Source organism: Oreochromis aureus, linkage group 11 (genome assembly GCF_013358895.1).
Source record: "Oreochromis aureus strain Israel breed Guangdong linkage group 11, ZZ_aureus, whole genome shotgun sequence".
NCBI classification, from domain to species: Eukaryota; Metazoa; Chordata; class Actinopteri; order Cichliformes; family Cichlidae; genus Oreochromis; species Oreochromis aureus.
Window position 1 is genome coordinate 29509745 of NC_052952.1, and position 144179 is coordinate 29653923.

Consider the following 144179-nt stretch of genomic DNA (forward strand, 5'->3'; position numbering starts at 1 on the left):
CGCTAACAGTAACATTAAAAACAAGGTATTGTGTATCAATATGTAGTCTGAATAATCCTTTATCAATAATCAGTTTGGACTATAAACCACCAGTATGCACTCTCAACCTCTGCAGCAGTCTGTCATCATGTTTTTACATCATTTCCTTTTAACAGGAAGCCCAGTAATTACACACACAGCAGATTACTGGTCATACTCCAAGCCCCCAGCAGCATACACCATACTCCAGCAGATTTGAAGTACATACTGTATACAAAAAGGCAAACCAGATGGAATTTATGAAAGTTTTGATTTCAGCTGTCTTTATTTTCATCCAATTTAATGTTACAGATCACCACCCCACACACCAACGACACCACAACCAAATATCAACCAAAAATCAGATCATAATGATGAATAAAAGCCACGTCCCTACAGCCCTCCCCCAATATTAAACCAAACCATATAACCTTGATGTGTTTATGAATTGGTCTGCAGGGCATTTTAAAATGTTTTGGATCCAACAGATATCACAGAAGGGGATGCACTGGATAGTGTGAGATGGAGGCAGATGATTCAACCCTAAAGGAGCACAGCCAAAATAAAAAGAAGAAAAAAAAGTCACTGATTAACTTCAGGAGAAGATGTGTATTTAATAAGGGTAAAAAGTGTGGTACATTTACTGTGTCTGACATCCACACTTGATGGCACTGAGCCTCTTCCATCTACGAGAAGTGTAAATGTTTGCAGTGAAAAAGCTCTACGGTCAAAAGAAAATGTCTGTTTAAAGTGATTTGTAGTTTGAAGCCAGTGTGAAGCCTTTAGTTTTTAGACAGTTTATTTGTAAAAACAGTTTTGTCACCTGACAATGAAGATCTTTCAAATTCTTCATGAATTTGTGAATTTCACAGAGAACCGATTTAACACCTGAGGTCCCGTGGTCCTCAAGGATCTGATTAACTGTTTGGGAAGTTGGTGAACCTCTTCATCATTTTCTCTTCATCAAAGGACCCCTTTGAGTAGGGCTTTGTTTGGGAACTCCTTGGGAGCAAACACTGCCTAAGAAAACGCTTAAAGATACTTCAAAGTACCCTGAGGGACCCTCTAAAATAAATAGAGTTCATTAAAGAACAAAGCGGATGGAGTCCATACACGTACTTAGTTTCTGGAACAATCTGTTGATTATCCTAAAAAAATAAAGATTATCCTTGACCATCTGTTACTATTTTAGGACATGTTTTTCTAAACAGGGTGCATTTAAAATCTGCAAATTTTTGGCACCAACCAACCACAAATCAGCTGTAAAACAAGCAGTCAGAAGTCAGGGAGGTAGACACAACAGCAGACATTTGTTGCATTGCAAAAATAATTAGAAAAGTTCAGAATGAATAAATACAACAAAGGGAAGGCTGAGATGGCTCGTGTCACCTTTTTGTCATACGTGATACTGAAGCATATAGAAGCCAAGGCTGGCTTGAGAAACAGTTAACAGCAGGTGTCAACTGCCCCCTATTGGACATATGGCGCTTGTTTCAGTTCAGTCCATTCTAAGACTAATGTCTCCCTCTAGTGGATGTATGGTTTTACTACAACAATCGTTATTTCATTAATGAACTGCTGAGAAAAAGTAATAAATGCACATGTAATTTCCTTAAGCTTTATATCTGTAGCGCAATCTCTACTAATGCTAATAATATTATCTATATACTACTCCGATTGCAACTACTAATACTGGCGTCACAAGAACTTCTGTAGTAGCTCCAGTATGAGTAGGGGATCTGCTTTCCTTTCAGCTTGTAGTCTGAAACCAGATGCTCATGCCACGATGAAACGATTCTGCACACTGACAAAATTAGATTCATAGTATTTTTATGTAATTTTATATAGTACATAGTTAGGTTGTCAATTTGTTGGATTAAGACACAATTTTTGTAGTTTTGCCTCTGTCTGGATTTTAAATCAATCAATCTGTGATTGAAGTGCAGACTTTCAGCTTTAATTAAATAGCTTTTAAAAATCTAAATATAATCTAATACGATCTCAGAAACTCGTGGTCAGGTCAGGTTTGTGCACCTTATTTAATGACAAAATTGAGCAGGTATCGTATAAGAAGTTGATTCAAAGTGTTGAATTTGTACTCTACAGCTTTGCATTGTAAATTTAAATATGACGAAAGCCTGATTAGACTTATTAGATTAGAATGATGGGAAGAAAAGTATGGAGAGGGGGAAAAAAACAGCTCATGATCTGAAGCATACCACATCATGAGTAAAACATGGTGGAGGCAATGTTATGACACTGGCATGAATGGACAGGATGGTGTGACTGCTGATAGAAGTACAGGACAAATTATGGCATATGCAGGGCTATACTCTCTGCTGAAATTCTGCCAAATGCTGCAAAGCAAAGAAAGGGGAAATTCTTCAATGGCCAACCAAGCATGCTTTTAAGTTTTTTAAATATTAAACTGCATGCAGAAAGACCCACAAATAGGTAGAAACTAAAGGTAGCTGCAGTGAAGGCCTGTCAGAGCATCTCAAGGGAGGAAATATGGTATTTGGTGATGGTTTCTAAACTTCAGTCATTCACTGACTGCCACTGATTATCATCCAAGCATAAAAACAACCACTGTATTTAAAATGATGGCAGTTTTCTTGATTAATTTTGACCCTTTGGAAATGGAAGGCTATAAAAATGACTGTTATTCTTAAACAGTTAACATTAAATTGTCTAAAAACTCGAGGTGAAGCCAAAAGTATGTCCTTCAAATGCATCTGTATTACTATATTTAACATCCATTGTAGGGTAAACAGAGATTAAACTACAATTTGTTCTTTGGGGGTCTTTTTTTCCAACACACCACAGACCTAAAAACAATTATCTAATTCATCAATCTTATAAGATGCCTCTTGGCATGAGGTGAGGTGTTTAACCCTTGTATGGTGTTCGTATTTTTGTTACTCAGCCAGTGTTCATGGGTCTGGTGGACCCACTAGAGTTTTGGCTTTCCAATTAACACTATCAAACAATTTTATGTTAAATTACTCAACAGATGTTTACTTTATCCCAATTACGAGCCATGTGAACAGCAAACATGGTTAATTTTTTCCTTTTACCTTTGTTCGATCACATTTATGAATTAATGTGCTTCTCGTTTTTTGTCAATAAAATGTTATAAAAAAAAAATCAGTTCTAATCAAGTGTACATATCCTTATACCATATTTTGCAGGTTTTGATGGTATATACTGCCTAAAGGGGCAACGGCCTCTAAATGGTATGGGTCTCACAGACCCGAACACCATACAAGGGTTAAAGGACACACTGGAGAGATTGTATTGCTCAGCTGGCTTGGGAACAGCTTTTTCTCTTGCATCAAGGGTCAAAACACCTCATTTAAAGTTTTTTCTGTATTTTCATGATTATTTACATTGTAGATTCTCACTGAAGGGATCATATGGAATTATGTAGTATTAAAAAAAAGTGTGAAATAACTAAAAACATGTTTTTTAGATTCTTCAAAATAGCCTCCCTTTGCTTTGATTACTGCTTTGCACACTCTTGGCATTCTCTTGATGAGTTGAAGGAGGTCGTCACCTGAATTGGTTTTCCAACAGTCTTGAAGGAGTTGCCTTCACTCTACGGTCCCTCTCACCCTGAACCATCTCAACTGGGTTTAGGTCAAGTGACTGTGGAGGCCAGGCCATCTGGAGCAGCACTCCATCACTCTCCTTCTTGGTCAAATAGCCCTTACACAGCCTGGAGGTGTGTTTGGAGTCATTGTCCTGTTAAAAAATAAATGATGGTCCAACTAAACCGGATGGGATGGCATGTCGCTGCAGGATGCTGTGGTAGCCATGCTGGTCCAGTGTGCCTTCAATTTTGAACAAATCCCCAAAAGTGTCACCAGCAAAGCACCCCCACCCCATCACACCTCCCCCTCCAAGCTTCACTGTGGGAACCGTGCATGTAGAGGCCATCCATTCACCTTTTCTGCGTTGGACATAGACACAGCGGGTAGAACCAAAGATCTCAGATTTGGAATCATCAGACCAAAGCACAGATTTTCACTGGTCCAATGTTCATTCCTTGTGTTTCTTGGCCCAAACAAATCTCTTCTGCTTGTTGCTTTTCCTTAGTAGTGGTTTCTTAGCAGCTATTTGACCATAAAGGCCTGATTTGTGCAGTCTCCTCTGAACAGTGGATGTAGAGATGTGTCTGCTACTGGAACGCTGTGTGGCATTTATCTGGGCTGTATTCTGAGGTTCTGTTAGCTTTTGGTTTCTGAGGCTGGTCCCTCGGATGAATATATCCTCAGCAGCAGAGGTGACTCTTGGTCTTCCTTTTCTTGAGCGGTCCTCATGTGAGCCAGTTTCGTCATAGCGCGTGGTGGTTTTTGTGACTGCACTTGGGGACACATTCAAAGTTTGAGCAATTTTCAGGACTGACTGACCTTCAGTTCTTAAAGTACAAATGAACCCTGACAAGGCACACCTGTGAAGTAAAACCCATTCCAGCTGATCATGAAGCTCACTGAGAGAAGGTCAAGGGTTTGCAGCGCAGTCAACAAAGCAAAGAGTGGCTACTATCAAGAATCTAAAATATAAAACATATTTAGAGTTATTTATCCATTTTTTCTTTGCTACATAATTCCATATATGGTGCTTCATGTATTTGATGTCTTCAGTATTCTACAATGTAGAAAGTAGTAAAAATAAAGAAAAAACATTAAATTAGAACATGTACAAACTTTTGACTTGTGTGTATATATATTATACCTGAGCCTATAGGAAACGACATAAGTCCGTTGGAAACTTTCCTCACCATAAGGACGAACGCTACACATGTCAGTCATTTATAATAAGGAGGGCGAAAAAAAAACAATGCACAGCTGCACAGCACCCATAAGTGTAGATTTCTGCTTGACCCCATCTCGATCTCTGAGTGGTCTCAGACCTAAATTAGTAGTTCCTTGCTGTTTGCACTGGCATTAACTGACTGCAGGCTGACTGCAGAAAACTGTAACATTCATCTCCAACCTGTGCACCCCAGTTCCTGATGTCCCTCCCTGTTAATCTGCTGTGTGACTCTTCACTCCTGATTGCCACACTTTAGCCCTAATTGAAGGGTGCAAGCTGAAGAGGTGTGGGGGCGTTTGTTGGCTCTGTTGCCATGGACACTGAGCGTTGCTAGGCAGCCAGAGGGATGCTGTGGAAGCGGAGTGCAGCAGAGCAGCGGGTCACTGTGGAGAGAGGGATGTGCACCCACACACACCCCTCACACACAGACCAACACACAACAGAAGGGGGAGACTAATAGGGAGAGAGGATGGAGAGGGAAATGAGAAGGGATGAGATAAATTGGATGAAGAGTACCTTATACTAATTGATTGGCTGCTGTGAGCACCAATGATTATTTAATACTGTAATTTAAAGCTGCACTCTGATTCAATTTTACCATATTTTGTAAAGTAGAGACAGAAAATAGGACTTCACTTTAAAAAGTGCCTCATCTTCACTGACAGAGATGCTGGAGACATCTTTTGCAAGGAATACACTATGCACATATGATGCTACATATAACCTGTCAGGTCAGATTAAAGTCTAGTATTTTCTGTATAGAGGAGCTAGGAAGTTTTACACAGTGTAACGAACAGATACAGTGAGATTCCTGTGCAGAAAAAGACAAAATTTTATTTGATTTCATTTTCATTATGATCCCCAAACTTTATGATCCTGTGCTTGATGTGCACCACACCCAGCACACACAGTTGAAGGGGGAGACTAATAGGGAGAGCAGATATAGAAGAAATATGAAGGGATGAAATAAATTAGATGACAAGTCCCTTATACTAACTGATTGGGTGCAAGGAGCACCAATGGTCATTTAATACTTCAACCTAAAGCTGCACCCTGCAAAATAGCCTAAACTTTGAATCGAAGCAGAGACAGAAAATAAGACTTCACTTTAAAAAAACAGTATCATCCTCTTAGTTATTGATAATAGTTAAGATAAATGAGTTAGTTAAGATAGAAGAGACAGGAAAAAGCTGTGCATTGTGTTTTAAGCATATATACATGTCCACCATATCAGACTGTGTAAATTCAAAACCAAAGCTGCATTAATAAATATAGTTCTTATTCACTTATTGGAGGACATAAATCGTATATTCTCTCTGATTTGATCTATGGTTCTGCTTCCACACACTCCTTGGAAAAAATATCTGCTCTTTTCATTTAATTTAGCTACTCTAGCGCTTTTCTTCAGCGGCTTGTCTGTGACTGTGTCTGTTTGCACTGTCGACAGGCGGTTTCTGAGCTTGGCTGCTGAAAGGAGATGTCTGAGTCACACGGAAAATGTGCTGTGAAAACAAAAGTATAGGCTATAATTTGTATGAGCTACACAAGTCCCCAAAACATTTCCTGATAATTAGGGGCTGACATTTAGGTGCTAGACCAAACATTAGGCGCAGAAGTTCAAATGATTTGCCCCACAGTCTTTCAGCAAATCAGAACATCTTGTAATTGATTTTTCCAGGCAGAAAGACAAACAAATTATTAACAGACAAAAATTCACATCTCGTGGTAAAAAGGTCAGTACCTGTTTCTTTCAAACTAGCTTGTTTCAAGTATGTGAAGCAAGATTGGAGAGACTAAAATCTTTGATGATGTCCATGCATGTAGAGGACAACAACAACATCGGAGCTTTGTGCTGAGAGTAAAAATGTTATTTCTGAAGATACAATATCAGCATATTTCTGTTTGAATAGTTGGAATTTCTTGTTTTCCCACTGCAGAACTGAGCAAACAATTCTGCAAAACTGCTAAATAAAACCCAACATGAGGAATTTCAACAACAAAGATGCAAAATACAGGGAAATAGCATTGTAACAAAACTGGGATGACTAAAAAAAACACACACACACAACGCCAAAGGCTTTGAAAATCACTCTGAGCAGGCTATGTGAATCTGAAGAACAAATCTACTGTGAAAAAGAGGAAATCTGGCTGGATTTTCACAGGCATAGCAAGCTTGGTGGTTCAAAAAAGACCCAACGAGAAAAGCAAAATCTCCAAAAATCATCATCTGGCAAGCAAGTAAAAAGGCACAGAGTAGAGAGACAAGTAAACAAGGAGGGGAGAAGATTAGGGCAGGAAGATAAGAGAGAGATCAGGAGAGGAAAGGAAAAAAACACGAGAAGTGAGACTGACAAAAGATAAAGAGCGATAAGGAGTGACAGAGAGAGCAAAGAAGATAAGAGTGAGAAAGAGAAAAGATGGATGTTGAAAGTAGGGAGTCAGACTGGAAACAGGTTAAAGAAATAAAACAAGCCTTAAATTTTGTTATTTTTAATCTCAGTTCAGATTTGCTAGGCTTTTTGGTTTGTAGTGACAGGAGCAAAATTGCAAATAATAAACAGAAACTCAACAATATCTAGATAGAGGGCACAAAGTTTCAAAGTTGACAAAATTCCTGATTAATCTTTTTAGTCACCTTTTCATCTCTGTGCTTGAATTTTCACTATCTTCTTTACTTGTCTTTCCTTAAGTTGCTCTCCCTTCCCAGTATTCGTCCATAACTCGGTCAAGAACTTGTCACAGCAATACTGTTGTGGTAGAGTCACTGCTGATGTTTCTGTGTAAATGTTGTCACTTTAATATACAGTTAGGTCCATAAATATTTGGACAGAGACAACTTTTTTCTAATTTTGTTCTGCACATTAACACAATGAATTTTGAATGAAACAACTCAGATGCAATTGAAGTGCAGACTTTCAGCTTTATTTCAGTGGTTTGAATAAAACGATTGCATAAAAATATGAGGATCTAAAGCATTTTTAACACAATTCCTTCAGTTCAGGGGTTCAAATGTAATTGGGCAAATGAAATAACTTCAAATAAAATGTTCATTTCTAATACTTCTTTAAAAATCCCTTTGCTGGTAATAACAGCCTGAAGTCTTGAACTCATGGACATGACCAGATGCTGTGTTTCCACCTTCCAGGCCTTTACTGCAGCAGCTTTCAGTTGCTGTTTGTTTGTTGGCCTTTCTCTCCGAAGTTTAGTCTTCAACAAGTGAAATGCATGGGTTAAGATCATCTGACTGACTTGGCCATTCAAGAACATTCCACTTTTTTGCTTTAATAAACTCTGGGTAACTTTGCCTGCATGTTTGGGGTCATTGTCCATCTGTATTAAGAAACTAAGCCCAATCAATTTCACTGCATTTAGCTGGATTTGAACACCTCAGAATTCATTCGGCTGCTTCTCTCCTGTGTCACATCATCAATAAACACTAGTTTCCCAGTCCCACTGGCAGCCATGCACACCCAAACCATCACACTGCCTCCACTGTGTTTTACCTATCATGTGGTATGCTTTGGATTATGAGCTGTTGCATGCTTTCTCCATACTTCTTTCTTGCCATCATTCTGGTAGAGGTTGATCTTGGTTTCATCTATCCAAAGAATGATTTTCATAAGCTGTGATGGCTTTTTTAGATAGATAGATTTTTTTTTCTTTTCTTTTTTTAGCAAAGTCCAATCTAGCCTTTCTATTCTTGAGGCCTATGAGTGGTTTACACCTCGCAGTGAACCCTCTGTAATCACTTTCACGCAGTCTTCTCTTTACGGTAGACTTGGATATCGATACACCTTCCTCCTGGCGAGTGTTGTTCACTTGGCTGGTTATTGTGAAGGGGTTTCTCTTTGCCATAGAAATGATTCTGCAATCATCCACCACTGTTGTCTTCTGCAGACATCCAGATGTTTTTGTGTTGCCGAGTTCACAAGTGCTTTCTTTCCTTCTCAGGATGTACCAAACTGTAGATTTTGCCACTACTAATATTTTAGCAATTGCTTGAATGGGATTTTTCTATTTTTGCAGCTTATGGACGGCTTGTTTCAGCTGCATGGAGAGCTCCTTTGACTGCATGTTGTCTGTTCACAGCAAAATCTTCCAAATGCAAGCACCACACCTCAAATCAACTCCAGGCTTAATTGATAATGGCACAACAAAGGAATTGTGCACACCTGCCCATTAAATTTGCCAGGTCTCTCTTGGAAATGAGATTTTAAATCTCAATGAGATTTTTACCTGAATAAATAAAGGACTAAAAATAACCTTGAGTCAATTCAATTACTTTTAAAAAGAAGGTGGCACATGTTAAGAAGCTGAAGCTCCTAAACCTTTCATTTGATTTGAATGTAGATACCATCAAATCAAAGCTGAGAGTCTACACATTATATCCATGTCTATTATATAACTATAATTCAGCTTTAGCTGCATCTGACCAGACAAGCATATGCCTCACGAGGAACAAAGGATCACAGAAGAGAACTGTGTCTTTCTATTTTTCATGGTACTAAATCAACACATAAATGCAACCTTATTCTACTCTGGCATTTCCCTCTGCATAGAAGTACCAGTAAATAATATATGTTAAGTCACTGAGGATGAATTATTGCAGTCATTCTACTAAAAGGTCATTCTATTGCAAGGACCTACAGTGCTTAGATACTTAGGTCAGTGCATAAGAGGAAAACATGTCTTCCTAACATGCAGATGAAAACTCTAATCTACCAGCTGGGTACTCTCAGGACCAAATGGTGAGGTCATAACCCATGAAGCGTTAACACAGAATCCAGGCTCGCAGCTTAAGTCTCGTGTTGGGTAAATACATGGACATAAAGGTCTGTGCATCTGTACTGCACGTAGCACGTTTTATGCTGATTTAGAGGAACTGGGATGCGATACTGTGAAATATATTTTCACCATCCCGCTCCCTCAAATGTTCAATAGACTACACAAGATTAATCTCCCACTGAATACTGAGACAACATTTCCTCCTGTTTGAGTAAAGTTTGGTGAAATAGTGCCCAGCTTTGCTAGGAAAGTCTTTAGAGGACTGGAACAATATCATTCCCATGTTTCTAAAGATTTACATCTTTAGCTGGAACAAATAGGTTCAGCAATGAGAAGCAGATTAACATAATGTTGATTTTAATACTTTCTTTGGATTTCTTTGGAAAGGTCATGCATCTTAAAAAATAGCATTAAAGAGATCTAGTTAAAGTTAAAGGGACATATATATTGTCAGTTATAAATCAAATTGTCCAGTATAAAGCTGATTTTATTTCCTGTACAAATATGGAATTTAATCATTTTTGTGGGAGATCTTAGTCGAAGCTTTTGAAATCATCATGACTCATTCACTATTGTTGTTGTTACTGTTGCCTTGTGTACTGGGGGGGGGGAAATCCACATTCATTAATTTCTACACTCATTCATTCAACCTTTTCCATTAATGTATCCATTTACATTGACACTGCTGAGTGTTTCCATAAATTATACCTGGGAGTGAGAGAAGCAGAAGGTTAGCAGAGCGGCTTAGATTTGACTTATACAGACGCAAACAAGTCGTCCATCTGTGCAGCGATGTTTCACAGCGTGAGAGGACTGTGAGAGGAAATGTGTGAAAATGAATGGAGCCTTAAAGATCAAGTTGTGCCAGGTTATGGTATCATATCAGTGTCCTCATATGGTGTCACCATCTGACTCTGACTCTGACCTCCAATTATCATTAATATTATTACAAGTATAAATAATCCGATTTTTAAGTTTGTAAAATATAACAAACACCACTCAAGTTCACTGATATTGCAAAAACTCAGATGAAACCTTAAATTTTCAATGTGCATTGCTCATTACTTACAAGTAATGACATTACTGCTTTTTATAAAATTACTAACCTGTACATATTCAACCATATGTTATATTTCTTTCTTTTTATTCCTTATTTATTTTTTGACGTTGATAACTGCACAATCAGACCTTGACATGTCTGGTATTGTTTATTTGATTTCCTCATAGGCAGACTGTGGGTTGTTATAGTAACCATGCATCAGTTCACAGGCTCTCAACTTTACAGTCCCCTAACTCATGGCTGTGTTACTGAATGCCAATATTTCCCTCTGTTGAAGAGATTATGATTTTGCATTCATGCCCTTCTGTCTCTAGTCACAATAGTTTTGAATGAATTCTGATAAAACTTTGCAGTGGTGTAGAGGGTGGTCAACCCATCAAATTCTACTTACACCACCAAGGTCTTCATGATTTACTGGTGAAAAATTGACAAATAGCCTTTTGACTATGCTTTTTACAAGTGTGGTGTGAAATGTTAACATAATGAATGTCATATCAAGATTTAAAATATGATGTCACGTTTGATCTCTCACTTCTCTTTCAAGGTCAATAGATTGATCTGAAGGTAATTATACTATATAGAGCTATTTAAAACTATGTTTCTTACTGCCATTGTTTGCATTGGCGACATATAGGCCTATAGGGAATGAAATATGGGAATTCTAAATATGGTTACTTTAGATCTCTGAGTGCATCTTTAAGGTCAATTAAGGTCAAATCATCAGAAAATGTCTTTTATCTTCAAAACTTTGCTTCAAATTTATTAACCCTTTAAGACCTACCATAGAACCAAGTCCGCCAGAGCTTATATTATATTTTTACATGCTGTAGTGCCAATTTTGGGAGCATTTCAAGTTGATATACATCAATACAACCATTATAGCCCAAATTTTAATAATATGTATGCATTAAGTGCATAGTAATTACATAAATTGCAAAAAAGTGCAATAAACTACAAAAAAATTGAAAATCGTTTTTGTTTTTTTAACATATATTTCTAGTTAGAAAAATTTAAGAGGCTTATCCCTCAAAACTGTAAATACAAAAAAGTTGCACGAACTAGTTTCCCACCACAGGAAATTTATTTGAAGTGTCTTCATAGTTTTACTTTTGAAATACACCAATTTTTATATACTGCAGGAAAAACGAAAATAAATATTATAGTGCAAATTTGCAAAAAAGCAGCATATGCATCAAAATAAACTATTTCCAGCAGTGCAATTCCAGTTCTAAGCATCCCAGAAACGACACAGAAAGTCATAAAGTCAAAGATAACTTTTAAAAACACCAGTATAGGCTCTGAGGCCCTGACAGTAAAAAAAAACTACATTTCCGCGAAAATGCCGTCACTTCCGGTTTCGGGCAGGTAATGGCGGACATGCGAAAGTTCGTGCTGACGTCTATTCCAACGTAGGAAGTGTTATGAACAGCTGATCGGATCGGCAAAACGTGTTTCTGGAATATTATGTTTTTGTTGCTGCAAGCGCTTTTTATGCAGTTTTTGCAAAGCTATATGTGGAAAAAAACCGTGACCTAGGACAAGCTGATGGCATAAGATGTAAGTACAACTTCTCCGGTTTCATATGTAAAAAAAATTATTGCTCTAGCTTAAGTGGTTGCAGAGCTACCGGGATTTAAAAATAGTTACGCAAAACGGAGCGTGCGACCGGTTTTAAAGGGTTAAATAAGTGCTAAAGAGATGCTGACATTTAGGAAGTTATACTGGAATACAGGGATTTTAAATATCACATTATAGTTTGCATCCAAATATAATGTTGCATGTCACCTCTGATTCCACTTTTATATATTTCACATTTCTTTCAAACATATCTTTAAAGAAATTCTTGTCAAGACAAAGAGAATGAGCTGCCTGCTTAGTTAGAAACATACTGTAGTATAATATTACATAATACCCTCATGTTATTCAGTCCAGTTGTTTACAAATGAATGGCTATTATCCATTACCTACTCCTACATGTTTGTGTAATCAAAGCAAACATCTGTTATGGAACTCTTATCTGATTTTTACTGCACAACAAACATCTTAAAGTACATTTAAAAAAGAAAGAAAACAAAATGAATATGTGGAAAATAAAATACTATTGCCTTAAAAGTAAATACTGCTTCTTGATACTTTTGCCTCTTGGTCTTGGTCAATTTTCAGAAATGGACTATATTGTTTTCCATTTTGAATTTGTCTTGTGCTTATTGGGCTCCAGGCTGCATGTTAACAAGCTCAATTTTATTTATATAGCATTAAATCACAGCAGCAGTTGCCTCAAATTGCTTTAAATTGTAAGTTAAAGACTCCACAATAATACAGAGAAAACAGAGATGATTAGAGTTTGATCTGATGATGGCACTATTTGAAGTGAAACTTCCATCCATCCATTCTCTAGCGCTTATCCTTTTCAGCGTCTCGGGGGCCAGGGTACACCCTGGACAGGTCGCCAGTCTGTCGCAGGGCTAACACATACACACAGACAACCATTTGTACTTGAAGTGAAACTTTTTACACATAATTTTAAAGAATGTACAAAAAATTCACATTTTAAGACAATCTGAGGAGAGGTTAAGGGATCAGCAAACTCAGTGAGAACTTTTCTCAGAAAGTCTTAAATCTTGATATAAAATTTTAAAAATAACATCCAGTAGCTAATTTGAATGCAGACTAAAGGGGCTGACTAGCAATGAGCCTCACCTCTACACACCAGTACAGAATGCTGGCCATGCCGTCTTTTGTGTATACTTTATACACAAAAGATATTCTAATTTTTTATTCAGCACTCTGATAATAAGATTAATATGCCAGCTCAGTAGCCTCAAAAATACTAAGCTAATTCATCATTCTGTCTTCAAAACATGCAGCGCTCTGAGAGGTTAACAATTTGGAGCTAGGGCACAAACATGGAGCAGTTGTCAGTATTCATCAGTTCATGAAAGAAGAGTCTTCTTTTGATTGCATAACACCGGTCATTTTTCTGCAGTGTTCTCCAGCCATAGTGACCTCATGCCCTCCCAAACACATTAGCAGTCTTCAGGAGCATTGTGGGTTGGGAATTCAAGCTGATGGACAGTAGAGGGGTTACTGAATTCCTGCTTATATCTCTGAACTTTCTACTAAATGAGACCAACTGAGCCCAACTGAGCCCTTTCCCCGCCACAACTGCAGTTTGCACAAACATGAGCTCAAGCAATTAAAATACCATGGCAACATGAAATATAATGTGGAGACACTGGCACAACTGGCTGCAATCTTCAGATTCACATTAAAATAAATACATTTCTACAACCAAACAGATTCTTATGTTTTCCTGTTTCTCTCTGTGGGATCTGGGACTCAGTGAAACATGATAGTGTTTTGCCTCACCAGTGCACCAACACCAATTTTCCACCTCTTCCATTTATAATAATGACAAAAAATACAATCAGTAACCTACCACCTTCCCATAAGTAACCTACTTTATCACTTTTAGTTTATAAAAGCTTGATCACTTGATCCTTTTCCATTTCCAATATTACTGATAAGGAAAGCTTTTATGTTGCACTACTTTTACATTACAAACATTACATAAAGTCAGCCTAACTCTGACTACTACAGTACAAGTACAGTACAAGAAAAGGACATGCCTGTATTAAAAAACACATTGAAGCAGCTGTGAACTGTTGCTTATAGGCTTTAGCAATTAATTTTTAGCCTGAGTTTTGTAGCTTTTCCCTCCTTTGAAGTTGTTTACACAAACTTTCTAACACATGTTAAACCTGGTGCAAGGATTTACTTCCATTCACACCCCAGAACATCAGTGAAACCCATTTCAGTTCCTCCAAAAGGTGAGGTTGAGATAACAGCTGTGTGCAGATCAGCCACGTTTTTTCCAACACCAGAGTGAGAGAACTGTTTTTCATGTACGATGGTGCATTGTTGTGTTGAAACAAGAAAGATGCTACCTCAAACTGCTGTCACAAAGTTAGATGAAGACTACTGTCTAAAATATCAGTGCGTGCCGCAACACCAAAATTTGTCTTCCCTGCAAAATATAATCTATCACAGTCCAAAAATAGTCAAAAAACTGCCACAGACAGGTACTGCATGAAGATAACATCACAGGTAACGCCGGACTAATGCTCAGTAGCCAGTTTGCTCAGATTTTCTCAGTGGTACAGCTGTCATGCAGAAGGTCTCTTTGTGCTTCATCTGTTTAGTGATCTAAATATGACTTGAAATGATAACATCTATCTAATGAATTACAGTTAACACAACCTCGTGTGGCATCTTTGCTTCAACAGGGGGCGCCAAGCTATAGTTACAAGTTGGGCTGAATGAAAAGCTACTTGCTTTTATTATTGTGAGAAGAAAAAGTCCCCACAAAAGCAGTTTACAGTGGAATCTGTGCAATCCAACAATGACAAAGTTAAACTTCTAAATAATGCAGTAACTTATATGTCAGCAGGATCAGTAGCTTTGATTATGCCACTTGTACTGCTTGACATGAGCTGCGTTTCCTGTTTTTATTCCAGACTCTAGTCTGGCTGCGATTGTTTGCTGTCATTTTTCCCGTGGCATTTCGCTGACCCCGGGGGCGAGCAGCTGACCACTGGACTACCCAGCTGTAAGAGAGGAGGACAGCGGGGCGTCCATCTGACTACTGCAATTCTCCTCCGAAAAACCCCACCGTATAAGCCTCTTATGTAAAGCAGAAAACACTGGGTAATCTCTCTCTGTCACTCCCTCTCTCAGTGTCTGAGCTGTTGTCACTATATACTGCTACTAGTGTTTGTTAATTCATCACTTTGGTTCTTCCTTATTCAACTTTATCAGCAACAAGGAAATCTTATCTTCATCTTAAGATTTGTGATGTTGCATAATAAGCTTTACCAGCTATCCGGCCTTACTCTCAGTATGCTTTTACATGAAATATTGTTGCTCAACATCAGTAAGTTTCACTGAGATAAAACACTGCAAACTAAAAGATCCCTGAACACAAATTCCTTCCCTTGTGGGAAGCATTTCCATCTTGCTGCTGTGTGAGAGAAGTCAGCTGTCCACTCCCTGCTGTGTGCTGCTGTTGTCATATGTGGCATTACCATGCAATGTGACAGTGTAGTCCAGATTGTGTGGCACATTCCCTCTGCATGACGCCCACACATCACATTCAGGTGTGGGCCCGTGTACAGGAATACACTCACACACTCTTGGCATGCAGATGGTATATGCTGGTATGCTACATCATATGTTTTGTTCATCTTCAGTTCTTTTTTGTTATTCTATTTTAAATTATTTTACCTGACATTCCACTAATTTATTAAATGCTGGAAAGCAACAAATTACACTCATCCCAACATTTACAGAAGTATTATTTCTTGCCAAGTACTTTATATTTCTCCCGGACTACATTTTAATGAACATATTAGCTGACAGCTATTTTGCAGGATTTGCAGATTTTTTATTAGTTTGTATGACACAGAAAATTCATTAAAGTAGGTCTTTAAAAAAATGTTTATTTTCTACTTCTCTAAGTTGGACTTTATTCCATTTTATAATTTCACGGGTATTAAAAAGTTACTGACAAACCGCTGAACTAACTTTACAGGACCGTGACGTCACCTTTTGTAGTCGTAACGCTATCTCATGCACGAGCCTTATTAGCCCACTTCTCGAAGCCAAGCCATTTGCGCCGTGCTGACGTAACGTGACGTGGTCTAACGCACACACGCCGTTGAAATTGGAAAGAGTAAAAGGTTTTAACAGAAAGAAAGAAGTCTAATCGGGAGGGTGCGAAAGTAACCTTCGTGCAGGTGTTTCTCCCGCTGCTCCGCCACAAGCGCCAACTGACTACATGTGTCAAGGTAACGTCCCTACGTCCCCACTGTAAACATCGTGTTCCTCCGCCAAGAACGGTTAAGTAGGGCGGCGGAAAGTTACTGAACCCCACTCGCTCGACACCCAGTACAAACACAACTTTTCCACCCGGAAATCAAATAGTTAATTTTTATTTATTTACTTGCAACATGTATAATAGGACTACCTATGCGAATAGAACAAATAAAGGACGTAGCCTAACATTTATCCAGGGACTGGATATTAAAAAGAGGCAGTATTTTCCAATTATATGCCTTTCTAGGTAAATGTACAACCTAAACATCTACTGTGGGAGAGAAAAAGATGGCACTCGATAATTTAAAACGTTTGTTTTTATTTATTTCCCCACGAAAATTATACGAAAATCTCCTAGATGGTGGGAGATCTGGGAAAGGGGGAATTCAAAGCAACAAAAGCAAGAATATAAAAACAATCAAAATATGCTTAAGTCGCATAAGCTCCAATTTTCCGGTTAATGTAGCCCACAATAACAAGCAGTGAGAGTGTCTTTGCTCTCAAAACAAGACAAGCGGAGGGATATAAACTCTTAACACATGATGTCGCCATCAGCCCTTCCTACTTCTCAGCTCACCTTCCAGTAACTCCGCACCGACAATTTCATTGGTCGAGGCATCGCGGACAGCTGGCCCCCATTGGTCGCGCACCTGTCAATCTTAAAGCAATGCCACTCAGGATAGATTAGGCACCATTTGCCATAACTAAATAGTTACATTGTACATCAAGTAGGAAGAATTGTTTTAATTGGTAGTCCACCGCGCTCGGCGGAGAGTTCATCTTCGTCCAAACCGCCTGAACGCCTTGAATGCAACGAAGTGTAACGCTTGAATCTCCCGTCTCATCCAACAGATGTGGACACTGCCCGGGTAAGTCACTCTTTACCAGCTTGTGTCCGCATTTCACGTTTGCCTCATTTTTTTCCTGTCTCTTCCTGTGTTTGGGCAGTTCTGACAACTGCGTGTCCAGTCGCCGTGTTGTTTGTTGTTGTGGTGTTTGCACGTTTGTGTCGGAGTTGAAAAACTGCCACAGAGCCGTGGTTGTGGTAACTCTGAGGAGGATGTGCACGGTGCTCGCTGTAAAACCTCCCAAGTGTCTGTCAGTGTTTGTATCAAGTAAACAGTTCTTCGTGTAGTTTGCTAAGTTAACGCCAGTGCCACAGTCAGAGCTCACTTCTCACTGCGTGCTCGCACGTTTCAGTCCCACAGACCTTCAGTAAACAGCATCTTTCAGCTGGTGGATTTGAGCGTTGTGCGCAACAGTAATAACACTCCATTAAGAGCTGTCAGAAACGATTTACGACAAGTGTCAGCCGGGTTTTGACGTGATTTCTCTTCATTTCTTCAAACCCGTTTCATTCCAAGAAAAGAACGCATGTTTAGTTTATTGGCAACTTTTATTGCGCCATCAATTTCGTTTACGTGTGAAATGACAGGTTTACATTGCGGAGATAGTGGGCAGATGAAGAGAGAAGAGCGCAGTTTTTGCTCTAGGAAAACTGTAGTGATTGGTGAAATTGTGTTTCTTTATCAAAAACCACATCGGACGCTTTCCCTCATATCCTTTAAGCTATCGCGGCTGTTGAATTATTTTATGTCTCTTTCATGAGCCCATTTCCGACAATTGTGCTCTCATTGCCGTGCGTAATTGCTTCTCTCCCGGGAGAGAGTGCCATCAAACTTCTAATTTCCCCCTCAAACCCGGAAACCATTTTACTCGTGGAAGCAGCCCGTAATGATGGCATCAATAAACCCAAATAAAACTGCTGTCAAGTCAGCTCTGAGTTTTGCTTGAAATCAGAACGGGCCCGTCTGCCTTCTTTTCCCACGCACAGCATCTCAGAGAGGCAGGTGATTGGGATTAGAGGGCAGCAAGACAATGAGAATATGTCCCTAGAGAGGAGTCTGGCATGTCAGGAGGCAGGAGGAACAGTTATCTATTACATCATTATCTAGTGCAGCAGAGGAATGCACCGCAACACTGGCAGATGAGCGGTTCAACAATGCCTGCAGGTAAAGTCCAGATTGCCAAAAAGGTGTCAGTGGCTCTCCAGGGAGCCAGTCCAGGTAAGGGTGCTAGTGAGCGTCGCAGCAGCCAGAGGAGAACAGATTAGGTGTTCTCTGTGAGTCTTTGTCAGTAGGGCATGTTCGCCTTAGAAGCTTACACCACAGATGAGTGTTTGTCCTGATAAGACAGGTAATATGGAGATGGAGGGCAGAACTGACTGTGGGCATTAAACCACTGATGAATATACAAAAGTATCAAGAATTGCAACTAAATTGCTCATTTCAAGTAGCATCAAATCAAAAAGGCTAGAAATATTTTTTTAAAAACCGTTAATATTCACAGAAGAATTTGCTTACTTGCTACTAAAGACTGAAAATAGATTTTATTTTGCTTTTTTAATCTTAATATGAACATGTCGTGCCCGGTGAATTAAGAAATGAAAGTTATGTTCTAAGAAGTAACAAATTACAACTCTCAAGCGAAATCAAAGTCAGAACTTCATCCAGAAAACTGGATCGGCCAACATCAGATCTTCTTCTCCTGGTCTCCCTCAGCTTTCCTTTGGTCTAACATCTTAAATGTGATAGCTGTTTGAAAGTTTGCCGCTGTTTTGAAGCTGCCAGTATCCCAGTTTAATTCTCTAGTATAATTTAAGTCTAAGACGTAAAGGTGGTCACAGGTTTGGGTGTAACTGCAGCATCCCTAGCTTAACACCTATATTGTATGCTGTTCTCCCCCCAATCTCCAGCTTAGGTTTTGCACTAAAAACACTAACGTTCACATCAGCCATATCTTTTTTTAAAGATATGTGAGCAAAATCTGAAGTTGGACTGATTGAAATAAATGCTTTTTGTGTTTCTGACATTATCAAGATGTCCAGGCAGCGATTATCCCCTTACTAATGCATCACCTTATCTCTCTTATCCTTTTGTTCCATTCGAGATTGTGAGGTGTGACCCTGCTGGCTGTAATCCTGATTCTGACATTATCAGAGGTCCTATATAAAACATCGCCATCTCCTTCAGAAGTTTATTCCACTGCTGCACTCTGGTGCACCTTTTAAAGGAAGGCAAAATAGTTGCTCTTAGGTGTGCAATAGAGTCTCAGGGTCTCTAAATTTCTGAAGTACTCTCCCCACTGCTTGTGTGGCCATATAGGAATACAACCCATGAATTGAGCAAAATTTATTTTGTAACCGGACTTGTTCAGTGAAAAGAGGCTTATGCTTCAGATAACTTGCAGTATAGGCTCAATTGTCATAATGGGCTTTTGTGTCCCTGAGAACTGTGACTGCTGGCAAATCTGTAGCTCTCATTCCCAGTCAAAACACCTTAGAACTTACAGAGATGACTTTTATCGTTGAAATGAATTATCATGGAATTAATTGTGCTGAATCCAAATTAAGAGTTGAGATTGAGAACATGGGGAAAAACAAAACAAACAAAACCAGGTTTGGTTTAGGTTTTCCATGCCAGAGCTCTACCATGTGCTCCCATCGTGTGCTCTGTTGGCCACAGTCAAAACACAGTGGGGGAAGCGTGCCCCCCTCCTTCTCTTTGCTTCTGCAAATTTGAGGAAGTACAATCATTCTCTCCTGGTGCAGCTTCCTGCTGAACTGCAAACACAGGCAGTCAGCTGGCGCATTTTCCAGACATTACAGAGATTGTCGGTGTCCATCAGAAGCGCAGTGACACAGCTGAACGTGTTTAAATACACAGCCCTGTAGTTTCTTGTGCATACAGCATTTAAACATTCAGTTTGATGGCTTCGTAGGACGTGTCCTTAAATGTATCAACGCATGCAAGTGCATCAGTGCTGAGGCTGCCGATTGTTTTTTCGTACTTAATTAAACTTTTTTTTTTTTTAGTTAAATGTTTGAAAATTGTGAATTGGCCCAATAATAAATTAATTTAATTTGTTAATTTAATTTTCAATATGAGAAGCTGCAAATCCTCCCTTTGGAGAAGCTGTGAGAAGAAAATGTTTTGATGATAAATGACTGAACCGACTGAGTTATTCATTAATTTCATTTGAATTTAGTCAGCTAATTAGTTCATATTAGGGCTGGGGTTGGACGATGTGCTAAAACTCTCCAACCTGCCGCTGTCAATCCAACAACTGGTGATAGCTGGCATGTTTGCGGACTTCCACACAGCGCTTTGTTCTGCAGTGCTCAACATTGACCATACAGCTCCAGCTCTCAACAGCTTTACATTGGTGAATCTTACACGAGGCTCAAAAGCAGCACTTCACATTTTCTAGAAGGGACCATCTTCAGCTACTGGTCTTTTAATTATTGAATATTTACTCATTTTAATTATCAAGGAGGTAGAACACTCAAAAAGTAAAATAAAGTGGCAAAAATCTTAAAAAACAAACACTGGATGTTATTTTAATATATAAATATGTTTTGCATTGAACCACTGTGGTACCGATGTTACGTGTTATATTCTTTCTTGTCTCTTGGACATAGAAAAGGCCTCTAAAGTTTAATTCTAACAAATGCATACATGAAGCAAGCCGCCTGCTAAAGACACTAGCTTACAGGGTAATGATTATGTGTTGAAATAGCCAGCAGTAACCTTTTTAATAAGTGACTCACGCTAGGCGGATTACTTTTTCAAAATGATAAGCAACGTTAAAGGTTGTTGACAGACCTGCCTGTCATATGTAATTCCTGTGTAATTACCACCAGGACCAGCCTGTTAAAACAATAAGAATGCCTAACCGATTGAACCTCACCTCTTTCTGCTGAGTTAATTGTTTTTTTTCCCCTGATCAACTGGCCAGTCAACTCAATCTAGAAGTTATTTAACATTCAGTTAGTTAACATCAAAGGGGTGTGACTAGTGGAATAATTCACAGTAGAGCTGGGCGATAGAACGATAACGATATGTATTGTGAAATAACTTTTTCTCGATAGAAAAATGAAACTATTGCGATAGACCTCATCTCTCTCTCTTCCTGTCTTAAACAAAAGAACAGCCAATCCAAATTAAGTAGCGCATAGCCGAACCAATCACAGCCGCAGCGTCACGTCACGTGACTTGTTACGTACAGCACAAGTGCCCAGCCGCACATGTGTATTTGTTTGGGAAGCAGCCAGCCGCCGTGCCGGCCAGTTAATGGAGAAAATGAGTTTGCCCGCTAGAGAAAAATCAACCGAGAGCTTGGGTGACCAGGTTACCGAAGAGAACACAGATGATGGTTCCAATGCCGGAGAGATTGTTGAAAGGAAGGGCCAGAGAAGTTCCGTAGACTAAAAGCGCTAATTCGTCATCGAAAACAACCAGGAGAATCCCTGCGAAGCAACAACAGTCAATTGAGTCGGCTTTCTCCAGCGTCTTACCATATGACAAAAAAGAAGAGACATAGCGACATATCGAATGCCATAGCCTACCGTCTTGCTAAAGACATGCTACCAATAAACAGGGTCGAAAATGAAGGATTCAAGCAGCTAATTGAGGTAATAGCTAAGCTATACAACAAGGAGAGATTGAGAATTTCCTTTTAGTTCTCAGTTTATTTGATATTGACAAAAGTTAGTCAATTTTGTCTGTTCTTCTGTAAAACAAACTAAGATTTAGAGAATTAATTTTTAGAATATTTTTAGAATTAATATTTTGTTTCTAAGTGGAATCGACAATTTAGTACTCTGTTTTGTTTGTTCTATTTTGAAACTTAAATGCTTTAGCGGCTACCTTTTTGTGTAGTTTGCAATATTTGCCTTTATTTATCTGAAACTGAAGTCTCATGTTCTTTAAGTACATCTACCCTGTTGAACTTATTATGGGAAATAAATATTTAAATCAAAACAAGCTGCTGATTATTTCACATTTTACTTGTGAGCAACGGCACATTTAAATCTTACAAATATAGTTATTTGGCTTATATCGTGATATATATCGTTATCGCCTGAAATGAAAAAAACATATCGTGATATGAAAAAATCTTATATCGCCCAGCTCTACTTCACAGTATAATGAAATCAAGAGATGTTACCTAACGATGCCGTCACAGTTTTATGAAGAAAGAATAAAATGCCTCTTAAAAGGAATGAGTTCTGTATTTAATCATTCATCAGCACTCTGATTTACTTTTCACCACTTTCTGCCATTTATCCAGAAGGACTCAGAAGGTTGACTAATTTGAAATCAGTACTAACCAGCAAGATGTATAATGTTTGTTTACCTTGCCCTAATTTACCATGCCATGTGGAGATGTGAAGTAATAACTTTTTGTAATCTTTCCAAGCACTTTAAGGAGGCATGTTGGTCTTAAATTGTAGAAGGAGGCATGAAACATCATTTAAGTGCTTAGAAAAAAAATCTTCTATTTACTAAGAATTGTTATGTGATATGACTAAAAAATGCACGAGGTACTAATGTTGCAAGTGTGTTTTCTTAAATTTATGTGGCTATTTAGATAATGGGGCACTGGCAGTATGCCTGCTAGTTAATGTCCTAGTTAAACCTGATCATTAATTGAAGCAGCAGCTTTGATAAAATACGACCAAATTCTAACACTTCTTACCTACATTGGGATAATGAAAGCTTAGACTCTGTACCAGAGATTTGAATTAAACTAAGGAACAAGTGAGCAGCAGTGCATTTGTTCCCTGACAGATTTTCCAGAGCCCTCCATTAGTCAAGACCTTCCTGACTTTCATAGTGGAAAAGTCTGAGGTCTAATTTTCATTAATCAATTTGTTTGTTGGCTGGGCTGGGTATTGATGGGCTTTAATCACTGCTGAAGCCAAGGCCACATTAGCTAGTGAGAGCAGAAAATTACATCAGCATGCTGTGGAACTTAAAAACCCTGTTTTATATTTCAGCACCAAGGAAACTGAAGAGAAAAGAAATAAGAAAGTTGTTGAATAGAGGCGAGCTGTGCTACTGTAGCTACCATGTTGTGCAGGGCGAGTCACCTGCCACCTCACTGATTTGCCTGTTTACCTTTTCAACTCAGACTTAGCCTTGTATAATAGTAGTAAAGCATCTGTGTTGGGTATGTGTTTTCCCTGTGTTCGCCCTCAGCTGACCCACGCTCTCATCCCACGATGGCGCAAAAACCTTCCTTGCAGGTTGGGTTAGATAAGCGTCACCCCTTCACCGTTGTCAAACTGAAAGCCTTGCACCACAAGCCATGCTCCTTTTCAAACTGATGGAGCATTTCAGCAGAAAGGAGCAATTACTACCTGCTCTGGTCCTGTTGCTTTCATGGCCTCTTTTGTGTGCTGATTCCAGGGCAGATTTTATCCACGGCTGTTCCCACGCTGAGCAAGGAGAACAGGAAGAACTCAGCTGCACAGCAGGCCTCTGCCTTCTGCTATTATGGCCATGATTCAATCATTGCAGGGCAATGCTTTAGCCTGGCACATTGAAAGAGGAAAAAAAATGTCCTCACTCCCTCTCTGTTAATGGAACTTAAAGCCAAAGGTGTTTTTGTACCAAGAGGAGACCATCAGCCTTTTAATGTGGGAAGTAGCAGCAGCAGCAAGCTTCACCTCACAATCCACTCTCCCCCTGCTGTGGTTTTAAAATGGCCTCCCTTCTGTGCTTGCAGCCAGAGAAGCCCCACGTGTAGTGGAGGAACCAGACCAGGCGAGATTTGCCGTTCCTCGCGCGGCTCATCGTGCCTACTGTTTGTTGTCTTTCCCCTGACTCCGAGTGGAAGAGTTCAGTGTGTTAGATTTTTAGATTTGATTTGTTTTTAGTTATACATACTCGGATTACAAGCAAAACAAATAAATAGGACTTATCGAATAATGTTACATGACACGGATACAGTTTGCTATTACTTGCGCTAAGCATTGCAAAAATCCATTTAACCAATCCAGCCAACATTTTTATTGGCAATCTGGAGGCATCGATACTTGAAATACAATTTAGTGGTAGTAAATCAAAATTAAATCTCAATCTACTGCAAAATTTCAAATCTGTGTGTATATCTGTCTGTAGTAATGCTGTGAAATATTTAACATTGATTTTAACTTGACGAATGGAATACCAAAATAGCTTTTATTAAAGCGGAACATTTCCTGTCTACTAATGAAGACCACGGGATGTAGCTGAAAGCACTGGAAAAAAAAACATGCGGACCTTGAGATAAGGCTTTTTGTGTTGTTGTCAAATTGCTATTGTTGTGGTTTGGAAAATAGCCTTTATGTGCAACTGACATAGAATCTGAATGACAGAAAACTGTCAATTGAACATTGCTGTATTTCTTAAAATGATAAAAAAGCAGATATCAGAACAAACGGTAAGTATCTACGATCATGGGTTCAGTTATGCCAAAATTTGAATTTAAACAAACTTTCCAAGAAGTATTAGGTCTCCTGACAAGAACTACTGGCGATAAAGATATCAGGGAGATCTGAAATGCTTTTTTGGCAAAGCATGACCGTGCTCGGCTCTGAGCTATGCTGTAATTTACCAGCTTTTGTTTTCATACCAGCTGGGAACACTTGGATGAAAAAAAGAAGGGAAGAAATCTGATTATTCGTCCAGCATATGATTATCTTTTGGTGCTTTTAAAAAAAAACAAAAAAAACCGCATCCACCTTAGTATTTCTTAAACTGTTTGAAACATTTACTTGGAATTTAGGATATTTCCTCATGGTTTACACGTGGCATGGAATGTCAGTGTTCCAGGATCTCAGTGAAGTGAGAACACCATCTGTCTCACCTTGTTAAAAGTACTATACCACCCCATAAAAGCATGCATTTATTATTTGGTTTCAAAATCGTCACAGATTGTTTTGATTTTTGTAATTTATGTTTTATGCGATGTTAAAGCAATGAAAAATAAACATATGAATACATCAGGGAAAAGAGATATTTCTAAAGTTGAGGTATTTTATTGGGCAGGAACTAAAACTGTTTAAGACCTGAAATGTCTTGTAGACAAATTGATTAGTCATATCAAAATTTTACAATCTTTAATGTACCATTTAGCATTTTACATAATTTTTTGTGGTGTAAAATGTCTGCAAAGTCACAAAAGCTATTGTGTGTCTAGTTAACATTTGCCTTGCTCGTATGTCCATAAAGCTATGTTTAAAAAACAAACAAACAAAAAAAACTGCAAAACAGGCAGACTTGTCAGAAACTTTACACCTCATATGGAAATCAGTGTCTGGGTTACTGTATTTTCATGTCTCTGACCTGACCTCAGATGGCTTGTTTGTGAGTAATCCATGACAATATGGCACAAATAATCCAGGAAATATTAACACTATCCTGTAATGTTGTGACTTGTTTATGGCTATGGCTCTGGCTTGAATGTGTGCACATGAATTATGAGGTTTAGTTACCAGTTTTGTGTGGATTGTTGTTATCCTCATAAGAATATGCAAACAATTTTTTTATGTCGTTCAGAACAGACTGGGCTTTTATGCACGAGCGATTTAAAGAAGCCAAAATGTTTCAGACAGAAGGTGAAAAAAGCTGCTGCAGCAATGGCGCGTTTTAGTTGACCACCAAATTAAAATCATCAACCTGTAAATTAATATGATATAGGCTTCTTAAATTGAAAAAGATATGGTCTGTGGAGTCTGTGTTGGACGTTTTTCAGTTAATAATATTAATAAATTTTGTAGTCCAAACAAGGTTTGTTTGTTTGTTTTTTATAAATTGGAGCAACAGAGAAAAGTGTTTTCACTGATAATGAAACTAGTCACTTTGTGCAGCACTGGACTCCATCCGGTATATGATGCATATGGTTTGAACACATGAGTGTTTTTGTTTGTTTGTTTATTTTTTAAATTCATCTTGGATGGTACTGAAGCTCTCAAACAGACAGTTGTGGGTCCCCTTGGCCACCCAACTCCTGGAGCCATTCACTCATGTTGACAAAATTTCTGTACAGACATACAAACATACAAACACCTGCAAAAGTACTCAAAGCAGGACCAGGTCCCCTTCAGGGCCACATTTGGCACTGAAGACAAATGTACACAGACTCACTAGCTGAAAATGTTACCAGTTTTGCTGTCATGACTGGTGAAAATTCCTCAATGTACATACTGTAATTGTTTCCTCATGTAGCCTGTAAGTACTTGCCAACATGGCCTCTCTCATTTGACCCTTAAGGCCAAAGTGAAAAATCAGGGTACACAAAAGCTGTAACTGCAGGCCAACAAACTCCCTTACTTACACAGGACTAATCCCTGTCCTCCAGCAAGCTCTTAATTGGGCCATCATCAGCTGCTGATCTATGGGTTAAACATCAATTAAGGTAATGAGCACATAGAGAAGAGGGAAGAAGATCGGGTTGGGGAGATGCGGGGGGGAGTCAGTCCGGAGGGCAGGGAGGTGATCAGGACCCACCCTGAGGAAGACTGAGTGTGTGTGTGTGTGTTTCAGTGAAGAGGTAGCTTAACGAGTGGAGTGATTTTTGAGTCGTGGAGTGGAGTGTTGATTATGGCTGTGCGGGATGGAGGCTGCTTCAAACAGCTCGATGGAGACTTCTTGTTAGTTTAGCTGTATTTGTGTTGGACAGGCTGTGGTCTGGGTGAGATCCTCAGCATGTTTCAGGACAGTAATGTCTAATCTGCTCTTCAGAATGCAAATACTAAAATAACAATTAAGATTTTCACATCATTAAGTTAAGAGCTAAGGTACAAAATATGGCAAATAATATTAATTGGCTAACTGTTTTTTTTTTTTTTTTTATCATTTTGAGTATTATAAATTATTTAAATATTACTCCTTACTCAGAAATTTCTTGTAATTTTGTCATCAAATATTTTCTTCTATGTAGTTTTAAACATTTACTTATTCTGTCTTTTTCCTCTGAGAAACATTCCAGTAAGAACAATTGATTTGATTGATGATTTTATGATACTCTATGAAAGTCGATTGAGGAGGAGACATCATTCCCATTCCCATCCATACTGCTTGACTGACAGATAATCTCTAAAAGGCACAGGACAAGATGGATATAAAATCAAAATGTAAGTTACTTCTTGGAAGACAATTTTTCATCATAGAGTACCAAAATAGTATAACATTGTCTAGTACTTCTGAGAAAATTAGTAGCTACATTGCAAAAAAAAATCACATTTGTTTGTAACTAGGGATGTTTAACTTAGGAGTGTTGTCCATCTCCTCCTCAGAGTGTTAATACTATAGGTTGTTTATTTGAGTAGTAGTCCATGAATGTTAGAAAGAAACCCACACAGCCTTTGGTATATTTTTGATTTGATGAAGCTAGCATTTGCATAAAGTTAGCATTAAACCTGTTTAAAACCTAAATACTTGAGATGGTCATTAGAGAAACATTCTAAGCTTTCAATGCTGTAATATACTGCAACTTGTCTTTCTACTTGTCTTCATTTGACTGAATAGTGAGAAGCTGTTGTATCACTATGTGAGAGGTCAATAAAATGTCAAACATGTCTGCAAGAATTCATTTGAAACACTTTTGCCCCGTTAAATTCAACATTCCATATTTAACAAACAGATGATTCAATCTTCAAAACACATAACTATTTTATAAGCAGACCTCTTAAGATGACTTGTAGATTTAAAAGAATCCTAAAATGTGCTTTTCTTTCATGTCAGCAGTCATGTTTTATTGCTTCACATCAGCTTGTTCAAACAGCAACCACATTTCTCTCTAGAATTAAAGTTTTAAGTTATAGTTTTGAATGCAAAACTGCAGTCAGTCAATCAGATATAAATGAAGTTTCTTCCAGATGGAAACTCGATGTATCTTTTTTACTTTCCAAAAATGAACAAATTTTCAGTTATGAAAACCAGACATCTCAGTATATCCAAGAGCTGGTCGACCTAAGTTTAAATGCATTAGTAACCCTCTATCTATTGTGCTGTGGGCAGAAAGGTCATATTTTATGTTCTGATTCTGATTGCCCAACTGGATCAAGAATCAAACTTTAAGCTTTTAAAAAATTCTTCACAGGAAATAGAAAAGTGCAAGTGACCATCAGAAAATTGTATATCAATGACTGGAACTATTAGAATGGACTTTCTGGGCTTTTGGAGCTCTCACTGTCGGTAACATATGAAACAGAAGCTCCAAACTGCAATGACATGTCTACAGACTCACCTACATGCAGGCGGATAGGAAAAAAAAAAATCAATGCTACTGCTGTTACAGATACCGAAACTAACCTTTTATCTAGGATGCATAAAGGCAACATACTTTTTTTTTTTTTTAACTTAATGCCTGTTTCTCTACAAAAACAATTTTCTAATTGCTTTTGAAGTAAAAGTAACTTTGCCTTCATCAAATAGATTAAAACTGGCAAAACTCTAATTTAGGATCCATTCTAAAATCACACCATCAGGTATGCAATGGTAGCTTTGGATACAAGACTATTTTGATACTTCTTTGCAGTTGATACCAAAACTTTCATGCACTGAATTGGGATTAATGGCAAGTGGAAGGTAATATTCATGTTGACACTGACCTCTTTCATACAGTGTGTTCAGTGCGGGACTGTTGTGCTTATATTCTGTATGTGTTTTTTTTATGTGAAAGGTAAAGAGACGGAATAAGCGGATATTGTTATTGCACCTTTAAGCTGGCACCAGAGTCAAGTCCCAGAGACTGAATCAATGTCTGTGTGAAAGGGAGATCCAGGATTGTGGAGCACTCTACACTAGACACCACAGCTCTGTTCTGTTTCACGTCACACCTCTGATTCGGGTACATCAGCATGTTATCTGAAAACACACACTGGAGCCTCAGTGTCATTTGTTCCATTCGCTGTGAACAAGCAAAGGTGGCATAATGAGAAGTTAGTGTCATTATAGTATGAAAGGGAGTTCATTTAATCCATTATTGATCCAATTTGCCAACCAATCAGTGTTTTCAGTTGAGCTAATGCTCTCATGTTGGTTCCTGAATTGGTTTGTGAATAAGGTTCTGGGGATATTTAGTTCCCGGGGCCATTTAATCAATATGGCCATTACACTTTGCCCACTGAAGAGGAACCTGTGAGATACACCTCTGCTCTATACTGATCAGGAAAATATGATGCAGAATATTTGGAAGTTTTGTTGCTGTGAAAACAACTCGATATGTTGTGCCTTTCTATATGGAAGGTGACTGCTGGTCTCACCTTTAAGTGCCACTCAGGGACTCTGATCTTATAGAGAAAGTTGGATCCCAAATTCCCGTTTGACAAAATTTGCTCTCTCTGTTGACTGTCATCCTGACCTAAATTATAATCAGCCCTCTGTGGTTTACCACAGACTTTCCATTCATCTCCCTGATCAACAGCAGCAGAGAATTTCTCTTCCTTGTCCTCAGATGACAGATTCTGGGGAAGTAGAGCAGGAGGGTGGCCTGGACTTTAAAGAGACCTTCTGGTAATCTGAAAGGTCACAGGAGTCTGAGTGTTCTGCCAGTGCCCTTGAGCTAGATGCTGAATGCTGAACTACTTAATAGCACTGAAAAAAAATATAATAGTTTGGTTTCAGCGATGATGAAAATGTGCAATAATTTCCACCATCCATGTACACCGTGTTTGCTCGTTCTGTGAGATGCAATTATTATGTGAGGGTCTGGTACGTAAAAGTTGCACAGAAATGGGGAAAAAAAAAAAAAAAAAGAATGGTAAATCCCTCAGTTGTTGGCTTTTTCTTTTTTTCTTTTTGGCTAAAAATATCTTGTTCAGGGTGCTAAATATATTTGGTCTGCCTCTGAAGAAATTGCTGGAAAACCAGCTTTGGAGCCAAAATGGAAATCTGGGCTGACCTCGTTTTGACTACGAGGTAGAAGCAGATGAGAAAATAAAAACACTGAATGCACGTAACATTTATTTTGATCAGGGATTTTGGAGTCTGCAGCTCTCTGCCCCTCTCATTACATTCTATCTCCTGGAGTCTGTGGTGTTTTGTGATCTCGCTCTGTTGCCTTGTGCAGTGTGCTTCACTATAGCACTTTATCCAGATTAAGTTGTGTTTTCCTTCTTTTAATACACTTGTTACCAAAGAGATAATCTAATGCAAAACTAGCCAAATGGATATCGTACAGCATGTGCAGTGGGATCAAAGGCCACTGGCCCTGGATCAAGACACAGCCCGTTGCTTCTCTGTAGGTTTAATGCAACTTAAACCCAACACAATTTGCAGGATTAACCTTTAGTAACAGGGGCTTGATGGGCCCTCGCAGCACTCTCAGGGTTGCACTGCAGAAAACCAATCTTGGTTTGACCTTGACAAGGCCGTACTATCAAAATCCACTTACATTCAGTTTGAATCCATTTAGTTCAGCTTCTGACAACCTTAAGCATTACAGCCTTTTTATTTAAAAATTCTCCTATGCACTTAGTAAGCTTGGAGTTCTTAAACGGAGAAAAAAAGAAAGTGAAAAGAAGAGAAATGATAAACTAAACGAACAGCACTCAGTAAAAGCAGAAATAATCAAATAAGCTGCCTGCACTGTTGCTTATTTAATCTAAATAACATTTTTGTGTTTATAAGATCAAAAAATTTGATTACTTGGACTCAACATATTTAAACCTGTAATATCAATGAACATTTGATTTAAATCCGTAAACTGGAATACTTCTAATGAGTGAAACTTTATTGAATAAGGTCAACTTGATCTGTATTGTCTTGCTTCTGACTTTAATTCAGAACTCACTCCAGTGTCCTACTGATGTTTAAAGGAAATAAAAAAAACAAGTGTCCTAGTTTGGATTTCTGTCTCATAGTGATGGACCTTGCTTTCCTAGCATCACAAAATCAGCATTTTATAACACAGCTGGAATTGAAGGTTCCTGACTTTGCCGGAAATCCAGTAAGAGCAGCAGATACCAGGAGGATTACTGAGAATCAGAATCAACAATGGCCAGCAATCCACAGCATTATATTTAGCTTAGATTAAGGCTTCTCTGTTGAATGACTCAAGCTGCAGTCTCCTTTGTGCACACTGATGGTTCACTGGAGGTCTATCTGGTATTGTTGCCAGAGAACTCTGAGAACAATCCCTCGCAAAAAGATTAAAAAGGAAGAAGCAAGCAGAAAAAAAAGATGAAGTTGGGACATGGATCAAGGAGCACACCTACAAGACCGGAGGAAGCTACAAGAGGAAAAAAAAAGATGTATAAGAGAAGAGATTTTTGTTTCAAATGTCATGCATCTGTTTTAGGAAAGTGTACTACCTCAGATGCATCATTCAGTATTCAGAAACACGGATCATTCTGCCTCCAGAAACAGAAATGTTTCATAATCAGAAATCTTTTGCTGACTCAAAACTTGAACGTTAACTCATACCTTAAGTTGCTTTTGCCAGGAACTGTTTTGTTAAAGTGAATGCCAGATTTTTCAAACTCTTTGCCTTACAGAACGAAGCAGTTGAAATGGGTAAAAAAAGAGAGAAAGAAATAAAGTAACTTGTGGCTTTCATGGTGCTGTCTGAATAGTTGAATTTACTATACATTTTTAACCCTTAACTATTTTGCATTTGGTGGTGGTGGTGGGTGGGTGGGGGCGATCATGCGTGAGTTCACTGTATGAACGATAAACTTGAAGTGACATAACCACCTTGATGATACCCAGTGATTTCCATACTCTAAATTTTAAACCCACTATCTTGGCTTCAACCTTGTAAGCTTGATTTTCATAAACTTTATAGGTGCAACAGACTAATAACATACAACACTGGAGCACAAATCTCTTGGACAGGATGTTCCAGACAACAGACTACATTATTTATAAGATAATTCCATTAAAATGCTCCAAAAGGCAGCAATATCACAAAGACTGTTTAGAGGTTGAGTTCAATAACCCAAATTAGAGGATGAGAAGCCTAGCAGAAAGCTCTGGGCTATAGCTGCCTGTGCTGGTATGTCCTAAGTTTAAGCACCCCATAAGGCTGTTCCGAAGAGAGAAAAAAGACCAGACAACTTTATTGTACCAGGCTGTGAAGAGGACATTGGGTAATATTTTGTTTGGGCTTCCCCACATTCCTTTAGTTTCTACCTTTAGGCAACTCCATGATTACAAACTGATTAAGTTTTTGGTTTTCATTCCTGCTTTGTTTTGTCTTTACTGTCGGTGGCTCAGTTTAGCTGTCATGGTACCAAAAGGTCTTGGTATCATCACTGATAAATGACGTGAGATTAACTTGGTCTCTATGGTCCTTTTTGAGGATTGTAATCGGAGTCGGTGAAGGCTACAACACATGGGGATCTGAGTTGGTGGCACAGATCTGTGTGGTCTCAATTGGAATTGGAAGGAAACTGTGACTTCAGTCAGCATTTTTTTTTTTTTTTTGCAAGTCACACCAAGGAGGGAAAAATGTGATCTTTGTAAGAGGGGGGAAGTAGAAATTGGGAGACTCTCAGTTGTCAGTTGTGAATGCAACCGAGTTGCTGTGCCACCATACTGACGGGGTTACGATGGCGTGAGAGCAGGGGCTGCTGGCCAGCACTCCAGCACAGCTGAAATAGCAAGCAGCAAGAGCCAGGAGCTGAAACGCTACACCCAGGCTTCTCACACTCTCCTCGCCTCTCACTAAACCTCTCTCCTTCTTTCTTTTTCCCATTCTCTTTCGTGCTCTCTCGGTCTTTCCCTATCGTCTTTCTTCTTTACTCTGTCTGTCTTTCATCTGAAATCTTGCCATTTTCTTGCTTTTCATCATTATCATCTTGCCTCTATTTCATCGCCCCATTCTCCCCACTCTTAATCAGACACCTCCCACACCTCTCATCCACTTCCAGTAAAGCACAACGAGAGGTTACGGCCTCATTTGAATATATGAATGCATAACAGCCTCCTCCTTGCTGGGGCGTGGCATCGTTTTACAGTCACACAGCTGTGGCAGTGTTATGGGACCATCTGCACAAGACTCATTAAGATAGCCATAAGCTAATGTGGAGAAAGAATATGTATGGAGGGAGGGAGGGGGTTGTTTATTCATCCTTGTTCCTCTTCTTTTTCTGTAGAACAGCCTTACCCCAGTTGGGAATATTTCCAGAGAGAGAAGAAGTAGAAGTAGAGGAAGGAGGAGCTTGAAAAATCCCCTTTCCACTCTTCCAAAGTTGCACACTTCCTTCTGCTTGTGTATTTGCATGTGATGTCGCTATGGCTTCAGGCGTGTGTGTGTGTGTATGGGTCTGTGTGTGTTTATGCACAAACACTGGTATCTGTCAGTGATTGAGAGCATGAGGTTCAAAATATATCGTCTTATTGAAACTGTGCTGCTTCATCTTTTATGACGTTTAAGATTTTATACTGTTTTACTAAGGGGAAGTGTAATGGAGCAGAATTTACCTTGTGAGGCAGCGGAGGTCTCATGAGATCATGATCATGAGAAAATCCATTAGCTACACACTTGAAGACAAACCAAGTCACTTCTGATCAATCATATATGGGGAACTACTAGCCAGTAATGTTGTAGCTACAGACATAGGGTTGATAATTGGATAATTCAGTTACCTGCCATACATTTTCTGAAAGTATTTGGGTAACTTTATCAGTGGGTCTCTATAGATGTGAAATTCATATCCTTGGACTTGCTAGTGTTTTTTAACCTTATTAAAACATAAAATACAAATCAAATTGGCTAAAACAAAGCTAGCTTTTGTTAAAATGTCAAATTAAACAAAATAAGTCAGACTTATTCATATAAATCTGGTTTTAATTTGGTATTAATGTTAAACTTTTAGAAAACATTTCCAATGTCAAGTCTGAAATTAGCAAAATTACAGTTTAAAGGACTTTTGGGGGGGGGGATTTCCAGTTAAAGGACACAATGATTAGTACTTTCATCCCACCTCTGAAGTTCACTGTAGGAGACTGGCTAAAACTGCAGGAAGTGAATAAGATTTTTCCATGTGATGATGAAGATGGTGAGATTTGGTGAAGAGATAATGGGTAATTAAGCTATTTATGCTTTAGTTGCACACTTTTTGTAATCATTGGGCTTAAATACACTGTGGGGAATTGATGTATAATATACTGTTTATGATAATTAATTTTAAATAAAGTTCAAGAGGTGCTGATGCCAGCCATTCTGTAATAACACTTTTGCACAAAGGAACAGTTTTGATGCTGCTCTTTTGCTTGGATCTTTTTGTAAGAAAATAGTATTTTTCTTGTTTTTGGAGATATTAGAAAGGTCTTAAAAGTCACTAAATTTGTTCTTACAAAGGCTTCAGATACCCCGATGGCTTTTCTAAGTGCAGCTGAAATCCATTTCTCTTGTCTGATGTACAAACCCAGCTCACGGCGTCAGCGAGGAGTGTTTTCGCGGGCAAAAGCACAGCCGTGTTTTCAGTCGATAGAGAGTGTACTTGTTTTCTGGCGGGCCGTGTCAGTGCAGGCATTAGATAACGTTTTATTTGATGGTGTTCAATGGCTGACTCGTCCTCACCTCTCGCCCAGGCCTCTCCTGCTCTCCAGCCCACACGCGCTCCCATGTAAAGCCAAACACACAGACATCCACCCACTGACTCACACGCACACTCACAAACACACACTCCCGCTCTCTCTGCATCCTTCCTCTGGAGGATTCTGGCAGTTGTTTATGTTATTGAACTGGTTATCACATTACAGCTGGAACACCACCAGGCTCAGAGAGAAAGAGTCCTCCTGCTCTCTTAAGAAATAAAAGAAAGGCGGCGAGAGTGCAAGCGAAAAACAAGAGCAGAGGGAAGACTAGATAAGAATATGTTCAAATGCTTTTGCAGTGCACTCATCAGCATCACCATGTTTCTTTACTTGTTTTGTGGAAACAGAAACCATGTCTGTCTGTGATCTTTCCAGAATACTTTAACTACATTTATTAGTGATTTCACAACTGCCTTTAACCTCCTCTAAACTGGATAACCAGATGTGTGACTAACTGAATAACCACTGCAATAGTTAAGGTTCTAATTAGTTTATCCACTGGTTAGTTGTTATGGCCAGACTGTAGTTAATGACAGAAGATGCAAAACTGGAATTCTAGTGTCTGATGTCAAAGTAACAGATTTTGATCATCCATCCATCCATCCATCCATCCATCCATCCATCCATCCATCATATCCAGCTACTTTTCTCTGCGCTTGCAACTGTCATAATTCACATACAACAGATACAGCTCAAAAATATTATTGTATTGTACTGTAGTTCATATGTGTACTGAGTATGTTTGTCAGAAAAGTTGATACTCTAAGTTATATTAAAATTTGTCAGATTAGATTCTCAGTTGCCACAGTTTAAATACCAGGAGTGACACCTTTGCCTCCTCCTGCTGACACAGAACTTCATAAAACACTGCTGCAAAAAGGCCCATAACCCTTGCTCTCACTAGCAGCTGAACACATGAACAGTAGGGCAGTAATCTTGGCAAAGCACCTTAAAGACTGAGGGCCTTTCACATAGGATGCACGTGCTGTGTTGTACTCTGCAACCAATTCTTTTCTATGCACTGTGTAATAGCGGCATCCTGCTGTGTTCAGCAAAGCACAGCAGAAGTGGGCTGCCTGGGGAACACTTGTGCATCACACCATTTGCTATATATTCAATAGAAATGCAGAGTGACATGGAGCAGACATGATTGGTACACATAAAAATCATGAGTGGCTACAAAAAAAGACATAGTACTCCCCCCACCCCTCAGTCATTGCAAGTCGCTTCCTTTATGAAAGCGACTTGGTAGGTCAGTAAAGCTCTCATTTCAATAACATAGATTAAACAGTCATCATAAATGTTAACCTGGCCAGCATATACGCTAACGTTAGCCACTGGCAGTAACCCACGTTAGCCGGCTAGGGGGTATAGCTGATAATATAATGATATTATTAATGTCTGAATTGAGCAGCTCTTTATCAGTTCGATCACTTGTTAATTTTCTCTTAAAGTTCCTTATTGAAGCCTGAGAAAAGTCTACCAGCTACCTCGTAATCCATCTTATGTGTTCTTCTCCTATTAAGTTATACAATCAAATATGACTGAATGTTGGTAAATAACTCCCTGTTGTAGTGGGACCTTGTGGATGAAAAGAGAAGAAAAACTCTGCACTAGAAGTTATAGAAACTTCTTTTCTGCTCTGTTTTGCACACCCAGCAAGAATACATAATCCAGATATGTGTTTTTTTTTTCTTTTTCTCTTTCACCCCATGGTTTCTCATCCAATCCAAAGAAGTGCTGCGCTTTCAAATCCCCTCTCTTCTTTCCAGCTTTGCTCCTTTTTACAAACAGATACTCGTCCTAAATATCTCAGCTGCGCTTCACCACAATTCACTTTGGAGAGAACTATGTCTGACAAAAGCGTTTGGAGAATGTTCAAGAGGGGTGGTATCTCCAAATTCCTGAATAAGGCTTGTGTGACGGAGCTTTTCTGTCTCCATCAAAGGAAGAATTGCATTGTGTGGCTACAGAATCTAAATGCCCGAAAAGTTTCTCTCTCAACAATCTAAAGAATATTAATACTCTGTGATAATAAACAGAGTTGAAGTTGACGCTCAGTTTGTTCCTCGACTTTAATGTGACCTTAGGATTATAAGATCCACATACAGTCAAACTGTTTTTACACAGTAGTGATTGAAGTGAAAACCAGGGTTATTGTGGGTTAAAATGATTATGGATTAACATGACAGCATGGTTTTCTCCTCGCTGTAATGCCAGCACCAGCTTCACTGAAGCAAGGCAAAAGAGCTTAGTGCTTTTAGCCCGTAGTTCTCTTCTCTGGTAGCATCTGTTGTTACAGTCGGACAGAGCAAACACACACTCGAACCACTCAAACACATGCTGAAGGGTCATAAAGCCCTGTTTTTAATGTACTGAGGGGGAGACAGAGTGTGTGTCTGTGAGACTAGGTGGGTGATACAGTATGAAGTAAGGGTTTTCACAGAGGACAATTCCTCTGGAGTCACAACAGGTGTGTGTGTCTCTGTGTGTGTGGATTGCAAAGGGGGAATTATGAGCCGGGTACTAAAAGGAGGAGGGGTGGGTTAGAGGACTTATGAAGGGTCCCCTCTGCCCCACCTGTAGCCTGTCAGCTGTTGTAAGCCTGTTAAAACGTCAGCTGTTTCTGAGGAGAAGTGTGTGTATGTGTCTGTGCGCTTGTGTGCATGTCTGTTAGTCAATGTCAGGGAGCTTGTGGAGGTTGGGGGGAGGGCTGGCTCTGTGTGGCACTCACCGCCCCATTGCACATCAAACGCCTTGTCCCCTCTGGGGATTTGTTAGTGCACAACACAGCGCCTCGTGCTTACATTGTGTGCCATGATGGTCTCGTCTTACTTTGCCTCTTTTCTGTTCATTGCACTCTGACTCAATTGCTCAGTTTAAAAAAAAAAAAAAATCAGAATCAGAAAGCATCTTTGAAACAATGTCTCTATTTTGTCTTTTTATGAGCAGTAAGTTTGATTCCTTACATGACAGATGTCTTTTTTTTTTTGCAACTGAACTAAACCCCCAAACTTTAAATATCACTAAGATCTTACTGTACAAAAAATCCAAAAGAATCAGTCATGATCAAAAAACTTCAAGCTTAAATGTTAGGAAAGTAATTTTCAATATTTAGGTCTATCTAAACTTTTAGTTGTTAGACAGCAAGAAGAATGTGGTTGCAACTTTCAGAGGTGTGACTCATGACCTGACAGCGTGGTCCTAGAGCTAAGCAGACTGTGTTTCAGTTTGACATTGTGGAAACTTTGATAGTGCTGTGGTTTCAGCTGTTGGTTCTGACACTGATCTTTCATGTCGAGAAGTAATTTTGACTATGTCAGCTAACTTCCACTCTTTCATCTTTGTGCTTGATAGAATAGCTGCATGTATCATTTAAAAAAAATATGGGAAATTAAATCACATTTAATGTTCATCTTGAACTGCTTTCTGTTTTCCTTTATTCTTTCTGTTTGGCAGTAGTTGCGTGTTGATAGATTCTTTGTGCATGGGGGCTTATTTTGTTTCGTTTTCCCCTAACCAATCAGTAGCAAATGAACCGTCAAACCACAGCTGAAGAAACTGTTTTAGTAGTTTCTAGGAGCAGTTAACCTTTGAGATCTAAGCTGATTTTAATGCTCCTGAAACACTTATCACCATTTTATTTTCGCATTACTATATCTCTGCTTGTCCTGATGTAAGAAGACATTGTTTACTCAGATTGGTTCATTTTTCAATATTCCTCCTGCTATTGGTATGGAGGGCCAGGCCACTATATCAGCCAATTTTAGCTTATTGTCAGTCCAGGTGGCATGAAATAATCCTCTCTGTGTTTGGCAAAAGGCTTTGTAACACTTCAAACATTTCAGTAGTACAATTACAGGTAATTATATGACAACATCTAGTGTTTACCACAGGCATGCTTTACTTGTTTCTCCAAAGAGGATCTTGTTTGTGGTTACACCAACTCCTAAGTCCAAAGCATGGACTGCAGCTCTGCTCTGGAGATCTGGAGGGCTCCTCTAACCAGAACCTGCAGCAGGTGGGGGCTGGTTTATGTGCTCACTGAAGCTGAGCTCAAAGCAGAACAAAGACTGCCATTAGCAGCTGCAGTGCAAAGCGGTGTATGAAGTTGTGAGATTATCCACAGGCTGAGAGAGTCACAGAAGAACCAGCCCACCCCACACCCCACGCCTCCATGTGCTCTGATTTTTTTCTTCTTCTATTCACTCAGCTGATGGTCTTCCAAATAACAATTTACAGTAAGTACAGACATATAATAAGCTCAAATTCCCAAGTCACCAACATCACTAACAACCAATTGTATAGATTACAGGAGGTCAGAGCAAGTGAGCTTTGAAATCTGTGGTAATAAAGGTCTCTTGTTACGTAGAATGACCATTTAGGAGATAATTTTCCTCCTCCAGACCTCTCGATCTCAACAGCTCTTTGAAATTAACATAGGTGATCGTTTGATTCCAGACGTCTGCTCTTGTTGTTGGTTTTTCTTTTTTTTTCTTCAGGGCGTAAGCTAAATGTCTGCTGTCCTGCACAATGCACTATGTCATGCTGGCGTGGGAGTCACAGGTGTTGAGTGATTTATGGCTTTAATTTACTTGATAGATTAAAATATGATAAAGTTTCACGCACAGGTCATTAATTAGAATAACTGAGCCAGCTGTAATTTTACTTTAAATCGCTTGGCAGGGACATGGAAAAAGCTTACTACTACACTTTACATATTAAAATGTATACTGTACACAGGAAGGCATGTTGTTAGTCAACAGGGATTGATTTCCCTTACGAAGGCAATGGTACTTCATTGATTACTTCATAAAATAAACAGAAATCAGAGCGCTGCTTAATTTAGTGCTTTGTGTTATATTAAAGACAGATTCAAAGGGGAGTTTGATGTTAATAATCTGTCCCTAAAACTGTTCCTGTGTTGGACAGTGACATCCTGGAAAAGCGATGCGCTTGGAGCTGCAAAGAGAGGCTTTTATGGGGTGGGGAGGTCGCAGCCTTTGTGGAGCCAGCTGAGTGAGGCAGACAGTTGAAGGGAACAGGTTGCTGCGTCTGTTGGGGCTTGTCTTGCTGCTCTTGACTTCTAACCTATAGCTGCGACAGCTCCAGGGGCTAGGAGATACCAAATTTCCCCAGATTGAGTGAGCAAGGGCTAGATTAGATAAAGACAAATACAATACTGGTCGGCACTGTGACATACAGCAGTCCCTAAAGGTGTTCCAGTGCAGTCTTGTGCTATTTTTAAGTAGCTCACATTCTGTGTAAAGTTTAGATTTATTTCTTTGAAAATGTTATAAGCTTATCCAACCATGGATATGCCTGAAAGACCTCAGTGGGTGGCCGCTTCTCCCTACTTTCCCCTGACATGTTGACAGTGCTGGTGTACAGTCACTCCTGCTCTGGTGCATTTTCAGAAGAGTAAAGCAAAAGATGGGATAATTTACTTGGAAAATATTGGCAGATACAATCTGTGGGCTACATCGTTGAGTCATTGCTGAATTTTTTTTCACACGCCCTTACCAAAACCACTGACAATGCCAATTCTGACACCAGAGCCAGTGAATTTATGGTGTTGCGGTTGGTGAAATTCATGGAATTGGCTGTAGACTGGACATTGACACTACTTTGGTAGTGCCCAAACTACCTCAAATAGATCCTTCTGATGCAGAGAAGCTCCATGGCTTATCTCTGAAGATGTCCACAGAGGAAGTGATGACTTTAATTTCGCAGCTAGCAGAGACCATGGAAAGTCAATTTGGGATTTCAAGCAATTGCTGGCGACGCAAAGTGTGCAGGTCCTGAGTTAAAGTTTTTATGACCTGGAGGCAAGAGATTGAAGCGACTGTCAGTGAGAGTGCAGGACACCATTGATTGACACATAGCAAGGTTTTAAATATATTAAAAGGTTGCCTAGGCGACTGGAGCCTGGAATGTCTGCTAAAAGCCAGCTGTCAGCAACAAAGCAATGCACGACGAACGAATTACTTCCTGTGTGGATGCGCCTTAAGGGTAAGCTCAGGGCCCTATCGGAGCAAGCTCATTTCTGCAACTTCTGTATCTGTGATCAACGTGGCCGCATGTGAGAAAAGGAAGGAAGGCAGACTGATCAGTAAATGAAAAGCTTTCCCTTTGAGCTCAGCCACAACAAACTGGAACAGTGATCATATCCCTCTGGATTCTGTACAGAACTCCTCCAGCTTCATTTAATTAATTACATTTTTTAAATTTTTGCTAATCTAATGCGTTTGAGTTGGAACTCATTTTAAAGGCAGTTTTGAATAAAAGTAGAACTCTTAAATACTAGAGTGCCAAACTGGATTTATTGATTTATTAAGTGGCAAACAATTACTTGGTTTACTAATCATTTATCTTTTTCGTAGCTTCTTGACTGATATATTGATTTACATTGTTAAACTGCACATCTTTATTGGTCCCACCAAAAGAGACGTCAATGGCTGCAGGAATTATAACAATAGATTTTAACTGTTTTTGTCATTATGATCTCAACAATTAACCAGTTTATTATGACATAAAAGGATTTAGCAGAGTTGATGGTTTTACCTCATTGTTTTGTACTTCTTCATTTGCATCACATCCCTACCTTAATGGCTAAAGTCAGATGCAAAAAAATGAAAGCAAATTCAGTGTGCTTATCTTATATTTTCTGAATAGACATATGTGAAAATAAATGGTGAAAATGGAATTGAAATCGGTTTGATCCACTCAAGATGCTTTAGGGCATCTGAAAACCTTCTGGTTTGAAATCACTAGATTTCTAACATGAAATGTAAGTAAAACAAAGATTGGCTCTGGATGCTGGCACAGATAATGTGGAGTAATTAGACAGCCTCATTGTTTGGATGAGTACGTTCTGTTGGAAATGTTCATCTTCTGAGCTTTATTATTCTGTGAGATTTGTCATAAGGATGTGAAAATGTGGAAAATTCCTTAATAATGTAGGTCACATGCGAGAAAATAGCTCACACTAGTGCCACACCAAAGAAAAGCTTTGTCATTTTTTTTAATTTACCCCATCCTCGGGAGGGAGGCAGATTTGCATAATCAGGGTATTCACTGTCAGACCCTTGAAAGCATATCATGCTTATTCACAAACCTATTAGTCATTTGGTACAAAGACAAAGTACCAAATAAGCTTGTCTTCAACAAAACCTCTTGAGTTTTTCTTTGTCATGGCACATCACTCAGGTGGCACACCTTTCACGTTGAACAATACACAAAAACAAATCTTTTTGCCTTCTCTGCAACTGTTCCAAGGATTTGCAGTTACATGGATGGATGTTTATCATCGCAAGAGCTAAAGCTTATATGCTTTTGTGTTTCCTTTAAACATAAATACACTTGCCTCTGGGCAAAGGAGCTGCTTTCTTTCACTGCTCTGCTAAAGAGGAGAGAATAGATATCCTTTTGCTTAGTGTTTGTGCCTCCCCCACCTCTCCTCAGTGCCGGATCCCCACCACATGTAGCCAGCACCACACAGTCTTGGCCCGCGCTTGCAGTCAGTTGTCAGTGAGAGCGGAGGTAGGCTCATAGATCCCCATTTTAGGCTCCGGGCCAACACCGTGTGTTCAACACGGAGAGCCCCCAGGCAGTCGTGCACACGGATGACAAATGTGGATGGCAAGCGGGGGAAAAAACCTGGAGAACGGGGCAGAAAGATAAGGCCATCTGAGCACCCGTGTTTGTTGTGGAAGTAATATGTGCCCTCAATACTCTGACATTAGGATTGTTGTGTTTAGTAGTGGTGTATATTTTCCTATCCATGGGCAGATTTCCTGCTCCAGATACACAAAGGGAAAACATTTTTTTTTTCTCTCCTCTTACAGATTTATCCATATAAGTTACTGCTTCAAGATGAATACGGCCTTTGGAATTTTTGCCCCTTGTTTAACCCGTTTGGTTCTTGGCACATACGTGCCTGCACCCATACATGTATTCACTGTGTGTGGAAACTCAATGACACAACTGTTTAGCAGACTCCTGGCCTCCCATTTCCCACACCCTCCGGCCCCCCTTTGGAGATTTCAAGGTCAGGAAAGGGCACGGGCTGAGATTCATGCCTTGGGAAGCAGAGTCACTGTTGCAAAAAAGTCACAGAGAGCGAAGCGCTCCTTTTACAGTGCTCGCTGTCAAACAACTGTATCTTACCAAGTTCAGATCTTCTAGGATTTGGATGTGGCATCAGATCAGAGCCGTCAGCAGTGGTCCACATTGGAGATGACGGGGAGGCGGAGATGTGGCGGTGTAGCTGTTGAAGTTTAACAGCAGAATTTCAAAATCGCATATTGAACGGTAGGGCAGAAGGGCACGAGACAGTACCGGTGTGTTGAATTCTCCGACAGCTGAGCATGCGAGTATATGTGTGTATTGCATTGCATTGCCTTTGTGTGTGTGTATGTGTCCAGATTTTTGGAGGGTGGGGTCCTCAGAGAGTCCAGAGGAACAAAAGGTATGTAGGCAGCTGCCACCCTGTTGCCAGCAGCTCATGATCCAAATGGAAGATGTATAGACACACATGTGCACGAGGGACAGACTGGTGTGCAACAAGGATCTGACACCCTCAGTTAGGCAGCTAGTGACTCCCTTACTCATTTGGGACACATACATATAGAGATATTCTGTTTAGCCTAAAAACTGGGAATTACAATAAACACTATGTCAGAAGCTTAAGAAAATTAGGTTGTTAGTTACCAAAAAACAGAAGTTAATGACCTTTCCATTTGTCAGCTGAGGATTTCAGCATTACAACATTGGTTTTTTTTTTTTTTTTTTTGCATATTTTTAGTGGAGCAGATCAATCTGGCTGTGATGATTAATCACTAAAGTGAAAGAAATAATCAGATCAGATATGAGATAATAATCATTTTATGCTGAGCAAAAATGCAGATTTTTTTTTTGATAGTGTGCTGCACTATTTTTTTGCTGAAACATATAATGTCAAGTTTCATATTTTTAACTATCAGTTTAAACTTGGGTAATGAGATTTTTTTTATATATTAAGAAAAGAATCTATTGTTCAGTTATAATTCAATAAAGTTAAATATTGACCTACTAATAAATTGGAAATGCAAGGATTTGCAGTAAATGTGCTGAAATGTGGGAAAAAAAATTCTTTAAAGAGCTGAGCAACACACACCTCATTTGCTAACATAGACTATGATGAATTGGTGGCAGTTGCTGAAGGCATATTAGGGCAAAGGGTGACCTGGGAGGGGTTTACGGGTAGAGAGGGGGATGAGTGTACTGTGTAATTGTGAGGAGTGAGGTAGAGTGACAAGAAGCAGCAGCAGAGGAGGGGGCCTTGGTGGTGCTTGGGGTCCAGTAAGAAGGGTAATTTGGGGCGTCCAGAGTGAGGTGTTCCACCAGCAGTTGTCACTTTGGCAGTCGATGGTGGGTGGAGTGGCACATGTGCTGCTCTAAGCTGGACTGTCTTTCTATTCAGGACTTTGTATACCTCTGCAATCTTTGACTTGGACTACTTTGGAACTATTGACCTCAACATTGTGTTTTTTTTCTGCTGTGTCTTCCAAAACAACTTTTTGGCACCTAAAATCTTCGCCGGTAAGAGCAGTCAATAGAGACGTTACAGTGGGTTTGATTAAATTGATTTGATGTGAAATGAATGCTATGTTTCTTAAAAGCATAAAGAGAGAAAGTGATATTTTTTTTTCTTTTAAGATTTCGCATTACCTCGTCTCTGGCTAAAAGTAACATTTTTCAATTTTCTCATGCTCGATTTAAGCTGAAGTTCTGAAAAAATGTTTTTTAATGAACATTCAGAGATTTCCCGGGTCTCTAATCAGTCCAGGAAGCAATCAGTAGGTCTTTACGAGGTAGATATGGAAGAGTGCGAGGTGACTTGCTGTGTGGCCGGCTGTCCTTTGTCAGCTGCTGAACTGACATCTACCCAAGTCCCAAATGTGCTGAGAGAGGCTCAAGAGTGGAGGGAGGGTCTGTTGTAGTGATTTATGGTCGAAAGCTTGTGTTGTTGTGAAGCTCATAACGTCACACCTGCTCTTTTTCTTCCTTGAATTGAAGGCTTACATGACCATTAATGGTGAGTTGAGTGCCATGACGCTTGTGCCCTTGACACCTGTTGAAACTATGTTCTGTACTTTACGTATGGTGAGATATATCACATTGAATACAGCTGTTGGGGTTCTTTAACCTTCGCAGTTGCAAGAACAATTGCAAGAACACACAAGGTTAATAGCAGGAGGATGTTTTATCCTAGAGATAATAGGCTTATTTTGATTTCTAGGCTTAAATTGATTTGTCTTCCTTTGTGTTGTTTGTAGAAAAAGAATTACATCAGGAATTTGAAAGGTCTTGTTCTGCAGATGGGAGATTATTTCATGGATCGTGCGCTGCACTGCTGTTGGTTGCTCCATAGTGGTCCGCATTTAATTTTGTGATGATGACAGGAAATAAGTTTTCCTTTCTCAGAAAGGTTATGATATTTTTTCTCATTTCTACAAGTTTTATTGAGTTGCATTGGTGCCTTCTGCTTTTTAAACCAGTCAGAACAAGAGTGGATGGACTTGCAGGTCTCCAAGCAGCTGCTCCGCACTTGTTTTGAAAGGTTTCTTGACAACAAAGCCGACCTGGCTCAATCTCCTGTGACTAGATTGAAAGATGCCTCTCTGAGCTGAAGGAGCTTGTGCTTTCTAATGACCACACACACACACGCAAGCAATCATGACTGAGCCTGTGTATATCTGTTACCAAAAATGTTTTCTATAGGGAAAGTGAAATTGTTGAAAGGACTACAGTTACTTCTCAGAACAGTGGTGTTTGTGTGTGCGCCACACTCCGTGGAGTGTTTATTATTACTGAGTGCCTTTAGCATACTTGCAGTGCCCACATTACACAGTTAATGATAGATAAATAAACATAACGTTTGTGGTGGATGGTAAAAATAGGTAGGTATTTTCGTGCTGAAAAAAAAAAAAAAAAAAACAGAATTCGTCCTCCCACTCACCTGCATTCATGAAAATAAACCTGACAGCACTTGCGTTAAAGCACTATGTGTTAGAGCCAGCCGGTTGTCTTGATCTTACCTGTCTGGCTCTTGCGTAAGGCCCCATTGATGAAAACATGTTCGACTAGTGATGTCAAACCATCGTACGCACGCTGGCTCGGGCATGCACGCCTTACGTCCTCGAGTGTCACATTGATGTCATTAGTGTTTTGTCTGGCGGGCATTCTTCTCTGTCACATACCTTTTGTTGTTGTGCCGCAGCACATTTGAAACGATGGGAAAAGCTTTCAGGGAGGAAACCTGGATTCCATCAGACATCTCAAGAGTTGCTTTTCAAAACGGTTTGCCCTAATGAGGCAGATTATAGATTATAAATGATCTGATCTCAAAGACAAACAAAGCCCAACGTAATGGGTAGTACTTGAATGAATAATAAATTCATTAAATACTGCCGCTGCCAGAATAACTCTCATTTATAAATCAAATTGCAGCTGTTTAATTTGCTGTGATCCAAAAAATCAAAACAAAACACTGTGTGTAAGAGCTTATTCAATGTAATGCCACAGTGTTGATTGATTAGTTATTTATTTAGTTATTATCATACCAGTCTGTCATGTCATTTTTTTTTTTATGTCCTAAAACTGTCAGTAAATAAAGAAATTTATGATCACAGGAGTTCTCAGCCTGAGGGGAAATTATCATATGTCTGAAAAACAAATATATCCAACTTAATATTACACAAACAGAAAGAAGAAGCAAATTATGCACATTAGAGTATCTCCAAGCACTATGTATCTGAAGATTAATTAACTCATTTTAGATAAGGTTATTTGATCAAACAAAAATAACCATCAATGGCACGTTTAGCTGAGATTTTAGACATCGGTTTCAGGTCTTGAAAAAGCGTCTGTGAGACTGAATTTGATTTACTGTAAGCGATTGTTGCACCTTTACATCAATGCAGGAAATTTTTAGGACTTGTAGTGACCTCTTATACATGCAAGGCCATAGCAGCTCTTCAAATACATTTAAAAAAAATGCCTCAAGCCCTTATTAGATAATGTGAATGATTTCTAATCAAGAAACGATGTCCCATTTTTCCTATTTGTTACAGCTCTTATGCGGTAAGAGTTTATCATTTTAAACTCTTACCACTAGCTCCTCTAATCAGTCCACACCTTTCAGGGACAGGAGTGCCCCTGAGCATGTTAGGAGCTTTTATCTTTTGGTCGTGATGTAACCCAACAGGCCAAACCACATTGTCCACGTTGATGATGCAGTGACAGGGGCAGGTCTCAGATCAACAACAAATTACAGTTTAAAGTATTGTATGGCCTGCCAACAAGTCCCCTATACTCCACATGGTTTCTAAGCTTCAGTACAAAAGACATCTTTGTGAGTCTGTGTGTGCACTCGCATACAGTATATACGTGCATTATGGGTATTATCAGGATATTTTTGCTGTATTCATGCCAGAGGCTGTGAGCACAAACAGCAGATCAGTGACAGTTAGGGCGCCCTGTGTTAAGTGCGTAGGTGTGTTTTTTCTTTTTGTGCGTGCTGTTGTTTGTTTTTTGTATACGTGTTTGGGAGTGTGTGTACGTGCTCGGGCAGACTGCAGTATTGATAGCGACCCAGCAGTGCGGGCGTGATTCACAAGCCATGAGGCACAGATCTCCTTACCACCCCTCCCATCCCATCCCATCTCTTGCCCCAAACCACCACCACCACCTCAGAAGTGCTGCCCTTGCACTGCATCAGCCCTCCCCACTCTCTCCCACCTCTCTAAAGTCTCACCCATGATTGGTTAAGAGGAGAGGGGGGAAGGGGGAAGGGGAGATCATATTCCACTGCCAGGGTTGGCAGCGCTGAAGCACAGGCACAATCACAATCATAAGCCAGGCTTCAGATACGAGGCCAGCAGCTCCCTCCTCCTCGTCCATCTCCCTCTCCTCCTCCACTATTTGTCACCATGCCCTCCCTTTACTCCACCTGCTGATATACCACAAAATCAGCCATAGGGTTTTGTTGATATTGTAAAGATGCATGCTGGGTGATCTGAAGCTTGAGTGTGCTGGGAGCTGTGTCCAACAGTTGCCCGGGAACATGAGGCAACAGGCTGTAAATATCACACAGCTGGTGCTGGCAGAACACCCTCAAGGTTGGGCTCGCCGGGTCACATTTTCAGTGGCCCAGTTACACGCCAACCTTTTCCCAACCCTCAGCGCTTCACTCTCAGCCCCATTGATGGTTCTATCTGTTTCCCAGCGAGGAGCAAATCTATTGGACTTCTTCTTTTCCTCCTCCTCTTACAAAACCCGATTCATTAGTGTAATGCATCTTAAAGCTGGTGTGCAATGCATGAACCTTGGCATTAATGCCTTCAAGATGTCAGTGTCTCAGTGCCTATATGTGTTTGCAATTAAGACAGGGGGGACTTGAAAAGACCAGGGAAAAAGAGTGGTTAGAATCCCAAGTGGACGCTTTTCATTTGTGCAAGAAAAATGAAATGTCTTCAAATTAATTTTCAGCTTACAGATTAATCAACCGATTAACACTGGTTTAAGCTCGGCCTGCCATTTAACCTTCAACCTTTAAATGTCCCTAACACTGGAGAGTTTATTTCTGGTCCTTGTGTTTTTAATGAGGCAGAAGAGCATGTTCATATTGATCGCTCTTCTGGTCTGCTACATCTTTTCTGTTTTTGGTCAAATTAAACCACAGGTGCAAGACCACCTCAGACACCTGCTGATTTGATTTCATTTGATTCCCAGTTGAACAAAGCATCTGATTGGATCATTTGTCAAATTGTATTTTGTCCAGCTTGTCAGACCTATTTTGATGGAACCTTGAGTGATAAATGAATATTGGTAAATTATTGATCCGTGTCTACCTCAAACTGAGCTACAGATCAGTCATTTTCCAAGCCTGGTGCAGAGGTCATGACTTCAGCAGCTATATCCAGGCAAACTGCACCCATCTTGAAACATGAAGCCCTGAACTCCTGTCAGATATTTAGGCTATGTCTGTGATATTTTGCCAGCAGGGTCTGCTAAATGATATTTTTATACATTTCATTAGCAGTCAACATAATTTGCTTATATTTATATCATGACAAACGGTCACTGTTACTGATAGTGCACTTTAGCTTAGCTTCCTTTAGAGGACCATGTATCTTTTTGCCAGTGTCTGCAAAAACCAACAGGTTTGCTGGTTTTGTTCTTTTAACATAGCTGTACCACAGAGAGTAATTTCTGATACCTAGCTTTCTACTCATTTTTTTTCTTTTCAAGTTTAGTTGTATGAGGTACTCACTTATAGTCAGCATGTTATGCATAGTAAATGGGGGGCTGGCACATCACCAGCCACCATTTGCCACCATTTCTGACAGGAGGGAAAACTTCTTTTAGGACCAAAAGACAAAACATTTGACATCATTTGACCAGACAGTCCTGTCTGACACAAACTGACTATCAATCCCAGCATCAGTAAGAGATATCGAAGTGTAATTTGAATTGAATCTTTTACACTATTTAAAATTTGTGTTTCTTGACTGTGGCTTTAAAACACCCGGTACTTTTCCACTTTATGTTGTTAGCCAGAAGTCACATGAACCTCCCCAAAGTGCCAGCTACATCAACATTGGTAAACAGCAGCCGGTGATTCATGGGGCATTTTTTGGATTATGTATTCTTCACTTAAATGCCACTGGCTGGTGATTGTGTACCTCAGTTCAGGGTCACTGTCTGTTGTCTGAAAAAGACATTTTTAAGCAACTTAAATGGATGCTTTTTCTCGGCAATAAGCGAGTTTATTGCCTCAGTAATTTTCTTTGAACAACTGCGTGAACATTGTGCCAGTGTTGTTGGTTTTCTTTTTATTTTACTTGGTCCTTAAGTTGGGAACGGCCTGTTTTTACAGCTTATTTTATTTTCTGTGTTGAATTTGTTCTGGGTGTGCATTTTTGTGATGGTTTAACTCCTGGATTTGTGTCAGTTTTTTCATACTTGTATAACCATTAAACGTTATACGTCTGCTGGGTATTTAAATTGACCCTCATTACAATTGGTATACGCACATAGATATAGGTTTCAGACAATTCCCATGACATTGGCAGCTTTCCGTCCATTAAGCTCTAGAAACTGATTTTAGTCTCGGTTGGTGTAATCATAGCTTGGGCTCGAATGGACAGCGCATAGTGGGCGTCTGCAGTGGAGCTGGTTGCGATCAGCTTTAGCAGATGTTGGTGCTGAGTGGGAAAAGTAATGGATTTCTCTGTAGTCCTTTGGCAAGGCTCCAACAGCCCAGAACCATCTTCACCACCACCACCACCACTACTCCTCCCCCTGACGGCCAGCCCTCTACCGCTGACTGTTATCTCTTTGCTCCAGGCTGCTCCACTGCCACTTTACACACCAGGACGGTAAAGAATGGACATACAGGAAAACACACATAAACACACACCAGCACACAGACAGATAATACTCAGGCCTGACCAATATAGACCCGCTATTGTTGTACTGGAGATTTATCATATGGGCATACTCTTAACCGTCCCCCCAAAAATGTTTTAATCTTAATGACTAATGTATTTTCTGTTCATTATGAGCGAGTAAACATTCATCAGCTTAAAAATCATTAGGGGAAAAAATGCTCATAACTTTAGAACTTTTCTAAGAATCATCATGTTTCTTTTTAACCAGGCTTATTCTGTCTCAAAATAATTTTTGCAAATTAACTCAGTACAATGATATAAAAGTCTAGTTAGGACAATGTCTAAATTTGCCTTTTCTTACATGCCACGCAGTGTATGTCAGATGCACTCACACTAATGAAAATAGCATATAACACACATTTGTAGTTATTAGTTGACAGTGCAGGTTGCAGTGCGACACTAAAAACCCGTGCCATGAACCCATAACAACAGGGGAAAAAAGCTGAAATAAAGCATTCGTAGTGTATTTTAATTAAAACTGTCCTGTTTCAGGTTTTGTTCTGCTTGAATTATCACTCATTTCTGACCCAAATATCTCACAGTAGCTGTCAGGCTTTAGTGTGCACACACAGAGATGCATCATCATCTGATTACATCATATCGTCCATCGTAAAAGCCAACAGAATGCTGTACTGACAGAGATCATGTTTAACCCAAACACCCTCTTTTCCTGCTACATTTTGTGGCATGCAAGTGTGTCTCTTTCCCTCCAGGTTCTTGCACATTAAGCCCGTAGCAGAAACATTGGTCGTATTGAATCGGAAATATCGAGGGCAGTGTTAGCCTTGGGGGCAGCCAGGCAGGTTGTCAGAAGGAAGGTCAGTAGTTCACAAACCTTTACTGGCTGGGAAAATCTGGATGGCATGCCCTTTAGCAAGTCATTTAACCCCTGATTGCCCAAAGGAAGATTTTTTTTTTTTATTGTCTGACTGTAAAAGACAGTTGCAACAGGAAGCTTCCAGCTACGGCTCTGCATAAAAGTGAAGCAAGTTATTGCAGAATAGAGCATTCTTGTCAACTTTTTCCTCATGAATAAATGTTAAAATCATAATATAGCCCCTGTACCTCGTGGGTTTCCACCCACATCATTGGAATAGAAGATTTGATGCTTTGAAATGTTTAACAGCCATAGCAGTAGATGTCAGGGATGGTGATGCACTGCAACATTTTCTAACCATTCTTTTTATGGACTAATCTTTGTTACAGACTGTCCTAAAGCTGTGACCTGATGTGCCCTCTCTAGAGCTTAGCTGACACATTTCTACAGTAATAGTATTTTTCATTTTTATGCTCTTTATGATGCTCTCTTAAGGCTCTTTAATATGATGACCAGATTCTCTTTCAGATGGCTTGCTTTTCTGCATTGTGCCTTTTTTGTCTGTCTGAAACAGCACATTATAATGGATTCCATTTTTTTTTTAATTGTCAGATATTTTGAGGCTGCTGGTTTTTTGTTATATACTATAGAATGTAGTGTGCATCTTCAAAGGACACTGAAGACAACCCCAAACTGATGTAAGTAAGATGAACAGAAAGGAACTGACATCTTCTACAAATACTTTTTTTCATTTCTAGATTTCTTGTGTGGTAGGGCATCTCTGCTTTGGTACAAAGTGTATGAAAACATCTCGCATTAGAAGCCACAGAGCCTTATCAACTTTAGATAAATTGGGTAATCTGAAGAGATGATGAATTTTTCATGAAACCTGAACAGCTCATATTTGTGCTTAAAAACTATAGAAATGTAGCGCAGCTGTACTTTCAATGATTGCAGTTTCCTTAAAAGTTCTATATTCCTTTTATTCAGTTTTCCTAACTCCAACCATAATAAATTGTTAAAGACTAGCCTTTCAATGCCCTCTTGGGGAATAAAGCATATAAACGCATTAGGCGTTCCCCAGGGTGCTAATCTGGGTCCACGGTAGATTCCTAATTATCAGTGTTTATCTTTTCATTGTCCAGAGCCTCTCTATCACTGGTGTCTGCTCAGTGAAGTAACAGACACACTCCAGGCTCTCCGCTTCCCATGTGAGAGCAGAGATTCTGCCTGACATCAGACATGGGAAGCGAGCTGCAGCAGCATGAAGGGTAAAAGGTCGAGACTTGACCACCCCAGGCAGATAAAGCAGCCTTTTCATGTGTGATCAGCCCACAGCCTAAAGACAAATCCCTCAGTTTGCTGCCTTTGAACTTCACTGCAACTGCAGTAAGTCCCCTACTCGCTCTGTGGCTGACAAAGGCTCTATGAGAGAATGAACGCACACCCTATTATTTTATTAAAATATTTCACCACCACTTCTTTACTTTCCTTCATTTGAGGGTGAATGAAAGGAATGAATGTGCAACATAAAGAAATGCCTGCTCTTTCCAGGAGTACACTAATTAGGTGATCCAGGTAGAATTCATTATCCTTTGCTAGTTTTCCTATTAAATTGGTGCTACTGAAAATGGAGACAATGAGGATGAACGAAAGCGGATGAGATGGATTTTTATAAAATAATTTTGTTTAAGGGGCTGGAACCAAATATGTGAAAGATCTTGCCAGTATAATACATTCAGTTCCTGCAGCTCACTGTAGATGCTCAGTGTAAAAAATCGGGCCCAGGCAGCCTCCAGTTCTCCATCAAGCCTTTTTACAAAGCAATTATGACATTCATAACACTCTTTCTTCAGCCCCCTTCCACTCTTTCCCATCAGTGCATAATTCATAGGCAACTCATCTCCAAAGCTAAGCCAATTGCATCCTCTCTAAACGAGCATGCAGTGCAGCTCCCACAGCAGCACAAAAGGAATGTCAGTCTCATGACAGACTATTTCACGTTCTTTGTTTCATAAGAATGGATGTAAATAGAGGGCGTTCTTCTGCTGCTGCTCTCCCAGGTAGAGGGAATGCAAACAATGCTGCGGACCTGGTGTCTGTACTTGCTGCTTTCCAGATGATTTAGCTCTGTAATTCTGCCACTTGGCTGCCACTGTCTCTGTGTGTGTGTGCACGCACGTGCAAGCTGTGCTGTGTGTCCACACAATCTGTATGTGTATATATATAGAGTGCTATTTTTAAAGATGAACCGTAAATAGTAGTAACAGGGCCTAAAACGGTCTTTGCCTCTGTTGCCATTCCTGGGCTGCTGCTGTCTCATTCATTCATGAGTTTGCATGAATTTGCAGAAACACTCTGGGCTTTCTCGCTCTGACTTGCCCTTTTAAAATATGGACTTCGTAATGTACCCATCCTCTGCTTTTGATCAGGCACCGTAGCGTATCCCAGACCACCCTTATTTCATGGTTAGTTAGACGTATGAGTGAATTAGACACACGTTTTTACACTCGTCATCTTTCGCTGTTCTGCATGGAATTAGGTCAGCATTCAGTTTAGGTAATAAGGCGTAATGATATTAATGGTCAGAAAATGACATTGGCCATCCTGTCTTTTAAATATGAAGTGTCACTGGAGATCTGCCCACTCATTTTCTTTGCAGATGTGTCGGGTATCTTTCGTGAGAAAATCTGTTTGAAAAGACTGAAAATTGCATTTTAACCACATTGATTATTTATATGGATATTTCATGGATTTAAAGGGAGAATAATTTCCTTCAGCATAGTGCAGATCGTCATATTGTCTTGTCACTACTGAGCTTCCTGTAGAGAAATGATCAATGCATAAGACAGTGTTTTGAAAATGGGAAATGAGCAGAATCCACAGACTTGGTGGATTCTCTCTAATGTGCCTCTGATCGGGGATTCACATTCGGCGTGTCAGGCGGCCTGGGCTGGGCAGCCGGTTGCCGTGGGCGACCAGCAGATCAGTGATGTGGCGGTGATGCCTCTAATGAAGCTGACACAGCACAGCCTCCCGACTCGCGGGCCCCTGAGGGCCTCTTGCTCTGCATGTAGAGCCACAAACACTCCCACCCCCCTCACCTACTCTTCATTTCAGCCAAATGTGCTTCTGATTTGATGGTGCCTCAAATGGATTGCTGCATCATTTATTCTCTTGTATATGTTGGGTTTGTAGTAGCTAAATTGGGTCACAGTATACAAACAAAGCCTCGCTCTCTCTGCCCTTTTCAGAATCTCTGTCTCTCTCAGCCTGATAAATGTCTCTTGTGTTGTTTTCCAGGAGCTGCCCAGCTGAGGTGAAGGGGAGGGCAGAAGATCCTAGTTCAGCTTGAGTGTGGATGACCTGCCCCCAGAAACAGGACCATGATCTGAAAAGCGTGCTGTACACAGAGCCCCATTCTTCCTTTCTTCCTTCTCCCTCTTTTTTTGTTTTTGTTATTTTCAATCTTGCTGGTGGAAGCCTCCCTGCCTGGGTGCTTCAAACAGGGTCAGTGTGTACACCGAGGGCAAACTGAAAGCGAATAGAGATTCAAAGAGGAGGAAAAGTAACAGCAGCCATCCGTGACCTCACATCTTGTCACTTTCCCCTAATCCTCCCACTGCAACACCAGAACCATGGGGAGGAAAAAGATCCAGATTCAGAGGATCACTGACGAACGCAACAAACAGGTTAGAACAAATGACCTGAACTGTCATGATATGGAAAGTAGCTCCTGTTAAACTCCTGTTTCAGAAACCATTAGAGAAATTAAAGAACTAAAGTTTTCAACAAAGTTAAAATAAGTAGCTGGATAATTATAAATAGCTGGATTTGTGGATCAGTCCTGTGGTACTTGAAAATGAATCCTGTATTGACCCTGTTTCGTGTGCATGCATAAGGAAATCCCAAACGCCCTTGTAGTGAAGTATATGATAAATGTCATGCAGTGTTAGGTAATCAAGATTTAATATTTTGATTTATTGAATTTTATTAATTTTTTTCAGGAACTTAATTTCGTAAAAACTGGCATAATTATTGTAAGGAACTTGTAATATAAAATGAACACATTAAATAGGTTGTTTGCAAATGTGTTCCATTGCTATAGACATTATGTTGTTCATATAAGAGATGAATTGCACAGCTTATACATTATGATATACATTTATAATAAAGCTGGAACTTGCTGTTTGAAAAAAGGGGTAAGTATGTCTGCACAGACAGCAGTAGATGGCTTTGGTATGTCACCGAGTGGGTATTTCTTCTGCTGATAGCACCACTGTACCACAAGGCAGTTGTATCTGACCCATCTGGAGTGATTGTGGGACAGTTTGTGTCATTACTTTATCTTCTTCGGTCTCAGTTTCTACTTACTTGAGAAACTTGCAGCAGAAAACACAGGCAGCACACAGTCCAGATATTGTTGTTAACTTTGTTAATGCACTCATTAGCTATGCTGTAGCTAAATGGTTACACTGAAGGCTAAAGACAAAATTAACAAGCACACACATATTTGTTTAATTTCTGAGCTAAACTTCACGATCCAGTCGGGAGTGTTAAATGATGCATATATAGCCAGTAGATGCAGGGTTTCACTGAGCTGATTTCTCTGTATAGTTCTCATCTGTTCTGCTCAGATCTAAGAAAGAAATGATCATTTTCACTTTTCCAGCACTGAATTCCATTGTGGTGACAGAATACTTTAGCTCAGGCAATAAGAAATTCCCACAGGGATCCTTTTCGTTTTTCATATGTCCCATGTAGCATGAACAACATAGTTGCAGCTCTCTCAAGAGTGCCACAACAGAACAGTATAATAGCATTGTGTTTTATGAGGCTCATATGTGTCGGGGGGTTTCTCTGACACCTCCCCTTCCTACAGTGGAAAAAGGCAAGAAAAAAAAAAGTATGATATTTCCCCAAAAAACAGACTCAGTCCCTCTGGTTACATCAGTGGCATTGTCAGAGAGGATGAAAGGGTAAATGATCCATCTAAAATGAGTCAACTGGTAAATGGGCTTCGCTCCATTGAGCAGATTGAGTAATGGATTTGACGTGCCCACCTTCAAAAACAGAGAGAGAAGAAAAACAAGATGGAGACAGGCGTAGGGAGAGAAACAAGGTGCCTGACTGAATAAGACCCGAGCAGTGTAAAAGCGAGGTGGCCGTAGGGTTTGGAAAATCATCCTCAGTTTTCTTCTCATCAATCTTAGCAGGTTGCATTTCGATAAAGAAGAGGAAGCAGTGCCTGCAGGGGGTCGGTGAAGTATGATGAGTTGTTATTCATCAGTACACAATTGGACATAAAGGAGGAATGGTTGTAGCTGTTTCTGCTCGAGCAGCCAGTGTTTGTGTCAGGTGTTGAACAGTTTATCAATAAGGTGATGAACTCTGTGGTAATACATGATCATAATGTCACAATCCCAAATTAATCATTGACTGCGATCAAGCGATTTCCTCGCAGAAAATGGTTTCTTAATCACTTTGTCAAACCAGTCAGCGTGATGACATTTTGATGCTCGTATGGAACCAAAGCTGTAGTCAGCATTTACATTTCACCTTCTTTTTTTTGCCCCCTTTTTTCCTGTTTATCTGATGTTCTCAGTGAGAACAATTGACACAGTAAAGCAGGATTCAGTTGTTCTCTCAGTGACATTTAGTGTTTGAGGTGGAACAGACTATGAAATAAGTGGTTTTTAGATGCTTTCTCTGTGTTGCTTCAGCTAATGAACAGTGCAGCTTCTGAAAGGAAATCAAATGAATTTTGGAGTACATGCAGCCCGTCACCCTCCTACATGTTGATTCAGAGATGCTGCCATAAGCTCTGCAAAATAAACAGCGTTCAGAGTGTGGGCCCCGGCTGGAAACATGACAACATCTCAAATACCACATTTCTTACAAAGACAAAGACGCATGAAAAAGAACAGGACTGGTATGTTGGAATGCTTTGATTTAATTGTTTATTTCTTTTTATGGAAGAGTGTTTGTCACATCAAAGATAACACAGAAAGAGTTGACTTTTCATTAACACTGTGACCCATTTTAGCAAGAAGATGTAAGAAGAAGAAAGATTCGCTGCCAGAAATCAAAGAATCCCGAATCGCTAATCAGATTTATGTTAAGCAACAGCTGTAGTGCATAGTGCAATGCAAGAATTACATTCATCATCTGGTTGTTTTGGAAATTAAATTTCAAGGAACAAGAAAACTCACTTAAAACTATTACTCCAGGGATGCTAGTATAAACTATCCACTTAAGATTTATGTTTTTGTTTTGCTAACACTGACCCCAAAGTTAGAGATGATATTTTGATTCTGGTTTTGCATCACATTTTGGGGTAGTTGCTGTCCAGTATACTGCTCCTGCATCTATTTTCCTTAGCTAAGTCTAATGAGTATTGTAGTCGTGCATTTAGTGTCACTATTATTAGTCCATCATACCAAACTGATTGGAGAAAACGTGATTTCACAGACATCTCTGTGATGTGTAGTTTTAAATAATTAGAAGCCCTTGTGCCTCAACTCCCATTTTCTGATAATTCAGATTAGAAACTGTTAAATAAAACATGCATGTACTGTAACCAAATGGGATTTTATCAATTTATGGTTAATTCAGATGATCAACTATTAGACACATCAAAGCACTTCTTTACATTTATGCAAATATTTATGGATTTTAACATTTAAACCAGCTCCTGATACAAATTCAGCATATTGTAATGAGTATTTCTGTATTGTCGTTGAGTCTAAAAGTAAACTAATTTAAGCTTGCCGTGCCATAAAATTTTTATTTTTTTTAACATAGCTGTTAAATTCATTGTAGGCCTGTAGATCAATTAATCGGGGCAATTTCATGCAAAGTGCTGTAGAAAAAAATAAATAGATATGAGTCAGGTTTTAAACTAATCCTCAGCGGCACCCCCAGCCAACTTTACAGCTTTGATGCATTCATTCATAATTCACCTAAAATCCGAACATGAACTTATCAAAGCTAAAGATTGTTGTACAAAGTTGAGCATTTGCTCTTTGCTTCCATCTAGCAAAACATAGAATTCTAAGCCATGTTTCTGAATGTGCATGATCTTTTGCACATGAAAAAAATCTCATGTGCAGTACTTTTTTTTTTTTTTTTATGAGCCTTGAAGCAGCTTTCAATAAATAAGTTTGAAAATATCTGTGAATGGAAAAAGGTAATAGTGCTGAATTTTTTCTTTCACCACTAAATAAGTTGAATTTCAGCATTTCAGCTTATCTAGATTTTTTTCAAGTGTAACCCATCGTTGAAGAATAAAATTCACCTAACTGAAGTAGTTCTAGTTATAGCAAATTTACAGAGTCCACAGGATTCACATTTTAGAACAGATAACTTTTAGTAGTTGTTGGAATATAGTCATACATAATAAAGTATTTAAAAGTCTAACGATTTATGAAGCATTAAGCATTAATGTGTTGTGTGGTGTCCGCAGCGATGTGGACACTGTATCGGCCTGCTCTCTTGAAGTGAGAGCTGATTGTGAAAGCAAAGCTGTCGATTTACCGGTTGATCTCCATTCCTACCCACACCTGTGGCCACAAGCTGTGGGTAGTGACCGAAAAAATGAGATACAAGTAGTGGAAATGAGCTTCCTCAGAAGGGTGTCTGGGCTCTCCCTTACTGATCTCAGTCGTTCAGGGGGGGTTCAGGGCAGAGCTGCTGCTCCTCCATATTAAAAGGAGCCAGATGAGCTGGTTTGGGCATCTGACTAGGAAGCCTCTTAAGGCATCTGTGAGGTGAAATTTTTTTGAGCATGTCCTTCTGGCCAGAGACCCCAGGGGTAGACCCAAGACATGCTTGGGTAGCTTGGAACACTTAGGTCTCCCCTCAAAAAGAGCTAGAGGAGGCTGCAAGAGAAAGAAGCTAAGTGCAAGTTGACACGAGCACTATCAAGAGCAATCTCGATACCATTCGAATTATTCTCCATAGAGTTTCTTATCTTGCATATAAATGCATCTAATGCCACTCTTTTAGACAGCAATTTGTAGCTCTCATTCTGTTCTGTAGTTCATCGTGAACTGTAGTTCAACATGCAGAAAAACCACTGTGCTGAGCTAACCTACGTTGCAAAGCAGATCAAGATTCAATTTTGCACATGCACTGTAACTCCAAACTTCTCTAGACATTATTCAACAGAATAGCACATGAGAAAGCAAATCTCTAACACACTAATATTAGACACTAGATGTTTTTTGTTTTTTTAACCTGTCAGCAATTGCACCGATTTGCACCGATGGCACACAAAGTTGTTTGAAGAATTCGTAGCTAGCAGAAGGGATACTGTGTGTACTGTATCCTGCACACTCTACCAAGGCAGCGTTCTGGCCTAAATCAGTATTTCCAGTAGTAAAAACTCTCTGAAGTGGACTAGCTCCTGCGGTGTGCTGTGGAAAAGCAGAGCTTTGACCAATGTTCCAGCATGATTCTCCCAACATTTTCCAGATTCATATGTGTAAAAAATGAAGGACAATACAGTGTAGCGATACCTTAGGACAAGAGAGACTCTGGAGAAGCAGCTGATTATATTGCTCTTTTGTTTATTTGTAGCACAGTTCTTGGCAATTAAAATATTAGTAGAGGAGCACCTTAATTAAAAGTGAAGAACGGCAATTTACGGGGGGGGGGGTTCTGTCTCTCATTTACACACAACAAATGCAGTTCCAGTAGATACAGTTTTATTTACAATACCTTTGCTATGAATCGCTTAACATTTAAAATAAAAATGGCATGTTGTGGTTCTGTAGATACTTGAAAATCCATACCTGTACTGATTAGTATGGTGAGACCCGGTGTATTTATTTTTTTTATTTTCCCCCAACTGTTCAAACTGTATGTGTGAGTGAGACTCTAAGCTAGCAAATGAAAGAGAAGGTTTTGGCTACAGGAAACAGCAAGAGGAGGTTGTGGTTGTCAGTGGTGGTTTCCTCATCCATCTGCCACACAACCACAACCTCGCCAAGACACACGCACGCACGCACACGCACTCCAATGAAACCACTCGCCCCCTTTCTTTCTTACTCTCCTCACTGAGGATGTCTTATTCTTCAGTTGCCATTGGTTACCTGGCAATTCAGCTCTTAATGTCAATTACCTCCAGCTTGTTTATCCTTTGTGGTAAACAGCAAGATTGAAGCTCAGACCTAAAGTCACTACCCCACTGCCTACTTTTTCTAAGAAAAGAAAAAAGAAAGACGAACAGAGGTTTTGTTTGGGATGTGGGACTGATTTTGTTTGTTTTAAGCACTGGTGGATGACCTTATAATTTTTTTAGGGAGCAGTTGTTGTTTGCAGTGGCTTGTCTCTTCATCACCAACCAGTCTTGTCATCCCGCACAACTGTAATTTCCTCCCTTTCCAACATCGCCACATAATTTATCTGCTCATTCTGTGCGTGTGTGTCTGTGTGTGTGAGACAGAGAGAGAGAAAGAGAGAGAGGGAGAGAGGAAGAGAAGTGGAGAGATATGTAGATAGGCAGAGAGATAAAGATGGGGAGGGGAGGGGGTGTGGGGGGTGAGATGATGGTAGCAGTGTGTGATGAGGTGGGAAATGGGGGGCGGAGGGGAGGAGGGGAGTCGGTTGCCCATGGATACGACCCCGATATAATTTGATTTGTGGCAGCAGGAAGCAATGAGTGAGCGAGTGTGAAGGGAGGGAGGAAGGGAGGATGTGGAAAAAGTGAGAGAGAGAGAAGAGAGGAAGAGAAAACGAGGGCGAGAAAATAAGAGGGGAGAAGGAGGGATGAGGGAGGCTTAAACATGTCGGGTGCAGAAAGGAGCAAGAGATGGAAGAGATGAAGTGATTGTAGGAGAGAACGATGCACAGATTGAAGGTCTCACTTGCTGCTTTTCCTGCTTTCATCCTCAGTGTCTCTATCTTATCTCTACCACTCTATCTGTTCTCTCTTTCTTTCTGTATTCAATTCATTTCAATTATAGTTTCAGTTCAGAACTCAGCTGCCAGCGGAGCAGCCTTCTGCCACAGAAATGTGGCCTCTGTCGATGCAGGTAAACCCTAGAGGCAGTATCAGAATATCATTAATACGTTTATTTGGCGACAGAATGATTATAATACAGTATAATTACCATAAATGGACAAAAAAGCTCAACACTCTCACTCTTAAAAATAAAACCAGAAGATGGTTATTCCATTAGGGTTGCAGTTTTGCTCTTAAAAGCCAAGTAAATGCGATCAAATTTTGATGAAGACTTTTTTGAAGGTCTCGAATATCTGTAAAAAATTGCAGTGAAATCAGTTCAACCTTTGTAAAAACACTTCACTAAATATTAAAAATGTCAGAAAAATCTTGATTTTTTTTTTTCAATTTAAAAGCAAAAAAGTAAACGAATCAGTCCATTACTGAAATTAATGTAAAATAGCTAAAAATCTTCAAGGTCAAACATGTGACTCCCTCTCCCTCAGTAAAAATCACCAATCTCCAGATGTACAGAACAAAAAGCTTTCTAAGAATAAGAATCAAAGATTTAAAGGGAGTTTAAGACTTAAGGTTACATAAGAAAGTGCAGTAAACTGCAGGAAACTTGTAAGCATGCTGCACTTCAGGTCACAGCCACAATCATTGATGTCACAGCAGGTTTTTGGCTTGCACGTCTGATGGAAAATGTGTTGATGTCATTCGTGGGTGTGGCCTGCTTGAAGTGCAGCATGCTTGAAATCTTTCTGCCTCTTCAACACCATCTGTGTACACATTGACTTTTATTTCCATTTCTCCCATATCAAATGCTCGATATTGTAACAGTACCTGAAGCCTTTTCTTCTTTTTCTTCTGCTAATCTTCTTCTCCTTGCGTGTGTTTGTGTTTGTGCAATCCTGTGTGTTTAATCCAAACAAAGCCAAATCTCTCTGGATTGTAAATACCAGTTGGTTATAGCAGGGAAGCGCTTCTAAAGCCAACCGGCAGACAACAAGGGACCCTGTGCTTTAGCAACACTCCCAGTTCTGTTCAGCTTGTTCACAACTGAGGGGGCTTGTACAAGAGTGTGTGTGTGTGTGTGTGTGTGTGTGTGTGTGTGTGTGTGTGTGTGTGTGTGTGTGTGTGTATGTGTGTGTATGTATGCATAAGGGAAAGGGAGAAATAACGTGTGAGAGAAGGAGAGTGCGGAAAAGAGAGCGGGAGAGAGTGTGTGACATAGAAAGAGAGCATGGAAAAGAGCATAACAGAGTGTGAAAGCGACAGAGAGCGAGTGTGACGGGAGAGAAAGGAGTGTACGGACTGAAGTGAAAGTCTGTGCACAAAATACAATCTGAGTACTTGAAAGAGCATGTTTAGACACTCTGTCTAGAAGTCTTTTTTTCCTGAAAATGTCTCTATCTTGTATGTTTAATACACAGTGCTTCCATGCAGTCAGTCTTGCTTTGTCTCAGATAGCCAAACCATACGCTTCAGCGCGCGATTTGTGCCGTGTTTAGCGTCTGGAAGTGCAAAAAGCTCAAATTACACTTTCAGTTTAACTGAGGATAAGCTGGTTTGAATGGCTCTGGTCCAAAATGATATTAAGTCAGGTCTTGAGGGGGAAAAGCTCAACATTTTAGTAAATGTGCGTTTTTACTTTCCTGCCAAGATTGAGAGTCACAGTGAGGTCAGATAATTTACTGTAAAGCTGCAAGTTGTCAGTTTTACTCTTTGGTTTTTCATCAGATAAAACAGGATATAACATGACAATTAGAGAGCTTTAGGGGAGCTTTGACAGATGCTAGCTGTCGCTTATCCTACAGTCATATTTAGTATCAGTTTTACTCTCAGCATTTGACAGATTTCTCAGTGTGTTCCTTTCAGTTTCATCATGCCTTGTGTCTTATTTGCAGATTATAGATTTTTTAATTCTGGTGAACAGATTTTTTATTTATATCTATATGTTTTTATTCAAACACATTCAAAATTTGTTGTATTTAAGCTGAAATAACAAAATTTCTTTCACTTGCTTCGTTTCTTTTATTTATTATTTGTTAAAAAATTGCTGAGGAGAACTTATGTGCACCACCTGCATCCTTTTCAAAATATTGGATTTTGAGATCCCCCATCAAAGGTTTAGTATCTAGTTTGTCTTAGTTATGGTGTGTGATGAAAGAAATATGGTTATCAGCATGTATTTTTCTTTTTTTTTTTTTTGGAAATGGTTGCGACCTGTACATGTTGACATTTTAATTTTGTAAGTGAACATCACTCTAAACAGAACCCGAAGAAAATTTTTGCTCTCATGAAAATTGAAATAGATCTTTTAATAAAAATCTATAATCCGTGGCTTGTTGCCAGATCCACACTCTAGCTCCGTGGCCCACATCCTTCAGGACCAAGAGGCTCCATGAAAACCTTTTTGCCTTAGAACAAGAAATAAAATGTCAGAATATGTAGATAATGCCCTTGTTTTCATTTCAATTTAACTTCATTAACAGAGTGTCGCTTATGATGTTATAAAATTAAAATTACAATTGTTTTAGGAAATTATGAAGAGTTTTTGATAAAAGCTTTACCAAGATTGTGTTAGATCTCTCTCTCAGCTCAGTTTTCTTTTTGGTCATCAGGTGACGTTCACCAAGAGGAAGTTTGGTTTGATGAAGAAGGCCTACGAGCTGAGCGTCCTGTGCGACTGCGAGATTGCTCTCATCATCTTTAACCACTCCAACAAGCTGTTCCAGTATGCCAGCACTGACATGGACAAGGTCTTGCTGAAGTACACCGAGTACAACGAGCCACACGAGAGCCGGACTAACGCTGACATTATCGAGGTAAAGCGTGGAGACGGGAGGGAGGGCAGTGGGTCAAACAGCGGGAAACAACTGCGTCTTTAACACACCTCAAAACCTTTTTAACACAATGACATCCTTAAAAGGTCCACTTTTCCCTCTTCTGATGTTGATCTATACGTTTTCATTCATAGGTGCTTATTTTATTATGCATGAATCTCAGAAAGTTATTCATTGTTTATGCATCCTCCTTCTACATGGTTCTACGGTTGGAACAATAAAGATTAATTCTTGATTAAACCTATTTTATCCTCTACAGAGTCAGATTGTAACCTTTTATTAAGGTCCATTCAATGTATTTTTTTTTCCATTTGATTACCTTTATTTTAATTAATTAATATATTTATTTATTTTAGCAGATGCTAGACTTAAAGTAATCTTGACCTAGATATACTTCCTGACCAAACTGTGTTGCCTTCTGTTGCAATAAGGCTCTGAGTATCATAGTTTATTGTACATTAAGTCATTAAAAGGGGAAGCTGGACATTTTCAGATGTGTATTGATTAACTTTCTTCCGAAGAATAAGATTAGAGATTGATATCACTTTCATGCCTGTTTACTTGTAGGTAGGTTAGAGGCAGAGGGTGATTAAGGTAGCTTAGCTCAAAAAAATCAGCTGATGTGATATTTTACATCTTGTATAATCTATAAAGTAGCCAAAGTCACACTAACCTTCAGTGTTTGCAGCAATCTAACCTTCTTCTAAATTGTTATGCATTATAAATTAGGCTTTAAGAAACTGAAGTGGTTGAACACCACATTTTTAGAGGTGTCATTACATTTTTTTAAAAACTTTTTATAACCCACTGTTATTTCCTTAAATCCCTTGTTACTGAAAAGTAACCATATATTTTAGTATTTCTTTACTATTGCCCAGTTCAGAATTGTGGAGTCCAGTCAGTCCCAGTGCTGTTTATGGTTGGATTCTGGCTTGGTGCCTTTGAGCTTAATGGGAGTAGAGAGATAGGAACAGCTGGGCCTCCCCGTCTTATCCCCCGCCCCCTTAACACTCTGGCTTTGGTCGTATTGTTACCTGGAGACCTCTCTGACAACAACAACAAAACACCAACAAGCCAAAGGACAACGCATGGAACCAGTTGGAAACCACTTCAGCATAAAATGGCCACCAGTTAGAGGAAGAACCTTCTGAAAAAAATAATGTTTGTTCATTTACATATTTACTAGAAGAGAGGTCAACGGTTAGGTCAGCAGAGAAAGTGTGAGGGCAGCCCGTCAGTTGCATTTTTATGGTTTTGTAATAGGAATCCATTTGCTTCCTAACGTCTTTCCTCCCTGTGGGAAAAGGCTTCGCTGGAGCTTGTCAGGCGAACATGGAACATATTCACATGCCTTGCTGACCCTTTTATACATAAGCCCCCTCTCATGAATTCAACACGAGATGGTTAGGTATGATTCAGCGAGCCGTGTACACCGCAGTACAGCACTTACGCTTCATATGGAGCGTTGACTTAAAGCTTTATCTCGCCTGGCTTTGAGGGTTTTTTTCTCACTGAATATTGCTGCAGGAGTTCATGATCAGTCAACCACAAACACTGTCAACATGCAGTCACCGCCATGGCTTTACTGTCATGTTGAATGCTCGAGCTGAATCGTATTTCAAACAACACGCAGCAAAACAGGAAGGTTTCAGAAAATGAGATGGCTAGCTCATGAATGGATTTAGGCCATTATTAGTTGGGCACTAGCATTACCTGATCTGTGTCAACAGCAATTTCCCAATCTGAATTTTTTGTCATATTGCCCTTATAATTTTGGAATAAAACCTTGTGTTGGCAATGATCTGAGAACAAAAAAATAATAGAGTGGGAGTGATTCCCTCTTTTATCAGCTGCTTCTAAATTGCAGAACGTAGTCCTGTAAAATTGAGATTGATCCTACAGCAATAAATATTATTTGCACCCTTTTGTTCTTCACTAGTTTTTGATTCACTACATTTATGAAGTAAGCGATACCAACCTGTGTCCCTGGAGTGCTGAACTTTGACAGCAAATGATGAGTTTTATTTCCCTCTTTCAGGCTATTTCAAATGCGTTATTGGAAGAAACCCACAGGCTGCAAACATTGTTTGATTCGATTTATGAAGCGCTCGGAAGCTCATCTGACCTCTAACTGCTGCTTTAAGGCGTAATTCTTTTCCAAGTTCTCTCAAACTGTCCACAAACACCCAAATCAATGGCTAGCTATAGTTATCTGCTAAAGGTGTTTTTAAATGGAGAACGCTATTTTCCGCTGTAGGAACCTACCTGAAGGACTCATTGGTTGAATTCAGGTCCTGGATCACAAAAGTCCCAGCTCTGGATTTGCATCTGAGTATTCTCTGGCTGTGAGATTTAATCCTCTTTCCAACAGTTTTCTTGCGGAATCTCTGATTATAAAAAGATTTTCAGACCAGAACTGTTGGGAAACCATTTTCCTTGAATACAAGAGAGGGTCATACTTGAAGCTTGAATTACTTCATATATAGCAGAAAGTAAATTCCACATTCAACTAGAACTGATTTCCATCTGTTTTTCTGTTGATGGAAGCATTTGGTTCTCATCAGAAATGGGTTATAAAATGGCCAAAGTATCACTCCAAAATCACACATGGACTAAAAGGAATTTGCCAGCCTAGCTACATTAAGCCTAAAGAAAATGCAATGAATAACAGATTTATCTAATTTATTTCACAAAGGGGACTTTGTCTGAACATACTCCTAAACTTCCTGAGTTTTGTGATTGGGGATTTGTCATTATTGGTTATTATTTGGTTGTGAAGAGGCATGAAATCTTTGGGGCCTGAGCAGAATGCTCCTAAGGGGAATTTCATCCAATAAGGGCTTGCATTCAGTAATTGCTGAAATCTCAGTGAAAGTGTTGGTGAAGCAGTTTTGTGTTTGAGTGGGCTGAAGGTAAGACTGAGAGTTTGAGGCTATAATTTTCCCTTCACCTTTCTGTCTGTCAGTTTCTCTCTTCCTTCTACCCTTCCTGACTTCGCTTCCTCCTAATCTCCTGATTCACTCGGTCACGACAGTTTTTCCCTTCTTTCTTGTCCTTCTCTTTCTGTCTGTCTCAGAGTGTCAGCAGTAAAGCCTTTCTGTAGGCTGTATCTTCAGCTGCAGATGGCTCTTAAGTGTATGCAAGTGCATGCGTGTGTGTGTGTGTGTGTGTGTGTGTGTGTGTGTGTGTGTGTGTGTGTCGTGGCTGGGCGTTGGGCTGCTCCGGGCCACATCAGCTCAAGCTCCACTGGCTCTGTTTGTGTGTGTACATGTGTTTGTGTTTTCGAGTGTGTCACTCTGTCTCATTCTCTCTTTTTGTGTGTGTGTGTGTGTGTGTATGTGTGCATGCGTAAGTCCACCTCTCTTTCTGTTTGCACGCTCTGCAGTGGCCCATGAGAACGCCTCATACAATATTCAGACTTGGTGAGCCTCTCGGTTGTGTCAGCTTCTGTGTGTGTGTATCTGTGTGTGTGTTGTGTCCTACATGGGAGCTTCCTTCCTATACCGGCCTTCATACTGCCCACCACCCATTCTCTTCATAAGCCAGGAGGCATTAAGCAACATTCGCCAGCGTTTGTCCTCAACTGTCCCCTTCCACAGATGTACTGCATTAAACACCTTGTTGGGCAGGTATCAGTGTTGTTCGCCCCTGACATTTTCCATGAGTTCTTGGTATTTCGCATTACCAGTAGAGTAGCATGAGTCATTTCAATTTTAAAAAAATAAAAGCCCTTAGAACCTTTTTCAGAATACGTTCTATAGTGTACTGCTAATAGCTGCACAAAATAGCAATTAAGTAAAACTGCAGCTTATTTAAATGTGTCTTTGTCACTTTTTGTATGGGAAACCTAAATCTCCAAGGTAATGAGTAAATACAACCATTGCATAAATGTAGTGGAGGGAAATGTGTAATATTTAGCTCCAAAACAGGTTGTTGAAAAGCAGAACCATTGACAGCTGTTAAGGAGCTGATATTCTGCATTAGCTGGAAATTGGAAAACATTTGGCTGACAAAACATTTGAAAAAAAGAGCTGGAGATGATGCAACGCAGTGGTAAACATGCCCCTGGTCCTACGTTTTTAGAGCATTTTTGCTGGCATAAAATTCAAAATGAACATTACTGACAATAGCGTTTCTCAGTTTTAACATTTTGTTTTTACTTTTTTAAATCGCTTTTAATCATTTGCAAATCATTGAATTTTGTTTCACACAGTGTAATCACCTTTTTTGGAAGCAGAATTATTGTAAACATTTGTCTGTAGGGAACAGGGTATTTGTTGGGGACTTTTTTCAGTGACAGATAAATCCACGCTCTGTGCTTAAATTAGGAATGTCTATGTAGAATTTGGTCAAAAGAAAGTACTCAACAGTGTCGGTGTTTGTGGTAATGAAAGGAAAAGTTCCCCAGTACAAATGTGTGGCTTGCTGAAAGTTTTTGGATAAACAATGGAGCTTTGTGACACAGCGAAATAAGATAGATCTGGCTTTGGATGGCCTCAAAGTACTCGTTACTAGAATGAATATAGTGTTGGTTTGTTGACTGTAACAAAAATACAGAAGATCATCACATGTATCCTTTTAATAACTCAGTTGTGACTAAGATTTCATTAGATATTTTCTTGGCAAGTTATAGGGGAGAAGAACCCAATGTCTTTACTTCTCTGAAGGGCTCTTACTGTGAAACACTAGCAGGAATTATTTAGTTTTATTAAATAATTGCTGTAAAGAAATGTAGAAAATTTGCAAAGTAAAAATGACCTAAATCTGTTAACATGTTCTTGTCCAAAAGAGAACAGCAGTTTAAACAGCTTGACCAGACTTGTGATTATTGTAAAAGAGTTTTTATCTCCATGTGCAATAAATGATAATTATCATTTTGTACATTTTGTACATTTAAATGCCACAACCATGACTGGACGTGCGTTACAGAAATGCTAGACATAGAGGGTTGGGGGCTTTCAGTGGTGCCCTGTACAGTCGAACAGTCAGTGTGACAAGATTGGCGAATTATACAATAATTATTAAAGATTATCTGCACTGGCACATGGTGTAACATCGCTGGTCAAGGACAGAGCTGAGACATACCGAGTGACGGAGTGCGAGAGTGAGGGAGAGGGAGAAGAGAGAGGGGATAATTGGATAGTCACAAAATGTGCCCATTTGCTGCTCTGCCTCTGCAAGTGCTTTTGAGTATAAATTATGAAGTGTGGATATAGTCACGCAGGCACACGCAAACTGATACGTGCACGTGCGTACACAGTCTATGCTTCGTGTATGTCGCTCTGTCTATGCTGTACATGCACGCACCTCTGGCCCTAAATGCCTAGATGCACTTAAGTTCATACTGAGGTGTGTATGTGGGTGTGGGGACTCTATTCATCACACAGTTAGACATTCCTTCACTTCAGTGCAAGCTTGAGAGGCTGTACATATGCACACACAGCCTCTCTCTGAGATGCACGTGCTGCTTGAAAGTGTGTGTGTGTGTGTGTGTGTGGGCAGCCTGCCTCTCCTGTCAGAATGTGTTAATCCGCTTGACTGCAGATCCCAATCAGGGCAAAGAAGGGAAGTGAGCGAGAGACAGAGGGAACACAAGCGAGCGCGATGCTAAAAGAGTGGGGATGAATAGCTGAGGCGAGAAAGCAAGATGGGCGGAGAAGGGGGATGCCCTTTTTCCTTTAAGCGGCTCAGGGAAGACAGATCTCACCAAGAGCTTCACTGCTCGTGCTTAAGGACTTTGGGCACCGCCCTGATCCTCCTGGGCTGCAGCCAGGGGAGACTCACATATTGCGAAACATTACTTGTCAGTGTTTTCCTACTAAGCAACAGATTGAGTTTGTTGCTACAATAGCCCTAGCGCTTCAAACAAATAGTATACAACCCCAGATTACCCCACTTAGTGCACACTGAGAAATTCACCCCTCTGCAGAGTTGCATGCCCACTTCTCCTCTGACGTCCTCTCCCAGAACACACACACAGGTGGGAGCTGATGCCTGTGTTGCCCTGTAGATGCTCCTCATATAATCCTTCTTTGCTGTCTGAACTCTGTGGTCCTCCTGCTAAGACCTGCCATGCCCAAGGTCCTAATCTGGAGTAGAAGAGGTCATAGGAAGGTTTATTGGTGCTTACATTAGTGGTCACCACTCTTACTGGGATTTGTTTCTTCCAAGTTTCTGAACCACAAAACTTGTCTGAAAGGCCCAAAGCTCAACCATAATTAGGACTTTTGGATTTTATTTTTTTTTTTTTTTTTACGTTACAAGTAGAATTTTAATGTGTTCTCTTTTTTAAATTAGATTTTTTTGGGGGGTTGTGATATGACACATTCACACAACTTGATTTTAAACCAAGATATAAACTTTTCTTATGTTTAGTCATTGCCTCAAAATTATTCAAATTTCTTTGTTATTATTACCTCGCTGCTTTTTGCAGTTGAATTTCAAGGTTAAGGAATGCAATATAATGCCTTCAGTTATGGTCAGTATTATACCACACATTCACAGCATTGTGTTCAGAACAGAGATCCTGACCTTTCTTACGAAATAATTAACAGCCCTGTGCTGAAAAGGGGCCAAGATTTCATTAAAACAATATTAAGTACTGGAAGTCCTTGATTATCAAATATGTGACTCACTCCCAGATTGAGTCGTGTTATGGAGATTCTGAATGAGGAACACATACTCCTAGAGGGCAGAAAAATGGGCTTCGAAATATTTTGTTTAGTTGTCATTAGTGTAGGCGGTCATATATCAATAAGACTGATTGGCTTACAGGTCATCTGTAGTTGACGTAGGGCATCATGCACGATCAGGTTCCTCTGATACATCCAGAGGCCTCTTGAGGGCTAAGTGAGAGAAGTCCATTATTTTCATGGACAAATAATTCCAGTGAGAGCTGGAGGGGCTGGAGGGGTAATAGCTGTTTGTGCAATGATGGTTTTTAATAAACTAAATGGTTAGAAATTAAAGGAAGTCTACAAGTCATAAACTAAACTTTGTCCAAATGTTTAAATGATTAATCCAACCTAACTTCCTGAATTTTATACTTTAATTAGAATAAAAACACTTAGTTAGACCATCACAATGCATAACGTATAGTTGAGTTTTCATTTACATTTTCATGTTAAATACGCTTTTGACCCTGAAATTAATGCATAATTAATACTTTACACGGGGGAGCACTAGGAACAGGAAGCATAATTAATCTAAATACGAAACTGACAGAGAGCGTGACGAGGAAATGCATTTACGTTCTTTTCTGTTTTATGTTATTTTATTTATTGGTTTTCTGTTTTAATTAGGTGTCCAAAAAAATACATTCTGTACCCGCATGATAGCGAGTGTGTGTTTTAGTGGGCAGCGAGGACATGACTTCCTCACGTCTCACAGCTTGGCAGGTTAGTGACATGAGAAACAACAAGTACTGATCTATAATACAACATCTGAGGAGCCTGGCAGCCACTGCTGTGCTGAGACTGTGGATATGATGCCCCAAATGACTGACTGTAGGGGGCTGCATGCGTGTGAGAGAGAGACTTTCTTCTGCATTTCTGTATTTGACAAGCCACAATGGGAGGTGACATTACAGTTTGCTTTGCACTTACCAGACCTAGACAGCAGGGACTCTGCCTGTTATCTAAGTACTTTTGAGACCATATAACCTGGACCGTCATAGTCCAAAAGAAAGCCTAACAATAAACAGCACATACTGTACTGGGCAAATAAAAGTGTTAGACAGTGAGATTAGAAAACTATAATAATCAGTTAAAGGAAAGATTTTTACATGTCTCTGTTAATATTCTGTTTATCCTTCATGTTCATGTTTGCCACTAAAACATCCCGTCCTAATATTCCAATGTTAGAAGTGATGAAGAATAAAATCCAGTCTTTGGTTCCTGAAAAGATTTTGAAATTCATCCAGTCAAGATTTTGATTCTGTGCTGACCTGCAGCGCGGCAACAGTGAGTCAAAGTGGGAATTTGGTACTCGTATGTAAAGTAAATGTAACTTTAGAAATGAGTTGTTTTTTAATCTGTCTTATTTGCCTTCATAAGACTGAAATTGGTTTAATTACTAGATTTTTTTTTTTTTTAATGAGGACTGATTGATTCATCCTCAGTCTCTAACTTGGAAGCCATGACCAGGAGGATCAGTGGCCTTATGAACTCCAGACAATTATTTGGTGACTCCCATCCTTTAACTTTAGTTAAAGTGCAGTACAAATCAGTGGTTAGTCCGACTCCCCTTGTTCTTAAAGCAATTATGATTGTTCCAGTTTTCTTGGAGGACTGGCCAAAGTTTCTGTGGATTAAAGCTGTTTCCAGGCTAACTTGATGAAGTTGAGATTAGGTTTGTGTGGAGGTTACGCTATCAGTTGCAGGACTCTTTGTTCTTCTGATTACAAAGATAGGTTTCATGGTCTTCTTGCCATGTTGAGCAATTACTTTATCATAGATGAGAATTTAAACATCTAAAATGGCTAAACAGGAAAACTGTGTGAGCGGTGCTGCTCGGCAGTTTCATATCCGGGCCTTCCCACCTCCCAAAGTGTCCTTGGGCAAGTCACAGAGCCCAGAGTTGCTTCCAGAGTCAGTGTGTGTGTGTGTGTGTGTGTTTGTTAAACCTATACATCTACTCATGGCTAGATATGGTGACACCCAAACACACATGTATGTTTTAGGTAAAGATCAGTTTTTCTGGCACTTTCCAAATGAATGTGACGATAAAGCTGATGGAGGCAAAACTGAGAAACAGAAAAGGAAATGCAAAAAACCAGGAAGGGAACCTGATACACTCAAAGTATTATTGCCTCTGTTATTAAACGTCAAATACTGCCACTATACATGCAGTCGTACAATAACTTTCGCTCCTGACTTTGAGCACATAGAGGCTTCAAACACATTTTCAGAGTAAGGGATAAAAGGTTGGAGCAGGAAAGAGAGAGGAAAAGGGAAGGAAATTATGATGGGAAAAGCTCCGGGAACAAGAGACAGGGCAAAAGAGGAGAGGGAAAGAAACTGAAACAGAGGAGAGAATGAAGGTTGATGAGAGGAAATAAGCGACTGGGGAGTATTGAGTATGGAGACATTTCAAGGAAGCAATGGCGAGAGATGTTAAGGGTGGAAAAACACAGAAGGACAAGTGCGAGAGTTTGCACTTGCACTGCGAGCGAGCGAGAGCTGCGTTAAAGGTGGTGGGCTGAGAGATGAGAGGCCGAGAGAAAGACAAAAAGAGACAGCACAAAGCAGCAGCAGCGTTTCATGGAGAGCTGGAAACAGAGGGCGGGCGGACAGGCGGGTGGGCGAGCGAGCGAGCCAGAGGGGAACGAAGAGAGTGAGGTGGGGGCGGGGCTTGCGAGCAGTCATAGCCAGTTAGAGGCTGGCGTGGTGCTCTGCAGGGTGAATCTTACCCTGGCAACACAATAGAGCGAGAGAGCGAGAGGGAAAGTGGGAGAGAGGGAGACAGCGGACAGGTGAACAGATGGCTGACTGAGAGACAAGCTGATCAGTGCACAACAGAGGGGTGTGTGTGTGTTGGAGAGTGTGAGCGGAAGAGAGAATGTGAATGTAATGCAATGTAACACAAAATGTTCAGTCTGAGAGAGAGTGGGAAAACAAACAAAGAAACTGAGAGAGAGTGAGAGAGGGGGAAAGATGCCCATGTTTACACTGTAATGTTCACAAAATATCAGTGGAGTTTACATGAGAGAAAGACAGAGAGGCAAGCCTGTGATGTCCAAAAAATATCGAGTGTGTGTGAAAGCAAGTAGAGACAGTGTGAGAAGGAAGCCTACTGTACATCTGCTTGCATCCATATGTCAGTGTGTCCATTAGGATTGTTGCTTTTTATATGAATTTGAAAGTATCAGATGGAGAGGAAACAAAGGAATATTTGACCTGTGGTGATCAGTTCAGATTTTTGACTTATGGGTCGGACGGTTTGTACTTCAGTGGAACTGAAATGCAGTGTCATTCTGACCTTATTCCATGGCCTGCTTCTTTGGAAGAAAATAGAGTAAGCTAGCAATCTCAGTGGATAATTATGGCCTCAAATTAGGAAAAGCAATAAGCAGAAGCATTTAGACTTCAGTACTACATGTTGAAGAAGTTATAGATGAAGGTAAGTTTGTATGCCAATAAGGTAAAAACTGGTGAATCTATTGCCACGATGGCATAAATACACTGAAAAAGAATGAACAATGTCCTTATTGGAAGCATTAGTGGAAGCATTGCAAGAAATTGCATAATTGTTCTTGTTTTTATCGTCCTTTGGGGGAAATGATGTTTGTGTCATAGTTAATAACACATGGCGCCTTAATAGCATATGCACTGATAGCTGCATCTTTATGACAAATAATGCCAGAGTTAATCAAGTAGAGAAATTCAAATGAATCACACTTAAAATAGGAAGATTTTAAGAAGATCGAGGGCATTTAGGGAATTTTGTCCAAAGACAGTTGCATGGTTCGTCTTATTGTCATTATTTTTGTTGCAATTATTAATAAAAAGTATATGATCACCAAATCCATTTGCTTTTTTGGCCCTGTTCATCATATCAACTCTAACGAGGACTGATATTTGATGACGCTTTGGTCCCAGATCTATGAAAGTAGGATCAAAGTTTTAATGAACTGTGCTAAAGCTTAAATTAAAGGAGATTTATTTTTTGGTTGGTGTTAGCCATCTACCTGTAAATTAGGCTTAGGAAATGCAAAACTGGAACTTTGTCTCTCCTCACAAGTATGCAAGTACAAATGTGCGTCGCTACATGTGAACAGTGCACCAACATGGCTCCAGTGTCATCACAGTTTTGTTTGCAGGCTCTTTATCTCTTTGTGTCCTGACAGTCAGGGCAGGAGGTCCACGCTTCTATCACGTCCTCCGCACAGCCCTCTGTCACATGCCGTCATTGTCAAGTTGAAAGTTGTTCTATTTTTATTTATTTAATGTAGTTCTTTTATTCTCTCAATTTTTAGGTCAGTGCGCACACACATCTGCCTCAACAGAGTGTGTTTTCTATGAACTGTGCGCAACAAAGCGCATGGTGGCTGCTCCTGTGTGTGAAATTTACATTAAGCTGCAGATCAGAGCACTTACTCGTTCTGGTGAGAGTTAACAGCTGAATCAGGAGACTGTCTCCATGTTGGAACAAATCTTTCTAATAACCCGTTTCTGTGGGTAGATAAAAAAGCAGCTTTGACACTGCGCTAATAATAATGGCTTTGGTTTTTAATGAGATTCATATCAAAGAGCAGTATTGTTATTAACACTGAAAGTCTTTTTACCCTTACATCCAAATGGCATCATTACCCTCTTGCCCTCACCTGTTTTTAGGATTTCAGGCTAATACATCAAAAATGAAAGGAATCTCTGTCTCTTCCTCCTCGGGGTTTAGTCTGGAGCTCTCTATACAACGACTTCCCGCCAGCTTCACTTTAGAGGCTGAATTGCATGCAGTTGAATCATTCTCACTTAGCAATGATTGTGTGCTGTGCACTCATGGAACACATGGTTAGGTTTTAATCAGACCGCCACTAGACTATAGTCGCACCTGACACGGCAAGTGCTTGTTAATTAAAGAAAGTAAAGGGCGCGTGAGATATTGAATATAATATCTGTTAGGTGATACATGTAACAGTGTCCTGCATTATATGTTGTGTGTAATTGAATGTCAAAAGATGCCCGTGGTTTTATTTGTTTTACATACTCAACTACAAATTAGGTAGACTACATGTTTTTGTTCAACCCCCAATTTACATTTACAAATGAAAAAGGATGATTTCACAATACTGTGGAAAAACTATGCACAACCCTATGATTCAGTAGCTTGTAGAGCCATTTTTAGCAGCAGTAACTTGAAGTAATCATTTTCCGTGTGACTATGATTCTCTCACATCGTTGTGGAGGAATTCTGGCCCACTCTTCTTTCCAGTGTTCCTTGGGTTCATTCAGGTACGAAGGCATTTGTTTATTCACACCTTTCAATGAGGTTCCATCACAACATTTCAGTAAGGTTGAGGTCTGGTTTTACTGCACCATTGAGACACCAGATTTGCTGGTGTACTTGCAATCATTGTTCTGTTGCATGACCCAGTTCTAGCTGTTTAGTCAGTAATATAGAGTAGTTCATAGACGACTCAATCACTGAAAAATGCCCAGGTCCCATATCTGCAGAACAAGCCAGAATCATCACTGTTAGTATGTGCTGTATGTGTTCATATGCTGTATTTGGTTTTCTACAAATGTGGTGCAATTTGGCCAAACATCTCCACACCTAAGTAGTTTTCTCCCAGCAGCCCTTCAAAACCAACCATAATCGTTCAGTGTTTTTGTAATTGTAGAGTTGTTACTTTGGCCTGTAGAGTCTGAGATGTAGCTCTTGTTGTTCTCTGTGCTTTGCACGGTCTCACTTTGGGGTGAATTTGCTGGGATGCTCACATCTGAATGCTGCCAAAAACGCCTGCTTTTATAGAGGTGCTCACACTTGCTGATGATCATCTAATCAAGCACATATGATTAGCAGCACCTTAATCTCATAATACCAATGGAAGCAATAAGAGCTTACTTAGTTTTTCACTTTTTTCATTTTTTTTTTCCACATGACTGCACATTACAGTTAATACCGTCGGCTAGATTTACGAGCTTTTAAAGAAATTCTTTTCCTGTGATTGCTTGTTTAGTAAACGTCCACTTTCCTAAGCCTTAATGATGCTTCTTTCTTGTAAGACACTGAAGGTCATTTGTTAATTCTTGAAATCAGTTGATTTCTACAGAGTGCAGCTTAAAATATAGTGCTTCGCAGAGAGATGCCCCCTCCCCTCCTTTTTTTATTCAATAAAAAAATGTTTTGGATGGAAAGACTTGCTGGAGTGAGAACTAGAGTTTTTTTTCTTTTCTTTTTTTTGGCCATGGTTATAGTCTATTTTTCCTTTTGGGATAGATTTCAAGGCGAGGGATTTCTTTCTTTTCGCACCACTCAAGGCTAAAGCTTGTATTTGGACCACAGTAGGTTCTCCAGCTCCAGTTTAAGATCCATTTTGCTACGAGGATCTCTCTGCTTGGCTCTGTGGTCAAGGGCCCACCAGGCAAAGCTACTTAACCGCAAATCTTGTTTAGCAGAATCCTCTCAAAATAAGAGCCTCTTTATCTCCCTCTCTCGCCCGTCGGTCTCCCTCTTCCATTTCTCGCCCTTTCCAAAGTGTGCGAACACTGACGCAACCTGTCTGCCGTTAGCTGAAGCGCTAATACCAGCACATGCTTCCTAGCTCACCCTTTACCCTTTTGCTTTACTTTACCACATTCCTCAGTGCAAAGCTTCACACCAATTACTAACACTGTTGATTAGCCAACGTGTGCACAAGTGTGATGCCTCGCTGTATCTTCTGACATGCACATAGTTTATTGGCCTTGTTTTCTCAGACCACATCCTCTGATTTGAAAGCTTTCTGCAGTTGGAATAAGACTCAGTAGTTTTTTAGCCCTTTAAACCATAACTTCCTGAGTGCACCTGCTGGATAAGCAAGTACAGTTTCTTCCTTAATAACTCGCTTTCAGGTGGGCGGCAGATGTTACGAACTTTGACCTCACAAATCGACAGAGGATTTTCAAAGGTTGAAGTTGAGAATGTGTGTTCTGTAAGGCAGCTTTTCTGCTCACAGAAGGTGCCGCAAGGAAAAAAAAGACAAACTCTTTTTATGTCATCATCAGGGTCAAATTGTTCCATCTGACCTTAGCTGGCTCATGTTTATACAATGAATAGCGTAGGAGTCAGCACATTTTATGCAATCAAGATGTTCATTTGTGTTTGAGAAATGAAAATCTTTCACTGTGTGCTAATTCCAATATGTGCATGGAAAAATGAAATGTAAATGTGCTTCCTTCTCCTCCTCTACCCCTCTTTAACCGCTTCAGACGTTGCGAAAGAAAGGCTTTAACGGTTGCAACAGCCCCGAGCCCGACGGCGACGACTCCATCGACCAAAGCCCGCTAAATGACCGCAAGACCGAGGACCTGGACAGCCTCTTCAAGCGCTACGGCGTGAGTACAATCACATTTTTGTCACCTTATCTAACCTACCCTTTCTTTTCTTCTTCTCCCTTTTTTCTCTACTTTCCTCTCTCTTTCTCTCTCTCTCTCTTTCTCTCTCCCTGTCTGCCTTCTTTTCTTTTGTTTGGGGAACGAAGGCTCTGAACAAGAAAGAGCACCGGGACTCTGAGAGCCCAGACCCCGAGGAGCCCTTCTCCCTCACCCCCCGCACTGAAGAGAAATACAAAAAAATTGACGAGGAGTTTGATAAAATGATGCAGAACTATAGGCTGTCAGTGAGTACCTCCCACCACTCTGCGTAACCCTGCCCCCTCTTCATGTTGGTACCTTGCTGCTGCCGCTGACCGGACAACCGGAGATTTCCGGCTGCTGATGGTGGCCTGACTACTCACAGAGCACTCGCCTTCACCATTCCCCACTCCTTTACCTTCTCTACTTCACTGCTTACCAATAGCACCTATCCCCATCCCCCAAATCACTACCCACAACCACCCCACCCCACTGATGGTGTGTGCTTCAGCAAGAAATAAGAGCAGCCAAGTTCTTAAGGGAAGCCTCTTAAAAGTAAAATCTTAACTAATGTTCACATTCATCATTAATTAATGGTATTACTCTTCTTTTTTTGTTGTTGTTGTTTTGTAAGGAAGCCCAAAGTTGTGTTTCCAATGTTGTTTGGTCCTTTCAACAACCCAACACAAAAATGATAACTTTAAAGTAACACAGCTCAGATAGACATAATTTATGGGGTACATGGAGAGTCATTTTCTACAGTTAAATTTCCTAGGACTCATAAAAAAGATAGATAATATTCTTTTTTTGCTGTTTCGTTTTGTTTTTTGCAGTGCTGCACATGTGTAAGACAGAAAGTGATCCTTAAAAAAGCAGCATGACACCAAATAGGGCATACTAACTGTGATTATTCATCTGAAGTTACAGTCATCACAGTGAGGCACATTCTCAGGAGTATTATGGCTTTTAATACAATGTTTCTGATGCCTCTGCAAGTTCGCAAACGTACAAGAATAAACAACAGAGGGAGAGGAGCGATAACTAGGTCCCTGGTTCTCACAAAAGTTGGCATAGCAACTAATATTGCAAGGGGAAATCATGTTTTATGGTAATAATCAACACGTTTGGAGCATGCCTTCGAGCAGTCAGATTTTTTTGACTGAATGCACCAATTGTGTAATACTTAGCAACATTAAAGAAAGAGCGTTGCAATTTCAGATCGTCTGTATCCACCAGGGCTGTGTCTGTTTCTCAGATAACACATAGAAAGCCAGAGTGCAGTTGATAACCGGCTGTTATTAGCAGCATTACTGAGGTCACTTTAGTCCCAGTGTAGTCCTGTTCCTCCGATGGGCTCCTGACATTAACCAGGTTCTGCCTCCTGACTGGCGCTCTGCCAATCCCCTTTTACCGCTCTACTTCTTTGCCAATTTCTCTGTGATTCATTTTTTCCTCTCTGCTCAATAATGCCATTAATGTCACTTTAATGACTAGCACTTAATTTACAGCTCCTCTTCCTGTCTGCCGGCCCCCTGATTGGTCGCTTGGGATGGGACACAGTCACTTTGAGGTTCTGCAGAATAGTTAGGCAGCAGTTGTTTACTACAATCACACCTTTGGTGTTACACCTTTATGGAGGGTGGAGGCGTTTTTCGTTTTTCTTATTGTTGTTCTTTATTGTATTAGGCTTGTTTGGTGGTATGATTGACTAGTCTCATAATTATGCTGTAATTGTAATCGGCTTAGTGATGAGATATGCGTATGAAAATAGGACTGTGAAAAGGCATTATGAACAATGTATAATGTATGCATTGTCAGCTACATATCTAGTTTACAGCTAGAGCGATGGAAAGACTATACCTTTGTCTGGTTTTCAGTTTAAAGCCTTCAAACACACTATTTGTTAAATTAAAAGCAGTTTTATGGTCAAAACTAGTATAAAAAACACACTGGTGGTTTGGAGGGAAGAAGAGGCTTTCTTCAAAATTACATCAAGTGCTAATGTTAATATTAATTTACTAAAATCTCACATACATCAGAGCATAATGGAGAAAATGAGCTGCCTCTCAGATTAATCAGCTCAATGAATCTCTCCCCTCCTGGTATCCACCCTGCCTCCATCAGCCTCTCTGTGCTGTGTGAGACAAATAGCTCTGAAAAGACTTTCTCAAAAGAGAAAACCACAGAAGAAGAAGAAGCGGATTCAATCTACTGCCCTTAGAGAGCTGCAGCCCTTGGCTCATGCCATTTGTATGCTAGCGTAACGCTGCTAGCAAATGACTCTAGCGAAAAGCTGCCCCGACATCACTCTGCTCCTCGGTGTCCCAGTCAGCCTGCCTACCTGTCTGGTTTTCCAGCACACCTTTCACGGTCAACCAGTAATCAGAAACATGCAGCACCACCTGCCACTCCTCCCCTCAGCATCATAATCCCCAGCATGACAGATAGGGGCCGGGATATACAAGCTTAATCCCACTTGTACTCAAATACCTCCCGAGGTAGGAAGAGAGTGGTGAGGGAGAACGGGCAGGACACTTGGCTAAACGAGCCCCCAGCAAACGTATCTTTTCCTGTTAAACTGGCACTGTGGTAGGCAACAGAAAAGAGCTCTGGTTTTTTTTGTTTTTTTTTTTCCTAACCGGAGGGCCCCTGGTTTGATCCTTTTCTGGCTCTGAGATTCTGGGTCGGGAAATTGAATAAGAAATAGATTTCTGCCTTTTAACAAACACCTCCATGGTGCCTTTCAGCAAGAAGCTGAATGTTTTGTCTCCTGTATAAGCTTGGTATGAATGTCAAGTGAAACATGGTGTTATTGAAACTGCTGCACACTTAATCACATCTAATTTAGTTTTGAGATTAGTTTAGCTTTGAATTTCATGCCATGAAAGCATGAGGACTCTCAGCATCCCTATTAATAGTTTCTGTTAAGAGCTGCAAATAAAACAATTTTCAGTGAGAATCAATGTTTTGGAGAAGGTGAGCCGCGAGTCATTCAGCCTCTTTTTATTTATTTAGGATCAAATATCAGTGAAGTTGGAAAGAAATTAGAGTGGGGGGGGGCATAGAACTAAACAACTAAAACTAATTTACTGGTCAACTGCTGGGACATCTAAAGGTCCATCAAACACTTTTCCAATGTTGCCTCTGTGTTCAGATCTGCAGCCTCGTACAAATATGATGCGACAATCCTACAGTTGAAAAAGGGAAAAAAAAGAAAACTTTCAAAGGCTTCCAGGACAAGAGGGAGGAAAAGGGAAACTAGGCCATGAGTTTAATTCATTCTGATTTACCCTTGCATCCAGGAAACACACCCTTGTTGAGAGAGCTCCTCTGAGGGAAAATAGGTTAGCCTTCTCTCCCCTCTTTTTGTTCTCTTCACACAGAAGAGGCCTTGAGCTTCCTCACATGAGCCTCTGGAAAAGCTCCTAGTCAATTATTTACCTAACAGGTTCTTGTTATTTTTTTTTCTATGGTTCCCATCCTCTGTGCTAAATCCACAGGATGAGGAGCAGTACCCAGTTAACCCTCCTCTCTGCAATTAGGAGCAGCAGTGTTAAATGGAGTCAGAGTGGGCAGATGTAAATTCTCTTGTAATTTGCCAAAGACATGGATTAATTCTCAGTGTAGCACAGTGGAGAGCAGGGTCAAGACAAATTTAAAATTCATATTTACAGAATAAATGAAGAGGTTTTGGAGTTATGTCACCAATCTCCTAGCAACCAGAGGCTGATACAGATATGAAGGTCTTGTGGAATGGTGGCGAGCTGCAAACAATCGATGGCTAAATGTATTGCAAACTACCAATAGAGACAGACAGCTGAAGAGGATTGTTTTTTAAGGTATGCATAGTACTCTTGAGTCATCTCTCATTTTTCATATTCAGTAAGGATAATAGGAAGTTGGTACAGCAATTTATTGAAACATGCAATTACAAGCTTGGAAGGCAATATCTGGTATAACTACTAAACTCTCTTACGCAAGCTTTCTTAGAACTTCTTTAAGTAGTCGTCAGGAGTAGTTCTCCAGGTTTCTTGAAGGACATTCAAAGCTCTTCTTTGAATGTTTTTGGGTCAATTTTTTTTGTGTTTCTTTAGTTGAAATTAAATCCAGCCCCAAACCATGATAGAGCGTCCACCATGTTTTACAGATGGCTGTACATACTAACATTTTAAGTAAGATTTTAAGCTTTGATTTGAGCTTTTAAGCTTTGATTTTTTCAGTCCAGTCCTGGTCTTATTTGCGACCAGCTTTTTGTCCCTCTTTGATCCTTTTGGTGAATCACTTTGTTTGTGAAAAAATGCTGGTTTATGCGTGCCACATATATTATTTTTGAGAATCTTCTACAGTTCAACTGATAAATTTGGAACAAATTATGTTTTTGCAAGAGACTGCTGATAGATGGTTGATTGATACAACACTGGTTCATACCTTGACTTAACTTTGTGTTTGAATGATTCATAGGTCAGTTTAAAGTGGCTTAAAAATATTTATAATTATTACATTATTATTAAAAATTGACTCTGCTTCTAATGTCTAATTAGATTTTTTTCAAATCCCATTTTTTTATTACTCCAAATCACCACAAATATAGCATTAAGGTCACATTGTCTTCAGTGATATTTTCTGTCCTGAATGCTATTATTTATTGTTAATTTATTTAAAAGCACAGTTCCATTATTCCAACTTTAAATCTGCAAATGCAGTACATCTTTCTCTCTCTCTCTCTCTCCCTCTCTCTCTCTCTCTGAACTGTAGTTTAGTAAGTTTTGGACTTGATTAATGGGAAAGTAGTTTGTTTCAGGGTCAGGTAAAGGTGACAGTTTGATTGCTTTGTATTCTGGAAAAATGGCCGTCAGCAAAGACTCCAGCTCTGTCCTCTGTTTGTAGCTGTTCTCCGAGTAAGAAAAAATATATAATGAAATCTATTACTGAAAAGAAAAAAACATTCCCAAGCACTGTAGGGATAAACTCTGTCTGGATCCTTATGCTCTGCGTTCATACACCTCTGGCCCACTTTGCATTAACCCCACCTTTGCCCACCCTTTCCCATTTATCCATGCCCTCCCTTTACCTTCTGCTTGGCCTGTGTGCAGTGGTGCAATGCTGTTAGCTGTTCTCTTCACTCTCCCTGTTAGCCACTTACAGCTCTCTCTGTACAGCCTGCTTTGCAAACTTCCTCTTTGTAGGCTGAAGAGTGAATTTTAAATTTCACTTATTTGGAAGATTCAATGAAGATTAGTCATTTTCAAGGCTAACATTGCAAATAAATTGAAAGGTTTTTTGTGGAACTATAATTTGTTGTTTGTTTTATGAAAAACGGGCCAATCTTTACCCTGTTTAGACTTTGTTTGAAGAAAAAAAATTAATTATAAATGAATGAATAAAGATGATTATTTTTATTGTTGAGGTTTATATAAAAAGACCACTTTATTAATTGGAAACAAGTTGTTTAGTTGTTTGATGAAAACCTATGATTAAGTAACAATTTTCAAGATTTGACTGAATAAACTAGCACCTGGTTTGTTTTCGGTCCACTAACTCCCTTATTTTCGTGTGATCTCCAATGCAGTGCAGAAGGAAAAGAGGTAGAGATCAAGGGCAGGAAGGTGCCCTCGTCCTCCTCGATATTAAACTGGGTCCCAGGCAGTTTGAGTGCAGTACAGTGCAGTGCTGGCCCATATTCTATATATAGAAGTCCTTATTTCAGATTGAGTTGGAACAGGGTGAAATGGGTCGGATGGCTGGACAACCCGAGGTCCTTGCCCCTGATTTTCTTTTCTTTTTTTTTCTCTTTTTATGCACTCGGGGACGTCTGGTCATCCACTTCATCAACTCAGGTGACGAGGCTGATCATTTCTTTAAAAAACAAAAAAGTGCAGTTGATAAGTTTTGAACAGAAAGGTGGACTGTCTTTAGGATTTTTGAGAACAAGAGTAATATTGTAAAGCCAATTTTGGTAGGCAAGCTCCTGCTGAATATTTCCTTAAATCCCCAGTGATGAGCACATGTCAGTGGGGGTGGTGGGATGTTGCTGGAATGTGACAAGCACGCTATGAAATGTCACCAATAACCCGATGCAATAACCTGCTGCTGCTGCTGCGACAAGAGTTTTAACCTGGCATGAAAAGTGAAAGGCGAGACAGCTTTTTGGCCTTTTCACCAAGTCACCTTGCATGACAACTGAGTGAGTGAGTGAGTGAGCGCGTGTCTGCGTTTGGGTGCGTCTGTGTGTGTGTTTGTGATTTGATGTGTGTGTTTTTGGTTGTTTTGAAGAGTTTTATTTCCAAAACAAAATTGTGTTCTTTTAAAGCACGGTAGAAACAGCAAACATCAGACATGTCTGATACTTTTGAATTGATTTCCTGCCTCAAGAGTGAAGCTTGACAAACAAGCAAAGAATGAAAGAATATTCACCGTGACAGAATACCAATGCAGTGTAGGTAGATTTCAGTTATTGAGGATCATTTTATATCTTACTGGTATGATTTAAAATCTATTACTAACTGCAAAGTTGGAGATCTGAAACATATGATATGGTGTTCAGAATTCATGGACTCCTATTTATTGTTCCATCACTTTAGCCATTAAGGCCCTTAAATGATTTCTTTGAAAAACAACGATCTTCTTAAGAAGTTATTTAAAATCATTTTTTATTATTTGTGTCAGCATTTGAGTTTTTAAAATATGATTTTCTTTAAACAGGTGAAAATATCTATCAATGTAGGAAATAAATATTTCCAATGCTAATCAGTTCTTTTCAAGTATTTTGCAATTTTTTGTATACTATTTTTATTCTTGTGCACTGACCTGTTTTGGAATACAAAGCTCTAGTTTTGGGATGAGTGATTTTTTTTTTTCCCCCCGTATTTATTCATTCATTGATTTATTTATTTATTAACTGTTTTTTAACTTTAAAAAGTGGAGACATCAGTCATTATGCAATGATTAAAAGTTCATTCTTCATATGTATATTGGAAGTACAATAAAATTTACAATACAAAAGTTTTCTTTAATTAAAATCAAATTTTGCAACCTCATATTTGCAACAGGACTGAGCACAGCAGAGCAAAACGAGACAGTCTTGAAGAGGAGCCAAATTCAAATCAGATAAAGTGTTTAGGGGAAAAAGTGCTACTTTTCAAGTAATTCTGAACTACTGAAATAATTCACTACTGTATTATTTCACAACAAATTGCCCTTTAAATGAAAAAGATATTTATCAAAGTGATATAAGCTTGAAAGAATAGCTACAAATTCTTGAAACAATAATTAGCGTGCAAAACAGAAGATGTTCCACTTGCATTTCCTTTTATGTTGTTGCTTTAAAGTAGGACTCTTCTTTGTTGTGTAACTTTTTAAAGTTTAGTTTTGGGAAGACTCTTCTCATTGTGATCGGTTGTATTGCTGCAAGTGTGTGTGTGTGTGTGTCACCTGCAGGCTTGTTTGCACTGCTGCTGATCACTAACTGATCACCTGTTCATTATTGTTTATAATAGATAATTATATGTGAGGGTGGATAAACATGGAAAACACTCTAATCTTTGCCCTCTTCATGTCATTCCACCAGTCTACGGTTCCACAGCCCACCTTCTCCATGCCAGTCACCGTGCCAGTATCCAACCAGAACGCAGCAGCAGCGGCGGCCCTTCAGTTCAGTAACAACCCTTCCGGCGCCCTGGTCACCACCACCTCCTTTGTCACCTCCACCCTCACAGATCCCCGGCTCCTTTCCCCACAGCAACCCGCTCTGCAGAGAAACACCGTGTCACCAGGGTTACCACAGCGACCAGCCAGTGCAGGTAAGAAACGGCATGAACAAAATAAAATACTCTGTTTTCTGTTTGGATTGACAGTGTGAACTTATGCTCGTATAATCAATAATCTGAAACATCTTCTTATACATAAACATCCGATTTTAATACCTGCAGCTGACTGATCCATCCAGTATAGGTTTTCAATTTGCAGTTCTAAACATTGATTTGGTTTTGTCACCGAAGGATCCTCTGATGCTAGGCAACTGATGAGTTTTACTTTTTTTGAAAACATCAGCGACAGTTTTGAGATAGACTGAAGAACAAAGAAGACACACTGACAAAATCTCAAAAACTTCTTCAAAAGATAACTAAAGAAAAAAAGACTTTAGACTGCCACCCACACTGCTTGATTGACAAGTATTGGAGAAAACATGGAGACAATATTTAAAAAAATGAACAGACTAGAAATTTCTGGCTACATCAAATATTTATAATATGATTTTATATGTTTACTTTCTGATATATATTTATTTTTTACATTTTTTAAAAAACTTTTAAAATCTCATATTTTGTTGTTTTTGGTTGCACCCCCTAAAAGCCTATTCTTTTAGTGGCTGCAGCTTGGCACTGTCAAATGTGTGCATAGTTGTACCCATAATCTAAGTAATGCCAGAAATGCATCATTCTTAAAATTCTGAAATTCCTTGTTCAGTAAAATATTTGATAACCATTTCACATTCAGTGTTCCAGCTTTTAATGCAGTTCAGTCATAACCTTGTGTAACTTTAGAGTGCTGTAAAACCTGACAACAAGTGCAGTCATGTTCACTGTGAAAGCTCACACAAAGAGTTTATCATATTTAATGACAGACAAAAATTAAGAAAACTGTTTTTTTGAAGGGAAAAAAAAAGCAACAAAAGTAACAGTGACTGAAAAACCTTTTGACCACTGCAGCTGCCCCTGTGTCATTGAGTCCAAGTCAAGTTGAGCACCTTAGAAAGACTCAGTTCAGTGCAACCACGGTGTCATTATACATCTTCTTATCGGTGTGGTGCCAGTGCAATTTCAGAACCAGTTTTTCATTGCGGTGTTTGGAAATCAGCCCACATTTTGTCAGGTTTGATAACCGGTCATTATGCATTGTTACTCGAAGAATTTGAGGTGATTTCCATGGGTGTAAAATAGGGCTGCCACAAACGATTATTTTGATAGTCGACTAGTCACCGATTATTTTTGCGATTAGTCGACTAATCAGATCATGCATCCATTGGACGTAAAACGTACAGCTTATTGCACCAGCATGCATCTGCTCTTATATAACTATCATTATCTTACAGCTTTAAGTGTTTAAGGTATGTGCTAACTAAAAATAAAGACAAGATGATAGTTTATTAAATTTTAATGAAATCTGCAGATTGTTTCGGTGGAGTTTAATAAACTCAGCCGTCTGCTCCTTGCTATCTAAAATATAACAGGACACCGAAGTATGTTCTCAAGCATCTCACACTTCTGATAATCAGTTGTTTGCTTGACGTTTATTCAGCTGTGTAAAACTATAACTTTAAACTCAGCCAAACCGATTTACCCAGGAACAAATAAAATACTAAAAAAAGCCAAACAATAACATTTTTCAGTTATCTAAGTGACTTATATTACATGTTTAACCTGAGTAGTGAAAGACGGCGGTGGGTTTGAAAACGATTTGCCGGGAGTCCGGTGTTCTCACCGGCTCTAGTGAGCCTAGAACCCCGGCTAGCTATCGAGCTGGTGGGTAACAGACGTCTCCGAAAACGTCTGAGCGCTTTTGAAAATATGTAGTGTCTTGATAAACTGAGCAGATATTTGAAGTTTACACAGCTACGTTCTCGCCTGAAAAACTTGTTAGACGTTTATTTTGTGACCCAGAAAGAATAATAAGAGTAATATTAAAACTAACTAGCTGCCGCCATTGCTGGAAACTGAGCAGGGCCGCGCTGGGCCGCTACGAATTCTGGGACACTGCTTCTTCTTCTTTTGCCTTTAACGGCAGCTGGCATCCTTGTACATGTAGTGCTGCCATCTTCTGTTTCAGTCCGTTATTACACTCTCAAATCCTACTACTTATTCCTGCGTCTTTTGTGATCTTACAAAGCTTCAAACGACGCGTCGACTATTAAATTAGTCGTCGACGATTTTGATAGTCGACGTAATCGTGACTAGTCGACTAATCGTGGCAGCCCTAGTGTAAAATATGGCATACAGGTTCTGTAGGCTGAATCTGCCAGATGTTGATGATTTCCCTTCTATGCCGATGTTGATGATGGGGCTCACCGGATTTGTGGTGCTGTGCGTCTGTGAGCTATTTAGTCTTGACAGTGCGAGAATCCAGTCGTACACTGGCACCAACGCCATGTCAGTGGAAAATGCTCTTAGTGTCGTTGCATGATGACAAAAATAGTTTGCCATAAATGATGTCATTTTGAACATTTGAAATACAGTTTTTTATTTGCATGTTTGTTTAATAAATTAGGCATAGATGGCAAAGGGGACTTTTTGAGGGGGAACATTATTGAAAAAAGACATCTTTCACACATTGCTGATTTCATTGAACAATCACTCAGTCTCAAGGATTTTGAAAAAGGACTTTCAGTAACTACATGACCTGCAAACTGTTGTAAATATGGGTCACGCTGCATTGAATGTTAATTAGCAGCATCTGTCAACACTCTGTGTTATGTATATGAGGCTCAAATCCCTGTGTAAACTTGTGACTGGTGGTTCTCGGTCGATGTTTGGCCTACTTTCCGTACAGTTGATTTTCATCGGTTTTCAAATGTTTCATTTTGACGTTTAATAATTGTATTTTTTTTCCCTTTTTCTTCTTTTCTTTCCCGTCCCAAGCAGTCAGTCTGTGGACAAACATGTTATTGTACTGATTTCTAAATGTCTCATGTAACTGAAATGATTTGAACCACTTTTAAACTCATGGTTGTCATAGTGATGTAGTTACTTAAAGACCATTTCATAAAGTGCCCTCGGTCTATGCAGAAGCACGGTTTATGTAACAGAAGCGTTTTAATAGAGAATCTTCTGAGTCGACAAGCAGCAAAATGACCAGTGATGTGTTGTGCAGCCTGCATGCTCCATCAGTCTAAATAACTCCTCTGCTTGTTGAAATAAGTGCACACTACCTATAATGACAGACATCCATCATTTCTTTGACTGGTTGGCTGGTACACCGTGCGCCCGCTGCCTCTGTGTGGCAAACCAATCCTTCAACCTCTGACTAAAAGGATTTGTGCCCCATTTTTGCGACTCAGACAAGGTTACTTATCAAGCTTTGTTCCGACCAGCGTAATCTCATTGTAAGTCAGAATTAGGTGATGTAACTCGCAACAAATGCATTACAGCATCTTTCATAACATGCCGTTCTCTGAGGCAAGTGGGTTTCACGTAGCAGTAATGGACGCCCCTTTCCTCCCCTCCCCTTACTCCTCATAACCTCAGCAGTGCAAATACATCGCTGTACCCTTTTATGCATCCCACATTATCAGGGATGCATTGAGTTCATTGTCTTTGCTTATTGGTGTTTTTCCGTGTGTCTGTCCAGCCAGATTTTTTTCAGTCACCCCTAATGACCCTGAATTTCTAAAGAGCATTGGAGCCAAAGAACTGAAATTGCACCAACCGAGGGAAAATAAGTGTCAGTGCAGAAAAAATGCTTCCTGCAATGTGAGGAAAAAGCAAGCATAATGTTTGCTAGAATGAAGATAAATGTATGTAGCTGTTGCAGTGTATAAAAATGCCTCTGTTTCCTGTGCTTAGAGACAAAGCACATGAGATTTAATTTTATGACAACAGTAAAATTACTATTTTATGCGTTTTATGCTTTTGGTTATTTGGGAGAAATACTGAAAAACTCTCTCACAAGTTTATGTGTTATTACAAACCTGCTTTTTTAAACATTTAGCAGCTACACAGCTTCTTTAATGATATTCACTCTGATTCGATGCACTGCTGGTGGAGCTAAGCTAAAACAAAACAAAATAAAAAATCAGTTTTCACACATGCACATTTCAGCGCAAAGTATTCAGAGCAAAGTATTTTCCACAGTTGTCCTTGCTCACATGTGACAGACAGCAGGAAATGGTCTGCTTCAGACACCTTCGCGCTACTGGAAATACTCTGTGTGATTTAGGCGGGAGAGCTGCTTGGATAGAGCGTGCAGGAGGCAGCGCATATGATGCTGTGACGTTCGCACATTGGTGTTATCGGACACAGAGCATTTTGAAAACCGGCTTGTGAATCTCTGAAAATAAATCTCTGAAACCACAAGGGTAAAATGTGTTTGATGTTTATTTTCCAAAGTCAGGATTTTTGTTAATATCACTCTGGGTTTGCACAGATCAATAACACTGAGAAAGAGATCTCAACTACTTATGATTAAAGTAGAATTGCTTCACTTTAACATTCACACATTTACAGTACATTAACACTAGAATAATGTCTCTAAGCACTCCAGTAGCTTCATAGTAATCCCATGAGGAGAATGAGGAAATACCTTTGTATATAACATTTGTTTATTTTAACGATCTTAAATATGTAATAAGAGAGTTTGACTGGCAGTTACATACACTGTCAACATGGACTGTCTTCCTTCCAATGAAGATCTTTCAGTTTTAAATAATATTGTACTTTTAATTAGCTTTAGGTGAGCATTTAGTCTTTCAGAGTTTTTCCCCTCAAAATATCACATAAGTATCATTGAGAAGTAATGAAACTAACACTTAAACATTAAGTGGAAATGCAGAATTGAAACCAATTATGGTCCTTCAGTGAGTGAAATGAGCATCGATTGCAGTAGGACTTTTTAATGACACTTGATTTAATGATTTCATTTTTCATGCATCATTTTAGATTAGTGCTACTCAAATTAACTGTTTGATATGAGATGATTTTTAGCATTATTTATGTGACCGTGGTGTGTTTTCCTATTATCCTAGGTGCTCTGTTAGGGGGAGACTTGGGGAACTCTAATGGAGCATGCCCGAGTCCAGTTCGTAAGTAAATCTTTTCTTTTATCTTTTTACTTTTCTTCCAAGTTTTGGTACCAAGATGTGCACACACACACAAACACACACTCCTCTTTGCCTTCTGTATTTTGGCTGGACTCTTTAAAGAGACATGGTTTCTGAAACTGACGTAGAGACCGAGCAATGCAGAATATTTTGTGGCAGCAGGCGCGCACAACTCACACGCCAACTCAAACACGGCCATGCACACACACGCACTCACAAATGCAAGCACAAGCATGAAACACCTGTTGACTGGCGACAGCTGAGGGTCACAGTACAAGCTGCTTGTCAACAGTCCAAAGAACAGAATGGGTTTCAGGTTGTGAGGGAGAAAGGCAAGCAGAGACTTTAAAAAAAGGAAAAGAAACTGACAATATTACAGAATAACTTCTGTGAAGCTTCTCAGCTGTTTTTTAAATTCAAATCTTCGGCAATATTAGAAAGCCAGTCTGGGGTCTACCGTCTTTAATGTGACACATGAAGCTAAAAGTGAGTTCAAAATTTCATTTTTAGTGCCAGTTTAATGAATTATGAAAATTAAGCCAAGTACTGATAAATGTATTTGAAGCAAACTATAAGTTCAGGTTTACTCAGATTCATGATTTCTATGGCAGCTTAAATTGTGGTGCAACTCAAGGTATTGAATACAAAAGATGAAATCCACTACTGATTATGTTGTCTTTATTATTATTATCATTATAATTATAATAATAATTATTATTATAATTATTATGACAGTCATTAACTTTTAAATGGCAACTTTGGTATTAAAAAAAGAAATGTAAAACATCTGATAGCATGTTAAAATACTCAAATTATGATACTGTTAATGAGTTTGTAATTGAATTCTATTTTGCCACTTTTTGTGTACTGCATGTGACGCTTTTTGTGGTCGATATTATTTTGCTGTGGGTTAACTGTCCCTGTTTTAAAGGTGGTGTGAACTTTGATAATCACACTAAAGTGCCGTGTTGTTTCACTTCATTTATTCAGCCTGACATTGTGCTGATGTCACCTGATGAGTGTGATAAGGGTCTTATTTCTACTTTATTTTGACCCAAACAATCAGTAGTTAGTCTCACTAATTTTGGTTTAGGTCATCGTGAGTAGTGTGGTACATTGAGAAGTGAGTTTAGAGATTTATGTCCCTCTAAACATAACACAAGCGTCACTGAAAATGGGCGAAACTGCCACTTGGATATTGATTGGCAATGCTAAGTCACACCAGTTATGGCCACTTAACGCTACATCCTGCTTCTGGACAGAAGCAGCGTGTATATGGGCATCACAAAAACATATACTGACCGGCTCTCTCTGTCAGCTCTCTGTTTCCTGTTTAGTATCTAACGTAGACATCATCAGTCACTGTTTCTTTTGTGACGCACTTACACCCACAGACTTCATATGCCAAACTGCATGCCACTTTAAATTGTGCGGGTTAGTCCAGTGAAGTTCAGTAGGAGTCCCTTGGCGTCTGGCAAAAATGCTTTGTTGATCTTGTCACTGGCGTGAGACAGTAATCACGGTAACCAAGGAAATGAAGCAAACCAAACCAAAACAAAGCTAAAGTTTATCAAATTTTAAAATATGAAAACAATGACTGTGCCATGCATCACTTCTCTTGGTTTTTGTTCTTTCTAATATTAGAAATGAACAATTAGAGTATAGCCACTGTTTTAAAATGGTATTTGTGACATACTGACACAAGCAAAGTGTCAGTATGTGACAAGCTGGGAGCTAGAGTGTAATAACTTAAGCACTAGCCAGTTTAACAGTCGTTGTCAATGAAGCTCTTTCTGTCCATGCAAAACTAAGACTCTTATCATTTAGGATCATTTCTTGTCGTCTTCTTAATATAAAAGTGGAATCAGACGTCTGCTCAGCATTTGTACTATATATTAATCCTGACCTACAAAGCTTTGATTGATTGTTTCTCCAACCAAGGGAAACAGACTCCAGTGATCACAAGACCAGATCTGTTTTAATCACTGAACAAATCATAGGAGTGATTCAATGGTCTGTAATGAGGGAAGCTTAAAAGAAATGAACAACCAGTCAAATCTTGTTCTGGAAATCTGAAAAATAGGATTAATGGCGTCCACCCCGCACCTTTCCAACGTCATCTGGTGCTGAAAAGAGCAGCCTGTTTAACTCCCCTCACTTAAACCACTTCCTGTGCTTACCCACCACCCCTCACCCGCAATTCAACCCTCTAGCTGCACTGCTTCCCTCCCCCCTTTTCATGCTGTCACTCTCAGCTGTTCCCCCTCATCTTCTCTCTAGAATAATCTACCGCCCCACCCCACTCACCACCACCTTCAGCACCTCCCCACCCCCCGATCCAACTGTCCCCTGTCTTGGCAAAGGACTCTCCTCAGAGGTGACTTTGACACTAGCCAGAGCTCTCCCCTTAAATCCCATTAGCTGGGAAAGATACTGCCAGCAAACCCATAGTAATAGATACTGTGGAAAGGTGTGGGGCTTTTTTCCTGTCTATATTCACTTGATAAACGCATTGTCTCAGGGTAAGGTGGGCCAAAATGAATCAATGCATTTATATTAACTTCCCTGCACTGTATGAGAGGAATACTCGAAAGCCAAGGCTCAATATTGATATTAGTTTTTCAAAGCTATTAATGAAAATGTGGAGACCTTTTTTTTTTTTTTTTTTTTTTTTTTAACCAAGTGCTCCTAAAAGCAAGTCATCATTCAATAAATAAGCATTTAAAGTCATGTCTGACTAATAATGCTGTAAATTGGACTTGTTATTAAAGATCAAAGAGCTGTTTTTAACAATATTTCAGAAATGAGTCATTGTTAACTTTATTAAACTCTTCACACATTGTATTTTTCTTGTTAGAATAAGCCTTTGTTTAGTTGTCAGTGGCTGTGCTGAGTTGACCCTCAGAAGGTAGGTGGATGTCTGTGTTTCGATTTGGATGAATGTGACCACGAGGACTTCTGTAAACACATCACGACTCCTTCGTGTGTCGAAATATGAAACCTCGTTGTACCAGAACTCATCTAAGGTTACCTGATCCACCCGGATGGCTGCTCCACTCCGTCCTCCCATCTCACTCCTTCATCTCATTAATCACTCTCTGCCTGCTCCTTCTTCTTTTTTTATTCATCTTTTGTGTCTCCCATTACCATCCCGACAGTGTCACCTATTTTTTTTCCCTCCCTTCTTCCAGGTCTTTTGTTTCCTCTTTCACTTTATGGCTGTTCTCCTCATCCCAGTTTTTCTGTCTTCTTTCTGTACCTAGGAGTCTTTTTTTTGCTTACTTTCTTACTTTTTTCTGCAACCCACTCTTCTTTTCAAGTTCCTCACTTCTTCAGATTTTTCTCCCATCTTCTTCTTTTCTCTGCTTTACTCCTTTTATCTCTTCTTCTCCATTCTCTTCTCCTCTCCTCCCTTCTTCCCCTCTTTTTTTTTTTTCCTCTTCCCCTCCCCTCCTCTTGGATCTGTCATTCTCAGCTGTTGTCCAGGGAGTCAGTGCTCCGGGAATGTCACCATTGACGTCACCCAGCATTCCACACATTCCCACGCCCAGCCTCGCGTAATAGGAGACATCACACACACACTGAGGGTAGTCACACATGTTCACCCGGACACTGACAAGAACACATGTAAAGTATATGGAAAAGTGCATTCGAACAGTCAACGTACACAAATAAAGCCACAGATGTCACAGAGCGGTTCTGTGACTCATGCTCAGAATAGGACTTATATTCATGTGAGCTTCTGGATGCTCAGTGTAAACAATAAACATAAACATACGAAGTATTAAAATACAGTCACTTCACGACTCAGCACGAAAACACGGGGTCCACAACTCAATAAGCGTATGCTATTTTTAACTGCTTGGAATAAAAAACAAAACAAATCTGCAAGTTTGAACTTTTCTCTGTTAAGTCTAACATTTTTCTTGTAGTTCTTTTTAGGAAAACATAAAAATTATTTAGTTTCTGTTTGTTATTATATTAGAATGTAAAAGGGATACTGAGAGGGCAGAAAACAAGCAAGCATGGAATTAAAACACAAACCAGAGATAAACACAAAAGAATTTCCTTTCTGTTATTCAAAATTCACATTTTTTTTGTCAGTAGGGCAGTTTTTTTCCTCTAAAAATGTGTATGTTTGTTTTTTGCCTTACCTTGGTTGTAGGTTTTTATCTGTGTTTTTTTTTTTTTTTTCATTTTTCCATTTTCATTTGTGCCCTCGATTCAAATTCATTCTGTGGCCAAGGCAGAAATCTCCAGACCTCAGCAGATCAAGACAAATTTATATTTGTTACTAGATACAACTAGGAATATGGGATTATACATCCTTTACTTATTCGGTAGATTTTCACAGTTATGTGTAATAGCTAAGATGTTTTGCGTTGCTGGTTATGTCAGAAAATAAGTCTAATTTATTTGTATTGTAGATTTCAGTTTTTTAAAAAGTACATTTTGAAGGTCAGGGCAAACCTCCAGAGCGGAAAAGTGAAGGCAAGAGGAAGTGGCAAAAACTGACATTTCTCTTTTGAGCGCTTGCGGCTAACTCCAAAAGAAAGTCTGCTATAGACTGCTGTGTTAAACTTTACAACAATTGAAAGCATGTCTATAGCAGATGCAAAAATACTTTTTCAGTCTCTATGTGTTGTTTTCCCCTTCATAACAGCTCTGATTGGGGTGGGGTTTTTTGTAACTTGTCCAATTGAATTAATGAGTTATGGCGTAGCCATGTTGATTCATAGGCTTCCTAGTCAGAATCTGCTCCTCTAATCTGGTTTTACTGATTGTTTAATCCACATAAGGTAAATATGGAAGCTTGTTTCCACCACTAAAAATTAGTGCTCGCCCCGCGGATCGCCCCATGCCTGGGGCTGGACGGCGTCAACCTGTTAATGAGCTGACTGCTCTAACGCGTTGATGCCGTGCAGCCTCACGCACGGGGCGATCCGCAGTAACTCGTTAACACAGATTTGCCGCATTAATGCAGTTTTGGCGTTAACGTCATTTTAATGAGATTAACGCTGACAGCACTACTAAAAATATATATTTATATCTATAGCGTAAAGTTTTGAATTAGTAACTCAAAATTTGGAAATGCCTAATTCCAAATTCCGAGAAAATAATTGAAAAATTAGACTAAGGTATCTCAAAATTTTAAGTTAAAAACCTTAAAAATCAGGAATCTCAGTGAAGGAAGTAATTTCCTTGTTATATGGAAGCAAATGGTGCAGACACACACAATCAAAATCAGGCAGTGAGCTACCAGTGCATAGCAAACGTGAACAAATTGGTGCCAGCTTCTTCAGCTTTGAATGCTTTTAAGTGAATGATAACTGCATAAAAAGATATCGAATCAGTCTGTTCATGTGGACCTGTTGGATAGTCGATGCCTTCTGCATCCAGGGGACAGGAGAGGAGCTTCCTGATTGGCAGCGCTAACTCAAATTTTTAAGATGCCTAACTCAAAATTTCAAGTTATTTTCTCAATTTTGTTTTTCCAGTAATTAAAAAAAAAAAAAGAATTGCATAGGTAATTGCTGGCTTTTAAAATGAAAAACAAAATGCAAAAAGAAAGCATGGCAGCATTCAAAAAGCTAATGTTGATGTTTCAGAATGCAGAGTTTCAAGGAAATGGGTGACTCTGTCCATGTTTTATACTGTCTTTGTGTTTTATTCCTTGTTGTTACATATTTTTCCACAATTTACCGTTTTTCATCCCTTAGTGTCCAAACAAGAATGCGTCTGGGGTCTTGTAAAAATGACTTCAGTAAACACAAAAATGCGTCAGTAATCTGCATCTCCAAATTCCAGCCAAAACCACCACTTGTCTAGTCTAGTGTAAGCAGATATACATGCACATACAGGGCTACACAAGCATCTCAGCACTCCATCTTTATTTTCTGTAAGGGGATTTGGAGTTGGCTTGAGGGCGAGTGAAAAACCCGTCACAAACTCGAACAGAGGCTCACACTCGTATTCACATTGTTTGTAACTCCTGACTCTGGATTGCCACAACGCCACCACCCTCTCCGTTTACGCAGAGCCATGAACACAATGTGAACAACAACAGATTTCCATCAGAGACATGCACAAGTGCTCGGTGCACATTGTGCAACATGAAACACATGGAGGATCGCAGAATTTCCCAGAGTCACCTGATGCAGTGAGGGTTCACTGTGCGTCAGCAGGACACAGGTGTTCTCACTGGTCAGATGCTGCTGAAAAACAAACTCCACTTCTTTTTCCTTTCACATCACCTCCCTACCTTCTGTCCCTCATTTCCTAAATGCCTTTTTCCTTTCCTAGCCTTTCTGTTCATCTCTACTTCTCCCTTATTATCTTCTCCTCCTCTGTTGCTACTTATTTCCACCCCCTGCCTCTGTAACCAGATACCCTTTTATCCCTATGTGCTTCATTCCTTTTTCCTAAGTAGCTTTCTTGCCACTCCTTCTGTATTCCCTTTCTGTTTCAGTAATATCTTATATGTGGTCACTTTATGCCCTCTGCCTCTTGTCTCATTACCTCAGTACCTGCTGACATCTTTTCTTTCCTTTTTCTTCCCCCCTTCTTCTGCCCCTGTTGCTTGCAGTATCATAAAACATCCTTAACCTGTTTTGTCTTTTCTTTCCAAATGACTTTTTTCAAGCCCACTTTCTTTCTTCCTTGCTAGCTTCCTTTGTCCTCTTTTCTTGGTCATAGTCTGTCTCCTTCCTTGCTTCCCATCCTACTTCTTCCACCATCCTTTTCTTCTTTTATCATCTCGTATTGCTTGTCATTTCATTCTTCTCTCTTGACTTACAGTACCTTCTTCTGACATGCTCTACTGTTATCTTCCTGGCTTGTCTCATTCCATCTGTCTCTACCTTGCTGCATCCTGCAACATCTTTTTTTCCTCCCAGCATTCACATATCCTTCCAGTGCCTTCTCTGTCCTGTCTCTTAATGATTTTTTCCATACACCTTCCTCTTCGGTTGTTCCCTGTCTCCTTAGTTCCTTACCATACTGGGTCCTCCTTCTCACCTTTCTCTTTTGCCTCCCACAGTTCTGAGTAATTTCTTCATTTTCTTTTTTTTTTTTCTATCATTCCTTGCCTTCCTTCTTCCTACTTGAAATTCAGTTTAAAGTCTATTTTTCCTTTTTAAAAATGATAATTTTCCTTTGTTTGAGGGTTTATTGAAGGTGTGTTTTGTTTTACTACTTGGAGGAAATAACATAAAGTATACAGTAATACTATACAGTACAATTATTTAAGCTCTGCTTTATCTCTTTTTGTTTCCAACTTTCTTTCTTTGTCTATATCATGTATTAGGCTCAAAGAACAAATCTGATACTGCTCTGTCAGGAACTATCCAGACCTCTCAAATCTTCTAGGACAAGAACAGGTCTGCTTAATATCCCCAGAGTCAAAACTAAACATGAAGACTCAGCATTCAGTTTTTTTCCTTCATATATTTGCAACAAAGTCTCAGATAAGTTCGAGTCTACAGCAGCTCAATCAAGTCTGAGGATTTTTCTATTTGCCTCTGATTAAATTTAATTTGGGAAAATTTGGTCTTGTACTGCACTATAGCTGCATTGTAACTTTATTTTCTTTCATAATGTTCATCTAATCCTATTTAGGTTATATTTAATCATATTTTACTCTTTTTAAAATCTATTTGTCCGAGTCTATTTTTCATCTTTATATCTTTCTTTTGCTTTTTTTATAAAGCACTTTGTCTCACATGATGTCTAAAGGTGCTTCACATTAAGAAGCTTTGCCTTAACTTCTCAAGCCTCCTTCCCTTTTCCACCATTTATCCCTCTATTACTCCTTCCTTTGCTCCTACTGTGTTTTTCCTCTTTCCTCCCTCTCTGCCTGGTCTCCCTCCCGCTGAGCTGATAACAGAGGTAGGGTTCGCTTCTAGTTGTTGTTGTGAGGTTTCGTTTATGGGATGTGTGTGTGAGACTGAGATGAAGCAGAGTCACATGCCACTGTTGTCTGGAGGCAGCGTCATGGAGAACTGCTATCTGCTATCACACATAGCCCTTGTCTGTCCAAGGGGAATACTGTGTGTGTGGGTGTGTGTGTGTGGGTGGGTGTGTTAGGGCTGGGAAAGTCCCTGCTGTCCCCCTTTTTATAAACCCTGTGACTGAGTCTCTGTTTGAGCCTACTTGTCTTTTAGCCTCGAACAGGCTGCTGTCTGCTGGAGTCTTGTTGTTATGACAAGCAGATATCCCCCCTTTCCACATCACCGCCCAATCCATCCTTCTTTTTAATTTTTTAAACTTGATTGAAAATGAATAGGCAACAAAGGTAAACACAGAACCTAAAAAACCCAACAACACCCATCTTAAATAAGTACACAACCTACTAATATAAAAGAACGTAAATATGGGAGAGGAAGCAGCATTGTGTCGTGCAGTGTTTTTTTTTTCTGTGACAGAAGCACGTCACGAATCAGGCTTTGTTGTTTCTTAGAGTAACTGTTGTGTGGCTGTGTTAAGGTTTGGAATGTGGCAGTTGTGCCATTTCAAAGGAGGGTGCGTTCAACAGGTGTAGCATGCTGTAATGTGGCCAGACATGTTACTGGAATGCCCTGATCGACGTTAAAGATCAAAAGAACAAGGGGGAGAGAACTTTTACACTGCAAACCAGAAGTTATTTTATCTTTGAATAGTGTCAACAAGCCCAATGAAAAGACTAAAACCAGTTAATTTTACCTTAAACGTAATTAAATGTATTCCGCATATTCAAGCCCTCGTAAAGCTCCACTGTTGAAATTATTAAAAACTGATCAGTGAGCTTTTCTTCTGGACTAGATGGCCTTAAAAAATATCTTTTCATACATTTCTCATGAACTAAAACACAAAAACAAACATTACCAGACTTCCATGTGAGATCAAAACAGGTTTAATTTCTTAATGTGAACCTCTTGTGTGTTGGATAATTCTTCATTTTTTGGCAAATTGACATCTGTTCATTTTAATAAATGATTTTGAAGGAAAACCTTAAGAGATGAATTTAGAGAATATATATAAAGTCCCTTAGATCAATTTACATATAGTTAGATCTGTAAATATTTGGGTAATGATCAATTTTTCCAATTTTGCTGAATGAGATGCAAAAAAATGTGCTTTTTAAAAAGCTACTGCATGAATTGTAAGGACATTAAAGGGATTTTTATACATTGCCTTGTCCCCTCATCTGATTTTCAGAGGTTGTTAATATTCACTGTAGTGGTGTACAGAAGAAAAATGACAAAAACTGTTATTTTCCAAAACCTTATGGACCTTACTTTATATAAAAGAAACATTTTTATTTTGTTTTTCTCAAAAAAAGCAGTTTATAATAACATGTATTGCTACAAGTAATAAACTACATGTGTGTAAATACAATATAATGGCTTTACACATGTACAGTATATGCAGTCACAGTACTGGAAGTACAGTGTAATCGTTAAACTGCATGGAGGATTTTTCACTGCGTCATAGAGACCAATTTATCAATGATTCAGTGACAATGAAAGCTAAGTTGCTAAGGAAGTGGGGGTTTTTTCACAGTGTTTCACAGATGGCAGGTGTCCAGAAAGATTTGCATGTTTTTCTTTTAACCAAGTGCCAAGACACGTAAAAGTAAAAGAGGAAATGTGTAGAGAGTGAGTGTGAACATGGAAATAAAGAAATAACATAGATCTGGAGAGATCGTGACATGATTTTGATGTGAAGAAGCTGCAGAGAATCATCTTGCAAAAAAAAAAAAAGCTGTTTGAGGTACAGGAACAATGACGAGCATGTGGTGCGACAGAGCGATCAACTCGCTAATGAGAGCTCTCTCACACACGCATGCAGAGCTGAATATACACATCCAGGCAGACAAGCACAAACAGTCACTACTTCACAGGTAGAAACATAAAAAGCATCAAAACAGACAAACACACAATCTCCACCTACACTTCCTCTTCACTGAACCTCACTTTCTTTATTTGTTTCTCTCCAGCTAATGGCTACATCAGTGCCAGGGCCTCCCCAGGCCTCCTCTCTGTATCCAATGGCAACAGCCTGGGGAAAGTAGTCCCGGCTAAGTCTCCACCTCCACCCAGCCCTCAGATGGTCAACAGCCGTAAGCCGGACCTGAGGGTCATCACCTCACAGAGTGGCAAGAGCCTCATGCAGCTGGTAAGGAGATCATGAGTGGAAGCAGCACTTCAATTCAGAATTAGTCAAAATTAGGCGATGAAGGCTTCAGGTGTTTTAATCGCTCAAGTGTAATACAGCCAGTCTCTCAATGATGAGTGTCAGTAATCTTTCCTTTCTTTTTGTTACGGTGCCTTTTGATGAAGCCTATAATATATATAATAGGGGCCTCGTGGGTGAACCATTCATATTTTCAATCCTATTCAATTTGCATTGATAGTCCAAACCTCCACAATGTTGAATGAGCAACTTGATGACTCTAGATTTTAAATGTATTGCAAAAATGGCATAAATGCTACAGTAGGAGGTTTTTGTCAAGATCTTTGTGCAAGTCACTGTCCAGGAGGACATCCTGTCAGCCTCCAGCAGTATGTGTCATATCATGAAAACATATTTCCATGACTGCTACTTCTCTTTAGCCACTTCCAGTTTGAGTCATGCAATGAAACTGCCAAACCATTTCATCTTTATTTCTGCTACTGCACAACTTTGCGAGGACTCTTCATTGGCAGCTGAAGTACTAATTGTTTGGGGTCCCTTAAAAACGACAGCTGACACAACCCAACTGAACATTTCTGAGTTCTGACAGCAGGACTTAGAAGTGTTTAAAACACTTCACTTTACCCTTAGATTCCTTTGTTCTAAATATAACTATAAAGATGAGGAGTTACTTTATATGAAAACTCTGGTTATTAATTATTCCAGCAACGTGAACAACCTGTCCACATTCATCAGGCTGAAGAAAACAGTCTATAAGAAGATTCTGCAGGTGACGGGCTCAGCTGTAGTCTGGAAAAAGTGAGAGGCTTAGAAGATGGAAAATAAAAATGTTTTACGTGGTTCTCACATGTCACATGTGTGACATGTTCACCGATTCCTTTTGCTGTAGCCACTGTGCCTTTTTATGGCCAGAAAGTGAAATAATTTATGTAATTTAAAATATAATAATGTTTGCACTCCTTCTCTAAATATGGCTCTAACTTTCTCACTATTACATAATTTCTATTAGTACAGCCAGAAATCTATAAACACAAGAAAGCAACAATGTCCATCCATACATGGTGTACACTCTAACAAGGCAGACAGATCGTACAGACAGATCCACAGCTGACTTCTGGATCCAATCTTTCTCCTTCAATCCATCAGTTTCCTGTGTTTTGACTTCATTGTTAGGGGGAAATTTTTTAAAGGCCCTTTTTTCAGTATCGTATTACCATAATATGCATCTCTATAATTATTCTCAAAGTAACCATAACATGTAAATATCTCTACACCAGTTAGATTTTATAGAAACTTAACAGCCCTTTGTTTTTTACTCTCCCCTCTTCCACCGGCCGTGCAGACTGAGGAAGAGCTGGAGTTGGTGAGTGAGGTGAATAGACTTTTAGAGTTTTAGGCTCATGGATGTGGTGTGTGATCTCACCGAGCATGAGTGTGACACGGTCAGCAAACGCATCACTTCAGGGTTGAATCAGTGGCACTGGTGTTATGAGAAGAGTAGGCGTAAAGCCACTGGAGCATCAGAGCGACACACAGGCGGTGGAGAAATCATCTGTTTGCTTCTGTTCCTGGATGAGTTTGACTGTAAGGGTTGTGCTTCACTACAAGCTTCACCGCAAGATTTGTAAATCCCAGCAGAGTTTATGGCTTGAATAAAGTCATGAAAAGACTTGAACTCGTGATGTTTCAATCCTGCAAGACTTGACTTGAACTTCAAGTTTGTCAGAGAAAGTCTCAGAACAATACACAATACATAAGATAGGCAGGTCCTGCATAACCACATACCTTGCATGCTTAATTCATTAGGCCCAAGGACTGAAAGGACTTTAATATTCCATTTATTTGACAGACATCATTTTCTTAAACACAGAACTAAATGCATATTGATGGCTATAGTACGAGTAGACTGAAAAGCTTTTCATGAGATGCGCTCTCAATTATGCAGACCATAAAGTTTTAAAGGGCACTGTTTAATTATTTTAAACGTCTTTTAGACTTTATTAACTACCAGCTTATCATGAAGCAGAGTTTGACCTGTGGGAACAAAACAAGACAAAGCAAAACAAAAAAAAAGGGTCGTTTAGGGCTTAGGTGGTTTCTTTCACAGAGTCAGATGAAAAGATGGATAACATTTCTATGTAATGTTATGTAAATATAAAGTTACATCCAAAAGCTGCTTAATGATAAGCTCTATATTGCTTTCTAAGATGTGATATGAAGCTTCCATTTAGGTTGGCATTAAGACTGGAAACAGGTGGTATCAGCTAAGCTTAGCTGCACAGTAGTGATAAACGTCCCTAAAGCTGTGTTATAGAATTTATCTTGTATGTTTAATCTGTGCACAAACCATAAAAGTGTAAATCATCTTTTAACAGGAGGGTTTTTTATGTTTCTTAGCTTAAATAAGCTGCATAAAAACATGACAGGTTATCCATCTCCTTAAACAACTCTCTGGAAGACTGCAAATTAATGTGTATTTACCAAAGGTCTTAAGAGTCTGGGAAACATAACCTAAAAAAAGAACTTAGAACTTGTGTTTGATAGATAATTTTTTAAAAAGTTTATATATGTAGTACAGGAAAAAAGCAATAAATTAAGCAATAAATTGTTTGGGGAAAATGCCAGATATAGCAACTGTAATAAAAATGTAAATAAATAATGCATTTTAATATATTTATTTATTATTTAGATTTTTTTTATTTGTCTGAAGGTTCAATAATCACTCTTTATCTAAAAAATTACAATTTTCTGACAGTTTTTTTTCGTGGTTCATTCTTTAAAGGGTTAAATCTCAGTATTCTTTGTAAAATCTTACCAAAACATTTGAGACCAGGTATTTTCTTTTCCTAAGACTGTGCTTTTTATCCTTTAAATTAAAATATATTGAAAACAATCTTGATCTTTTGGCAGTTGCGTTTTCACGCCTTCCAGTTTTTGTTACTGATGGAGTATTATTGCGAAGCAAAACCTGAAAGCAAATTGAATTTTAAAATGTGTATATTTAAGGGACAGTTGAGCCAAGCCTAAAGTGACATTTGTGAAGCACAAATAGACTGTAGAGAGAAAACATCAAGGGAACCGGAGCAACCACCTGACTCTCTGCTGTGTGTGAAAGCTGCTCAGCATGTGCATGTTTGGTTTCATCCGAGTGTCGATGCTCTGAGGATCAGAGTGAGGAAAGCTCACAAAGTCTCCAACCTGGAACACAGATGGACGTGTTAGACTCAGATACGCTGACCTCTTCAGTCCACGTACACACACACACACACATGCATGTTGACAGGTTCACGGGTGTTTCTTTGCATAAATATACCAATACCCACCCCTCAGAGCAAACGCACACCTCACATTGTTTATTCATGCCTTGCATTCCTCTCTGTACACACACATGCACACACTAAATAAAAACACGTCCCTACACACATTCAGCCCCTCTCGTCTCTCTTCTGTCAGCCTTGTCGATGCATGCGTTCCTGTCAGCATGATTCTCCGGCACAGCAATGCCTCTCATAACACCTTCCACCGTGATGCTACATAACACAAGCACCCGGCCCTGGCGACAGCATTGCCGTGCCAACGCCACCTTGAGATGCGAGACATTTCTCATCTTGCACGCCGATGTTAAAGTGTCACAGAAAAGTTAAAACACCTCAGAGAGAACTGAGGTGCTTGGATTTTCTTGCTGGAAGCGGATATGCTTCTGGCTGTGGCATGATGAATAATGAATCTTCCGATGCCCTGCACAGGCAAAGTGAAATCAACTAAATGTTTATTATATTAGATTTTAGTTATTAGGTTTTCTTTGCTTCTGTCTCTTAATAAAACCTCTAAAGTGTCAGTAAAACTCAGAGCTGGAAGTTAATTAGAGTTGCTGCACTTGTACTTTGTAAAGCATAGAGTAGAATACCGGAGATAATGTGTCTGTTTTTATTTGAAATAGAAGTAGAGCAAGCTGTGGTTTTAGTAAAATTATTTAAGTAGTAGCTGACCTTGGTTACATTACAGAGTCTCTGCATCCACTCTGCTGTACAGTGAAAAGCACATGCTAACCATTATCATTATTGCTGTTGAAAATGGATGAAGTCATGTGCCGTGAACCTCTACACTCAGTCCATATAAGGAGAAAAAGAGATGATTTGTTGTGGATCCAGACCAGGTTTTCTCACGACATGGAGCCGCAACACTGGATCTATGAAACCATTCTGGCTAAAACATCCATCTGAGATTTATAACCAAACCCTCTCTTTCAAATATTGCGTGTCTTATCAGAGATTCCTCAGCATGAAAACATCAGAAGCATTCAGTTATGAATTTAACAGTGCCAGTGTTTTAGCATGGATTAACTACACTGTGCAGAGAGAGACTTACAGATGTTTATACCAAGAGGAAATGTTGCGTATGAAAATCAACTTTTTGTCAGTAGCTCAATGCAGACTTTGGTTTTAGAACCACTTCTTCTCCTTCACATGCCCCAGTGTTCAGCTTCCTCTGTCCATCTCTCTGTGTTCCCAGAATGCTCAACGGCTAGGCGGCTCCCAGGTGGCACAGCCACTCACCACACCAGTGGTCTCCGTGGCAACACCCAGTCTCCTAGCGCCCTTCTCCGGCATGCAGACGGCCTACAACACTGGTGAGTTGTGGAAGGCAGCAAAACTTGGAAGTCTTGTAGTGTGATGCCACAAACCACTATGAATATTCACTTTGTTCATTGTGTGAGAGCTTCTGGAGTGATTCTACTTCAAAGGTCTCCATTAATATGGATTAGCGCTGATTAATATTGATGCACCCGAAAGTTGTATGATGTAAAACAATCCCCCTCACCCCTCCTCTCTGTCTCCTCTCTCTGCCTTTCTCCCTCTGCGTCTCCCCCTCCATCCCTTAATCTCAGAGTACCAGCTGACGAGCGCAGATCTCACAGCGCTCCAGACGTTCACGCCACCGGGGCTGGTGCCTGGCAACATGGCTGCTTGGCAACAGCAACAGCAACCAACAGTCTCTCAGCAGCAACAACAGCAACAGCAGCAACAGCAACAGCAACTAAGCTTGGCATCACTCAGCAACTTGGTGTAAGCTCCCTTTTCTTTCTATGACACACCGTTAATGAGATTAATCCATCAATCTTACAACCTTTAACCTTTTCCTTGAAATACCTGAGCAGTAAAACTTTTACAAGAGCCACACATGTCACATGATCCATTACACAAACCATAACACATGCTCGTATACAAAGCTGTAACATCACCCAAGCTGCGGTTGATTCATCTTCGTGGTGACCTAGATACTTCCCCCTGCTCAGCTCCACCTCCCACTGCGGTCCCAGTCTTTAGCTTCTGGTTGCAAGGCTTTGCTTCTAGCTGCGTTATGTGGCGCTCAAGATTTAAAACTTTAAAAGGTGGACTGACTCTTGGACGTTCCCATTTTTCAAGTCTTCCTAATTTTCCAGCTAATAGGTTAGTCTTAGAACAAAGTTTACCCTGAAGAATTTGAGCTATTTTGTAATTAAAAAAGAAATCCCTGCAGCTGGTTTGAGTACCCTCAGACCTTTGCTGTAAAGCAAAAAAAGCCTGGAAACATCACTATACTGATGGCCCGTCTTCTTACTTTAGTAGTCCCATTGTTCTTGGTGTCTTGATGGCTATCCGGTGATGGATACTTCTAATGCATCTGTGAAACCACAGACTGCCTTTGGAAAAAAAAAAAAAAAAAAATGTGTATGTTGGTGCATATTAACAGAGACACTAGGCTTGATTTGCATTGCATGGTTAAATTGTGCTCTAAGAACGTTCTTATCTCCTTCAGATGACCAGATCTGTAACGAGTCAGACAAACTTATAAATTCCAAACAAGCGAGGTCATTACGGAGCAGACACACACCATTAGTAGCTGAATCAAGCCATCATATTTTAACTGATTATACAGCACTCAAAAGCTACTTTGTGAACAGCTTTTTATTCGCAGCTCAGTGCAGTACAGGAAGCAGACAACTGATGAAGAAAAACAGCTTCTTTAAAAGTCTCATAGGTTTAAAACAACTAACTTGCTTTTGCAAACACAGCTACAAAGGTGGGTCCGTTCTTTGAGTTCAGTGTTTGTGTTTGGGAGTATGTTTCTTTCATTATTGAGACATTCTTTGTAAGTCCTTCTAACTGAGGTTAGCTTTTTTTTTGACCTATCTTCCCTTTGTTGGTGCTTTGCAAGACCATGAAAGCGATTTAAAAAGTGAAATGTTGCCATATTATTTTTAAACTTGCAGAACTGATGTAACCTTTACCTGAATCTAATCAACTACATTTCTACTTTACAAATGAAGTTGGTACAATTAAGTCTTAATGTGACCATTCTGGGTTTGCTAGGTTAATGTGTGGGTGGGGGAGCAGCTTGTAACTGCCTCTTGTTTTGTCCTCCCTCCCCCCCTTTTTCTCCACAGCATGTGGGGTGCAGAGAAACAGAATGCGGAGATGGTTAACTGCATCTCCAATTTTGCTGCTAACCTGAGGTGAATGACATGATAGCATCTGGTGCTCTGCCACAGCGTTTATCTGTCAAATTATTATACTCCCACAGTGAATTATGAGTCTATAATAACTTGACAGTTTGTGACCAAAATAACCAAAAGAAATACAAAATTGATGCAATTACGTGACAAACACAATATCAGCCAGTCTTCTCTTTCCATTTGTATGTTTGATATGATGCCTGTTGCTTTGCTCTCTCTGTGTATCACTGCTCGTTCACTTCTGCTGAGGCAAAAGCACCTTTTTTTCCCTCTCAGATTATCATTTGACTAGTCTGGTTCTAGGAGTTTTTATGCCACCTAAAGCTTAGATCTGAAGCTCTTTGGAAGTGTCATCAACAAAGAGGAAGAAGCTTCAGTGTGACAGCAGCAGTACCTTGCTATGTTCTTGAATGGAAGTAGTCTCTGGGTGCTGCTTTCAATTCCTAACACAAAACCAGCGCACAGCTCTGTGCTACCAGCATTGTTAGTGCATTAAAATTTTACTTTTCAGCCATTTAGCTGTCACTCTCAGCTGACAGTCAGACAGAAGATTGAACTGCTCAGGTACACATTGGTCTGAATTTCCTACACTAGTGGGACTAAAAGAATAATGTAGAGCTCGACGGTATAGAATCACTGTCAAGTGCAGCTATTTCTTTAAAAAAAAAAAAGTGTTTATTTCCAGTTGATATTTAAGTCCCTGTAAAATACTCATATACACAATGACAAGGGCATTAAAGTGCTGCTATCCTCTTGTTCAAAATGTATGTATCTGAATTGAACAGCGGCTTCAAATCTCGATCACAAAACAGATTAAAAATAAAACAAATAAGAGAAATGTGTTTTTTGTTGTTTTTTTGTTTTTTAAAGACACTTAGAATAATTCTAGCTGTCAGGAGAGAGATTGTTATTTGTTCCTCTGTCTGACAAGCTGAAAATCATCCAGGAAAATATGATAATGGGTTGTTTGTTAGTGTATACAACAGCTGTGATTCCAGGGGGTTGAGCATCTTTGAAAAAGCAGCATATAGTTAACAGTCACCACCGGCTCATATGCAGCAGAACTCTTCATATCGCCTTGTAAATGTTAACAAATGGCAGTCCAGATTGTATGAAATCCTTCTGCAAACAAATCAATTGAACCACTCGGAGATCCTGAAAAAGCAGCCAGCAGTGATTTCCTTGAGTGTTGGCTGTAATAATACAACAACTGTTTCTTATACCAACAGCAATATGGAGCATTTTTCATATCAAGATTATTCTTAACATACTAATGATTTTCAGGAATTTTGTAGGAAGATACAAGCTCAAAGTGATCAGTATGTTCAAGTATTTGCAAAAAGAAAAGAAACAGAAGGAGCAGGAAGTTTTACGTTTGAGCTCATGGAACTGCTGAAAGTTGGCGTTTTTGCTTGCTCTATTCCTTAATTGTTTGATCGCCATGTTTCATCACTTTTCGAGCTAATCTAACAAAGGATTTCTTTCAGAATAAAATAACCAAGACATTCCTCAAAACACGAAAAATAGTCACGATTTTACTAAATAAGCAGGATCTCCCATTTTCTGCATAATCATGCCGCCCAGATGCTGACTGACAGAGTTTCAGCAACCTCAGGTGTGACACTGGAATTTTGACACCAGGCGGGTTTACAGTGTTGTGTGTGGGATCAGAATAACAGAATCATTGCCACTGAAAACAAGCAAGCACCACAGAAAATGTGGGACGCTTTCCCAGCTCGCCAAACTGTTCTCTCGGCAAAACGGAAAATCGTGCCTTCCTAAGGACAGCATGAGCAGACGTGGGCTCTTCTGCAGTCCAGACTGCTCTGCTTTGTTTCTGATTTCATCACACCGCAGCCTCACAGCGAGCAAACAAGCTCCTCCAATCAAATGGTGATTGACAGCTTGGCTGCGAGCCTCGCCTTCGCTGTCGGCCACACTTTCCCTCACCACAGGCTTCACAAGGAAATGATTCCTGTCAACTTACTCTCTCCATTTCCCTCGTTTTAATCATCCCTTCTTCCACTAGTTCTGTCATTCTGCTTATTTCCTGCTTTCCTGGTCAGGCTCAGTTAATTTGGTGTACACCTGTTGACTCTCATCTTCGCCCTGACTTCCTAATCTAAATGTTAATGTCATGGCTGCCCCCTAAATCCCCTCACTGCGCAGCCTTGCATTCAGCTTGTCTGGGTGTTTATGCAGAAGTGGTCTCTGCATACTGGTTTTGCATGACACGTCACTATGGTTTGTTTCCTCACTGAGTCGATGTGTTATCAGCAGACGCAGCCTCCGTTTGGGACATTCACAGGAAACAAACAGACCCACTTTCAGGGGTGGCTGTTTGCTAGTACACAAGTGATGTTTTAATGTACATAGCTACTAATCAATCAGTACGGAGCTTAAAAAAATCTTTTATTGGTTTCTTACTCTTTTTCTGTGCCCAGCATTTCTTTTTTCGTTATACTTGTTTCCTAACTCGTGAACACAAACTGAAAAAAAAGGAAGAACTTTTGGAGACGGTGCACACTCTGATAAATTGCTAAGAGGACACTCTGTTGTTGGCAGGGCATGGTGCGTACATGCTGTCAGAGGCTGAGCAGTTAAACCTCCTGGTGGGAATCAGTATTTTCTCAAACCCTAGATTAGAAACCACGGGGGATTCATTATACATCCCTCTACCTGTACGATAAAAATACAATTTTAGTTCTATTAAGTGTGTGCCGTGTGGGTAATTTGTTTATTTATCCATTACATTTATTTGAGATGGTCACAGGTTAGATTGTTAAATTGCAGAATTACTTTATGGGGCTCAGAAGTCTTTATTTAGCAACAGCAAGCTGATTTTTGGCACCACGTGGACTCAGCTTTAATAAGCAGACTTTAATAAACAGACTAATTAGTATTAATTTATTACAATTTCACAACTGACACAGAGGCAAAAGAAAGTTAAAGAAGAATAGAATTTCAAAAATGACTTTGTAAGTATAAAGGTCTCTGGAAACTACACTGAAAATTAGTGGCATATTCCTTTAAGGAGAGTTTGTACTACAGATTGCCAATTTGTCTGATCCCATTTTAGGAAACTCAACCATTTCAGTTTTACTGAAAGTGACTGTAAAAGTGCTTTGCATGTGGATGGTGATCACATTTTCTCAGCACAGGCTTAAGCACTTCTTGCTGTTCACGACTCTGCCTCTAACAACATCCCAGCCTGACCAAAGCAGCTGTTAAGGCCCTTTGTTTTTTGTCGTAAGCGTGTCTGGATTGACCATGACTGGCCTCCGTCCCACTGTTCCCCTGCTGTTTTAGCTTTTTAAAACTTGCTTGTCTCTTTTTCCACCTCCCTCCACAGCTTGGCTTCTCAGCCCAACTTGCTCTTTGGTAGGGAGGAGGGCCTCTGCTGGTATAGTACTCTTTACACTTAAGCCACACAGCTGCAGCATGCTGTTTTCCCAAAATATCTGCTTCACAAAGGAACCTTTTGGTACTTTAACTCCAAAACAGCAGTGGTTAGTAGTAAGAAAGAAACAAAAGTATCATAGCGTCAAGCAGATAATATTTCCTTTGTTTTTAATGTACCACCAAGATGGTTTAACTAATCTGACCAAGGAACTGCTTGCAATTACTAACTGAGCTTGGATAATGAGCTGTCAGCAGGATGTTATATCATGTAGATATCCAGTAATGGACATCCTCAGCAGAACACCATTTAGAAACCTGAACTAAAAAGTAATAGTCAAGAAACAGTCATGGCCAGCTGCGCCAGTACCTGTTTATTCCTTCGTTCTGTACTTCAGTTTGCAAAATGTTTCTGTTAAGCCAAAGTAATACTGATAGCATCACTGTTACATCATCGGGGCTAATTTCTCAGCCCTGGAAAGGCTCCTGCTGAGCTGATGAGTAGGCCTCCTCATGATATAGTATTTCAGTGATAGTGTGCAGGTCAACAGTCTGATTGGAGTTAAAATTCTTGAAAAGACGAACTTTTTTCCCCTCCCCAATTCTCATCCTGAGAAAAGCAGAGCATTTTGGGAAACATGGCTGCAGCTCACCAAACCGCACTGTAACCAAGTGTCTGCTTCTGGCTGTGCTCACCGTGTTGTTAGTGCTCGGGGGGTAGCCTGCCGCTCTCGCCTTCATCACTGTCACTGGACTGTTGACTCAGCCGTTTTCACTCGCCATAGCAACGGCACCCCTGTGGCACCATCATCCATCTACCTGTACCGTCCCGAGCCACGACACGCAGGTTTGATGAAGTGGGTACGAGAGAGACGGCGTGAGCATCGTCCTACCGAGGGATTTGTGTGTGTGGGTGTGGGTGTGTGTGTGTGTGTGTGTGTGTGTGTGTAGGTGTGTTTGTGAGACAGTACAGGAGGGAAGGAGCATTTTTATGTAAGGCAGGAAGAGTGCACAACTTTAAGTGTGTGTCAGACAGAGGAAGACAGCGAGCACATTTGAGTGCCACGGACCCAGATCGCCTGGAGGAGTCCTATCTTAAATTCCCCTCTCAGTCTGCCAGTAATTGAGGGAATATTAGAGATACAGTGGTGCAGATGGCTCATGATATGACATATTAGAACACACCCAAGGGGCGAAACGCAGTAATTGGGAGCTTCAAATTCAGATCTACCATGTCAAGCTGGAGGAGAGGGAAAGATAGAACGAGCCCAATCCAAAAAATCATGTCGACGCCGTTAAAAGGAGCGAGCCACAGCGCAGCGTCAACAGTCGGTGTCAGCCACAGTGACAGGTTCGACTCAGCCTCCAGCCAGCGGAGGAGGGTGAGGTGGGGCTGATCAAAGAGTTTTGGCAGGTAGAAGCAGAGACGGTGACAAAGACGAAAGCTTTTTGGCATATAATTGTCCTGAGGATCTTAGGGCACGTGTGCAAAATTATCTCTAGAGCAGCGCAGTCAAGGAGTTAGGTGTGGATTGGTTCATTTGAAAACCTGTGAACATTTCACGTGTGTACGAAACACCAAGTGTATACAATTTATAATATATAACAATAGAGCATAATTTCTACTCTACTGTGACACTCTTGGTTGGTGCTGCTTGGAGGATTAACAATAATAATAATAATAATCAAGTCAAATCAAATGTGACATAATGTTAAAATGTTCCAGGGGAAACAAACAGCACAAGACAAATTTTGGTTTTAATGCTAAAAAAAAATTATGGATGTCATGAAAAAAAGCCAGTAAAGAAGGAAGATCACGCTGCTGCTTTAGTTGTCTATTTGAATATAACACCGATGCCGCTCTCATAGCATGGTCCATATCGGGAAAGATGCTGTGTGGCATGTGAAGCTAAAAACAAACATGGCAGTGACCTTGCACACGAAAACAGAATAGAAGAGTGGAGGATGCGTAATTTGTGACCTTGTGAAAAAGATGCTCTTTTGAGTACAAGGGAAACTAAAAGTTAGTTGCTTTCTGAGAAGGAATCAGGGGCGCACCTGGCAGAAAAAATGGACAGATGGAGATAAAAATCCACAAGCACAAAGGGAGATTTGCTCATTAAAGAGCTGTGGAAGTGGCCCCGGCAACCTTACCAGATCAAGTATGACAGGATAGTATAACAGTATAGTGTAAAAACAAGACCAGTACCCCGAACCAAAAGCCTTAGAGGTTGTGTGTTAATTGTAGTCTTGGTTAGCACTGCTCCTTAGTGTGCCTAAAATTTTCCCATAAGAATAAAATACAAAGTACAGCAAAGACAAAATATAACTTTGAAACAGAAATGTAGGAACAATTAAATTCCAACATTTTTATATTTTTACACTGCAACAGATTTTCCCAGGTTTTTTAATAAACATAATTTTAGCGAACAACAACTAAAATATATTTGATTTCTGTACTACTTCTTATCATATTTAAACCCTTCAAAATGTGTGATGTGTCATTCTTTCATTTATTTTGGGAAACATTTTCTTTAGGCCCTTTAATAGCTGTTGTATCACAAACAAAGATATAAACTGAGCAAATACAAAATGCAGTTGTTCTTGTTTAGCTACTTGCATCCACTGAATGATGACTTGAGTATCTTTTTTGATACTCCAGTATGATGTTCAGCTGTAGACCTTAAGGGATCAAAACTAATATCCGAGTTTTTCAGCTGCATGGCTTACAGAATTTGCTTAAATGTAGCCTTATCTGTTCTTTGTGTCTTTGTTCTCCATGTGCTTAAGTCCACACAAGCCTTCATGTTCCGAGTGTATAGTGTTACCTGGGTGCCTTTTGCTTGAAGATCCTGCTTTTCATTTTACAAGTCCAGCATATGTTTACTGAATTCTTTGATCCATTCATTTTAAAGCGACCATTCTTTTACAGTATTGGCTGAGCTCTGTGTTCCATCCCTGCAAACCTTTGTCTAATGAAGATCTGTTCTCATGTACTTTTGATGGATAATACGTGTAGTTGTGTAGTTTCATACTGACATAATTCTTCTTGTTCTTTTCTTTCTTCTTTTATCCGTTGTTTCTCCAGGCAAGTGGGAGTACAGGGTGCCGCGCTGACAGTCAACACAAACCCCAACGTCAACATCAAGTCCGAACCAGTCTCACCAAATCGTGACCGCAGCACTCCCAGCTCCACCAGTGGGGTGGCTGGAGGTGGAGTGGGCCAGAGTCAACTCCAGGGACAAGGTCTGGTGTCCATCGCCTACCCTGGTACTCTGCGTCTTGAAGCGGGAGGCCAAGGCCGCTCACCTGTTGACAGTCTCAGCAGCAACGGCAGCTCATATGAAGGCAGCGACCGAGACGATGGCACCCAGGGTCGAGGCGGGGGTCTGGACTTTCACCACCAGGTCGGCGCCGGAGCCCAGCAGCCCACCATGGTCCTTCTGCGGCCCTCATCAGCAGAGCCTCAAGAACAGGATGGGACCAACGTCAAGAGAATGAGACTGGACACCTGGGTCACATAAACGGATCGATGGACAGATGGAGGATGGAGATGTGTACTTGTGGATTGTGTACATGCCCCACCAGCTCCAGCAGCCCCAATATCCACATTGCATACGCACAGACAAAATCCACCCACCACCAACCCAGTAACCTGCTGTCTACACAGTAAACCTCACATGGATACATACACAACACAAGCATGCTAGCATACTCGCACACGTGGACACTCACTCGTATGGCAATGTGCATTCACGTTTGAACTGTAATGTGTTCTCACTGACATACACCAAACCCAACAAGACCAGGAATTATTTATCAAAAAAAAGACCATGCTGGACATCATTCAGCTGGATTCGGATAGAAGTGAATGAGTTTGTAATCTGGCTACAGTGGTTAGGAACTGTGGCCTGATTAAATTTGGTCACATGGACTTCTTGACAGTTTCTGGAAAAGCAGACAAGCCAGACTTGGTTTCCCAGCATGCCCCTGCCATGATTCACGGCCGGTGGCAATCTCTCACCTTCATATCTTTACTGTCTGTTTATCCACAGTAGGTTTTGATCAAATATGACAGCGCTGTATTAAAACGGTGCCACAAAACGAGTCCACATCGATGTACACATCCGCCCATCCACAGTTGTATTGCTATCACTCTAGATTTTTGTTTGTTTTCTAAGAGGAGCAGCTGTGCTCTTTTTTTTTTTTTTCTTCTTTTTTTTAAGCGTGGAGTTTTGTCCCTCAGTCTTGACTGTTGACATTTAGAGTTTGGATTCATTTTGAATATGAAGACACTAAAAGAATAACTTGCCTCCCTTCTCAGTCAAGTCGGCGGCTCCGTCAACATGGCCGGCATTTGGTCCTCTACAAGAATGGCGACCACCAGGGGTCTTTATTTAATCAGAACCACGCAGACCAGCTGTAAAACGAGGAACGTGATTTGTTGCCGAGGTAAAAGACTGCTTTTCTTTGAATCAGGGACGAGCTGCCACAGCTCAACGACACATGACGCAGATTCTCCTCGTTTCGCCCACATCGTGTCAACTACAGATGCTGAGAAAGGTGTGTGTTTGGTTTGTGTGTGTGCGTGTGTGTGTATACGGGTTTGTTACCTCAACTGGTTGTGTTTTCTTTTTTTCTTTTTCTTTTTTTTTTTTAAACCAAGTAAATTTGGATAAATCTTCACTTTCAATTTCATCCTTGAACACACACCTGCAACGTACACAGGTGAAATTATTTTTGTGAGCAATTCATGTTTTGAATAGATAGCTGATGTTCAAAGAGGAGAATCGTGAGGTACCATGTATATAAGCAATCTGTAACCTTTGTGGCTTTTGTGTGACAGGGATAAGGTTTTTTCTTTTTCTTTTGAAGGTTAAAAAATAAATCATATTCAAGTATATATTTAAACAGCTTCAGGCGGTAGCAAGGGCAGCTCTGCATCTGGGGCAAGAGACTACACCAGACGACAGGGATTGTATATATAAACTATATATTCGGCAGGATATCCCTTAAGGAAGTGGAAAAAAAAAAACAAAAACAAACAAACATTGATTCTCAGTGGATCTGTCTCTTTTATATTATTATTATTTATGTGTGTATATAAAGTGTAATATGTGGACGAGCCCAGAGAGGGTGTTGTAGAGGCAGGAAGGGAAGACGTAGCCGTGGTGACTCGGACTGTTTAGAGTGAGCAATGATTAGGACTCTGTCGCTGATGGAGGGCACTTTACCTTAACTCCCACCTCTGACACGCACGCACAGCACGCACACACTAGAGTTAGACTGATGTTTTTGGCTGGATAACAACCTAAAAATGGCAGGTACATGTAACATATTGCAATTTTTATTTATTTCTCAAAATTCTCTTTTGATGTAGTTTAATTTAAGTAATTTACAAGCTATAGTAAGGGTCTCAGTCTGGTTGCCTAATTGGAGTAATTTAGTTAATTAAATTAATAATTCATTAATTGCAATATTAAATATATTAAGTTAATAAATTGGTAAATAAATTGAAGCAGTTTTTTAAATGAGACTTGTTATTCCCATTTCCAGCTCCAGATTTTCAAACTTAAACTTTATCAGGGTAGCTTTGCATGACTCACAGTTCAAATAAATCCTTGTATATCTTTTTTGCAGGCCCTCAGTTTATCAACTCTGTGAAAGCAGCCTTCCCTCTCCCTTTAAGCCAACTACTTTTTATTTTCTAATTGCCTGCCCCTCACAAGAAAAAGACTTGGAATAGCAGGTAGGTGGCCATGACCAGTGCTGTGTGTCTCAAATGACTGCAACTGCAACTGGCTTTGTAAAGAACCAAGAGTAGAAAACAAAAATTGAATATTTAGGGCTGAAAGGATTGGACATGTTTAATATGAGCTGCATTCGCTGGATAGAAAGCAAGGAAAAGGATAATAAGTCCAATTTAAGGAGTTGTTTACAATTTTTTTTTTTTTTAGAAGAGATAAGTTGTATAAAAATTGGAACATAACTTTCACTTATAGCTGTGTAGCACTGTCTACTTCAAATTCAGTTACTATTTGTCAATCTTTCAAAGTCATTGCTGATGTAGTTTCATCTTTCAAATGAATCTTTTATGGAAGCATTTATTTGAAAACTGCTAAAAACTAAAGATTAGTAAAAAACTGCAATTCCCATTGTATCATTTAGCTAAATTAAACTTTTACTGGAATTTTTCCTCGTGCAGCGACTGCCAAATATTGGGTATTTTGTGCAACTTGATTGCAGAAATGCAAAAGAGTATTATCCACTACCACCATATCAGTCAAACTCTAGAATACATACATATAGATAGTTTATGATTAAGCAAGCCAAGGATTTCCCTGATCCCTCTTTTTTTCTTCTCCTTTTAGAGATTTACCTTTTCCTCCAATTAAAAGCCATGTTTCTATATTTAAAAGGATCTCTCCTTCGCCTGTCACTGGTTGGCTGCAGTTTTATATTCTGGAGAGTTTAAGAATACTATGAAGGAAAACAGAAGTGAAGGATGTAATTTTCTACTCTATAAAGGTGGCAACGGTTGATTTAGGGTTTTTTTCTTTTAAACGTGGTGGTCAAAAGTGCAAATTCATGTATTTATTTTTCCTAAAAGCACTCTCAGCCTCCGTCCATTTGCTTGTTAAAAGCACTGGCGTTTGGGTGTCGTTCGTCGCTAAGCCGGAGGTTTCAGAATGACTCTTGATCTTTTAATGACTACCTCCCAAATCCAACGCAGACTTGTCGACTTTAGGTTTTACCGCATCCAGCCACCACATCCTTCTCATGGGCAGGCCCTCGTCACCTCTCTCTCACCCCTATCACTCACTCGGTTTGTTTGTTTTTTTTTCCCTCCTCTCTGGAAGCTTAATCTCACACACAGACAAACAAACACACGCACACATTTCATTACACACTCCTCTTCTGTTCACTCCGTCCATATAACGGGTGTCAGCGCTGAAATGACGAGTCAAATTATTTTGGGGTCATTTCCATGAGAAACACAACCACCGCCACCACCCCCTCTCTCCCGACTCTATTCGGCTTGCAGCTTCATCTCACACACTACTGCCATCATCCGCCCTTCAGTTCATCAGTGATTTCTCATTTCCTTTTTCTCCGTCTGTCACTCACTCTCTCTCTCACACACACACACACACACACACACACACACACACACACACACACACACACACACACATTCATCCTCTGTGACAAGTCTGAGTGTCAATATTGCTTTTCTGAGTGCTTGGCAGAGTTAACATAAATCCCCAGAGTGTAAACACTTTGACTGTTAAGACTGTTGTGCCCTGAGCTTCGAACAAAAAAATAAAAAGAAACAAAAAAAGTCTGCAAGTTTATATGTTTCGTCCAAGAAATGAGATTGTTTGTGAGCAGGCAGGTGAGAGCCCTCGTGAAGCCCTGACATGTTCTTTAGAACAACACTAGGGGTCGCTGTAATCACACAACAGACAATCGTGCTGAGAAGCCGTTAACTTGCATCCCCCCCTGAAAAGAGATACATGCTCCTGTACAATGATGTTTAGAAGTCTCACTCACTTTCCAGTGTTAATTTGTGCTGGTGACAGTCTGTTTTTAATTGTTCTCTGACAATTGATATTATTGTTATTATTATAATTATCATCATTAGCACAGCCACACTGATAGTAGCTGTCATGATGATATAGATTTCTGCATTTTCGTTCTTTTTTTGTTGTTTTTGTTTTTTGTTTTTTTGTGTAGGATAGGTCTCTTGTTTTCTTTGGAATTTTATTTTATTATATAAGAATATTCTATAAATATATTTTTGTTTTCATTTTTTGGGATTTTTCTTTCTTCTTCAACAAGGGTGTTACTAATGTTGCACGATTTTTATGACATGTAACAAGCAACACACGAGTAGTGATATTAGTTTCCACGTGTGGCTGTGGATGGAGGCGCTGATTAAGTCGACAAATCGCTTCAATGCTGCAAAACTTTGAGTCCAATGTACAAACCTCTGAGTCTAAAGGGGGTGGGGCAGCGTGACACGTCTAACTTATTTCTGACCAGACACAATTATGTCAATGCATGGGCGTTTCAAAACAACAGAAGTGTGAATCATGTTATAGGAAATAAAATGTAATATTGACACAAAAACACATCACACAGGATTACATTAAAAGAAAAAAAGTGAAATCAAAGAAAAAAAAAGTTTAAATAAATTATAGCTAATATATTGTGTTCGGCTAGTCTGCTTTTTTGTTGTAAAGAATTTTTTTTGTTGTTTTTGGAGAATGATATACAATTTGTGTATATTTTCATAAATAAAGTATGCACTGATATGTTATTACAAATTCTATACTGCTTTTACAAAAAAAAGTGTTTGTTATTGTACCAAAGTATCCATTGGTCCCCTCTTACCCTCCCCTTTTTGCGTATGTTTTACCGTATTTTATATATTAAATAGACAAGTTGACCTACAGAAAAAAGTTTGTTTGTGTCACTTATTTGGACTCCTTTTTTCAGTCTGATTTAAAGTGGAAGCATCACGGTGTTGCCACCACTAGAGGGCACCAGAGTGTTTGTTATCAGTGTTTGTCTCCAGTTTTCAGAGGCTTAAAAGTATTAGAACAGGCCAATATGATTTTAAATATATGTAGTGATTTTAACACTTGCATGAAACTTCTTTGTTATCAATGACTGATTTAGTGTAGATGTAATACATAAACAGTTAATGCAACAGTTTTGTTAAAACCTGTTAAATTAAAGCTACAAGTCTGCAATTTCAGACACATCTTAAGTGCTCAGTTTAAAAGCGCTGTGACAGTATGCAGAGTGTGTGTTATTCTCAAAATACTTATGGACTTACAGTACTGTACAAAAGTTAGAAAAAATACAAGAAAGTCTGAGTCCTGGGAAGCTAAATATACAGAAATGAGGGGTGACCTGAGAGTTTTGCACAGTACTGTAACTGTCACTAAGTGCAGAGCAATAAAATGTGATGTGTGACTGCTCCTCAAAGGAAAAATATTCACAGCTTTTGTGTTTTTTATTCCGCATTTGAACCCAAAGATAAAGAACAGATAAAGCTAAATGTTTCAGAAACTTTATTTTATTCAAATTGAGCCATCTGAGACTAATCGCTTATATACATGAATAGAAAACTGAACTTACTTACACAGTGGTTGCTTCACTGCAAGAATCTGCTGGGTTCAAATACACCAGGCAGCTGGGGCCTTCCTGTGCTTGTTCTCCCCCGGTCTGCATGGCTTCTCTCGGGTTACTCTGTCTTCCTCCCAGAGTCCAAAGACATCCATGTTAAGTTAATTAGTGATTCTAAATAGGCTGTAGGTGTAAATGTGAGCATCAGTGGTTAACTGTCTCTCTGTGTTAACCCTGTGATAGATTGGTGATCTGTCCGAGCTGTACTCCACCTCATGCCCTATGACAGCTGGGACAGGCCCTAGCCCAGCCATAGCCCAGAATTAGATAAGTGGAAGAAGGTGGATGGATGGTGCTTAAGAACAATTTGACAGGGTGGTTTCCTGCTCCCTGTTGATTCCAGTCTAGTGTTTAAAGTGAAGTCATCTGTTTCCAAGAAAAGTGGCACAATACACTAAACACTGAGCTGAAAAGGCTTCTTTTTTTAACCATTAAATATAAGAAGTAGCCTGCCTAGTGGATGCAAACTACTTCTAAAGAAGGTTTTAAAAATATGTTAGTACATTTTGAACTTACTTGACTTTCTAAAACAACATGCTGATTTCCTGGAGATAAATCGCAAGAAAACAATTTGTCCAATTATCTTAATATAACAAGCAATTATTCCTTCGTCTCAACATATGTCTCAAAATCAAAGATAATTGCTTTGTGATGATGGGTAAACAAAGCTTTACAGTATGTGGCATCAAAGGATAATTATTCGGCGATTACAGGAAAAACAATGTATGACAACTTTAATGAGCTTCAGAAACACAAGAGAAATAATTAGATGTACACCCTCCCAAGCTCATTCTACCTGCCAGTGTGTTAAAGTCTATTTTTATTTCACACTCAACAAGGCTACAAAGTGAGAGTGCAGCAGTATTTGCAAAAGTGCGATCTTGAAGATGTAATGAGCGTATAAAATTATATTTGAAACAAATGCCAGAAATTAACAATACAGCTAAATAAATGTTTCTACATATCTCTATATTATCCATAATCAGCTTTTACTTTGCACTTATATACCCCACAGTTAACAATTTGTGTTAACATCTGTATCTGAATAGCTTACTGTATGAATTTACACATTCGCCTAACAAAAACACACCTGCTTCAGTCTCAGGAGGAGATCCAATTCCCTTGGGGATTGTGTCAGGAAAGGCATCTGGCATAAAAATCTGCCAGGTCAAATATGTGCAGCTACCTTCCATGAATAGCAGCATCTTACACAGCTACTTTCAGGAGCATTTGCATGTAGCTATGTAACTGTATATCACAATGTGCCCATGAATTCAAATGATTTCAATATGAAAACATGCCAACATGATCTTTTTTCTGAGTATTTTATTTTCAAGAAATAAACCTGAGGGATGAATCATGACACAATTGCAGAAGTGCCGAAACCTGTAGTTCCTCACTCAAAAAGCCTGAGTGTTGTACACCCTGGGCTTCATTACAATAAAGTATTTAATATTGCTGATATATAGTACCAGGTTTGTACAAACCAAGTAAATGTATATTTTATAAACCCCAACATGGATATTTCTCTCTCTTTTTTAACAATCTCTCTATTAAAATTTTTCTTTATATGAACGTACAGTACAGGCCAGCACTGTAGTGTGCACTGAAGTGATAAAGAGGAAGATCACAGCCTGCTTTTTCTGTCGGGGTAGAGTACAGATTGTCTGTAATTAGTCGTAGCATTCCTTTTTTCTTACGAATGGACTTCAGGACAAAAAGACATTTAAATAGTTGGTTGGTTATGTGAGACAAAAAGGGGATACCCACACAATTGTTCAACCAACCCAACTCAGGACCGCTTGAACTGACCGCAGGCTGTCATCTGGCAGGTTCAGCTGGCTTGTCCACAGCAATGATCAGGCGCATGTCTCAGATAGACTCATATTCTCCTGGCTCAAGAGGCTGCTAATAATAACCACACACGCCCTCAGACAGATCAGTCAAAAGTCAAACTGAACAGTTGAGGCATTGTCTGCGAGACATACCCCCCCACTTCCTACTGCTGAGTCATGAAGGCAGCCATTTTCTGACTGTAATCATGTCTTTCTAGAGCTTACTGTTCACTGTGTGATTTGAATATGTATAGTAAAAACAACTATACATAGGATTTTTAAATTTTGTGGTCAGAGTGTAATTTGAGGTTGATCAGAAAATGAGAAGTGAAAGAATTATGACTCAGCTTCTTCCCCTTTACCTTTTATATGTGTCTCTGTGTTTATGCGTGTGGGCTGTCGGGCAGCTAATGTCTAACTTCGTTTCTGCGCACTAACTGAATTACTATGTGGACATCTGGCAGAAACACACAAAGCTATATCAACAGGGGAACTGAACCATCTCTCCTCTGCCTGCGTCTCATACACCTAACACTGAACTGGACATGAAACATAATACTTAATAATCAACTCATAGAAACATGAAACGAATATGGAGATATGGATGTAATTTGTAGGACTGTATAATCCTTGTATATATGTATAATCTTCAGATGAGATCACATTAAATGGTTTCTGAAGCATTTAATATCATTTTATTAAAGTGAACGGACCTTTGAATCTGTCATTTTGTGAGGACTACAATAGCTTTTACTACTATTCAACCAGCTGAATATGAACTCAGAACTACAGGTCACAACTTTTGCTAATATTGTTCTCGTGGAGGATTAGAGCTTTTATTCCTGTGTCATTCCTGCAGTCTCACTCATCCTGGATTATTAAAGCAACTTGCAGCTGTCATCAGCAGATTGCACAGAGCGGTGCAACTTCTGTTCTATTTTAACACTGCCTGGAGCCTGATGGTTTGATAGGTAGGATATGATAGTGATATAATATGCTCAAGAGTCTTTAAGCCTTGTCCACACAGAGATAGATGCTTCTGTTTAGGCAGGACAGAGCAGGGTTGAGATGCATATGGAATATTTGTTTTAGAGGAACAAGGTGAAGAAAATGGAAAAAAAATGTAGTACTTGGAAAAGATAAAGAATAGATCATTGGAGTGCAACAAGAACCTAATGACTTACTAATAATATTGGCTTTAGAGGATCTTATAGTTTGTTAGTCAATGTAACAAAACATAGAAAGTTAACATACTGTGCATGGCCGCTACTGACCACACCCAGCTAAAAACATTCAACTTGAGTTTGCAGTGAAACATGAGTGCAGTTTGGGTTTAAGGAGTTGGTTAGCATGACTTTAGCTTGTATAACTGGGGTAAGTGTACCTCAGGAGGTGGAGCAGGTCATCTACTAAAGGTTGGTAGTTTGATCCCTGGCTGCTCCATTCTGCTCTCCAGTGTATCCACTGAAGTATGAATGTGTGTGAATGTTACAAAGCGCTTATTTAGACATAACATAGAAAAGGTGAATTGTGATGAGGCACAATGAGGCTAATTGTGTAAAGAGCCTTAAGTGCTCAGAGTATAAAAGTGCTATATAACATCATATGTAAGAATTAGTCCATTTACCATTTAAATTTTGCATACAGGCATTGTTGTATATGTTAATTAACAGGCAGTCCATGCAGGAACTCATCTCTACGGACGGTAACATGATTTTGTTGTTTATTCAGTTGTCGGGTCTTTTAAGGTTGTCAGAGACGTGTGGGGATTTATGTTTTAAGCATTTAGTTTATGTTTTTTATGATGAGCAGGTTAGACTAATTGCAAGCAAATGAGCTTTGGTTTCTAAATTACTGTACTGCACATTAATAAATTACAGTTATGAGGTCAGTGGCCTGAGTGTTAACAGGACAAATATTTCTTTAGTTTGTGACAATAAAAAAAACAACTGCGTAGAGAAAGTGTTTAAAATGTAAAGTGGGTGAGAGATTCTCTGTTGAGAATCTGAACCAGCAGTTTCACCTTTTTCATTGTTTTATGATAATTTATTCAGCACTGAATAACACAGCAAGACATCTCACAACTGAGCAAGATTCAGTGCTGATATTTATGGTCCCCGGAGAACAAAACCTATTCATTTTGCTGAATTCATTGATATTATTGATGACATCCTTTGATACTATGCAAGTTAACGCTCTGTGCACATCACCATTTTCCATTTGGGGGATTGATTAAAGATGAAATTAAAGATAGCATAGTTCAATATCTAATAACAATATTAAATTGATTGTTTGAATTTGAAAAGCAAATTTATGACCCCAGAAAACAGACACTTGAGTTTCTTTGGCTTGTGTCTCATAGATTCATTTTAAAAACAGCTGCATGTCTCACAATGCATGAGTGTTGATTTATCTCTTACTGGACTTTAACATTGGCACCATCTGTTCACTTAGGCTATATGGCTCATATGTCCATGATGTCTTTCATGATGTAAAGGTGGTCTAAAGTGGGAGAAACCTCTTCCTTCTCAGTCTGGCTCTGTAGCTGGCTCCTCCATTATTCATACCAATCAAGAGTAAATCAATGGAGATGGATGGTGGTTAGCAGATGACAACTGGAGCACATGTGTGCAAGTACTACCACAAAGGGTTCAATTCTCTCATAATGGATTTGTAGAAGCACACCTCCCCCATGTTAATCAACAGTGACCAATAATCAATAATTGGTCACAGCTGGACCTTTGGTTACCAGTGTTAAAACTAACAAAGAATTTCACTCAAATTGTATCGTGTTATTGTAAGGTGACCTTGAGGGTCTGAAAGGCGCCTATAAATAAAATGTATTATTATTATTATTATATATTCCTTTAAGGTTTTTCCCTTTAGAGAATAAAATTATGGCCGAACACCAGAGAAAGTACCTGTGGTTCAGTTTGCAAGAAACTGGAACATAGCAACAATTAAACCCACCAGAGCTGGCTCTAAAAGTATTTTGTGTTTCTTATGGTCTGCAGGGTACCCAAACATGTTGTAGTTGTGCTGATAACTTACCTCAAACACAACAATACTTCATTAGTAGCCCAGATTGTGATCACTAGGGAGCTTGTTAGTCAAAACTTGGAATGGAGTATACACATGTTGTTGACAGTATGTTTAACCCTCAGCAACAATGTTTTTCTATGTTAAGCTGCCAAGGAATATAATGATTCATGCTGCCATCAAAAGACAAATCCAACCACGAAGATGAATAGTGGTCACCGCTGATTTGTGCCAAGTTTCTTCAAATCTGAAAACAGAGTCAGGCTTATTTTAACTACACAGACACTGGCATATGTGCAGTGTCAAAATTTAAAAAGGGGAGATACCAATATGTTGCATTTAATTATTAAACATAATTTGGTTTGTAGTCATCAAATAGCAAAAACTATATGCTATGTGAATAGCTTTTGTAACAGACCTTAAATAATGAAATAGTGAAATAAGTGAAATTGGTGCACAGATGGGACACAAGCCCAAATCAACTCCATTTAGTGAATGTCTCAGCTTATGTGTAGTTGCTCTTGCTGTTCTCCTCTCAACAGATTAATACATTTCTTCTAGTTTTATTTAGTGACTGAACAGAGAGTGTCTTTGGTAGAACAGCTCTATTGATGGGTGGAGAATAGGAGCATGCCAGACAGCTGCTGTAATGCCATTCCAGCTCTTCAGCTTTGTCATCCTGAATACAGCCGTCCGCGGTTTCCTTCCTAACTGAATCTCCCATTGGGCAGATTTGGGCAGTGAGGAGGCGAGCACCCACTGAAATAGCCATCATTGTTCGGTAAACTGACTAATGAAAGACATGAGGGGGGTAGGGGGAGTGGGGGGCGGGGTTGTAAGGGAGAGGAGATGAGGTCATACATTGTTCTCTTTCGTACTTTTCCCCTGGTCGCCTCATGGGATGGCCGCATGCTTGCGGAGGGCCTCGGTGGTGCTTTGTTGTCTCGCCTGCTTCGAGGTCAGAGAAAACTGGGCTGTTGCCAAGTCCAGGCACATACGAGCTTTACTCCCTTCTTCTATGCAAACCCCAAAGGAAATGGAGATGGATGTTGCTGGAAGGCGGCAAGCAGCTGCTTTTCTTGACCTTCTCTTAAGAATACAGCTTGTCTCATTAACATCAAACAGGTTTTCGTTTGATCTGATTTAAACCCAAATAAAATCTACTGGTCATTTATTTGTTATTAAAAGCTTAATTTCTCATGTTGGATTCTAGCCTGCAGGAAGATTTTATACATATTCAACTAAATGTGTGACAACCAAAAGGGAGCTGAACACTGTTCCTGTCGTTCTATAATGAGTAAAAAAGACAGGCATGTAAAATGAAATGTTATCGTTCTAAAGCAATAATTTGGCTTTCAAGGTTCTGTAAAAATGTGTAAAGGGTTAATAAATTCAGGCGCTAACTGATTTGTGTGGAAAAGGCTAATATGATGTTAATAATGTTTACCAAAAACAAACTTGACCATTAAAATATTTCAGTTTAGCTTTAACCTATACTAGTGGTAAGTAGGAGTATATTTACACCAATGAAAATGTCATTGTGATGTGGAATTAAATGCATGGATGAGGGGCACTGTGCAAGCAAGTTCAAAAAGACAAAAAGACAGAATGTCTAGAAGCTACTGTTTATTTTGAACTGTAACTGTACCGCAGTGTATTATATATTTTCATGAATGGAAAAACCTTTATTCTTTGAGATCAGCCAAAATACAAACACAACTATCTGCTTATCTAAACTGATTTATGCCATTTTACCACCAGTTATTCATTTTACATGTGTAAAACATGCAACAAGTCAACTCTGGTCTAGTTAAATGAAATAACTCACTAACAGAAACACTAGCTGTCTGTTGTTTTTTTGAATAGTAGCTCTACAAGTAATTCTACCCTTCTGCTATTATTGATTCCCACTAGTCAGTACAATCAGATTAGCAAACAATCAATAAACGCTTTGACTTTCAAATGACATTCTTTGTTCTGTCATCATGCCGTTCCCTCATGCAGAAGCCCTCAATCTTTTTCCACAGCATGCACACTAATTGACTGAAACCTTTAAGCAATTAGGAATGAGGAAAACATGAAACACAGCAAGTGCTCAGTATGTTTGTAGACAGAATTGGCACATTGGTGGTTAGTGTCACTAAGGAGCGCACCAAGGCACAACTTTGGTTTTAAAACAAGAAAACACACCTTTTGACTAACACTACATCTAAAACTTCACACATTTTTATGCTGGTTCCTCCCCAGATGACCACAATTCAGCTTCAGCTTCAGACTCCTCAGAATGAACCAACTCCCCCTCGCTAACATTTCTACCCAACACTTGCTTTACTTCTTTATGCATTTGTTCCTGCTCGCTCTTAGTAGTGAGCGCTGACTCAATATCCACCCTTGACTTGCCGTTAAACACATTCTGGTTTCCTGTAATCTCCCAGACTAGGTTGTCAGCAAATCCCACATTCTCATTAGTTTGCTCAGCTGCTTCATTGCAGGCATCATCTGGTTCACAGGTGGCACCGCTCTCTAAAGAGGACACCCAGAAGTCACTCTTTATGCCAGAGGAAAAGAAACCATTGAGCCCATTGTTTGCTGGATCATTTGCCTTAAAAATACCATTTTCATCAGCTGTACTTTCATGGGGAATCTCAAGGGGCTCCTCCTGGTGTGTAACATCACCCTCATTTGTGGTTTCTGGCACTTTTTGACAATCATCATGTTCAATCTCATCCCTGGCTTCAAAATCCTCTTTTGGGTCTCCTAGAACTTCCCATTCAGCTTCAGGAAGCTCCTGGCAATCTTTATCACTCTCAACTTGTTCTTCAGACTGACCGATAACTTCAAGAGGGAAAACCTCTTTTACCTCATCCTGAGCTGCCATATCCTGCACATTTTCCTCATCTGTTGTCACGGGTAACACAGAATTTGGATCCTCTGAGTTGCTGATTTCTTCCATCTCAGGTCTGCTCATAAATTCGCTAAATCCTGTTCGTTCTTCTGCTACATCAGCTCGCGTCACCATGGACACATTGGGCCCACACTCTTCTTCCCTTTCCTCTGGGGTATCTTTCGATTCTTGATCTTCATAGTGGATGTCCTCTACATCCACAGTGTCTGTGTGATGCGTCATATCTGCCAAATCCCTGAAACTTAGGTTTTCAGAAGTTTGATCTATAATTGTAGTGGAAGATACAAGTTCGTGGTTCACCCTTATTTCAGTCTCACCGGACGACATGTCCTCTTCTTCCTCTGTTATCTCATGGACAGACTCGTCATTCGTGTGTAGCAGTTGGTCGCTGTCTTGCTGCTGTGCAAAGTGAGTGCTATAGCTGTCTGTGCACAGATTCTCTAATTCCTGCTCCACAAGTTTGTCCGTTTCCAACTCTTCATCATAGGCTACGTTTGCAGGTACCATGTGTTCTGTTAGTTCTTCAGTTTCTTCATCTGAATGTCCCTCACTGGCATCTCTGATCATTTCTTCTGCACGTTCTTTATCATTCACCGGGATAACGCGCTCAGTTACAGTTGTACCGTCATCATCATCCCCATCTTTGATATGAGTGTAACTCAGATTATATTCATCATCCATTGTTTCTCCTTCAACTTCTTCACACAGATCTTCCATGGTTCCAAATTTCTTTGCCTTGCTTTCACTCCACGTTCCAGTTCCTGTCTCTCCGATCTTCTTTTCCTGCTCACCTTCACTGGACTCACTCTCATCCATGTGTGACGCCTGAGTGTTGGCATCAGTCTCATCGCTTTTGTATCGGATCAGAGGACGAGTATCAGCCAGAGTGTTGTCCTGAGCATAACTGTCACCCTCCAGCTCAGTCTTCCACGACATGGAAACATTTTGAGAGTCGTCTTCATCATCATCTCCTTCGTTATCAGGAGGTGGAGCAAGCTCTTGCTCTAATGCAGCGTGCTCTTGGTCATCTGCTAGCTTGTCTATTAGGGAAGAAGTCATAGTGTTGTCTTGCTGTACAACTGTAGCAAAATCCTGCATAATGCTTCCGTTCTGCTCATTCACTTGTTCTCTTGCTGATATGTCTTCCTCTGGTTCAGCATGTTGTCCTTTTACTTCATCATTTGTAATGCAATCATCTTTCTTTACATCAGTCTTCCTTTCTATTACACTGTCCCATGTATCCATCTCTTCTCCGTCAGGGTATAATTTATCTTCGACATCCATTTGGCTTGTCTCTATCATAGAACAACTTATTTCTTGTTTTATTTCAGCTGGATCAACTTCATTTGTCACATTTAGATCTACATTTTTATCAACAGCTTGGTTAAAAACACTTTCTGGAGGCTCGCATTGTGATTCTGGGCTGCTAGGCCTGGATTCAGGCGTCGGTTCAAGCACTGCCTCTGTTTCAGAATCTGAACTCTCCTCTTGAATATGCCCTGTATCTTTGTCTGTACATGCTTCCTTTACACATGTATCAAGTGGATCCTGTTGCATATATTGCTCTTCAGCTTCCCCTAACAAAGCTACATCCTCATCAGACTCATCTGGGAAACTGCTGGGCTCTTCTTTCACATTTGCATGATATGGTGTATAGCTGGGTGCTGTAAACGGGTGATGGCCAACTTCATCATTGAAGGATTGCTCAGCGCTGAGGGAAGATTCAACCTGACAACTGACAACTGACTCAACAACTGGCCTTTCAACAGCGCATTCAACATCAGCATCGTTCCAGTCCACTTCCTCTTCCCCTGATGGTGCTTTAGCATTAGTTTCTAGCTCATTAGGAGGCGACAAAGGCTCAGCATACGTGACTTTTTCACAAACTTCCTGTGGTCTGAAATTTTCAACAGCTCCATCCTGCATTATTTTTGGATAAGGGGTTTCCCAAGTTTCTGCCTTTCTTGCACCAGTATCAGCAAGTTTCTCTGAAATCTTTGGTTTTCCATTTGAGGCTACAGATTTTCTACTTAAAACTACAGTGGCAGACATTACCGTTGGTTCTGCTATTCTGCGAATAGATGAGAGAGAAGTGGTTTTGTGGCTGGCAGACAGCTGAGTCTGGTAATTCTTTTTAACGCCTTGAGAATTGAAAACTGCATCTGTGGAAGACAAGAGCACAGCTCATGAATACACAATGACCTTAGCTACTGTAATAACAATGATGTACAACAATCATTTCAACATGTGTCATTTAAATGTTACTAACCTAATCCTTTAAGATATCCTGACAGCTTTTCTACATGCTGAGGTATCTCCACAGAACATTAGTCAGTTTGTGTAATTTTCTGAGGAAAACTGGCCTCTACAAAGCGTTATTAAAATGTATGTTGTCAACCGGGTTTGGACACTAATGGGGAGATATTGATCGCCGTTTCCTTTCTCTGCTGTCTAAATTACTGGAAAGCAAAGCCATATGGCTCAATAACCTTTGGGGACTGTCATAGGTGGCTTGCATTACCCAAAGTGCCTACCTCAGCCCTTTTAGTCTAGCCCCCCACCAGCACCAGTCTCCAGTGAGACTAATGCGATTACCAACTGAATCAAACATGTACCCTCTCTGAGGAGCCTTTACTTAGAATAATTTCAGCTATACTTTGAGACAGGATGAGTTTTAAAGTAGACAAAAGCAAGAAGATTAATGTGACATGCTGTGGTTCTAAACAAACTAGAGGTAAAATCAGTGGTGATGATGCTGCGGATGTGTTAATACAGTTTACTTTAATTACCTGTGATGGAAATGTTTCTTGGCTGATTTAACACAGACACATCTCCCCTCAGGCTTTCACCATCCAGCAAAGCTCTGTGGAGATAGACAACAAGTCCTGAGGTTCCAGGATAAGATTTGGAGGAGCCGTAAAGGAGCAAATGCAAACATGATGCTGCACATTGAGCTGTGGGTGGGAAGAGGAGCGGAGGGAGACTCTAGCTGTTCTTAAGCAGAAAGAAAAGACTGAGGTCTGTTGTTATGGTAATGAAGGAAAGGCAGTGCCATTGAGGAGCCATCTGCAGTGCACAAACCTCCTCACATACACAACAACAGAGGGGACACTCATGAACACACATACGATGACAGCAGATTTTACAAGCAACCCATGCAGCACTAATATAACTGTTTCCATTCTCACGGGTGGATCATTGTTGTTTCCATTCCAGCACATACTTAAATAATTTGCTCTATTACAAAATAATTTCTTCTTTTTGGCATGGAATTACAATTGCACATGGAGTAAATGACATTCAGATGTGTCCTCTAGTAATGTCCTGTCTCCATCTGCTCCCCTATGCTGTAATTCTAGACTCCCATAGCTGAGAAATTGGTAGCGTCTCACTAAAGGGTGAGGGTCAATATTTTGAGGGTGGGGTGGGGACGTGGGCTATAGAGCTTCATAATGGATAAGTTACTCAGTTCAAGGCAACAGAGGCGGCTGCTTCAAAGAAATGACCTTCCAGACAGGCTGCTCCCTCCGCAGGCATCTTTTTCTTTGTCAGCTTCTCTAACTACTGGAAGAGACATCATATACCCTGTTACTGAGCAGCAGCTTCTAAGTGGGTTAAATTAATCATGCAACACATAGCTTACATGGTAAACTGAACTAATAGCTAAGCTGTATGCATGTGGAGTTTGACTCAGTTTGCAGTTCAGAACCTATTTAAGTAAATCTTGAAATCATATTTTTTCCACCTCAGTTTGGCTGATTCTTAGAGTTTTGCAGGAAAGCAAAAACATTGATTGTTATATGCATTAATAACCAATTTATAGAAAAAGACTCTTTCTGAAAACTAATTTTTGGAACTATGATAATTTAGCCATTTAGTGAGATTCTTCGAACACCTATCAAAAACACATGAAGCTGCACTTGCCTCTAAGCAAGTCAAAATCAACTGCAAGGTGCAGCCCCAACTGTCTGACATCAAGCAGCTCAGTGTTTCAGATCACCCTACCTGGTGAAGCAATATTGTTTTTACATTGCACTGTAAAGCACTGATGCTATATAACAGCAACCCGAATACGGGACGTCTAAGTCAATGCACAGGCTGACTTCTTTAAATAGAAAACGTATCCAGATAAGTCTAATGTTTCATTTTAAATCACAAAGAGCATGAAGCATCTTCAGCCACAGATAATACAGAAGGAAGGGGGGCTGGCAGACACGGCATTAGACAGTCTCTTTATTAATAAATAAAACAGAAGACCTTCTGCAAGACTGTGTGAACCTCATGCAGTAGTGGCATTGCGAAATCAGGTAGTACTGCTGATGAAATAATGACTCACAATAAATTTGACAGATATAAATATTATAATTTTGTAACCACTAATCTTATATTCTGTTACTGAAGCACATAAGACAAACTTTATTTCAGTTTGAAAGATACTCCATGTGCAAAGCAACCCATGGTTTTGATACAATACACACTCATGAAAAAAATAGTAAAAAAGTTCATTTCTAAGGTAAAGTATACTTTAGCTTCTACTTCTACTATCAGGTAGAAAAATAAGTGTTAAGGGTGCTTTAGAATTGACAGTGCAACAGGCAATTCAGTGTACCTGTATGTTGCTACTTCGAGACCTAGAGACATTTTCAGCTGCATCAGGCCTCGGTTCTCCATCGTGATATGATCGATCTGTTGACCAAGCTCATGCTTCTCCACCTCTAAGGCCTCCAAGTGCTCCTGCCAAACAGGAAGCAGAAGAGGAAAAGGAAGAGGTTAAAAAAAGCATTGGAAAAGAATTCAGTGTTGTGCTATATTAAGTAAGACTAAATCTCCTTTGTTCTTTTGCTTGTTATATGCGGTGGGTTGTTTACAGGCTTTTATTGTTACTGCATCTAAGTTATTCAACCTATTTTACTTATCACACTAGTTTTACACACTGTTACAAGCAACATAACTGTCTGCTAGTGATCTGGGACCTCAGTGGGAGAAAAAGCAGCAATGCCATAAAAAGTATTTAGTGTGAGTGCTTCACCCCTCAGACCTAACTGTGACCCAGAACTAATCCCATCAACCCCAGCCTATAAATATGTAGCCCCCAGTTGCTTTCATAACCAAATGTGTTCATTTCATCAGCATATAAAATGTGGATGCCAAGGGAGCAAAATCCCTTGGGGGGGACTCATAAATGCTTCCGAAAGCCTTTAGTGGAGCTTCTTGCATTTTTTGCTGGAGGCCTTGAATATTTCCAGGAAAATATATATTCAAATAAAATGTATCTAGTATTCTTGTTCTTTTTGCTGAGTATTTGATCTCTTTAGGACATAGCTAGTCAATTTAGTGACAGTAGATATCCACAGACTCTATTTTGTGCAGCTGTCACAAGTCTGCCAATTATCACATGTTCAAATTCCCCTGTGGTTTGTCCATTTGTTATTTTAGACTGTGACATTAACCACAATGACTTATTGCATATTTCACAACCAACAGCCAACCAATTTTGTTGGCATTCTTTTCCAACCAGTCAGAAGTTGCCTAATGTGTGAATATGCGGAACAATTTTCAGTTTCAAAGGGTAATAATTGGATTGAATATCATGTACATTCAACTATTGCAACTGTTGTAAAAACTGTGGCATCCTAACATGTATGGATTGTTTCACTCACCTGGAGCTGCTGCATCTCTTGGCTGTATTTGTCTGTCTGCTGGGCAACAGTTTTCTCCAGATGCTGTCTGATCTCCTGAGCTGAGATGATCTCTTTCTCCAGGGCTTGGAGCTTCAGCTGGCTCTCACGTTTCTCCTGGCCCACTTGCGTCAAACGGCTCCTGGCCTGGTTAAGTGACTCCTCTAACCGAGTCAGCTGGCCCTGATAGGCCTCTGCTGCCTCCTGCCATGCTCTGGTGGCACTCTGAGAGTATTCATGTCCCAGCTGAAGGAGATTTGGTGTATGGTTGCCCTTTTGAGCAAATGTGTGAGATAATGTAGCTCTTGAATGGGTCAGTGTGGCTTCCAGGTGGGCTACATCCTCCCCATGTGTTTGGATCAGGAGTCTCATCTCATGCTCCAGCTGGTTGACCTTCTCTCTAAGCCAAATCTGTGCCCTCTGTTCCTCCTCCAACTCCATCCTGCTTTGCTCCAGCTTTGTCTTGGCCTTCACTTTTTCTTCAGCCTCCCTCTGTCTCCACAAGTCCAGCGCTTGAAGTTCCTCAGTCAACTTGCCAACTTCCAGCTCTGTGAGGACCCTATCTCTCCAGACTGCATCTACTTCCAGTCTTGCCTGCCGCAACTCTTCCTCCAGGCCTCTCCTGCGTGTCAAGGCTCCATGATTATTGCGTCTCATAGCTTGTATCTCCTTTGCAAGCAGCATGTTTTCCTCCTCTAGCAGTTTAACTCGGTTCAGGTAGGTCTCGAGTCGTCGATTTAGGTTCAGCATCTGCCGCTTCTCCTCACCCAGGTGGTTGGTGTGGGTGGTCCTTTGTAAACTGTGGAGCTCCATGACAGTGTTAAAAAGAAGAGATACAACAAACTGAAGCCTCACTCAAAGGTACGCTGATTAGGAATTGGCAACTGACTGTATTGCTGTATCCAGGCCTTAGACAGCGTGTGTGATTTGTGTGTGTGTGTGTGTGTGTGTGTGTGTGTGTGTGTGTGAGAGAGTGAGGCTCCTGGGAGGCTGTGGAAATGTGACTGCCTGCAAGAGGGTTTCCTTTCATACTAGGCTTAATGAAGGGGCCGGGCACATGGACAAAAGGGGAGGGGGATGGAGAGGGAGGAGACTCAAGGCTGGAAAGGGAGAGGAGGGGAGAGGAGAGGAAGATGGATGGAGTGACTAAGTGGGATGAAGGAAAGCAGAGATGCAATGAGATAGAGGGGTAGCAGGGGTGGATATAGCAGTGAAAAGGGCAGAGAGAGAAGCAGTGATCTAATTTATAAAATTAACTCTTTCACCACTGGCATTTTTTTCCAGCTGAATTTGAGCTCAGTCATGGAACATTCCATCCTTCCCTCTCCTCTGTATCCCATTTTATTAGGAATTTAAAGCTTAGAAGGACTCAGTGTCAATACTTTTTTAGTTTAGACTTCACAGTATTAAGCAGACTGAAACAAGTGAAAACCCTAACCAACAGTTAATACACATTTTTTTTAAATAAATCTGACTAAATTCACAGTGACATATATGAATCGTTAAGCCCGATAATGCAAAAATAATATGAGCTTATTAAATCCATAACCTTATTATGGAACAAAGATAAAATTTTGTGTAAGCAAAAGTTGAATCAAGCTTTGGTTTGGTAATTAGGAACTTATACAGCTACAAAATAGTCACCATCTACAAGAAATCATAATTAGGTCGATGCCAAAAAAAATATCTTGGGCCCAACCACAGAAACATATATTCTATTGGCCAAGTTGAAAAAAAAAAACCTCCTAAAAACAGCACAGAGGGACAATAAATTGAATTGTTTTGCTTCACAGTTTATATAAAATCAACATTTAAAGTCTAAGGTACACATTAGGTATCTGTTCACAACATATCCACTGCTCGCAGGAGTAGTATTATCTTTTCATCATACTGTAAAGTGTTTGTGGTTCATCCAGCCAGACATGTATGCAAATTACATTCACAGCCAAAAGCAGAAGTTGGTGTTAGAAACAGACTTAACATAACTCAGGAAACAATAACTTCTCTCATGTATGCCCTGTGGTTCAAATATATTACTCTTCTCCGTCTACGAGTCACAAAAAAACAGACAGAAAGACTGTAAGGATGGCAGAGGACGAGGTTAACTACGCATCAGTTGTATTTAAATCTAACCAACAACAAAGATCAGAAGGTAAGTTAAGCCTTTCAAATGTACTGCATGAAGAAAAAGAGATTCATAAACTCAGAGTACTTATGTAGTCTTTTCAGTATAATGGATGTGAAGACACACACTATTATTTTCACTTCCTGTTTAAGCAACCTGCACCGAAGATTACAATATGACCAAAATAAGAAAAAGATGGCAGAAGAATGTAACGACGCATATCTAAAGGTCTTAAAGGCAAAGTTTATCCTTTCTTCCTCTTAGGCAGTAGTTATAAGACAGGGGGAAAAAACATTGAATGAGAGCTGACATGGATTAAAGATATTGTAATGTTAAGTCCAAATAATGAAATAAGCATTAGAATGCCCTGTTATTTGATAACTTGTGATTGCTAACTCATGTTTAAACCTTTCAGTTAAAAAGGAGGAAACAGTGTATGATGAAGTGAAGGTGCAAAATAAGGCAACAGAACAAACTCAGGACACAAATGGTGAGTAGTCAAATGAAAAACATGAAAACATTTCTAACACTGTAAATAACGCAGTAAATAAAGACTGTCACTACATGAAGTTGTGACGAGTACTAATCAGCCTCTTTGTCTGACAAACTGGAGATTTTCAGGTAGCATTAAGCAGACTGGTTTAAAGAAGACAAATCACATTATTAGAAGCTAAGCATTGTGAGTTTTTAAAGTCTAAGCCAAATGATGAACTTTTAACTCATCTATTTTTCAACAAGACCATTTAGAACAAGTGCTCTTTTAATTATTTGACTGCCCTGCGTGATTTACAGAAGTATTTCAATACAGTCAAATCAAAACCTTTCTGGTTTTTACCTTCTGCTGTGAGATGCTGAGACAAAACAGAAATGTTTTAATAAAACAAACTGCAACTTTGAATAAAACTTATTAATTAAGAAAACTAAAACAATATACAGTTAGGTCCATATACATTTGGACACTGAAAAGTGTTTTGTTTTAATACCTGTTTACTGATATTTCAAATACAGTTATGTAATGGACATGGACATAATCTGTAGACCCTCAGCTTTCATTTGAGGGTATCCACATTCAAATTGGTTGAAGAGTTTAGGAGTTTCAACCCTTAAACATGTGCCCCCCTCTTTTTAAAGGTCCCAAAAGTAATTGGACAATCACCTTAAAGGCTATTTCATGGGCAGGTGTGAGCAATTCCTTCATTATGTCATCATCAATTAAGCAGATAAAAGCCCGGGAGATGATTTCAGGTGTGGTGCTTGCATTTGAAAGGTTTTGCTGTGAACAGACAACATGCAGTCAAAGGACCTCTTCATACACAAAGAAGCCATCTTTAAACTGCGAAAACAGAAAATCTGAGAAATTGCTACAGTATGCTACAGAACAACAAAATATAAAGTTTGTTACATCCTAAGAAAAAAGGAAAGCACTAGTGAATTCAGCAGTGCAAAAAGACCTGAACCTTAACCCATGCATTTCACTTGTTAAAGACTAAACGTTCGACAGAAAGGCCCACAAACAAACAGCAACTGCAGGAAAGGCCATTAAAAAGGAGGAACCACAGCATGTGGTGATGCCTATGACATCAAGGCTTCAGGCTGTCATTGCCAGTAAAGAGTTTTCAACCAAGTATTAGAAATGAACATTTTATTTTCAGTTATTTAATTTGTCCAATTACTTTTAAACTTGTGTTAAAAATGCTTCAGTTCCTCAAATTTTTATGCAATTTATTTGTTCAGCGCACTGAATTAAAGCTGGAAGTCTGCACATCAACTGCATCTGAGTTGTTTCATTAACAAACCATTGTGATAATGTACAGAACTAAAATGAGAAAAAAATTGTCTCTGTCCAAATATTTATGGTCTTAACTGTATTTCTATCTGTTTAGCCTCTGCAGAATTCTTGTCTGACAAGAAATCAAACCGCGGATGTCGCCACTATCAGCAGCTGGCTTGTTGTTTGGGCACGCTTTGTATAATTTTGGTGTTGGGCATCATAGCAGTAGTTGTCTATCGTAAGTATGAGAACATCCATGCATTAACTTAGTTTTACACATCTTAAATAACAGCACTTTAGATGAATTATATTAGACACAAGAACATGTTGTTAAACAATGTTTAACATAATTTTGTTCAGGAAACAAATATGACTAATTTCTTGATTAATATATTTTTAACCATTTAAAAAAAATACTTTTGATTATTCAGTTTGAACTTTTTCTTGTTAGATGCAAATTCCCACAAAAAATATGAAACCAAGGAATGATCCCAAACAACACAGTTGATGCAATTTAACATCGGAAATATTCTATAATAACATTGAATACAGTGCTTTAAAGGTGACACCCAAGGACACATAACAGTAGTCATTGCAGCAGTCCTTATGCTGTGACTGCTGACACAACCAGTCTGCAACTACAAAAAGAATCCCAAACAAAATGCACTTTTATACTTTTAGTAACATTTTCATAAAATCAGAACCTCTATTGCATTGTGGGAATTTCCATCTCCTGTAGCCATTAAGGAAATATTAGACCAAGTATGGAATTGTGGGTTTTATTCATATTAAAAAATGTTGTCATAAAATCTAAAAAAGGTAGCTAGTAAAAAAAGTTTAATTAGAACAAAACAGAAAATACTTTAAGCAGTGAGAAAATGAAAATGAGAAAATGAAAAATGCATCATTTCCATGTCTTAAAAGCTAATTTTAATTTTGTAGTTGTCACAGTTATTCATGAGAATGATGAAACTGAGCTGAACCAACTGAAAGAAAACCAAACAATTTTAAATGCTGTCAATCGTAACCTGACAAAACTCAACAACAAACTCAGCTCAGACAATGAAGACTTGAAGCAGAACCAAACCGAGCTCACACTCCACATAAACAACCTGACTCAAGTTGTCACTGTCTTTGAAAAAGAGGTGACAAACCTGACTGAAGAAAACCGGAACCTTAAAAAGAAAAATGAGGAGCTGGAGACTCAGAATGAGGAGCTGGAGACAGAGAAGGAAAACCTAACAGAACAAATACGAAACTTGACGACATCAGGGAATGAGCTCAATGTTAGTCGAGCCCAGTGGAGCATTGATGCCTACTGTCCCAAGGACAAGAACAATAACAGTATGTTCCAAATATATTAGTACAAAAATACCAAATGTAACATAAATATGCAGTGATGTTTATTAATTGATCTCCATCTTTGCAGACCGAAAGTGTAATGTTTGTCAGGCTGACTGGCTTCCCTTCCAGTCAGACTGCTATGCAATTAATGATGCTAAACCTCTTGAGCAGAAAACCTGGGAAGGTGCTCGAGAAGACTGTATAGGAAAGATTTCAGATTTGGCTGTTGTGAATAATGAAACAGAAAAGGTAATGAGAAACCAGCAGGACTCTAAATGTAATCTAAAAATAATTTGTGCCACAATGTTTTAGGAAGAATATTTAATACATTATTTTTTAATATGATATGTGATCTATTTAATATCTCTGAAAACTTTCTTTCTATTCTCAGAGTTATATCAGTGAGAAGAGCTGGAACATTCAAGGAATCAAAGGATACTGGATTGGTCTGAGAGTCAAAGGTGGGAACTGGAAGTGGGTGGATGGAAGGAATCTGACTAACAGGTAAGAGACACTTTGAATCAAAAATCATTTTAAATATTTTGAAAATTTGACATAAATTAATTATGTCTTATTTTATATCAATATTGATTCCCCTTCATCAAACCTGTGATTTTTCTTAGTGCCTGGATCCCAGGGTCTCCTACTGATGGTCAGTGTGCAATCTCTGTCCAAAATCAAGGATTTAAATCCGTGAACTGTAGTGAGAAGAACGCATGGATCTGTAAGAAGAAAGCTTTAACTCTTTGAATACTGCAGTAAAACATCACAAGACTCCTGCATGTTCTGAAAACATAATATTAATAATGATGTTCATATCAGTAAAAATATAAGTAATTATATAAATATATTAAAATATGAAGACTGCTTTATGATTTTTGTATATTTAAAAACATGTAATTGAAAGTATTTTAATTTTACTTAGAAAGAAAAAAGAAAGAAAGTAAATGAACCTGTTTTTGAAATCAAATAATTGCCATATTGTTACCGACTTTCTCTTTTTAACAAAAGTTTTAAACAAAAGTTGTAGCTTGAACAACACTTTTCAAACTGCTGTAACATGATGAGGACGAAAGAGAGCTGGCCTCTACACTTGGACTGTCAACATCAGCCACAGAGCAGCAGAGAAGAACAGGAAGTCCAGCTTATATGAGTTTTATGTTTTGTTTTCTTTGTCAAATCAATTTCAGTTTTTCAACATTGTTATTATAATTTTTTTGGTTTGGGGGGGTTATAATTTTTGTTTTCTTTCAGTTTTACATTTTCCAAATTAGATTCAACTACTTTTCAGTGGCTCTATAGTTTAGCTGCTAACACATTCAATCAGCAATTGGAGGTTGACTGGTTTCCTGCAGGAGATGCAAAATAATACTAGCAAATCAAACACACAAACCTTGTGAGAAGGGAGCAGCTGAAAGTAACATACAGATTCAGTTACTTTCAGAGAAAATTTACTGTTTTAGGTTTAGTTTAAAAGTTATTAACTTGAGTTTAGTTTCTATTAGGCTCAATGCTAATTTTAGTTAAACTATAACATGGTAATAGTTTAGCACAGGGCAATATCTAAGAAGCTCAGAATGGTTATTGGAAATGTTTGCTCTGCATAAAACTCCTAATGAGTACATCCATAATTTTTCTTACAAGATCTTAAAATAAGTTTTTACTTTAGATGTATGGTAGTTTGCTTACTCATTAATCCCAAGGCAATCTTGCAGGTCCCAGTTTTCAGTTATCGTCTGTAACCTTATTAAGATGTGCTTTATTCCTAAAATTCATTTTGAAAAACGATTTGAAATTTTACTGAACTACATCTGATCTATTAAAAGCCTGGAGGATATAAATAAATGGTTTAACATGTGACCCATATACATTTGAGCAGGTAACAACCCCGAACCAAAGAACCAAGGTCACCCACAGGAATAACAGACACAAGTGTTGATTCAATAAATGCCCTCACATCTAACCAAACACTATATCATACCTCTCACTGTATCATACACAAAGAAGTGAGAGGCGATGGGAATAATTCATCAAAAGCTTTTTTTCATCCAAAACATGATCTAAAATGGAAATTCTTTTGAAACATTAAAGCATAATCATATTGTTTATTGAGGTGCATGTGAATTTTATTATAAATGTTTTTTCATTAAAAAAATGAACAGTCACCTCCAGTGTCTATTTTAATCTAATTCCTTGAATCATAGCTTTATGAATTCTTTTCTTCCATTGCGATGTTTGTTTTTGACAAACCAGCAGCAAGTGTGCGATGTTAACATGTGAGTTCAATTAATGCTAAGAGGAATTAAAGCACTTTTGAAAGCATACGAGGGTCCAAACCAGTTAAGGTGTAGATGAGTGATTCCCAAAGTGTGGGCTGGGGCCCCCTGGTGGGCCGCCAAAGTACTGCAGAGGGGGCCACAGTAAAAGCAGAAATTCAGTTTGAAATAATTCACACGCATGTACAGTTACATATTTGTATACATTTGTTTATTTATGTAAAAGTAAATTAAAACTGCTAATATCACGTATTTAGTTTATGATATTACTCATCATTCTGACCTAAATTTAATGCTCTTTCATTGAAGTTTGGGTGATATGGCCGGATAACATTAACAACTGATAACCAACAGGCAGTGTTGTTAATGTTTTTGAATAACCTTTTCAGGAAAATACATCACGTTCTTTTGTATTTTGATTAGAATGAAGATTTAAGATTTGGGTGTGCTGCTGTTATTTATGGTTTTTAAGTGGGCTGCACTAGGTTTAGGTTTAGGTTTGCTGCTGGCATCTTGTGATCTTAAAGAAAAATAATCCTGGCTTAAAAACCAGTAGTTTACACATCTTCCTATGTTTATAATAGTTTCTATTGTGTGTCTGATCAGTGGTTTTTCCTCTGTATTGACCATCTGTTCATATTCCTTTACTGTCTTTCATGCAGTGCATGCTGAAATAAGCTTGAGCACCTACATACGTGCAAACAGGCTGAAAAAGATATTGACAAATCGTTACATTAAAAAGGAAAATTGTGTGTTTGTTTTAAGGGTCTTTAGTCATGGCAAGAAAAAAATGTCAATTCCAAAAAACCAACAGCTGAGGAAAGGTGAACTAGCAGCCGAAGAACAAGCTGCAGATTAACTTTGATAATCTGTCCTGTCACACCAACTCAGCGTTCTGTCTTCTAACACAGCTCTCAACAAACTTCTCTATCATGTTTAAAACATGTTAAAAATGCTGTTTCACAATTTAAAAATATGGAAATGTTCCTTTAATTTTTTCAGTATCACATTTTTCACAATGATTAATGTTTTTTGAAGCACAACATGCAAAAAGTACAACTTACAAAGAAATACAGTAAATATAACAGTCATATATTTATTTAAAATTCCGGGAAGAAACTTTCTATTTTACAGGTTTTGTATTTAAAATGTATATTTTTAATTTACTTTTACAGCAAATTTGACTCACCAAGCTGTTGTACTTTTTGTACGTGAAAGAGACATGGTGAGTAGAATAGTTCATATTTGAGTAATTGTGAAGTAAAGGTTTAGAAAGTCTGAGTGCTGTTTATCGGTGGCACAACAAGACCTCAGCTGAATAAAATCCAGCTTTTTATCATCCTAAAATGTTGATTCGGTTCATCTGGACATCACGTTTGCAGTGGGAGAAATGTTTCCTCATCCAAGTGACATCTTCAGTCTCAGCTGGCTGCAGGTTTCCCCAACTTCCCCAAGCGAACAATGGGCGGTCAGTTTCTCACTAAAATGCAAACTGTCTTGACCATTGATCCTCAACCACTGAACAAAGACCACTTAGACCAACACTGTTTAAGCTGCTGTAATGTGTTTAATCAAAATGATGTACAGGAAGGGCTGGCCCCTACATTTGGATCAGTCACAAATCTGCAGCAAGGAATGGGAAGTTCAGCTTGGACTGAAATTAGTCTCATGTTGTGCATTTTACATGAGGCACCATTAGAATAGTGCCTCATGTGCCTCATGTTATGTGGACAAAATCAGAAGCTGAATATAATCAACTAAAACATTACTCTGTGAAAAATACCTCCAAAGAACATTTTTCTCATTCTTTTTTAAGTTTACATGTTTTTTCTAGTTGCTTGTTTTCCAGCTAATCTTTAGATAGGGTCCATCCTTCTCATTTTCAGTCATCCTCAAATTCACTGTTAAGATATGCTTAATTACTAACACATTACAGAGAAATGTGGGACATGTTTTGAAGTTGCAGAATATTTTTGAACCATTCCACTCACCAACGAACCAAAGCACCTGATATCAGACAGATCTTATGGATTCATTAAATGCCATCAAATCTGCAGCATCTGTGCTGCTGATGCTATCATGCTGGTATTAACCAATATCTGTGAGTCATGTTTCCAGCACCTTGTTGAATCTACGCCGTGAGGAACCTGATACTAGCAAGGTGTACCTAATAAAGTGGAATAACGTGAAAGACATGGGCAGCTTACTTTGTCAGCCAAAAGCAGAAGTTGCTAAAAGAGATGTGTGTGTAAGAGATGAGTTAAGAAACAACTTGCTCTGTGACTGTAACACAGGTATATTAAAAAATAATTTATATTTCATCAAAGATCCATCCTCCACTGTTATCTACTGTTATTTTGGTTTGCCATTATTGTTTATGTACATGTGTACGTGTATATATTTATTTTCTCTACTTATATTGTAGGAGTTTTATTTTGTTTGTGTGACCTTTGACTTCCCCCGGAGTCACTTCCTGTAGTTGCGCGCTATTCTCCTCAGTCGCCTAGAGGGCCTGCTGAGGAGAGGTGAGTGAACGGTACTGTTTCTGGTTGCAGAGTGATTAAACACAATTAAAGTAAACAAAAGTGATTCAAGCATTGCTTGTTCCCTTTATGCATTTTGTCTCACAGTTTTGTTGGATGTTTTAGTGTGAACTGTTGTTTCCCTGTTGAGTACAGCACTTTATTGAACCACAGTAGTTTGTTGATCAGAGGTTAGGCCATAGCAGCATGCAGGTGGTTTCTCATTGTGGTCCGCTATTGTTCTCTCTCCCTTAGAGGTGTGCATGCAGAACCCCAGACAAATAAAGTTGCTGTACTGAATTTGTCTTTATTTTTGATCAGGTATGTGAGCCCCCTCTTTTATTTTTGTGCTACGTATATTGGTTATATTTTTTTGTTGGTTTGTAATTGTTTTTGTAATTCATTTTTACTGTTTCAACCTATTGTTATATATAAATATAAACCCCCAAAATATATAAAATTGCCACTGGGAAATGGATTCTCCCTAAAGTATAATTTTGTTGATTAGAAAA

The 144179-nt window shown here is 39.4% G+C and overlaps 4 protein-coding genes across 9 annotated transcripts in view; 3 read left to right on the forward strand and 1 right to left on the reverse strand.

The window, feature by feature from the left end:
* The first annotated feature begins 17143 nt into the window (after window positions 1-17143).
* Window positions 17144-119439, forward strand: mef2d (myocyte enhancer factor 2d). 6 transcript variants are annotated; one of them, XM_039619386.1, is made up of 12 exons: window positions 17144-17424; window positions 54550-54938; window positions 63820-64023; window positions 77952-78077; window positions 85663-85894; window positions 90832-90888; window positions 100883-101061; window positions 102422-102451; window positions 105592-105709; window positions 105968-106145; window positions 107507-107575; window positions 114063-119439. In XM_039619386.1, the coding sequence occupies exons 2-12, from the start codon at window positions 54885-54887 to the stop codon at window positions 114496-114498; spliced, it is 1683 nt and encodes a 560-aa protein (XP_039475320.1). In that variant the 5' UTR covers window positions 17144-17424; window positions 54550-54884; the 3' UTR covers window positions 114499-119439. The 6 variants fall into 6 exon arrangements, with proteins under 6 accessions (XP_039475320.1, XP_039475322.1, XP_039475324.1 ...); XM_039619388.1 differs by having other exon boundaries at window positions 102422-102442; XM_039619387.1 differs by lacking the exon at window positions 17144-17424 and adding an exon at window positions 43135-43245.
* A 7237-nt stretch (window positions 119440-126676) lies between these two features.
* nes (nestin) lies at window positions 126677-134993 on the reverse strand. Its single transcript, XM_031756696.2, has 4 exons — window positions 133612-134993; window positions 132561-132685; window positions 130741-130814; window positions 126677-130113 (listed from the first exon to the last, which is right to left on the reverse strand). Exons 1-4 carry the CDS (start codon window positions 134440-134442, stop codon window positions 127274-127276), a joined length of 3870 nt encoding a protein of 1289 aa, XP_031612556.2. The 5' UTR covers window positions 134443-134993; the 3' UTR covers window positions 126677-127273.
* A 651-nt stretch (window positions 134994-135644) lies between these two features.
* LOC116333458 (C-type lectin domain family 4 member G-like) lies at window positions 135645-139677 on the forward strand. The gene is made up of 7 exons (XM_039620069.1): window positions 135645-135781; window positions 136170-136244; window positions 137638-137763; window positions 138468-138869; window positions 138955-139118; window positions 139261-139373; window positions 139493-139677. Exons 1-7 carry the CDS (start codon window positions 135715-135717, stop codon window positions 139617-139619), a joined length of 1074 nt encoding a protein of 357 aa, XP_039476003.1. The 5' UTR covers window positions 135645-135714; the 3' UTR covers window positions 139620-139677.
* Window positions 139678-143920: 4243 nt separating this feature from the next.
* Window positions 143921-144179, forward strand: part of LOC116333459 (C-type lectin domain family 10 member A-like) — a 6844-nt gene continuing 6585 nt past the window's right edge. Inside the window, exon 1 of the mRNA XM_039620071.1 lies at window positions 143921-143988. The gene's annotated coding sequence lies outside the window, so the exon portion shown is untranslated. The remainder of the gene's footprint in view (window positions 143989-144179) is intronic.

Coding starts and splice junctions, on each gene's coding strand:
- mef2d (XM_039619386.1), top strand. CDS start 54,885: ATGGGGAGGAAAAAGATCCAGATTCAGAGGATCACTGACGAACGCAAC. Junction 101,062..102,421: donor GCAAGAGCCTCATGCAGCTG/GTAAGGAGATCA, acceptor CCGGCCGTGCAG/ACTGAGGAAGAGCTGGAGTT. Junction 106,146..107,506: donor GCATCACTCAGCAACTTGGT/GTAAGCTCCCTT, acceptor TTTTCTCCACAG/CATGTGGGGTGCAGAGAAAC.
- nes (XM_031756696.2), bottom strand. CDS start 134,442: ATGGAGCTCCACAGTTTACAAAGGACCACCCACACCAACCACCTGGGT. Junction 132,686..133,611: donor AAGAGATGCAGCAGCTCCAG/GTGAGTGAAACA, acceptor CCTGTTTGGCAG/GAGCACTTGGAGGCCTTAGA. Junction 130,114..130,740: donor AAGAAACATTTCCATCACAG/GTAATTAAAGTA, acceptor TGTCTTCCACAG/ATGCAGTTTTCAATTCTCAA.
- LOC116333458 (XM_039620069.1), top strand. CDS start 135,715: ATGGCAGAGGACGAGGTTAACTACGCATCAGTTGTATTTAAATCTAAC. Junction 135,782..136,169: donor CCAACAACAAAGATCAGAAG/GTAAGTTAAGCC, acceptor TAAACCTTTCAG/TTAAAAAGGAGGAAACAGTG. Junction 136,245..137,637: donor ACAAACTCAGGACACAAATG/GTGAGTAGTCAA, acceptor CTATCTGTTTAG/CCTCTGCAGAATTCTTGTCT.